Source organism: Coffea eugenioides, chromosome 3, assembly GCF_003713205.1.
Source record: "Coffea eugenioides isolate CCC68of chromosome 3, Ceug_1.0, whole genome shotgun sequence".
Lineage (NCBI taxonomy): Eukaryota > Viridiplantae > Streptophyta > Magnoliopsida > Gentianales > Rubiaceae > Coffea > Coffea eugenioides.
In genome coordinates this window covers 13607680-13751858 of record NC_040037.1, presented here as the reverse complement: position 1 = coordinate 13751858, position 144179 = coordinate 13607680, and the positions used below count along the sequence as shown (strand labels likewise).

General features: G+C 35.3%; 10 protein-coding genes across 10 annotated transcripts; 8 read left to right on the top strand and 2 right to left on the bottom strand.

Annotated features, from left to right (window-relative positions):
* Nucleotides 1–91: 91 nt before the first annotated feature.
* LOC113766088 lies at nt 92–865 on the top strand. Its single transcript, XM_027310314.1, has one exon. It carries the CDS (start codon nt 92–94, stop codon nt 863–865), a length of 774 nt encoding a protein of 257 aa, XP_027166115.1.
* Nucleotides 866–16481: 15616 nt separating this feature from the next.
* Nucleotides 16482–20322, top strand: LOC113765413 (auxin-induced protein PCNT115-like). Its single transcript, XM_027309582.1, has 5 exons — nt 16482–16715; nt 18069–18269; nt 19134–19306; nt 19388–19490; nt 19793–20322. Exons 1-5 carry the CDS (start codon nt 16482–16484, stop codon nt 20126–20128), a joined length of 1047 nt encoding a protein of 348 aa, XP_027165383.1. The 3' UTR covers nt 20129–20322.
* Nucleotides 20323–23103: 2781 nt separating this feature from the next.
* On the top strand, nt 23104–26798 carry LOC113765414 (probable aldo-keto reductase 2). The gene is made up of 5 exons (XM_027309583.1): nt 23104–23383; nt 24633–24833; nt 25746–25918; nt 26001–26103; nt 26229–26798. The coding sequence occupies exons 1-5, from the start codon at nt 23150–23152 to the stop codon at nt 26562–26564; spliced, it is 1047 nt and encodes a 348-aa protein (XP_027165384.1). The 5' UTR covers nt 23104–23149; the 3' UTR covers nt 26565–26798.
* Nucleotides 26799–33298: 6500 nt separating this feature from the next.
* Nucleotides 33299–38853, top strand: LOC113765415 (auxin-induced protein PCNT115-like). Its single transcript, XM_027309584.1, has 5 exons — nt 33299–33597; nt 35775–35975; nt 37031–37203; nt 37286–37388; nt 38248–38853. Exons 1-5 carry the CDS (start codon nt 33364–33366, stop codon nt 38581–38583), a joined length of 1047 nt encoding a protein of 348 aa, XP_027165385.1. The 5' UTR covers nt 33299–33363; the 3' UTR covers nt 38584–38853.
* Nucleotides 38854–48464: 9611 nt separating this feature from the next.
* LOC113766087 (putative late blight resistance protein homolog R1B-17) lies at nt 48465–50015 on the top strand. Its single transcript, XM_027310313.1, has 2 exons — nt 48465–49829; nt 49983–50015. Exons 1-2 carry the CDS (start codon nt 48465–48467, stop codon nt 50013–50015), a joined length of 1398 nt encoding a protein of 465 aa, XP_027166114.1.
* A 28677-nt stretch (nt 50016–78692) lies between these two features.
* LOC113766086 lies at nt 78693–79640 on the bottom strand. Its single transcript, XM_027310312.1, has one exon. It carries the CDS (start codon nt 79638–79640, stop codon nt 78693–78695), a length of 948 nt encoding a protein of 315 aa, XP_027166113.1.
* A 7856-nt stretch (nt 79641–87496) lies between these two features.
* LOC113766085 (putative late blight resistance protein homolog R1B-16) lies at nt 87497–91469 on the top strand. Its single transcript, XM_027310311.1, has 2 exons — nt 87497–90971; nt 91078–91469. Exon 1 carries the CDS (start codon nt 87497–87499, stop codon nt 90785–90787), a length of 3291 nt encoding a protein of 1096 aa, XP_027166112.1. The 3' UTR covers nt 90788–90971; nt 91078–91469.
* A 5919-nt stretch (nt 91470–97388) lies between these two features.
* Nucleotides 97389–111875, top strand: LOC113765416 (auxin-induced protein PCNT115-like). The gene is made up of 5 exons (XM_027309585.1): nt 97389–97697; nt 98666–98866; nt 99978–100150; nt 100230–100332; nt 111246–111875. Exons 1-5 carry the CDS (start codon nt 97470–97472, stop codon nt 111576–111578), a joined length of 1038 nt encoding a protein of 345 aa, XP_027165386.1. The 5' UTR covers nt 97389–97469; the 3' UTR covers nt 111579–111875.
* Nucleotides 111876–121131: 9256 nt separating this feature from the next.
* Nucleotides 121132–125046, top strand: LOC113766084 (putative late blight resistance protein homolog R1B-17). The gene is made up of 2 exons (XM_027310310.1): nt 121132–124591; nt 124868–125046. The coding sequence occupies exon 1, from the start codon at nt 121132–121134 to the stop codon at nt 124585–124587; it is 3456 nt and encodes a 1151-aa protein (XP_027166111.1). The 3' UTR covers nt 124588–124591; nt 124868–125046.
* A 10492-nt stretch (nt 125047–135538) lies between these two features.
* Nucleotides 135539–141440, bottom strand: LOC113767048 (auxin-induced protein PCNT115-like). Its single transcript, XM_027311219.1, has 5 exons — nt 141040–141440; nt 138289–138489; nt 137104–137276; nt 136917–137019; nt 135539–136130 (listed from the first exon to the last, which is right to left on the bottom strand). The coding sequence occupies exons 1-5, from the start codon at nt 141259–141261 to the stop codon at nt 135798–135800; spliced, it is 1032 nt and encodes a 343-aa protein (XP_027167020.1). The 5' UTR covers nt 141262–141440; the 3' UTR covers nt 135539–135797.
* Nucleotides 141441–144179: the final 2739 nt, after the last annotated feature.

The following is a 144179-nucleotide window of genomic DNA, read 5'->3' as shown; positions in this document are numbered from 1 at the left end:
TAAGTCTCACCCCGGCGAGCATTGGTGTCCGGACTGGACGCTTAAGGTCAACGACAGGTGCAGCAATCCTCGGGTTGGACAAGACTTGGTGATGCACTCAAGCTTGCCGAGAGACGTGGATTTCACAAAGAAGCTGACTCCGGCCGAGCTGATGCAAAGTATTATGGTGGCCACAGCCTCCAACACAGCCTTTGTGGCCGAGATGGCACATCGGTACTGTGCCTTAGTCGAGGAGCAGGACACCGGCAAACTGCAAGATCAGATTGCCAAGTTGAAAAAGAAACTGCTGGTTTCCGACTCCGAGAAGTCGGAGCTTCAAAGACGGCTCCAAGAAGCCGAGTCTAAGGGAGAGGAGGCCGAAGCCACGATTAACAGCTTCAAGTCGGCTCTGGAGGAAGAGCAGAAGAGGGGGGAGGAGGTGAAGAAAACCCAAGAACAGGCCCTCGAGAGCGCAAGGACCTCGGCAGTTGAAGACTTCCGGAGGTCAGAGAAATTCATTGGGGATCTCGGCCAACTGACGAGGCCGAGTTTTATGCTAGGCTTCACATCGGCCATTGACGAGGCCGCGGCTCATCTTCCCTCCGAGGCCCTGGAGTCATTGAGGAACAATGCCAACTATAATGAAAACTCCAAGGAGCTGTGTGATCGGATGGCCGAGGGCATCCAAGCTGGGAAGAATTTGGCCGAGGTCCAAGAAGAATTCAACAAATGGCTGTCCGAGCTCGACGAGGTGTTCGACGAGGACGGGGAAGAGGAAGCTGGGAGTGACGTCGGCGAGAAGCCTGGGGGTGACGGAGAGCAAGAAGGAGAAGGTGGTGGAGAGCTTCGCCCTGGCGGGGAAGAGACTGGGGAGCAGACGACCTAGGAGGGAGCCGAGACAGGGGTCTAGGCTTGTAGGTGATTAAATGTAATGCCGAGGTGGAAATGCTTAGTAGCATTCCTGACCTCGGTCTTGTATTTTTTTTGTAATGCCTCTTCTTCATTAATGAAACATCTTCTTCTCAGTTCGGCTCTTTCAATTTCATGCTTCGTCCCCTGTTTGTCCCCCTTATTTTTTAATAACAGATGTGTGGCACAATCATATTGAAAAATAACAAAGCAGCTAAAGTGATAACTTAGTAAAATTTTCAAGCATAATACAGCCTGAGGTTCTCGGCGTGCCAAGTCCTCGGCACTAGAGAGCCATTTCGGTAGCTCAATTTGCAATACCCACTTAGACTAGATTCCACAACTCGGTAAGGGCCTTCCCATTTCGGACCCAATTTCCCTTGCGGTTCAGCTCGGCTGACCAAGTTTTTTCTAAGCACCAAGTCTCCTGGCAGGAATCGCCGATGCTTGACGCGGGCATTGTAGTAGTGGGCCAGGGTGTTCTTGTAGGACGCTATCCGAGCTGAGGCGAGGTCTCTTTTCTCGTCGATGAGGTCGAGATCTAACTGCCTCTCTTCTCTGTTCATCTCGGCTACATAGGCTGTTAGTCGAGGACTGGGTGTGAGGAGCTCAGCAGGGATGACAGCCTCGGCTCCATAGGTCAAGGAGAAGGGGGTTTCTTGCGTGGATGACCTCGGCGTGGTCCGATATGACCACAGAACACTGGGGAGTTCCTCCACCCAAGATGATCCAGCTCGGTGCAGTCGGGTCTTGAGGCCATGCAAGAGAGTTCGGCTGAAGTTTTCTGCCTGACCATTGGCCTGAGGGTGGCCTACCGAAGTGAAGTGCTGTTTGATGCCGAGGTTCTCGCACCAAGTCTTAAATGGGTTCTCGGCGAACTGTCTTCCATTGTCCGAGATGATGATCTGAGGTATGCCGAAGCGACAGACAATGCATTTCCAAAAGAATTTTTGAACGGCCAGCCCCGTGATGTTCCTTAGAGGCTCGGCCTCAACCCACTTTGTGAAATAATCCACAGCGGTCACCAGGAAGGTATAACCCCCGACCGCTTTAGGGAAAGGACCGATGATGTCTGTCCCCCATTGCTCAAACGGCCAGGGTGAGGTGATTGGAACCATGAAATTTGAGGGTTGGTGAAGCTCAGGGGCGTGGACTTGGCAGGATGGGCAACTGAGAACAAGATTTTGGGCATCTTGTCGAACGGAAGGCCAGAAATACCCAAGGAGTAGGGTCTTCCTGGCTAACATCCTGTGGCCGACGTGAGCCCCACATAGGCCTTCGTGTATCTCATGGAGGACCTGGCGTTCTGCCTCGGGTGTAACGCACCTCAGCCATGGGCCAAGGTATGAGCGTTTATACAGTTCTCCATCGCGGAGCGCGTACCGAGCAGATTTGCGTTGTATCTTTCTCGCCTCGGCTCGGTCCTCGGGGAAGACTCCCTGCCCTAAGAAAAGGATGAACGGGCTCATCCATGTTTCTCCCGTGTTCACAGGGCAGGCAACCTCCTCCATGTATCCCGGCTCGCTCAACACTTCCACCAAAACGGTCTTGTTGAGGTCAGAAAATGAGGTGGAAGCCAACCGGGATAAGGCATTGGCCCGCCTATTCTGGGAGCGGGGGATTCTTTGGATTTCGAAAGATTCGAAGTATGCGATGAGTTGGTGGACTTTGGATAGATACCGTTGTATGGTTTCATCCTTGGCCTCATACTCACCAAGGACCTGGCAGACTACGAGTTGGGAGTCGCTGCGGACGTGGATCCGTTGTGCACCAAGCCTGCGGGCTAGCTGGAGTCCCGCGATCAATGCCTCATATTCGGCTTCATTGTTGGTGGCCGGGAAGTCAAAGCGGAGGGCATACGAGCACACTTCTCCCTGGGAGCCCTCTAGGAGCAGTCCTGCTCCACTTCCAACCCCATTAGAGGATCCGTCCACATACAACATCCACAGGTGTGGGGTGGACACTTCGGCTATGGCGGAAGTGGACTCTCGACCTTCCGTGAATGTGAGCTCAGCCAAGAAGTCGGCTAAGGCTTGAGCTTTTATGGCGGTGCGCGGCTCATACGACAGATCGTACTCCCCCAATTCAACGGCCCACTTGGTGAGGCGCCCGGAGGCCTCGGGCCGCACCAGTATCTGTCGGAGAGGCTGGTCGGTCCTGAAGGAGATGGGATGAGCTAAGAAATAGGGTTTCAGCCGCCGGGCGGCGTGGACTAGTCCTAGCACAAGTTTCTCCACTTGAGTGTATCGAGTTTCCGGCCCACGGAGAGCTCGGCTGACATAGTAGACTGGCACTTGAGTGCCCTCATCCCGGATGAGTACGGCGCTGACAGCCTCGTCCGCTGCGGAGAGGTAGAGGTACAGCTTCTCCTCGGGCCGAGGTGAAGCGAGGGTGGGTAGGTGGTGCAGGTACTGCTTCAGCTTGTCGAAGGCGGCCTGGCACTCCTCAGTCCAGGCAAATTGATCGGCCTTCTTAAGCACCTTGAAAAAGGGCAAAGCTTTTTCTGCGGACTGGGATAGGAAGCGGTTCAGTGCTGCCAGGCGTCTGTTCAATCGCTGGACTTCTCAGAGGTTCCGAGATGGGGACATGTCCTGTATGGCCTTGACTTTGTCGGGGTTGGGTTCGATTCCCCGGTGGGAAACCAAATACCCCAGGAACTTTCCTGAGGTGACGCCGAAGACGCACTTCTTGGGGTTTAACTTCATCCTCGAGTCGCGGAGGACGCCGAAGACCTCCCTCACATCCGACAAGAAGGCCGAAGTGGTTAAACTTTTGACGAGAATGTCGTCCACATAGGCCTCCACATTTCGGCCGATCTGATCCTTAAAGAGGCGGTTGATCAACCTTTGATAGGTCGTCCCGGCGTTTTTTAAGCCGAAGGGCATGGTAGTATAGCAGTAGACACCTTGGTCGGTGTAGAACGCTGTCTTCTCTTGGTCCTCCTCACTCATTCCTATTTGGTGATAGCCTTTGAAGGCATCTAGGAAGCAGAGGATCTCATGTCCCATTGCCGAGTCGACGAGAGCGTCGATTCTTGGCAGGGGATAGCAATCTTTGGGGCATGCCTTGTTAAGGTCGGTGAAGTCGACACACATCCTCCATCCGCCGGTGTCCTTTTTCACCATGACAGGATTGGACAACCAGGTGGGGTACTGGACTTCATGGATCATCTTGGCGGGCAAGAGCTTGTCGGCCTCATCCGATATGGCCTTGCTGCGTTCGGGGCCGAAGTGCCTACCTTTCTGCCTTACAGGACTGGCCTGTGGGTTAACGTTGAGCTGGTGAATCATGAGCTCAGGTGGCACCCCGACCACTTCATCAGTGGACCACGCGAAGATGCCCCGGTGGTCCTTTATCAGATGAATCATCTCTTCCTTCAGAAACGAAGGGAGTCCGGCCCCCACTTGGACCACTTGGTCAGGTCTCGTCTCATCCAAGACCACATGCTCCACCTCATCCCCGGGTTCCAGCCTGCCGGGTTTTCCCGCTTTCTGAGGATCAATGCAGTCTATGGAGAGGACGGCTGGCCTCTTCTCTTCGGCCTTCGACGCAGTCCGGGGAGTGACTGCGGCCTGGATGGTGGCGAGATAGCATTCGCGGGCAATACTCACGTCGCTGCTCACCTCGGCCACCCCCGATGCTGTCGGGAATTTGAAACTCAGGTGGTAGGTAGAGTAAACGGCCCTCAAGGCGTTGAGCGTGGGTCGACCTATCAACATATTGTAGGGAGAATCTGCTTTGACCACCACGAAGTTGACGGGTATAGTCCGGCAGCGGGGATGACGCCCGATGGTCACCGTCAAAGACACCATACCCTCGGGGTGGACCACGTGTCCCCCGAATCCCACGAGGGCAGTTCTTACAGGAGTGAGTTGTTCCCGGGTCAGTTTCAAACTTTCGAAAGTTCGGTAGTACAAGACGTCTGCCGAGCATCCGGGGTCAACATAGACCTTTTTGACTAGGTAGTTGTTGGTGAGGACCTCGATCACGAGAGCTTCGTGGTTGCTGGAGGCCGCAGGAACTGGGTCAGTGGGACCATAGGTGATGACTTCGGACAGCCGAGAGCTCGGCTCGGCCACCTCCATCCCGGCCTGGCGGTAGGTCCGATTCCGGGAGTTCTGGCTGTCTCCTCCCGTTGGTCCTCCCGCGATGGTATTGATCACCCCGGCGATGTTGGGGCCGTAGCCCGGCGATCCATCGCGTGGAGGCTGCTTGTCCTCCCTACGGTCATCGGGACCTCGGCACTGTATGGTCGTGTCCCGCCTGTCGTCTCGGCGGGGGCCCCGGTTCTCCCGGTGGGAGACGCTTCGGTTGAAACCTCCATCCTTGCGGACGAATTGCTTCAGGTACCCCTGCCGGTGCAAGATCTCGATCTCCCGCTTCAGATCATTGCAGTCTTCAGTCTCGTGCCCAACATCCCGGTGGTAGGCACAGTAGAGGTTTGAGTTCCTCTTATCTCTCCTCCCCGGAATTTCAGGAGGGTTTCGGTCGAGGTGATTCTGCCTCATCACAGCCAGGACATGGGTCCGACTGGAATTGAGGGGCGTGAGCTCGGCGTCCGAGGTGGACGACCTGCCTTTTACGATTCGATCGAAGACACTCCGGCGATCTCGGAACTGAGTTGACGAGCCACTGGGGCCTTGTTCGACTCGGCCGGCGTCTTTTTTCCTCCGGGAGTCCTGCCCGATACGGGTGGCTTGAGCCTCCCGCTTCATGCGGTTTAGGTCTTCACTTCGGATTCCCTGGTCTACCCGATCCCAGAGTTCCCGAAGTGTGCGGGGGTAATCCCGGTGTATCTCAGTATTGAAGATTCCCGTGATCAGCCCATTGGTGAAGGCAGCTATGATTACCTGCTCATTCTGATCAGATATCTGCACGTTCTTCTCATGGAACCTCTGCACGTAGGAGCGCAGTGACTCGCCAGGGGCTTGCTGCAGGTTCAAGAGGTAAGCTGAAGTGTTCGTAATTGGACGAGACGATACAAAGCGGTGGATGAACCGATCTATCAACTCGTCTAACGAGGAAATACTCCTAGTTCTAGGCCCCAGAACCACTTTCGGGCCGTCCCCTGTAGGAAGATGGGGAAAGCTCGGCAAATTACTGCGTCGGGGACGCAGTAGAGCCGAAATGCGGAAAGGAAGGCGCGGAGGTGATCCTCGGGGTCACCTCGGCCATCGTAGGAACGTAGGGTGGGAAGTTTGAAATTTGGGGGGACCAACTCCCCATTGATGTCATCCGTGAAGGGCGGTGCCCTCAGATATTCGGCTGCTAAGCCTCCGGGACGCCGAGGTGGGTCCTCAACTCGTTTTCCCAGAAGACCCCGGGAAAATGTCCGGGAAATGGAGGCAATTTTAGAGGTCGCCTTGGAAGAGACGCGCCTGGAAGTGCTCCGAGAGAGGTGCCCCTCATCGGAGTCTTCGCCGGAAGGTACTTCAGGGGACTTCGTCGGTCTCCTCTTGGAGGATTCAGCTTTTTCCTTCCCCTGCCTCTTGAAGTACCTCCCCAGTTCTTCGAAGATGTTCGGGTTATCAGCCACGAACTCGGCCATCTTGGCGATGGCGTCTTTGTTGTTGGGCTGGGTCCTTGGGGACCCTTGTTCTTCAGAAATACGATCTTGCTGGGCTCCCAATGTTTGCCCAACCCCAGTCGAGGGGACTCTTCCACTTCTGGAGCGCGTCGATCTCATTTTAGCAGTAATCTCGTTCCCACAGACGGCGCCAATTGAAGAGGTGATTTTTGGTGGGTAACTAGACCGACCTGAATCAGTCCTCTCTTAAGTGAGGTGAGGTGAATTTGCGTGTCCGAAGTGGATGGCGGGGCTTCTCCCCTGGGATCACTCCGACGATCAAGTTAGTATGAGAACGAGAGAAAAGCAATTGTATATGTGAATGAACAGTATGCTTACTTGCGAAATGTATAGGAGGGGTATTTATAGAGTGGGAGTGGAGGTCAGGACGGAGGGTTCATGCTGGTGGGACCCATGTCCTGACATTACGGCTCTGTTCCCTGTCAGGAGGCCTGACTCTGACACTGTAGCCGCCTAGGCTGGATGACGGGGGTCCTGCGCAGTAGTCATTAAGATCACCCAGTGCTTTTCAGATAAAGCACTGGTCCTGGGTGTTGTCAGGGGTGTTGACATCATCAGCGCCTAGCCGAGGTGGTAGCCTGGGGTGCAGAGGTCATCCAAGTAGGAGACCATGGACCGAGCCGAGCTCAGGGTCTGGATTGGGGAATGACTGTGTTCGTGTAGGAGACGAAACGAGGTCACCTCGGCCACAAGGTACTGCCGAGGTGAGCACCCTCAAGTAGCATATGCTATCTGATTGCAGTAAATTCTCTTAGGACGGTTGACCACACAAAAGATTCCTGACCAGGCTCCCCAATAAAATGTTTAATCGATCCATTGCAGATCGACAGAATTGATGCAGAAGTTGTAAAACTTTCAACTGCACATTCCAAGGTTGGTGCACTAAATCAAATAAACAAGTGGAAAACAAACATGCATAATTGACTATCCATAATAGTGAAAAAAATGCAGGTTTCATTTAAGAGTGGAGATATTTGATGATAGTGTAGAGGCTATCATTGCTGCCTTTGAAGAACAAGCAGAATTGCTGATTGGTTGTAAAGCATCTGAATCCAAACAAATCTGTAAGCGACCAAGTACAGTACAAGGCAAAGCAAGTAATTTTAGTTACACACAATGTATGATTTAAATCATAACTGGTTACATATCTTTAAAACATTCAATTCAGGGAAGAGACAATACAGCTTAATACAAAACTATGATGGCTTTGAAGTTCGAGATTTCTCGATCAGACCAAACAGATAACAGAAGATGCAGCTGGAAAGATGTCACCGATAGCGAATGCATTGCAGAAAATTGAGGAAAGTACCAAAATAGAGCTGTTTGTTAAAAGATGTTGATGACAAGGAAGCTTTCACATCCAGTGATCCAACAAATCCAATCACTATTGAAGATGATGACAACCCACTGGTTAACTACAAGAAAAAACCGTCCTGAAAAATGGAAAGCATGACTGAGACCTGAGAGACTCAAAAAAGTCAAGGTAGAAAAAGAGTAAACAAACATCAGACAAATTTGTTCTTTCACAATACTACATGTTTAGGTTTCTTTATTTCAATTCTATTTTCCATTTGCTGAGTGCTTCTAAGTTGGTTCCACAAAAACACAAAAGGTTTAACTCCTTTGATATTGTGCATGCTTACTTTTCACAACGCTAAATTCATAGCTCTTCAACTTTTGGCAAAGAAAAATTAAAACCCTTCCTTGCTATTCAACATGCAACGCACATTCTCAATTACTAGTACTACTAATGATCCGACATGCAGCTGCACTTGTTCGCTTCTAATTTAATGTTCAATTGCCAACGAACTTCTCGAGCAAATCTGGCTTAACAAACAAAGCAAGCGTGATTTGCTGCCCTCAATTCTCATGCTCTGTTGCAAAATTAGACTTTTCTGTTGATAGAATTCAAGTAGGCATAGTAAATGAGAAAAGTATGTTTGGACAAGAGTTTATTTGAAATGATTATTGTAACACACACTTTTTGTGATGTTAATGTATGTGAGATAAAAAGATTGTTGGAAAAATAAAAATGTGTTATGTAAGCAAATAATTTCCATGCAAATAATGGCAATTCAAACACAATGTTTGCATTAAAAATGTTATATTTTTCTTTTTTATCTGTTTCAAAATTTCGGTCACTTTTCAAATAAAAAAGTAAAGTGATTTGTTTTTTCTGATTTTACCCTCAAGAGACAAGCCTAAATTTTGTGGTTGAGACTTTAGTTGTGTGGCCAAGAAATGACAATCAAATCAAGAGTTGGGTAAGCACATTGCAGGTAGCAACCGTCCAAAAACGGCCACGATTTGTTTAAAAAAAAAATGTAACGCTCAAATTACAGCTTGTATGTCAAATTTAATATTGTGTGTGGGATCTAAAAATTCTGTTCTATTTTTACGAATTGTTTCGGCCTAAACAATTTTTTTACAACCGTTTTGGACTGTGGTAGTTGGTCCATCAAATCATATGTCTACATTCTAAGTGCACGGATGAAATAGACATAAGGCGTCAAAACAGCAAATACATCCCTTTGGATTGCTAATGCCAACTGGAGATCGCAAGTTCAATTTCTGTATGTGGCGTCTTGAAAAGTTTTGAATCAGATCTTCACCCTTAAGTAAGAGTCGAACTTTATGGTGCTCCCCGAATCAAATCTGAATTAGTTTCACTAAAGGGTGGGAACACTAGATACTCAAAGCAATTCTCAAGTAAGAGTCAGATTCTGCGAGGGCTCTCCAGTCGAATCCGAATTAGTCTCACTAACGTGAAAATACCGGATGTTCAGAGGAAAAAAAAATTACGTCCCTTCGGGGACATCCGATAAAAGTCAAATCAGCAGATACGTTAGTGTCTTACTTGCCTAAATTTTTGGCTTGGACATTTTGAACACCTCTTGTCATTGTGGGTCCATCAAGTGCCCCTACTCATAGTATCTTTTTTTTTTTTTGGGTCAAAACCCTACTCATAGAATCAAAATTAGGATAATTTCACACCATGTGGAAACACTTCGGGTAAAAAGTACAAGTCCTACGAAATTTTTTTGGAATAGAGGGAGTACAAATTTAGGGGTGAAGGGTGGAAATAGTCTTGGAAATCTTGAGGCAAAGTATAAAGAGATCAAGTATTTAAAAACTATCATGCAAGCAAACAATCAAGCGAATTTACTAAAAGCCAGTTGAAAAGAATCAATAGTAAAACAAGACGCTCCTGAAAAATAATTTAGCCTTAAGTATGTTGGTAAAAGTCACAAGCGCAAAAAATAGTTAGATACATTTAAACTCTATAATAGTTATTATTCACACTCCTTTCGAACCATTTTTCACTTATGAAATGATAAATTTAATAAAAAGAAAAAAATAGTGAGAAGAGTGTAAATCATAATAATAATTTTGGGAGTGCCATTAATGTTTCTCTTCTGCATGAGGTGAAATATCAGTAACGAGACAAGATTTGAAAGGTTTTGATTTTCAAACCTCTAAGCGTCCATTGCAGTTTTATAAGATGTCTTAGTAAAAAAAAAAAAAAAAAAAGGAAAAAGAAACATAAAAAAAAAACACGATAATTAGTCACGTGTAGGCCTCCTTGGGTTAGAGTCGTCAACTTTTAGATTCGTTTGGGATTGCGGTAGGTTATTAAAAAATAGTTTTCTAATATAGCTTTTAATAAAAGTATTTATTAAGCGTTTGGAGACATAGTTCAATAAGTGCTTATTGTATTACATAATATATAATTTGAAAATTTTTAAATATATTTATCTCTTTATTTAGTTTATAATATATGATAAAATGATTAAATTTAATGTTTTATTTTTTAAATCACAAAAACTACTCTAAAAATATCAAATTTGAACTTTTACTAAAAGTGTTTTTCACACCAAAAACTCTATTTCTAATTTCATGGGATGATATTCTCAAATATTTTAAAAGTACTTTTAACACCTAAAATATTTTTTTATTAGAAAAAACTGCAACCCTGAATGGGACCTTAGTTGTGTTGAAGATGATGTGGCAAAAGTCTAAAGTCACTAGAAAAAGTTCGCTGCAGTACCATAACATAGAAAATGAAAGCAAAAAGACAAAAAAAAAAAGAAAAGAAAAGAAATTGCTGACCTTTGCGCTTACAGCATTCAAGTCCCAATCAAATGAACAATAAATTATCCTATGGATTTTATCTTGTCCCTTTTTTTTTTTTTATAAAAAGCGAATTTCATTAACTGATTACTGAAAATCGTATAGCATGATTCGATTTACATCATTGATGATAGGTTAAACATACATTACAAATTATAAATGTGCAAAATTTAATAAATGCAAAAAATTATGAAAAGATAAAAAATACAAAAAATTTTAAAATTATCTTCTAAGAAAATAAACAGTTGCAACTCCCTTCTATGTTATTGCAATCGCCAGATTTTATCTTGTCTTAGCCATTGGCTGAGAAATACATACAAATCGTACACAAAACCTTCACTTCCTATTTCCTATTACAATTAAAGAAAGATGCTACTGAAATGCGTTAAAAAAAAGTATTGAAATTGACGTAAAGTTGTTGGGTGAGAGAATAAGGCTGTTTTGATAATAAACTACCTACAAATCCAGTAAGTAGTATTGAAGTCGGTAATAGTATAGGTTTATTTATTTATTTTACAATTGTCCCTTGACCCAAAACTCAAAAATTATAATAAAAAATTACGGGAGATGAACTTCATCGAACCAATGTAGAAGGGGAGACAATTTACACACATAAAATATGTGCGAGAGAAGAGCAATAATACCAATAATAATGTATTAATCATACACCATAATAACAAGACTATCAAATTTCACTTTTCTCAAATGATGACAATAATAAGATTTCCTATTTATAGGCTAAATGATTTAGTAAACAAGTTTTACAACTATAAGAAATTTTATAATAAAATATTAATTCCTAAACAATAAAACTACTATAATGTGATTTAGAATTACTAAAATTTTAACTTCACTAAACCACCACTAAATAGCAATATAGAACCTTCTATTTTTTTTCGGGTTGATTTAGTATGCCAACATTGTTTTCCTTAAGTCAATCTCTCCCAATTCTAGTTCAACACAATCACGAATAATAATCTCTTTTGCAAATTCTACAAACGTCAATTTGAATTATTCATCTTCAAGTTTTTGTTGCTGCAATATTCCACGCACCTGAACAAATTTATCTCGTTGCACAATTTTCTTTTGACTCGCTAAAATAATTCACACCTTCTGGATAGATTGTTTTCATCGCACAATTTGATGCCAATTTATTGACAACTCATTTCGTCACAATTCAATAAACAGGATTCTTTTCCGAACTCTGTCTTCACATAGTCAATTTGACAATTTGGATCCAATCTTCACCAACTAGATACTCCACGACCAGCCTTATGGTCCAACTCAAGCAATTGACTTATTCATAGCAACTATTATGCTCTAACTCTGAGAGAAGAAAACACTCAGGACTAATCTCATAGCTGGGACAATTTTTCAATATCTGTAGGCATCTCGAGATCAATTTATTGAGTCTAGAATTCTAATACCAGATATAAAACTCAAAAATTATAATAAAAAACTACGAGAAATAAATTTCATCGAACCAATGTAGATAAGGGGGTAATTTACACACATCAAAATATGTGTGGGTGAAGAGAAATAATACCAATAGTAATATATTAATCATCCACCAAAATAATAGTAATAACACTATCAAATTTTACTCTTCTCAACTGACAACAATAATAAGACTCTCTATTTATAAATTAAACGACTTGATAATCAAGTCTTATAAGTTTTAAAATCATAAGAAAATTTCTAATAAAATACTAATTTTTAAACAATAAAACTATCATCATTTGATTCTAATAGAATTACTAAAATATTAACTTGACTAAAACACGGTTAAATAATAATATAGAACTTTGTGTGTTTGGATTGCAATTTTCTGGAACTTTTTTTGTAAAAAATGTATTGTGATTTGATATATATATAAGGTAAAAAGGTAATTGAAAAATATATTCCCAAAAACGTAATTTGATAAAAAAATCCCTTTCCAAACAAGGAGGCTTGATTTAGCATGTGAACATCCCTTAATGCACGGGTTGAGGCATCAAGAAAGTATTTATACTAAATGGAGAATCACTGTTCGCAGGAATAGGAATGGCAACGGGGAGTGTTTAGGGCTAGGGAGGGGAGGGTGCCCTCCCCTGCCCCATTGCCCACTACTTCCCCACCCCCCCTCCATCCCTTGCCCCTTGCTCCCCTGCCCTGCCCCACTTTCTCCGTGGGATTAATAAAAATTTATCATATAATTTTAATGTAGTCAAATTTTAACAAATAATTAAGTACTAAAATATCAACACATCACCAAATCATTATTCATTGTAATTTCACAATTGCAATCCATAAAATAATCAAACAAAAATTATTTGAATACAATCCAACATGATAAAATAAATATAACTAAAGTAGTCAAAATTTTCACTTTTCTAAAAAATACAATCACTAAGTCATTATTGTATTTTTTGAGAAAAAAGTATTATTGTGTTAAGTGTAATTAGAAATTTAGTATAAATATATTAATAAATTGAATATAACTAATTAATAATTTCTATTAATAAATATGTATAATTATTAATATAATTGATAATATTAATTATATTACATATACTAATATACATTATATAATACTTATAATTAATAATATCATTATTATAAATTTGTAACTACTTAAATTATATATTATATATACACATATAATTATATATTTTGTAGGTGGCAGGGTGGGTAATGGAGAAAGGGTATATTCCCCTGCCCCGCCCTGTTTCTTAACGGGGAAAAAAAATTCCTCCGGCTCCACCCCCCCCCCCCGTTTCAACCCCTTTTCATTAGCCCCGCACCGGCATCCACCCTAATTCTCATTCCCACGTAGGAATTGCGCCTATAGGCTGATTTTGCGTGATTCCATGGCTCGACGCCATCTAATTATAACACTGGTGTGTTTCACAGGGAGGTATGCAAATTTGCCGATTTTACTGGATTCTACAACTCAATGTCATTGATTATCCTAATGTGTTCATTGAAAGGTGCGTTCATAAGCTGATTTTGCGAGATTCGACGGTCCGTTCAAAGCTATTTATTATGGGATAATTTCAGAAACCTCCCTTGAGGTTTCGTGAAATATCACTAAGCTCCCCCCAAGTTTTCAAAATCTCTCTCTTACCACCCCTCAAGTGATTGTGGTGTCACATGTCACTATCAAAATGGATAAATTGTCAATAATAACCTCATTTCCTCTAGCAATTATTTAGCATATGAAAAGCAAAAAAAAAAAAAAGAGAAAGAAAGCATGTAATAGCCTAAAGCCCGAGAAACAATTGGTCCATTTACAAAAAAAATTTGTTTTGATTTCTAGTTCAATTTTTTCCTTTAACATTGGACTTTATAATTTGACTTGAATTTGGGACCAAGACATAATAGTTTTGACTTTTCATGTGCACTTAGTATAAACCATTATTGATATTGTGCAAGCGTCTTGATAATTTTTTAATATAACCAAATATTTTTTTTAAGAAAAATTACCCTTGGCCACCTTTGTTTTAGTTTCATACTTGCCTTAGTTCACTAGTTATTTCTTAATCTATTATCCTTAGTTGGGGTAAAGAAATCAACACTATGTCTTTTGACATCTAACATCGATAGCAAGTTTAGAAACGAGAATAGGATCCTTATTATTACCCTTTCAATATCTTTTTTAATATTTTTGTTTTATTTTAGTTTTCTTTCAATTTTCTTCCTTACACTCATATAATCAGAATATGTGGCTACGATAATGTTCTTTGGAAAATCGAATTTTTTTTATGCATACATCCAATAATAATACCCTTATAACAAGGGTGAGTTGAAAGGAAACTAACTTTGTATATATTGAAAAAAACTGGGGTGGTTTTGAATAGTTTTTCTTGGAAGTTTTTGTCAAAAAAAAGTTAAATATATAATTTTTCTATTATACATTGCTGATTACAAAGTTTTAAAGTTCCAAGAAGGTGTACAAATAACATAGCACAAACAAATAAATAAGAGTAAAATGTCATACTTTTTAATAGCTGGTCATTTTCTTGTACCAATTTCCTCTCAATCTGCCCATTTTCTAAAGCTATTTCTGCCTTTTAATATTGCTGCTGGGAAGCCAGAACTAACTGTTGCCTTCCTAACGGTCATTCACCTTTCTCACTTGCAGTCCAATTTTCATGCATTTCACACTTTGACCCTCTCACTTTCTACGTAGATTTTTTTTGGTCAGCTTAAGGGTATTAAGGGAACTAAAACACTCTCTCTCCTCCAAAATGCATTTTCTATTAATATTTTTGGTTGGAGGGACTGACATTGTTAACAAAATGTCAATTCAAAGGGTGGTAAGAGAGATTTTGAAAATATGGAGGGAGCTTTGTGATATTTTCTGAAACCTCAAGGGAGGTTTCTGAAATTATCCCATTTATTATTCTTGTGCGTCAGACTTTGTAAATTAAATTAATCATCTCACATCAAAAGTCACTTAAGAGGGCCACCCGATGCCAAGTCTGTATGAAGCGGGTATATTTATTTTCTCTAGAACGGGTCTACACCGTACCAGCAAGCGGCAAACGCACTAACTTATCTGCACAAATAACGTGCTCGAGTATTTGTTAATTACATCATTTTTTGTTTAATTTCTGCAAGATCTGATGCTAAATCTTGAGGAGAAAATCGGATATTGGATTTTGCAACTTCTAGTTGCTATTATTAGGCTTTGTTTTGTGTGTCTTCCAAATTGATTTAAATGGGTTATTGGGTGCGCCAAGGCAGAGTGGGTGTTAGATAGGAGTTGAGCTAATCCGAGTAACTTGACTTGAGCTCGCAAGTTACTCGATCAGCAGTTAGGCTTGAACTTGCTTTAAACGAGTTCAAGCTACTCGACAGAAGTAGCGAGTCGACCTCAATCCTAGTTATGAGATACTTGAAAGTTCGACAAACTCTATCTAGTATTTCATAAAAAATAAAAAAGTTATATATAATATATATGAAATTACTAATATAGGTAAGCAACTTATGAAATTTATAATGAACCATTCTATCACCTTTTATTTATTTGTGTGGGCAAAATAGGGATTTCATACATCATAATTCTTTTTTCTTGTTTTTTAGAGAACTTAATTTGAAAACATTAAGAAGGAAAAGATCTAATTTAACAAAGGTTTTCAAGCTCATTTTTCAAGCTTAAGTCGAGTACTACGAGTTCGAGTTTTTTTCAACTACATCAAATCGAGTTCGAGTTTGAAATCAGGAAATTGTTCGAACTTGAGTAGTTCCCATAACCTTTGACTTTGAGCTCGGTTCGACTCAACAACATTTCTAGTTGGGTGATTAATTTATTTGGGGACTGTTCCAGATTTCAGTTGTGATTCAAATTTTTTATTCAAGGTTTCAATTGTGACCACATTGTTTTTGGACACTGTTCTTTGGGTCCAGCGACTGCAATACCACTTCCACCGGCAGTTTTTTTTTTTTAAGAGTTCCGGTAGTTTTCCTTGGCTAACTGGCTATAAAAAATGAAGAATATGCAACCTTCACAATTGAGCGCGAAGGTTGGAACCTCCTACAAAGTGGTGACACATGACATGACATAAGATAAATATGTCAACACAAATTAATTCAATTGATAAAAAATGAATTGTGTGTTCAAATACTGTTACTTATGTGATGGTCGTGTTGACAGACAAATTGTAAAAATTTTTATAAATAAACTATAAAATCTATAATTACCGAGGCATGTTCAGACCCAGAATAGCAAAAGAAGTAAGGTAAAATATACTAGTACCGCCTCGTCACCAAAGGGTCAATAAATAAGAGTCCATAGAATCTAAATTGCTAGGTGGGTTGACTCCAATAGTATTACTCCTCTGCTCCTCCACTGGTTTTGCTCGTGTCTGGTTTTTGTCTGCAAAATCAAAAAATGGCATCGTCAGTAGTAGAAGAAGTGAAAGTGCCAAGAATCAAGCTGGGCTCGCAAGGTTTCGAAGTTTCAGCGCAAGGGCTCGGGTGCATGGGCATGTCAGCCTTCTATGGGCCACCCAAGCCCGAGCCCGACATGATCAATCTTATCCACTATGCTGCTAGCAGAGGTATCACTCATCTTGACACCTCCGACGTCTATGGACCCCATACTAATGAATTACTTCTGGGCAAGGTACTATTGTCATCTTGAGTACGGTTTTCAACTTGTACAATGATCATGATCCTCTGTCAATCGGGCCTTTAGGATCGGGTTTTGCTTAGTCCAAGATCAATTATATTAATCATGTTTGGGTCTTGGATTTAGCGGTGAGTGAAAGGAGTTGTAGCTAGAAATTTCTACGTTCGAGATCTTTCACTTAAAAAAAAAAATCATGCTTTGAGTCTGAGTTTAATCCGTTTAGATTTAAAATATCTTGGTTTAAGCTCAATCCTTTGATACATTACATTTTGGGCTTAAAACGGGCTTGGACAGTTAAAAATTTTAAAGTTTTTTTTTAAATTTTTATTGAGTAATATTTTATTACAGATATGAGCTTTTAATTAAAAAAATAAAGTTTTAAGTAGTTAATGAAATATTTAATTTTATTGTTATCACAAACTTCTTAAATTATAGCACTTTGATAAAAAGTGAATGATATAAAGGCAACTGATAAATTCACAGCTCAAATTTTACGTCCACAGCTGTTTTTGTCAAAATACCAATAATACCCTACTCCAAGTCAAATATGAATAAATCATCAAATTTTGATGGGCCCCTGCCACATTCCTTCATCATCTCCACCTCTATCCAGTGCTGTTGGATTTGGATGGTCCAACCATGAATCGTCCTCCTTTTTAAATCAGTTAATAGTATAAAATCGCTTTGATAAAAAAAATAGTTAAAATTGTTAAAAATCGGTTAAATCAATAATCTGATTCAACTTTTTGACTCAGTTTTTAAACTTTTTTTTTTCAAACATAATTTAAATTACATAAATTATAAAACTTTTATTTCTTAATAGAAATAAAAAAAAATGCTGTATGAACACCAAAATCACTCGCACCTCTAAGCAATCTCTAAAACTTTCCTTGACTTTTTATTGGCGTTCTATGTTTGTTAATGGCACGGCACCACTTGACTTTTAGAGTTTGTAGAAAGACAAGAATACGCCTACATGGTATATGTCCTGTGTTGAATTCGAGAGAGGAATTTCTGGATGTAATTGCCAATTACCATCTAGCCAAAAAATGCAAAGAGTAGAAAAGGTCAGATTCCTAAGGTCTATGAGACATTATTGTGCAAGGAAACGCGAATAAAAGAAACTTTCAATTTCCATGAGTTTCAGAGGATATATAGTTTTGATTACATTATGTACCTTAATCATTGGAAATATGACTACAACATATATTTAACTTTTGCAACTTCTACAACGTCTCACAAAGAATAGGAAAATTTAGCCATAGTGGTTTAAGTTTGTTTCTCGTAAAAAACATAGTCAAAGTTCTACACTTTTGGATGATTAATGTTGTGAAAGAGTGAGTATAGGCTTTGAAGGGAGGGATACGAGAGAAAGTGGAGCTAGCAACAAAATTTGGGGTCAAAATTGAGGATGGAAAGCGGGAGATTCGTGGTGATCCAGCCTATGTAAGGGCTGCTTGTGAGGCTAGCTTGAAACGACTTGGTGTTGACTGCATTGATCTCTACTATCAGCATCGCATCGATACAAGTCTGCCTGTCGAAATCACGGTTCGCTCTACTTTCCTTCTGTGTTTTTATCTTTCTTTTATGCTTGATGAAGTGTGACTAGTTCATCAATGTTATGAATGAAGTTAAGTAGCACAAAGTTGTGGAATTAGGTAAGTTTTTGACATCTTTGGATGTGTTGCACTAGATGTGGTAAAAATTTGATCTTTCATAACGATGCATGGCAATAGATTAAAATGCAAATATCTACTTATTGAATTGCTCCACACAAATCACTCTACTTTTCTCTAGGAATATGCTTTGGTATATAAAGAGAAGCCAATTGATGCATGACAAAGTGCTTGTTCTAATATGCTCTGCATTGCTACAGCATGCCAGAAGACACCGATTACTTGACAATCCTATTCTAAAATTTGTCCATTTACCAAGAATTGAAGCTTTTAGCTTTTAAATCTCCTTTCCGATTCCAATAGCATCCTTCAAGTCCTAGAATATCTTGAAGACTTGTGAGTTGTGGTGTCGCTTTAATGGCAGATACATGTACAGAGCAACTACCTTAAACTCACTACAGATGGGAGTAATGCCAAATAGCACCTAATGCGACCATTCTGGTTCTGTGGAACACATGTTATAAGTGGCTTAAATCAATACAAAGGCATTTATTATAGCATCAGCTAGTTGTTCTTTATCCGCTAAAAGTTGTGACATGATATACAGGAGGAGTGGAACAGAAGAAATTTAACCAATCTGTTGAATACCATTGCATATGTATGTTTTCAACTTCATGTATTCAATAAAAGTACGTACAAAGGACTACTAATACTTTGGCTCATAGATGTTCAAAATTCCAATTATCTGGCCTGGGATAATTAATACTAAATGAGCTTCAAATTGTTTTTTTTCTAGATAGGAGAACTTAAAAAACTGGTTGAAGAGGGTAAAATCAAGTATATAGGTCTATCTGAGGCCTCAGCTTCAACAATCAGAAGAGCACATGCTGTTCATCCAATAACGGCAGTAGAGTTGGAGTGGTCATTGTGGAGCAGAGATGCGGAGGAAGAGATCATCCCTACTTGCAGGTAGTTTACATATTTCCTGGTTCACTTCACTATACAGTATGCAGTAATATGCATTTGTAACTTCATCTTTGGGTTTTTTAGAGAACTTGGCATAGGGATTGTGGCATACAGTCCACTTGGACGAGGATTCTTCACATCAGGTTCGAAGGTGGTTGAGAATTTATCTGAAGGTGACATCCGAAAGGTTTGTTCATGACCATAAAGTGTACCGAGTTTCTTAGTTCCAAACACTGAGTTAGTCATTACAGATTATGAGCTAAAATCCCTACCTTCAAATCTTATGATTTAGTCTAATGTGGCAATTAAACTCACATTGTTGTCCCAGCTACTCGTTAGAATCATCGCTACCTTCGAGAATTAATTTTTGTTAATTAGGTTATGGATCATCTCAAGGTTATCTGCATTCATTATTTGTATTTGTGGGGATTCCTTCTCAATCTGGCACTAGAGTTGCTCATGACAGAAATTTACACGATATATATGCAGAATTTGCCAAGGTTTCGAACAGAGAATATGGAGCATAACAAGAACCTGTACGAGCGTGTCAATGTCATCGCTTCAAAGAAGGGTTGTACCCCATCACAGCTAGCATTGGCCTGGGTGCATCATCAGGGAAACGATGTTTGTCCCATTCCTGGCACCACCAAGATTGAAAACCTCAATCAGAATATAGGAGCTTTGTCTGTAAAACTGTCTGCGGAAGATATGGATGAACTGGAATCCATTGCTTCAGCTGGAATAAAGGGTGATAGACTTCCCCCTGGCTTTGATAGTTGGAAAACCTCTGATACTCCACCTCTGTCAACGTGGAAGGCCACATGAATACTGCCTTTGTTATGCTAACAATTCATGTAGCTATCTATCTGAATAATGCATTTTCACTGTTGTTGAGGGCTGAGTGAATTGTAACTGTTCCAATAAACTGCAACCTAATTCATAGTATTGTGTTGAGGGTTGATTCATTTTACAGCTATCTTATACGAAGTTAAAAACTTGAGGTTGTAATGGATAAAAATCTGGTCAAGCAAACAAATTGCTTGCTGGTCTTGTTGCAGGACAAGCCAACAGTACCCTTGCTGCTGTTTGAATAAGATGTTTATCTGGTGTATTTCTGAACATCTAAAGGGTCCTGTTATTTAGATTATATAACGGCAGAAATGATGCCTCATACCTCTTTGAAACCTATAAATTGCTGAAAGGGATTCAGTTTGTTAAGTAGTGAAGAGATGCTGTATTTTTAAATGTTGTCTGTTGTCTTCCCTTTAGAATTTTAAAAGACAAAAAGTGTCACCAATAAAAATACATACTTGAGCTGTAAATACTATAGGTTGCTTCTTTAGAATTTTTTTTTTTTAAAAAAATCATGTTCATATATTTTTTTTAAATTGCCTTCCAGATTGGAGAAAGTTTTTAATTAATGGCCAAATAATTAAATCCATAAAGCACGTTAGAAAAAAGGTACATGAAGCTATAAAGCATTAATATACATTTGTCAAAACTCATTTAATAATTTAACCTGCAGTATCTCGAGAAGAGAAGCACACCTCGTCAAGTAATTGTCATTTTAATGCATCAAAATTAAGTTCTTTAGGTGAATAATCAGAAAAACCCATGCAGAAAAATGCTCTAAATTACTTTTATTACCATTAAGCCAGTATCCAAATGGTTGGACGCGTCTCATTCGGATTGCGTCTCATTTGGACGCGCCTCATTTGGTCAGAATGTTCCTCAACATCAATCCAAGTGTTCAGACAGTTTTTGAATTTTTAAACACCATTTAGATGGCAATTAATTGTCAAAAACATGTAAAGGTGCCAAATAGATTTGAACAATTTCTGAACAGTGCAAGACAATGATAAGTCTTATGGTGGGTCCTAAGACGGGCTCCCGTCTTGCAATTGATCAAATTTTGAAAATATTTAACGTTGTATTTGCTAATAAATAGTTATAAACAAACATGTCTAGAAGCAGATTTGCAGAAAATAAGATCAACTGCCAAATTTATTACTCTCTTTCGTTTTCCATTATCACTTTTCTCATTTGGCCACTTTTTTCCAATGTTATATTATTAGTTAAATTTTAAGCGAAAAGTTCTTTACGGAATTTTTTTCATTTTATTTTTTTCCTCCTTTTCTTTATCATATTTAGACTTCTTTTTCCTCCCCCTCTATTCGTATTATGACATACAAATTTTTATAATAATGTGCTAAAAAATTTTCTATTATAGTTCAATACAAATTGTTAGTTTTTAACTAAAAGAATTTAATCATAATCATTATTATAAGAAATTAAAAAGCATGAGAAAAAAGAAATTAAAAAACATATATTTTTATATAAGAAACTTAAGTATTTCACATTTGTATTAACAATTTCTTAGTATGTATTAATTGTTAGCTAAATATCATGATGCATTATCTTTTAAAATATAGAAGTTACACAACAGACTTTTACAAAATATATACTTTATAATTTAAAATAACTTATGATACTTAAATATTTGACATAACAAAAATACTTACTTAAGCCTTAAATGAAATTGCAATTACCCCTTATTGGCAGTTTCTTTTAAGGCTTAAATATGTATTTTCATTATGTAAAATATTATATCGTCATAAACTATTGCAAAAATTAAAATGTAGATATTTTGCAAAATTATGTTTCATAATTCTATATATTACTCATTAATAACTAATGCATCATGACATTTAGCTAAAAACTAATACATAATAGAAACTGCAAGTATATGCAAAATACTTAAATTTTTTTATATAAAGCATATGCTTTTTAATTTCTTATATAATGATTAAATACTTTTAGTATATGTATTTAACCATAAAAGAAAATTCTTTAGCACAATATTGTTAAAGTTTATATGCAGTAGTAGGAGTAGAGGAAGAAGAAAAAGAAATCTAAACGTAATAAAGAAAAGGAAGAAAAGAAGAAAGAGAAAATTAAAAAAAAAGGATAATGAAATACAATAAGGGATTGTCTTTTATTTGCCACATAAATTTGACCTTTAATCATCAGGAGTAATTTGTATGTTTCATGTTACACGGATAATTTGCTACTAAATCATAATTACGGGGGAACAACTTGTATTTAAGCCAAAACGAAGAAGAAAAAAACACGATAAGTAGTCACTTGGAGGCCTCCCTGGGTTCGAATCCTCAACTTCAGTTACGTTGAAGATTATGTGGCAGGACTCCAAATTCACTGAAATGTTCACCACAATACTTTGCGATGCAGAAAACGAAAGCAAAAAAGACAAAAACGAAAAAAAGAAAGGAAATGTAGGAAGTTAAATCAAGCCATTATGTTTTAGTATTAATAATTAAGTGGTGGTCTACATACCACATTGTCATTGGTTATTCGATACAAGTGTTATTATGTCTGTTGATTGCATGGAAAAGGTAATTAGAGCCATGATTGAGTTTAAGTTCGAGTGCTGTGTATGTGAGAAGAAAATTTTCCTTTGCCTCTTTAATCGATTTGTTGAGAATTTTTCTGTAGATTTATGCCATGATTGTTTATCGATTTCAGTTCATCAGAAATTGCTTACCTTTGCACTCACATCATCCAAGTCCCAATCAAATGTTCCAAAGGAGACAGATGCCAGCTACTTTTCCACTTTGTATTATTTCTTTGTCTCAATACTAAATTATCCTACGGGACTTTATCTATCTTGTCCTAGTTATTGTTTGAGAGAATAAAATTTATACACAATTTCTTCACTTTCTATTTAGCAGAGCTTAGGATCTGAAATGTTTCTTATTTAGTGTGTTGTGGACACTCTTCTTCTGCTCCTCAAGTACTGTTTCCTCTGTGTCTGGTTTTTGTCTGAAAATGGCATCGTCAGTAGTAGAAGAAGTGAAAGTGCCAAGAATCAAGCTGGGCTCGCACGGCTTTGAAGTTTCAGCTCAGGGATTGGGTTGCCTGGGGATGTCAGCCTTCTACGGGCCGCCAAAGCCCGAGCCCGACATGATCAAAGTTATTCACTATGCTATTAGCAGAGGCATCACTCATCTTGACACCTCCGATTTTTATGGACCCCATACCAATGAATTACTTCTCGGGAAGGTACTAATATCATCTTTAGTTGGTTGTACATTATGGTTTTCAGCTTGTACCTTGATCATCATTCTCTCTTCAATGATTGGAACTTTAAAATGATGGCAATAGGTTATACAGTGGTAAAAATAGGAAACGGTGCTCCCTAGTTGAGTTCTATTCACTTCGGTCTAGTTGTTGTGGTTTTTATTACATTTGGTATAAACTTGCAGTGAATTTTACTCCTACTTAGTTGTACAAGTTAACAAATTTCATGATTACATCAAAATTCTACGAAATGTTATAAGAATTACATAAATTGGATAGATGTGAATAAAATTCAATCGGAGAGGCTCTAAATCCAATAGAATAATTCCTGTCGATCTTCAGTTAATTTATAAAGGAATTGACATTAGGCACTCTATTATATAATTACATCTTCCTTGACATTTATTAGCATTCTATATTTTTCAATGGCACCACTTGACTTTTAGGGTTTGTGGAAAGACAACAATATGCCTACATGTTATGTATCCTCTAAAGAGTTCGAGAGAAGAATTTTTGGATGTAATTACTATGGAGCTTAAAATGCTAAGAGTAGAAAAAATTCAAGAGAAAAATAGTATCCTAAGGTAAGATTAGGAGAGGTTATGATTCCGTAAACCGGCTATACATTCAGTCCGGTTCAATAGTTAACTCAAAAATTTAATTGACCTGTTATATCTGGTCAAGAACCAGTTGGATTAGTAAAAATTGGGAGGTTCAATTGGATTTCACTGATTTTTTTTATTTATTTAAAACCAATATTTTAGTTTTATTCAGATTTTTAATATTAAAATAAATAAATAATGATTGAACCTTTAAACTAAGGTTGAACCGGTCGGATTAATTGAAACGCAAACTGAAAGCTCTTTCGACTCGCTCTCCAATACAGATTTAAAAGCATTGTAAATAGGTTGATAAGTATATGATTGTTTTGTGTTCAGAAACCCAGAATAAAAAAAATTTCCAATTTTCCTGAGTCTCATAGAATATAGTATTGATTACATTTTTGTACCCAGAAAGAGTAGGAAAATTTTGCTAAAGTGGTTAAAGTTCGCTGCTAGTAATAATATAGTCAAAGTTGACATTTTTAAGAGAGCATATATTTCTGCTGTTTCATAATGGAGGAGGGTGATACGAAAATTAATCCCAACAGTTTCTGTTAAGGAGTTATTACAAGATTAACATGTTTTAATTTGTGTCCCGGATGATTAATGTTGTGAAAGAATGAGTATAGGCTTTGAAGGAAGGAATACGACAGAAAGTGGAGCTAGCAACAAAGTTTGGAATTAGACCTGTGGATGGAAAGCTGGAGATTTGTGGTGATCCAGCATATGTAAGGGCTGCTTGTGAGGGTAGCTTGAAAAGACTTGGAGTTGACAGCATTGATCTCTACTATCAGCATCGCATCGATACAAGTCTGCCCATCGAAGTCACGGTTCGCTCTGCTATCCTTCTGTGTTTTTATCTTTCTTTTATGCTTGATGAAGTGTAACTAGTTCATCAATGTTATGAATGAGTTAAGCAGTACAAAGTTGTGGAATAAGGAGTTTTTTACATCTTTGGATGTGTTGCACTAAATACGGTAAAAATTTGATAGAACATTGTTGCCTAATGATGCATGGCAACAGATTAAAATGCAAATATCTACTTGTTGAATTGGTTTACACAAATCACTGTCTTTTCTCTAGGAACATGCTTTGATATATGAGTGCAGCCAATTCAAGTATGACAAAATGCTTGTTCTAATATGTTCTGCAGTGCTACGGCATGCCAGAAGACACCAATTACTTCACAATCCTATTTGAACTCGGGCTCATTCATTTGAGATCCCTAAAATTTGTCCATTTACCATGAATTGAAGCTTTGGGCTTTTAAATCTCCTTTCTGATTCCAATAGAATCTTGCATGCTTGTGAACTGTGGTGTCGCTTTAATTACAAATACATATGCAGAGCAACTATCTTAAACTCACTGCAGATGGGACTACTGTCAAATAGCACCAAGTGCGATCATTCTAGTTCTGTGCAACATATGTTGCAAGTGGCTTAAATCAATACAAAGGCAATTTTTATAGCATCGACTAGTCATTCTTTATCCACTAAAAGATGTGACATGATATATAGGAGGAATGGAACAGAAGAAATTTAACCAATCGATTGAATACCATTGTATATGTAATGTTTTCAACTTCATGTATAGTTAGTAAAAGTTGTGCCAATACAATGGACTACTAATACTTTCACTCATACACTACAAAATTCCAATTATCTGCCTTGGGATGATTAATACTAAATGAGCTTCATATGATAGTATTTGCTCCTTCAAATTCTTTTTTTTTTTTTTTCTAGATAGGAGAACTTAAAAAACTGGTTGAAGAGGGTAAAATCAAGTATATAGGTCTATCTGAGGCCTCAGCTTCAACAATCAAAAGAGCACATGCTGTTCATCCAATAACGGCTGTACAGTTGGAGTGGTCATTGTGGACAAGAGATGTAGAGGAAGAGATTATTCCTACTTGCAGGTAGTTACATATTGTTCTGCTTCACTTTCAATGTACGGTATGCAAGAGTATGCATTTGCAACTTCATCTTCTGTTTTTTCAGAGAACTTGGCATAGGAATTGTAGCATACAGTCCACTTGGACGAGGATTCTTCTCATCAGGTCCAACGCTGATTGAGAATTTTTCTGAAGGTGATTTCCGTAAGGTTTGTCCATGACCATAAAGATTATGAGTATCTTAGCTCCAAACACTAATATAAAGTTTGTCATTAGAGATTATGAGCTAAAATCCTTACGTTCAAATCTCATCATTTAGAGTCTGTATATGCAGAATTTGCCGAGGTTTCAATCAGAGAATATGGAGCATAACAAGAACATGTACGAGCGTGTCAATGTCATTGCTTCAAAGAAGGGTTGTACCCCATCACAGCTAGCATTGGCCTGGGTGCATCATCAGGGAAACGATGTTTGTCCCATTCCTGGCACCACCAAGATTGAAAACCTCAATCAGAATATAGGAGCTTTGTCTGTAAAACTGTCTGCAGAAGATATGGCTGAACTGGAATCCATTGCTTCAGCTGGAATCAAGGGTGACAGACTTCCCCCTGGCTTTGATAGTTGGAAAACCTCCGATACTCCACCTCTGTCAACGTGGAAGGCCACATGAATACTGCCTTTGTTATGCTAATAATTCATGTAGCTGTCTATCTGAATAATGCATTTTCACTGTTGTTGAGGGTGAGTGAATTGTAACTGTTCCAATAAACTGCAACCTAAGTGACAGTGTTCTGTTGAGGGTTGATTTATTTTAGAGTTATCTTATACAAGGTAAAGAACTAAATATAGAGGTTGTAATGGATAGAAATCTGGTAATGTAAAAAAATTTCTGGCTGGTCTTTTCGCAGGACAAGCCAATGGTAGTACTTCTGCATCTGTTTGAATAAGATGTTTATCTGGTGTATTTCTGAATATCTAAAGGGTCCTGTTATTTAGACTGTATAACGGCAGAAATGATGCCTCGTACCTGCAACTGAAACCAATAAACGCGTCCTAAGCTATAGATGGCTTCTTGAGAAGTTCCAAAAAAAAAAAAAAGGTTCATAATTCTCATTTTCTATGCATGTGTTCTTTTCAAAAAGAAAAAGTAACTGAATTATTAAAAAAAAAAAAAAGGACAACAATGTATTGACTGCAATGAGCAGAAATCAATAGCTTTTTCTTCAACTGTAGTTGCATGTTAATTGGATCTACAACAAAGCTGGTAAGCTATTTAGTTTAGCTGCTATATATATAAAAGAAATTATTCATTGTTTGTCAAACTATTAAAAGCTCGGTTGGATTAGTTGTTTTTGGGAGTGTTTTTGAAAAATTTTATTGTAGCAGAGTTTTTAGAGTATATTTTGGGATATTTTTAGAATATATTTTGGGATATTTACAAGTAGAAGAGTTTCTAGAATATATTTTGAAATATTTTTTAAAATTTTAAAAAAATTAAAACTAAGTTTTAAATTACTTTTTAGAGTACTTTTTAAAAATTTTTATTGTATTTGAAAAACTAATTTTTGAAAAACACTCCTTTTCTAACATTCGATGTTGCAGTTGTCGTCATTATTTCATTTTTCACTTTGAATTTTTATATTTCGCAAGTTTGTCATAATTTCTTTAGGAGTAATAGAGCTTACAAAAAATTACTTTTGGAAAATTAAGCACCCAATATAATGTTAGAAAAGAAACAGGAATTTGCTTACCTTTGGGCCTACATCATCCTTATACGTAGACATGCCCCTGGCTGCAGGGCTATGTCAGCCTTCTTCGGGCCACCCAAGCCCGAATTTGACGTGATCAAACTCATCCATTATGCAATTCAACAGATGCATCGCTCAACTGTTGGAGGCCTCCCTGGGTTCGAATCCTCAACTTTAGCGATGTTGAAGATTATGTGGCAGAACTCCAAATTCACTGAAAAATTCACCACAATACCTTGCGATGCAGAAAACGAAAGCAAAAAGACAATATATATATATATATATATATATATATCTTTACTATACTAAAAGCGAGAGTTAGGATTGCTACAGTGAAAATGGACCGGTTATCCCGTGATTGTTGTGACTTTGAGGGACGTTTTGGTCTTTTGCCATTCGGTAGTAGTGGCTTTGCTGGAAATTCGCTGCTGTCCGTGTGGCCTTGTTTCCTCTGATTCTTAGCAATTTAGGCGGTGAGTTCACTGCTGTCCGCGTGGCCTTGTTCCCTTCATTCTTTCCGTGGCCTTCTCTACCAGGTGTTTCTACTTTTAGTACAAGGGAACCTTGCACTCAGTTGCAAGCTGCTGCCCGGTTGATTTTTAAGTCCAGAGGGTCCTCCTATTTTGGAAAAAAAAAAAAAATATGAAGGAATCCCGTGGCCATGTAAACATTTTTTCTTTTTTTTTTTTGCAAAAGGATAAACTTTCTTCATAAAAAAAATATGCAATTTAAGAAATGGATTATAGTTTTTAAACTTTTACAGTAGTCCCAATTTTTCTTTCGAGCATGAAAAAATGATTCTATAAATACATATTTTCGGATTTTAAACACGAGTTTGTTACTAAAAATATGAAGGAATCTCGTGGGTGTAAAATTTTTTTTTTTTTTTTTGCAAAAGGATAAACTTTCTTCATAAAAAAAATATGCAATTTAAGAAATGGATTATAATTTTTAAACTTTTACAGTAGTCCCAATTTTTCTTTCAAGCATGAAAAATTGATTCTATAAATACATATTTTCGGATTTTAAACACGAGTTTGTTACCCCATTTGTAAAATAGATCCACCGCCTAAATTATGGGCAACTTCGATGGCTTTTGCATCCGTGCTTCAGTTGTGTGTTTGGTCAACTTTGGTGGCTTTTGTGTTTGTGCTTCAGAGTTCAGATGTGTATTTGTATCTTCATTGTATAGTTGTAGTTGCTTCAGCTCCCCTGGTGAGTGGGCGGTGGGTGGTGTCCGAACTCCGAAGCGGTCTGTGGGAGCCGCACAAAGCTCTCTTGCCTATGTAATCTTGAGAGAAAACCATCTGAAAAGCAACATATTGGATGTGTTTCTTTCTCCAATTGAAGACCTGGATTTGATGGTTTTACAAGGTGAAGTTTTCGCACTCTCACCTAGCTGATCTTGTGAGCAAGCCATCTCAAAAGCAATTTCTTCTTCCAATTAAAAGCTTCGGGTTCCATAATTTTGCGAGTTGAACTCTTTCTTTATTTCTGCCTTTTGGCCCTTTTTTTCCTTATAATGTGAGGTCTAATGAGTCCAAATGTTTGTTCAAATCATTGCAATGGTTCACCGAAGGGTGTTAAAAATTTTAGAGAAATTTTATAGGTTTCAACTGTTGTGAAATGGGAGCCACTGTTAGATTTGCTATGGCCATCTTGCTGCATGATTATGGTTTTTCTGGTGATCAGTTTTTATGTTTTTGTCCCACTTGAAAGAATTTGCAGAACAATTGAGTGCATATGAGGTATCTACAGGGATTTTTCTAATGCATTGATTACGCATTGTAAGTACGGTTTTGGCCTCAATAAAGGCCTATCTGTCCTTCAAATTTCTTTCATTTGATATGAATGTGTATCGTCTTTGTTGGGTATATTTACTTAGACCAAGTGATGTCATCCTGTATTTTACAAAATTATATCTGTCAGTTGTACTTGTTTAACCTAGCACAAGTTAATCACTTCTATGGCATGGTGAAAGTAGAGATTGAAAGTAAAACGACAAGAGATCCCATCCAATTAATGATCTTTTTCTTGGTTGATTAGGTAATTGTTGATCATTCATTTTTTATCTGCTCTAAATTAAAGGTAAGCATATCTCCGGTCCAGCATCACTTGTATGCACAAATTCATAATACTCGCATGTAGGATCAAGTTTGCTCTTATGCAATTATGTCTTGATGTCTTGTCTTGTTGAATTAAAATTACTGGCTACTCTCTAAGGCCATTAATTTCAGAGTAAGATTATTATGGAATTTACTGGCTTGCCCAATTTGGACCATGTAACAACCTATTACAGTTAGTTTATCTTTATTGTTCTAGCAAAAAAAATCTCGTTGCATTGACTGTTAGATCGTTGATAATTTTGCAGTTATGAAATACTAATATATCAATACTAATATATCGTATCGATATCTCACGTTAAGTCAATTAGTAGTCCAAGTCCAGTAGGTACAAAAATCTCTTCAGCATCATAAATAAATTGAGTAAACAAATAACGATAATAACCAATTTACCTAAAGTCAAATTCCCCATAGTTACTAGCACCCATCATGTATTTAATATATAACCATTTTATATTAATTCACTTGCCTTCATTTGATCTTCTTTAACATAGACCCAGGGCAACCTCACGCATCGCGTGAGGCTGAAAAAAACTAGTATATAGGAAATGTAGGAAGTTAAATAGAGCCTTTATGTTTTAGTATTATTAATTAAGTGGTGGTCTACATGTTATGCTGTCATTGGTTAGTCTATGTAAGTGTTATTATGTCTATTGTGTGTTGGTTGCATGGAATTAAATCCCTTCAGTCCCTTCAGTGTTGAAGGCAATTAGAGCTGTGAATCCTGTGATTGAGTTTAAATGTTTGTTTATCGAGTTGAGTCCGTCAGGAAATTGCTTACCTTTGCACTCACGTCATCCAAGTCCCAATCAAATGTTGCAAAGGAAATAGATGCCAACTACTTTTCCACTTGTTTGAATTGACTTATATTATTTCTTGAGCAAATTACACTTTACTCCATGTAGTTCAGTATTTTTGTACATAACCCCCTATAGTTTCAAAAATTATACATAATCCCCTCATAGTTTGGATCAAAGTGTTAAAGTAACAGAATTTGTAATCCATAACGGAGTCACCTAAAATATTAAATGACAGGTGTCGAGTCAGTGCAATAATAAAAATAGAACCTAACTACCACTAAAAGTAGTCAATAATTAATCCTAGGTACTGGAGCAGGGACTCTAGGTGTGCAATGGGTTACTTGATTCACCCTGTTCCCGAAGAGTTTGCTTAATCCGATATACTAGAATTAATTAGTTAACAAAAATTACTAAACAGTAGACAATGACAAGTAGGGTCGTCTCCTCAGGGACTGGGGATATTTGTCTTTTTGAAATTCCAATTGGTAAAGGGGGATTTTATCGGAACGAAACTAAAAACAATTAAGCAATTCAACTAAAAATAAATAATTAACTAGCACAAATATAGCAGGAATTAAATCAAGAATAGATAAATTCTAGCCAAGGATACAACTACTCAGACACAGTCCATTTATCCGATCATTGATGCAAGAGAGGTTCACTTAATTTATTAATAGGCTAGTTATAGTCGCCGATGAAATCTAACGACAAATTTTTCCTTAATTTATTGATAACCAAGGTACGACCATTGATTACCCCTAACCAGAAAATACTCCTAGGTACGACCGTAGGAATTAATTTCCCAATTGCATTAAGAACTAGAAAAACCTAACCCTAATCAATAACACACTACGAGAGTTACTTAAATTAGATTGCACGTTCCCCTAGTGTGTAAACACGCTAGTTGCCACTAATATTAATCAATCAAACAATTACGGATTTAATTGACTAAATTGGCAAGAGATTAATAAGTCACATTGAACATCGGGCCCTTGACATCCAATTAACAAAATAATCCCATGAAAATTCAAACACACAACGTGCAAATATTAACAAATTAAAGAACGCGTGAAAACTAATTAGATCTCACAGATATTCGGGACTGCGCCGTCGAATTGATTCTTGACTAGATAAAAGGCTTAGCCACGCCGCATAAATAAATTTCCAGGCAAATTAATTGATTGCAAAGGTATCACGTTTTTCACTAGAGAGCAAGAAGTAAAAGAAATTTTTCCCATCGGAGAATATTGTCGAGCACCTCATGCGTGTGAAAAAGGAAAAAGAAAGAAAAACTAAGACTAAAGCTATGCTAAAACTATTGATAAGAGCTCTCTGTACGTCCGTTTCTTTTTTAAAGCCAAAGATGACTAATGCCTCCCCTATTCTCCGTGGTCCCCACCGAAATTGAAAGCAAAAGAGGAATACAAGGGATGGGGCTCTCCGAATTTCTTTCTTGTTTCCTTCGGCTCCTAGGACTCTCGTAGCCCTCTCTTCATCAGCTCAAAAAGGGGAAAAGGGAAATCCTTTTGTTTCCTCTCTTGTGGGCCACGTTGAGGGAGCTTTGTAGAAGACTCCCACTTGTAAAGTAATTTGCTTCAGAAGGTCCTCCTTTTTTGTAGTTTTCTGCTCCAATCTCTGAACTTAATTCCAGATACCAAATATAAGTAGATATTAATAGTTAAAACAATATTTGGCGGGAATAAAAGGAGAAATTAATAATAAAATAACCAACAATTTACACCCTATCATGAAAAATACCCCTATATAAAGTTGAAAATTATTTATTAACAACAGGAGGGTTATGTGTATATTTTGAAAACCATAAGGGGGTTATATGGTAAAGTATTAAACCATAAGGGGGTTATATGATAAAATATAAAACCATACAATATTAGTGCGTCATGTATATTATATTTATATATTTGAGTCACTTCAGTCATTTTAATTTTTAAACAAGGGTAATTTTGATATTTTCAAAGGTTTCATTACCATGATCATTTTCGTTACTTTGATACTTTAATCTAAATCATGAGAATGTTATGTATAGTTTTTGAAATTATAGGAGGGTTATGTACAAAAATACTAAATCATAGGGGCGTAAAATGTTATTTGCCCTTATTTCTTTGTCTCAACAGTAGATTATTCTACGGATTTTATCTTGTCCTAGTTATTGTTTGAGAAAATACAATTTGTACACAACTACTTCACTTTCTATTTCCTATCACAATTAAAACGTAGAATTTTTCAACCTTTCACATTTGAAAATGAAGGTTGGCTCCTCCTACACACTGGTGACACATAGCCGCATTTTGATACCGCTACCGCTAAGGAGTCAAAAAAATTGAAAATTTAGATCTATATCCAACAGACTACACCTAGCCAAAAGGGGTATTTTGTTTTTGCAATTTGTATTGATTAAACAAATTGTTGAAATTTTCAAAGTAATACACTCTCCTAGTGCCGCATATTCTTTGTGCTGATCGATGATGATTACAATATTAGGTAACTTTGTCATATATTTAATACCGTCCAAATATGTTCTAGCAAAGAAGCCCGTGCTTCTTTTGTTGAAATAATGACAAATGGTTTGATTCGATATTTCCTAAGAATTGACTTGGTGAAGTAGAATCAAATATACTACTTTATCACCAGAAGGGTCAATAAATAGCAGAGCTTAGGATCTGAAATGTTTCTTGTTTAAGCCTTTAAGGTGTGTTTGTGGATATATTCCAATTCCAATAGTACTCTTCCTCTGCTCCTCAAGCACTGTTTCCTGCGTGTCTGGTTTTTGTCTGAAAATGGCATCGTCAGTGGCAGAAGAAGTGAGAGTGCCAAGAATCAAGCTGGGCTCACAAGGCTTTGAAGTTTCAGCTCAAGGGCTGGGCTGCATGGGCATGTCAGGCGTCTATGGGCCGCCTAAGCCCGAGCCCGACATGATCAAACTTATTCACTATGCTATTAGCAGAGGTATCACCCATCTTGACACCTCAGATGTCTATGGACCCCACACCAATGAAATCCTGATAGGCAAGGTAACTTTAATCATATTTGCATGTTTTCCGCAGTTGTGCAGTGTGCAGGAACTCGTGTACTTTTAGTTTTGAAGAGAAGCAGTTGAGTAGATTTGTAGCTTTATATTCAGGTAAATTATACTTAACCCCCTTTAATACCTTAATTAAAAACTTGAACCAATCTTGTTCTTTGACTTTGAAAAGTAGTCACTCGGATTTGTAAATTTATATTCAGGTAAATCACATTTAATCCCCGGCAATTTAAAGCTTGAATTATTTTGTCCCCCTTAATTTTGTTTGTCAGAGCCTGAAGTCCATTTATCATTATTATATGAGTAAATTTTTTATACACTGTCAATGTGCAATATTTTTACACTAGTAGATTTAAATCATGTCACATAACATGAATTTAAATTTGAAATTCAAATCTCGTATATGTGTGACATACATCCATAATTACTACTATATAAAAATTACTACAGTGTTATTGCATAAAAAGGAAATCTTTATTCTATTCGAATATTAACCAAGAAAAGATGTATTTGGACTGACATTTTGAGGAGAGGAGAGGAGAGGAGATAATGGAAAGGAAGGAAGGAACATGGTTGGCTGTTTTCCTTAAGTTTCATTTCCATCCAAATGTGGACGGAGTTACACTTCCATCTAGTGGCGAAGTCAAGACCTTTGTTCAGGGACGTAATAATATTAGTTTATATTTACAATGTGTTGACTTGTAGATTTTTCATATAACTAAATATTTACTATAAATACGCAATTTTTGGTGTTACATTTTTTTATGAGAAGATGCTGTTTCTTGTAATTTAGTATTTGCAATAGTTACCAAGTTATATAATGATATGAAATTGTATATTAATTAAAATTATATATAAGATTTCAAGATGTAAATTCTAGTGCTTATAGTAGGTGGACAATGTACACAGAGTCCAATTGATGCTAACATCTTTCGTTTCTGTGGAAATGATGAGGGCTACTTCAAAAATTTCAACATCTTTGGGGGCAAATGTGGTGCTAGAGGGAGTGCTATTCAAATTCAGTGGGCGAAGAATGGGATAACATAATACCAAAAATTCTAGATTTCTTATAGGTTATTCTCACAAAGGATCTTCTGTCTCACTCTCTATGCCACTCTTTATTCAACTCTTTGTTCCACTTTTTATATATTGCTATTTCTCCTTTATAAACATTATGTTTTATTTTTTTGTTTTATCTAATAACTATTAACTGAGTAATATATAAAAGTTAACAAACTCAAAAAATCAAAATGCATAAAAAATGAGATTTTTTATGAATTTTCAGCTGTATTTATTAATTTTCTATTATATATTACTTTTTAAGGCTATTTTATTTATTTTTTACTTCGTTTATAGTTATTAGATCTTAAGGAAACAAAAAAAAACTAAAATATGATATTTATGAAGGAGAGATAGTAATATAATAAAAAATGAGACAGAGGGTGACACAGAAAGTAGAACAGAAGATTCGTAGCGGGTTATTCTAGAATTTTTTAAAAAATTGAGGGGCTGCAAAGTCAACATGGCTCCGTCCCTGTCTTAGATTCAAAAGTGGAAAAGAGGTATGGAAAGGAATTCTTTTCAATGATTTTTTATTGAAATGCCTCAAATACCCAAAGTTTACGCTTCAGATTTGATCAACCTTTCCTTTCTTTTCTGTCATTTAACCAAATAGGTTCTAATCCAAACAAGACAAATTCTCCAGTCTCCTTTCTTTTTCATAAGGATATTTTCATTTCCTTTCCTTCCCTTGAATCCAAATGGATCCTGATAAGGCACTATTTATTGCACCTTAATAATTTGGTTAAGTACAAGCTTCCTAATTTTGTATTAAGTTTCAGTTATACTAGTCAGTATATGTTCATGTTTTGCATCGGATCTTGTCAATGGTAAAGGTAGACTGTGAATTTGTATTGGAAGAAACAGAAAGAAGAACAGAAAAAAAGAAAAGGGATTGGCTCCTTTAAGAGAACCAGACTTCTAAAGTCCATGGATTACATAATTTTCATTCTGCATGCTACCATACTCAATAGGAAGAAGTAGCATAGTCTTAAGGATGGGAAAATTCAGACAGATTGTGCCACGCATGGATCATAAATCAACTTGCTATAACATGCAATAATGTGTATGTTCTCAATGATTGATGTTATGAAAGCATGCTTTTAGGCATTGATGGAAGGAATGAGGGAGAAAGTGGAGCTAGCAACAAAATTTGCAGTGACTTTTGAGGATGGGAATTTTAATATACGTGGTGATCCAGCCTATGTGAGAGCAGCGTGTGAGGCCAGCTTGAAGCGGCTTGGTGTGGACTGCATTGATCTCTATTATCAGCATCGCATTGATACACGTGTGCCCATTGAAATCACGGTTTGCTCCTTGTTTCCTTTCCTGAATTTAAGCTACACCTCATTCTTGATGAAATGAGAGTTTGATCAAAGTAGTTGAAATTTGAGGAGAATAATTGAGTTCCATGTCTTTTGCAATTGCTTCAAAAATTGCAGAAAAATGTTTGTTGCCCTTATGGTCTATGCTAATTTGCACAATCATAAAGCTAATAGCAGCGGCCATCCCAAAAATTACAAACATCCAAAATAGTTGTCTTATAATAGCTTGACAGCCCTGCTGAGGCCCTGAGAGAGATACAGCTGGATATTATACTATAGATTGTACACCTTTCCTTTAGAACCAGAAGACCTGTGCATTCTGTCTTTCATTTGAGATAGGCTATCTGATTCAGTATAGATATGCTATTTATCCACCTTATCACTTCTTTTCATTATTTGATATCTTAAGTACATGATGCTCATTTGTTATTACACTGAACATTTTGTAGAACGATTTGTGTGTGGTCTTTTTAGTGCAGTCAGCAGAGAATATTTTACTTTTCCTGAATAGCAGGAAGAAATTTTCTTACAGTACGATTACTCAAAATACAGGTAGTATGAATAAAATCAAGAAAAATTGTTGGCTTCCAATTTTCATATGTACAGCTGTTATTTTGTTTAGAAGAAGTCAACAATGTCATATAAATGATATTGGCCAAGAAGGCCTTGGTCTAGTGGCTCAGGTTGAGGCCTCAAGATTTAGAAATTTTGGGTTCTAATCCCCCTTCCTTCCTCTCTGCTTCTTAAATTCCACCCTTTTCCTGTTAGAAGATATTAAAAAAAAAAAAGATATTGGCCTTGCATCATATTATGCATGGTGCAATAGAGTTAGGTAACAAGGTGTCTAGATAAGTGTTATTGACTGTTTGTTGCCATTTTTATCAGATGGTGCTTTCAGTTTGATGTGTACTTATGTCAAAGTTGTGCCACTGCACTGAACGAGTACTACTTTTAGTTTATGCATGTATAATTTCGATTATATACCTTAGTATGGAATATAATAAATCAGCTTGGAATTTTCTTGTCCGTTTCTCCCAGATAGGAGAACTTAAGAAACTGGTTGAAGAGGGTAAAATAAAGTATATAGGTCTATCCGAGGCCTCAGCTTCAACAATTAGAAGAGCACATGCTGTTCATCCAATAACAGCTATACAGTTGGAGTGGTCATTGTGGAGCAGAGATGTCGAGGAAGAGATCATTCCCACTTGCAGGTAGTGCATTTATTCTGCTTCATTTTCTACATGGTCTGGAAGAAATATGAAGTTCTAAGTTCATTTTGGTGTAATCTTTTAGAGAGCTTGGCATAGGGATTGTTGCATACAGTCCACTTGGACAAGGATTCTTCTCTTCAGGTCCAAAGCTGATCGAGAACTTGACTGAAGGTGACTACAGAAAGGTTTGTGAATGTCCAAAAAGATTAGTAATATCTAGTGTAGTATATTTATAGTTAGTATGAAATCCTCAGTCATCTATGTTGCTTAATATCCCTATTCTTGTCTATCTGTTACATGTTGCTGCACTATTTGATGTCCAATAATTTGGTTGGGCTTTTCTAAAACTATCTAATTTAATTAACTTCTATCCAACAGAGTGACATAACAAGCTTTTTTCTATCTGAAAAGTCTTGTAGTCTTGGATTCCATTAAATGCAGTTCTTGGCATTGTTAGAAACTGAACCTTCTGCACAGACAGGATAGTAATTGTGAGCTCTGTATTTAGTTCGAATTTGAAGATAGCGCAAGCAGTGGGAGTGTTCTATTTCATGGTGCAAGAACATCCTAGACATGAAAAAAGGAAGAAACTATGGCATTTTTTAGTAATAGTCTCTTTACAATTTTGAGGGGAAACGGACTCACATTGCAATGTCATCGTCTGGTCTTAGGGACAAAAGTTATATACTGTCCTCTCAAATTGTTTTTTTTTTTTTTTCCCCTTTTTCTATACATCCTCTAACTGAGTTTGGTTGGTCACAAGTTCACATGATAATACTGTCTAGATAGTATGAAAATGTATTGGATTTCCATTTTGAGTTTCCTCTTTAATGGGAAATGTATCTCAGGATCTACCTTCTGCAATTGATGTTTCTTGGAGTACTCAATCCACCTTACTGGATTGTTCTTTCCCCTGAACTTTCTACGGCTCAAACAGTACTATCGATGATCATATTGTCTTCATTTGTTGATGACACATGCTTTATTCCTTTTTTGAATTTCTGGCATTCTAGTTGCTTAAATTTTGACATTCATTCAATGCAGAATATGCCAAGGTTTCAAGCGGATAATTTGGAGCACAACAAGAAGTTGTATGAGCGGGTCAATGCCATTGCTTCAAGGAAGGGTTGTACTCCATCACAGCTAGCATTGGCCTGGGTCCATCACCAAGGCAATGATGTTTGCCCCATACCCGGTACTACCAAGATTGAGAACCTCAATCAGAATATTGGAGCTTTGTCTGTAAAACTGTCCGCAGAGGATAAGGCGGAACTCGAATCTATTGCGTCGGCTGGAGTCAAGGGTGAGAGATACGGGCCTGAAATTAGCACTTGGCGAAATTCTGAAACTCCACCTTTGTCAACCTGGAAGTGCACATGAAGAAGAGCAAGTTCGCTTTGATATTTCGTGGACTTTTGTTCAGGTTTTAGCTTGGAAGAGCACATGAGTGCAAGTTTGGTTCTATATATTTATTTCGTGAACTTTTGTTTTGGTTTAGCTGTTTAACGTCTTGTGGAGTAATCACAGGGCGCAAGGGAAATGAGGCAGGGACGGTCAGCAGTATGACCGTCCTGAACGGTTAATGGCCACGATCTGGCCTCAAAAATTTGTGCGGCTGAAATTACAAGTTGTAACTCGATTTTCACGCCATGTGTGGGTCCCACAAAAATTTATTCTAAAGTTACGCGATGTGCAATAAAAGTTACACGATGTACAAAGAAAGTTACGCGCAGTTGAAAATGACCAAAACCGTCCGGGACGGTGCAACCGTCCGTGCCCCGAGTCCGCAAGGGACAGGTGCATGTCCTGAGTTTTTGAGTTTTGCAGTAATCATGAGGTACAACAGTGTTATGGATGTAATATAATAGTGGACTCAAGGGCTGGCCCAAATAATTTTTGTGCAAAATCACTTACTAGGCATCACAACTATTTCAACTTACAGGGGATAACTTCACTATAAAGGTGCGATGCAGTTGTAACTTGAACCAACAGTTCAATTTGTGGTTAGCATGTTAATTTCCTATTTTCTACTTTAATTACGATACTTGCTTTTTGAACTTACATGGGATAAATCTGTTATTATCTAGAAAGCATGATGAGTCTTTAGTATCCTTGATTCTGGTGAATTAAACCAAAAAAAGAACAACCAATTCATTATATTCTGTCAATAATTAATATCAATTATGCCAACAATTACAATAATGAAAAACATCCCTTGAGTTATAGTGAATGAAATCAAAAAAAGATGAACCAATTTTATTTATAAATTATAAAAAAATATATGGTGAATCTTAGTTATTAATAATATAAGCAAAAAATGATATTAGTTTTTGCAATGCCAAAATTACACTCCTCTCTAATAAATGGACAAATTGCATTGCATTTCATCATTAATAAATACTATCAAACATGCTAGCAGTTACAAAAATGAAATATTCCTTACTTTTTATTTACTAAAAGAAAGAAGAACAATTTTTTTTTTTTTTTTTTACAAAATCCAAGTTTAGAGAGTACTTCTAACATGAAACAAAATATAATAAATTGATACTATGAGTCTCTTAAAAAGTACCACAAGTCCTTTTATTTTTTGGATACAAGTAAATTAAGTCTTCAGAGCACCTTTTTAATATGCGTATATTAGTATTGAGTGAAAAAAAAATTTAATAAAAAATATATTAGGAAATGGAGTACCGAGGTAGGCAAAGAGTTTTATGTTGGAAATTTATTTATTTAAATTGCAATAAAGATTAAATTTAAGGAACTTTATCAATCATATTCTTGTAACAACTAACAATATTAAACTACAATTAATGAATATTATATTCATCAATGCCAATCATAATAATAATTAAAAAGCTGAAACATCCCTATGAGTTATGGTGAGTTAAGCCAAAAAATATTTTTTTTATAAAATTATCAATTTCAAGGAGTACTTCAAAGGTGAATAAAAATATATCTAAATTCAGTTTGACTATTATATAATAAATAATCTTAACATCTTACAATTTTTAATCATATAAACTCTATAATCATAAAGCATGTCATCAGTGAGAAATACAAATAAGTTCCACCAAATCAAAACATTTCTATTCAAAGTTAAGCTATTCAAATTCGAACAATGAAATTTCAATATATTTAAATACAATTATAATTACAATAGCACTATAGATCATTTTACAATACATCGTTAGCAAAAAATAATAATTATTAGAAAATCTCACTAAAACTAATAAACAATTCATAAAACGACTTAAAGTGGAGCAACAAATTATTCAAAAAAATTAAAAAATTTAACTCAAATGGCATAAAAAAGAAAATTTAGGTCAAATGTCATAAAAATGAAAATTGCGGTCATCTAAATTTAACCAAAAGACAAAAATATTGATATTGTTACAAAATAAAAGTGCTCTTGGAACAAAGAATGATTTATTGCTTGTGCATTTGTATTGGTTAGGGCAAACTAAATTCATAAAAAAATATAAAAAAATATAAATATTATATATCACATTTTTTGTCTCGATTACATTTATTCCTTCAAAATAATCGATTTTCTAAAAATTTTAAAGAAAAAAATCTAAAAGCATCATGTTCACATGCAAAGCATGTGCTTCATTACTAGTGCACTATAAAGGTGTGATGCAATTATATTTTTAACATATAGTTCAATTTTTGGTTAGTATGTTAATTCCCGTCTTCTACTTTTATTATGATACTTGTTATTTGAACTTACAGGGGACAAATTCACTATAAAGGCATAATGCAATTATATTTTGAACCTATAGTTCAATTTGTGGTTAATATGTTAATTTCCTATTTTCTACTTTTATTATGATACTTGCAATTCAGGTTGGCAAATCTTTGACTAAATGGCTAAAGCTTGTGGTGAATCAAGTTTTTGCAACTTCTTGTCATATTTCTTTATCAAGCCTGGAACAATAGCTGAGTTATGTTGTAATGTGTTAAGAGAAAAAAAAAAATAAAGGTGCCCCTATCGACACCCGTGGGGGTGAGGAAAGCTAGACGGGGCAGGAAGAGTTATATGACAACAGGACGGGCGTCGGGGATCCCTCCTCCATCCCAAAACTGTCCCATTGTCATTCTTATTTTTGGGTCATTTTTGGATCCTCACACCCTTAGGTTAATGAGAAATGTTTATTTTGTATATTTTTAATGTATTTTATTACTTAGATTTTGGTGTGTTTTAGTCATTTTTATAGCTAAATAAGTAGATTTCTAGTAAATTTTACATTTTGTGGTTTAAGTAAGAAAAGGTATATTTCTATAGATTCAAGTGGTAAAAACTTCATGTTCTTGTAGGATTTAATATTGCAATCATCAAATGGACTAAAGTGAAAAGATATTTGCATGATTCTTGATTATTTGAAGTGATTTGAGATGACATGAAGTTCAAAATATTCAAATGATGAAATGCAATCACATGGCCAAAAAGAAAAGATTGACAGCCCTGACACATTGTGCTATTTCAACTATAACTTGAACTATAAATGATGAATTGAGATGATTCTAGAAGCATTGTAAATATAAGATCCAAGGCTATATTTCTTATTAGACATCAAAGTCGAATTCGCTCATTTCAAGGGTCAAAAAGTCAAAATACAGAGATGCATTTCTGCTGCCAAGATCTGGAAAAGACTGCTAACTAGTCAGGGTTATTTTTCTCATTTCTTAGCCTCCAGAGTTCCAAATGACATGATTCTTAATGCACTGGAAAGCTAACTCAAACAAATTTTATGTTTTGTGCTAGAGTTAGTTCAGCTTCCATTATTGAGAAATTTGTAGTTAAACTTAGTGCAAAAACAGGACAATTTTCAAGATTCATCAAAAAAGTGCAAACCTGCTGTAGAAAAAACACAGATCAAAAAGTGACCTCATCTGCATATTCATATTGTGGCTGTGCAAGTTGTTCTGTAACTTACAACTTGTTCACATAGCTTTTTAGACCATTTTTCTGATCATATTTCGACTGTGTTGCTTAAGAAATCTTGAAGATTTCAAGAACTTTTGATGATTTCAATAAGCAATTTGGAACAAAATTAACAAGTTGTGTGGGAGCTTTAATCTTCTATAAATAGGGTCTTTTGTGAACATTTCTTGTAACTTTGGAGCCTAGAGAAACTACTACAAAAGTGTGGTCTTTACTAAAACTTCTTAGTTCATTAGTTAGTATAGTTTAGTAGATTATTCCATCTTGTATCATGCTAAGCAATGATGAAGATTAAGGATTGAAAATGGATAGTTACGAGCTCAAGTGATAAGGGTGACTTCTCTCCAAGCACTTTATTTCTTATATTGATTATAATATTTGGTTATAATATAAGTTTGGATCTAGTTTTTATATCTTTTATGTTTTGCTAGTTTTATGCCTAGGAATGTAGATGAACTATCTATGCTTGTTATGTGATGTTTTCATGGTTATTTGAATTATGTCTTATTCAAGTTATTTAGCACTTTTGTTATTATAATTATATTTAAGTTGGCACCATTAATTGTAATTATTTAAAAGTGCTATTTCATCAATGAAAATTGTGATCCAATACTAGTTCATGGAAGTGTTAAACTTGTGTATTCTCGTGAAAGTAGGGAAACACCTTTATAACTTTAACCAAATAATTTTATAGAATTTAATGAGTTTATAGCTAGTTTTTTCATCACAAAACATAGGTGAGAGATAGTTACATGTATCATTGGTACATAGGTGAAAGCGAGTATCATGTATATTAGAAAATTAACCATGACTTAGCTAAGATAATCAACTTCATTTAACTAGTAATTTTCACTTGCAAGAATAGATAGGAATTCTATAACCCTAGGTACATTTTCAATGTTATTTTTACTAATTACTACTCTTGTTGCATGATTGTAGCATAACAAGAACATGTACGAGCGTCAATGACATTGCTTCAAAGAGGGGTTGTACCCCATCACAGCTTGCATTGGCCTGGGTGCATCATCAGGGAAACGATGTTTGTCCCATACCTGGCACTACCAAGATTGAAAACCTGAATCAGAATACAGGAGCTTTATCTGTAAAACTGTCTGCGGAAGATATGGCTGAACTGGAATCCACTGCTTCAGCTGGAGTCAAGGGTGATAGTCATGGCCCGGCCTTAATACTTGGAAAACCTCTGATACTCCACCTCTGTCAACATGGAAGGCTACATGAATACTGCCTTTGTTATGCTAATTATTCATGTAGCTATCTATCTAATAGTTAGGGCTGCAAACGAGCCGAGTCGAGTCGAATTTTGGCCTAATCGAGCCGAGCCTTGACATAATTTTAGTGAACTCGAACTCGAACTCAAGCTCGAGCTCGACGAGCCGACAATTTCAAGTTCGAGCTCGAGCTTGACTTGATTCGAGCGAGCTCGAAAAAAATAAAAAATAATTATTTTTATTTTTTTTAAAAATAAATAAAATAATTTTTTTTCTTAATAAATAATAAAATATTAAGAATATATATGTAATTTTACTATTAAAATAAAAAATAAAAAAATATATATATACTTAAAATAAAAAAATAAAAAATATATATATACTTAAAATAAAAAAAATAATATATATATATATATATATATATATATATATATATATATACTCAAGCTCGCGAGCCGAGCTTAATATCTTGAGCTCGATTTCGGCTCGATTCGAACTTGACTCGAGCCGCTCGCGAGTCGGTTCGTTTGCAGCCCTACTAATAATGCATTTTCACTGTTGTTGAGGGCGGAGTGAATTGTAGCTGTTCCAAACTTCCAATAAACTGCAACCTAAGTGACAGTATTTTACAGTTATCTTATACGAGGTAAAGAACTAAATATAGAGGTTGTAATGGATAGAAATCTGGTAAGTCTTCTGCTTCTGTTTGAATAAGATGTTTATCTGGTGTATTTCTGAATATCTAAACTCTAAAGGGTCCTGTTATTTAGACTGTATAACGGCAGAAATGATGCCTCATACATGCTTGAAACCAATAAACGGGTCCTACACAAAAGATGGCTTCTTTAGAATTTAATTTTAAAAAAAGGTAAATTACACTTTACCCCCTATGGTATAGCTAATTTTTACATAACCCCCATATAGCTTTAAAAACTATATATAACCCCCTCATAATTTGGATTAAAGTATCAAAGTGATGGAAATAATCATCCATAACGGAACTTATAAAAATGTCGAAATTATCCTTATTTAAAAACTAAAATGGCTGAAGTGATTAAAATATATAAATATAATATGTATGACATTCTAACCCCGAGTGGTTTTATATTTTACCATATGACCCTCTTATAGTTTAGTGTTTTACCATATAACCCTCTTATAGTTTTTAATATATATACATAATCCCCCTATGATTAATAAATAATTTTTAACCTTACATAGGGGTATTTTTGACATTTTACTATTTTAGTTGACTCCATTATGGATTGTAAATTCCATCACTTTGACATTTTAATCCAAACCATGAGGGGGTTATGTATAGTTTTTGAGACCATATGGGGATTATGTAAACAAACACTTAACCACATGGTGTAAAGTGTAATTTGCTCAAAATTTTTTTATCCCTTTAGTAGATCAACCTTTGATTAAATTCATGTGACATAAAATTAGTCAAGAAAATTAAGCCAACCTATAGAGATCTTCTTACTGAGAGGAGGAAAGTGGCCCGATGGTTATGTATAACTTTTCAAGGTGTAGGTGGGTTATGTTTTTAAAAAAAAATCCACCAGGTACAAAAGTGTAATTTACCATATATATATTTTTTAAAATTTTTTTAAACAAGGAAGAAGTAGAATTTTTTTTTCAAAAGCTGAGAGGAGGAAGGAGGATTAGATTTCAGGACTTCTAAGTTTTAGAGTTTCAACTTTAGTTGATAAAATCATTTTAGGCTTTTAATATGAATAATTTTAACTTTTTAACTAATTCCACCGCAGAGGACAAAATCCATCATTTAATTTTTATTGTGCACACCTCAAAACCTGAAGTCATCAAACTGTCTCATATTCACCCCAACAAGTCATATTGCAAGTGAAAGAGCTCTAACACTCAAATGTATTCCCTATCTATTTTTTTTAAATTTTTTTCGGGGATATTCTGAAGAGGCAATCCCACTTTTACAGTTCAGAAACCAGTGTATTGGTGCATATTGCTCCTGCAATGACATTAATATTTTGTGAAGCCACAGTAATTTTGGATGAATGATTAACCTTAGGTGCAAAAAATCCAAAATAAATTTTAAGGTGCAATTTCATAGTAATTAGTAATTACAAAGTGCAAACTATCGAGAAATAAAAGTTTGAGATGCAAAGTGGAAATCATTCAAAGGGGTGCTTGATTGCTTATCAAGCAATCTTACGAGGGAGGGTGAAAAAATGGAGCTTACTAAGGATTTTTGTGGTTAATTGATTAACATTTTATAGTTTTGCTTGTTCATATATCAAGGTTTGAGGACTTTGTTAAGATGTAATTATTTTCATTCAACTCAAAGAATCCATTAAGCTGAAATATATAATAAAGTCATTTTACAATTGTCTTAGCAATTAAAGATAAAAATTTTTTATTTCATAAAATTATGTTGTTTGTAATCATAGGGTGTAAAAATTATTAAGCAACAATACTTGAATTTTGAAAGAAACTATCAATTGAAAGTTAAAGTTCCTTTTTCCTTTTTGGCCCCTTTCTGTTCTTTTTCTCTCTTGGACTATGGTAACTAGGCCAACATGTAAGAAAGTCTTACTTAATGAAAGGCACAAATCTTGGTTAAATTTATATAGCTTCATTTGGTTCAGCACTTGTTCATGTAAATCTTCTATAATTTTAAATATTATAAATAATTTTTTTTTCATATTTTGGACTAAAGTATCAAAGTAATAAAAAATAGTCCTTGATAGTAAAGCCAAACGAAATGTGAAGAATACCCTAATGTCAAGACAAAATATTTATTAATCACGGAGATTATGTGTAGCTTTTCGGAGCATACGAGAGTTATGTTAGAAAGAACTAATCCACGAGATGCAAAAATGTATTTATCCTATATTTATATATCTTAGTCACTAAAGTGATTTTAGGTTTTGGTCTTGACATTTTGGTCCTGACACTATATAAATATAAATATAAATAAATATATATATATATATATATATATTTTTTTTTTTTGGGGCTCTGATGGAAGGGACGAGCCCTATTACATCTTTAGCTAAAATGCTTCTTACACTGTCTGAGGATTAGCTGAATTTTCTTCCCATCCATGTTTCATTATTTTTTGGCTCTTCCTAATATACCCACACTAAATAAGATAATAGCTTAACTATAATTGACAAAATTGTCATATTTTAAGCATGGATGAATTAAAAGACTCAACTCTTGCTCCACATCTGCTATCAAAACACGGCTGCCTGGTTATAAGTTTAACATATTAAACTATGGATTGTCGAATGTCGATGATAAGAATTGGAATTATTGCAAAAACAGTGACCCCATTGTGTGGGAATGGAATACTGAATACACTACTTGTCAAAGGTTCACAAGTACTGAACGCCTAGTGAGGATAAATAGCCCAAAAAAAAAAACTCCAAAAAACTATGCAGTAGTAGTCAATAAAATTTCTTTACTTTATTCAAACCATGATCATTTCCAGATTATTTGACCGCTCTCTCGCTAACTTTGATTCATCTGTTCTTTCTTGATCTTGCTCCGTTTTTTCTGTTGAATAATTTATTATCTCATTTCTCTTCTTCACCATCCCACCGGAAAAAGGAAATTTCAGGAAAGAAATACTTGCTTGCTCTGCAGTCGGCGAGATCTGTTTCTCCCTTAAAATTTGAGAGTGAAACTGAGGAAAAATCCCTGCATAAGAGATGGACATGGCCTCCACTTGCAGCATCGATCGTGTCTTCCTTGATCTACAGTCGCTTGTGGACAACCCCCCTGTCATGTACCGAATACCCAAAATTAGAGCTGCGTACCTGGATATAAAATTTCTCAAAACATTTGTTATGAGTGCAAGAAAGTGGAGCCACTGCAATGATTTGTACTTGGAATCTGATAATGTAGTGAAGAAGGTGAGTCTTCCATCTTTCTTATCTTGCATTGAGGATACCTTTCACAAATATGAGGAGGACATTCACTCTCTTTTCCTTATGTTGAAATCTGATGCACGTGACATACTTTATGTTGGCAATGAAGTGTTCCCCAAATTTTTGAAACAAATCAAATCATTTAAGCAAGAAATCATCCAAGTTTACTTTAATTTGGCAAGCAGCAGATCACTAGAATCAAATTCTTGCATGCCAGTTGATGAACTAATGGAATTTATTGACCTCATTCTACAAAATCTAACGGATTTAACAACTAGCAATTTGTCTATTTTTGATATGGACCCCCAGGTTATTACTCAATTCCAAGCCCTTGAAGCAAAGCTAATATTCTTGAAAAGCTTCGTTCCCTTTGCCAAATTGCGAGGAACTGCAGATATTCCTGCCTTGCTATTGGCTCACTTTGAAGTGATGGCTTTGAACGCAGCACGCCTCTGTTACATGTGTTCTTTTTGGGATGATGAGGAACGGCACAATCCTGAGTTCTGCTCCATGATATATGAGCAACAACAGAAAATTACAGCTGTTGATTTTCAAGTCTATGAGATTTATATGGAAGTTCTTAGAGCTACAAGATCCTCAAAATCATTGCATAATAGAATGATGGATAAGCAGATATTGAACAACTTCAATGATTCTCTGATTAGTTGTCTCTGGGAGCTGTTGTGCTGCAGCTCTAGCTTTATGGATTCTACGAAAGATGAAATGGGAATACTCTATGCAGGACTGAGGTTCTTGAGAAGCATTTTAAGGGAGCAGCAGGAGAAGATGGATGAACAAAACGAAAAAATTGGTGCTCTTCTTACTGAGGCAGGCATTATAATTTGCTCGCCTTCTCTAAACAGAGTGAAAGAAGGAGAAGTTAGCTTCTTAGAATCCACAGAGGCTTGTGACTGTTATGATATGCTGGCTAATACCAACATCCATATCAAGCATTTTAAGGATCAGATCAGTGGCTCAAGCATTATTGAAAGTCTTCCCTCCTTTCATAGCTTAAGAGTACCAGAAGTTAGCAAGGCTTCCAGTCACATGCTATCAAAAGTTAAAATGCCAATAGCTCATGAAGTCATGGTTGGTCTTGATGATGAGGCAGAAAAAGTAATTGAATGACTTTTAAGTGGACCAGAACAGGTGGAAATTGTTCCCATTGTGGGAATGGCTGGGCTTGGTAAAACAACTTTAGCCGAAAAAGTTTACAATGATAGTTCAATTATATTTAACTTCCAGATTCGTCTTTGGTGCACTGTTTCTCAAGAATTTGACATGAAAAGCTTGTTAATACAAATTTTGTGCTCTAATGGAAAACAATCTAGCATGGATGAAGAGCTTAAAAAGTTGAATGAACATGAATTGCTTCAAAAGCTCTATCAAAGGCTGAAGATGAAGAGGTATCTAGTTGTTTTTGATGATGTCTGGGACATTAAGGTATGGAATGAGCTGAGAATTTCATTACCTGATGATAAGAAGAGAAGTAGGATCCTTTTTACGAGTCGATTTTCTAATGTGGCTTCACAGGTTCAATATGGTGGGGAACCTCACAATCTTCGCCCACTCAGTGAGAAAGAAAGTTTTGAATTACTGCATAAGAAGGTTTTTGGAAAAGAAGATTGTCCTCAAGCATTGCATGGATTGGGAATGGAGATTGCCAAAAAATGCATGGGATTGCCACTTGCACTAATTGTTGTAGCTGGAGCCCTAGCAACTACAGAGCATGATATTTTGGTTTGGGAAGAATTTGCTGAGAGTTTAACTTCGACCATGGTGTCTGGTGCAGGCCAGTGCAAGAAGTCGTTGGAGCTCAGTTATGAGCATTTACCATATCACTTGAAGGAATGCTTGCTGTATTTTGCTGCATTTCGAGAAGATGAAAAAATTGGTGCCAAGAATTTGATGCGTCTATGGATTGCAGAAGGGTTTGTGGAAAAAATTGAAGGAGAGAGATCAGAGGACATTGCAGAAGAATATCTGATGGACCTAATTGGCCGAAACTTAGTTATGGTAAGTGAAAACAGATCCATTGGTGGAGTCAAAACTTGTTACATTCACGATTTGATATTTGAGTTCTGTAAGGGCGAGGCGAAAGAAAAGAAATTTCTTCAGGTCCTGCAAGGATATGATGAGCTTTCTAATTTTAATGAGCCTCCCAACCTACCACGATTGTCCATTTGCTCCAGTGGAGAAGATTTTATAAAGTCAAAGCTATTTTGTCCACATTTAGATACTCTGCTGCTCTGCAATGCTACTCCAGGATATGAGTTTGACTTGCTTAATATCTCCTTCCTTTTTGGCATCTACAAACATCTTAAAGTTTTGAATTTAGACATCAACCTAAGACTGGAGGAGCTTCCAACTGAAGTCGAATCACTTCTTTGTTTGAGGTACTTAGCCCTTACAGGTCGGACCATGAAATTCATTCCACCATCTATAGCCAAGCTCTCACATTTGGAAACCTTTTGTGTATATTCTGGTGGGCTGGTTTCATTGCCAGATAGCATCTGGAACATGAAGAAGTTGAGGCAAGTATGTGTAAGGCACATTAAAATTGATGAACAAACAACTAATTATTGCTCTATTTTTTCTTAATGATATCATCAGGGAGTGCTACGGTAGTTTTTCCTCTTGAGATTGTAATTGGTCACCTGTGTGGTCTGACTTTCTTTGATACTTTTGTAGAAGATGGAGGTAAAAGTTGGAAAGGATCGATGACTCTTTTCTTGTCAAGATATGGTGGAAACAATGAATGAGATTCGTACAATGTGCACTGTTTTATCAATCTGCACGGCAGCATAAAGGTTATTCAGATAATTTGCTGTTGGCGTATTTTGTGTAATTTCGTTTTGCTGAATTTAGTTATGGTTGTGTGCTAATTCTTTTCAAACATGTATGAATTTGCTGAATTGGGGCTTGGAAAATAGGGACAATGTACGAAGGTACTGCCACAAAATGATTGGTTTTTGACCGGCAAGAAACTCTATTATCTTTTTTTTCTTTTTTTGGCAAATTACATTTTACCCCCTATGATTTAGTGTTTTTGTACATAACCCCTATGGTTTCAAAAGCTATATATAACCTCCTCATGATTTGGATTTAAGTGTCAAACTAACGGAAATTATCATTAGTGACGAAACCTATTAAAATGTTGAAATTATCCTTATTTAAAAATTAAAATGGCTGAAGTGATCAAAATATATAAACATAATATACATGACACACTAACCCTGTATGGGTTTATATTTTATCATATAACTCTCTTATAATTTAATACTTTACCATAAAATTTCCTTATGATTTTCAAAATATACACATAACCCTCCCTGTGGTTAATAAATAATTTTTAATTTTATATAGGGATATTTTTGACATTTTAGGTGACTTCATTATGGATTGCAAATTTCGTTACTTCGACACTTTAATCCAAATCATGAGAAGGTTATGATAACTTTTAAAACTATAGGGGAATTATATATAAAAACACTAAATCACACGGGGGTAAAGTGTAATTTGCCCTAAAAAAAGGTTCATAATTCTCATTTTCTACGCAAGTGTTCTTTTCAAAAAGGAAAATAACTGAATTATTAAAAAAAAAGGACAAAAAAGTATTGACTGCAATGAGCTGAAATCAATAGCTTTTTCTTCAACTGTAGTTGCAAGTTAATTTGGATCTACAACAAAAGCTGGTAAGCTATTTAGTTTAGCTGGTATATTAAAGAAATTATTCATTGTTTGTCAAACTATTTAGTTTCTTCTCTAACATTTGATGTTGCAGTTGTCGTCATTGTTTCATTTTTCACTTTGAAATTTTATATTTCGCAAGCTTGTCATAATTTCTTTAGGAGTAATAGAGCTCACAAAAAAAAATACTTTTGGAAAATTAAGCACCCGATATGATAACTATATGTTAGAAAAGAAACAGAATTTGCTTACCTGTGGGCATACATCATCCAAGTCCGAAAGTCTAACAACACTTTAGTGTCTATTAAATTTGCCCACCATTTCCTCTCTGTCTGGTTTTTCCCTGAAAATTGCATCATTAGAAGATGTGGAAGTGCCAAGAATCAACTTGGCTCACAAGGCTTTCAAGTTTTAGCTCGACGGAGTGAGGATATTGTTTCATTAAGGGCACACTATTGAATAAGATTCTTTGAACTCTATTTATAGAATTAGATAATAGAATCTACATACCAAGTAATAGGAAGCAGACTTTCATTAATATGTTACAAAGTTAAGACATATTGGAAAACTCATTGGTGAACTAAACTGGGATTTTTGCACACATATATGTCAATATACATTGATATGTAAAAAGTGCACCGTTCATCACAAAGATATTTATCCTAATATTAGAGTCATTTTTTCGAGAATTCAACTTCTTCATGCAAACATGTAATCAATATGCATAAATAGATAACATTAGATGAATTTAAACAAGTAGCCTTCAAATTTAAAATATTTGATTTCATAAATGTGCATTCGCAATTAGAGAAGGTACTTTTCAAATGGCAAATCTAGAGAGCAGCAAATTCTCCTACTTTATTTTGATTTTAGATCTTCTTTTGACTTGTCAAAAAGTGAAAACATGAAACTAATAATCGGTCAGATGGAGAGGAGTATTAGAAATTTGTTTTCTAGATTCTTTGGTCACCCAATTTTTTCAATGGGTCAATTCCAACCATTATGACAGTCTTGTGATTGTTGGTCTACCAGGCTTTGTAGTCCACAACATGGATTGGATATGTCGATTAGCTCGCACCCTTTTTTTTTTTTTTTTTTGTCAATCGATAACATTTATTCTACTCGTATTTTGACTCCTGTTCTAGCTTATTTTAGGGGGAGTGGAGGTCCAACTGGATTACTTAGAAATTTGATGATGGAGACTAAACCATTAACAGATCAAACAAGTGCACTATATACCGTATGGATTTTGGATAACCTACATATAGTGGCATTATGATGGGAGGCAAAGTTTGAATCCTTAACCTCCCATCCCATCATAATTTAAAGTCTTTAATGGTGGCTAATAGCCCAAAGGGCTGTTGATTAGATCCCACCCTATTAGGAACTAAAGGTTTTCAACCTTCTCCAGACAAAAAAAATTGTTTTCGTGTTTTTGTTTTTTCAAAAATTATTTTCGTCTATCACCAGCAGCCGCCCGCCATGGGTCATTCTTCAAAGCATAGATCCGGACACCACTAATCCCTCACCAGCCATCCCCTCATTCTTTCTTTTATCCTTTTTATGATTTGGATTGATCTATTTGGTGTTCTAAAATCAGATTTAAAAAAGAGTGAAAAAAAACACCACATAACTTCAAGTCCAAGATTGTATGTAGTTTGTCCAATAAATAGATATGCATAATTCGTAATTTCGTATACACATGTTAATTAGAAGTGTCAATCACAACTCAATTATATTAACTCTTCCAAATCCGCCTTCTAATAACCCGCCCAAATCCGCTCATTAACTTTAAATAGGTCTATGTGAGTACCTAATTAAATCCATTTAATTGGTGGATAGTGGATTGACTCGACTCACCAATTTATATACATTTAAAAATAAATATACATTTAAACTCAATTTTTAATAAGTATTAAGAAGATAAATTTGAATTTCCTACGAATCTAATAACAATAAAATATCGTTCTCTCTCGTCAAACGACATGCGAAAACTAAAAATAATAATAAATAGAATTTCAAATGAGTCATAAATTGGTAATTGAGTATACCCATATACATTTATTAAATAGGTATAAATGGGTTAATCCAATTATACTTATTATTGAATAGAAATCCATCCAAGTCACCCATTTTAACACATCTAATGTTAATATATATTGACATGTGAAAAGTGCATCATTGATCACAAAGATATTGATAATTTCAGAAATATTGATACTTAGGCTGTGTGTGATAAAAAATATTGATCACAAAGATATTGATACTTATTTATCTCAATAATATAGTCATTTTTTCATTACAAAATTGTTGATAATTTCATAATTTCATGGAAGTATGTAATCAGTGAATTGGATAGTGATACTTGAACTAATTGGTTGAGAATTGTATCTCTCTCATCAAAATTTCAATTTAATTAAGGCATGATTGGATCTTTTATGAGACTAAAAATATATTTGGTACAGCTAATGCTAAATCAAATAACAAGACTTGGAAAAAAGTATATTGGTATACCATTTTTTCATGCTATATTTAACTTGGACCAAAATTGTTGCTCCGGTCTCTTAGTTTGAACCAAAGCTATATCCACTATCCAGTTCAAAATCCTTATTTGTATAAAAAATAAGGAGTTCATCCACTATCTAGTTTAAAAATCTTTACTTGTATAAAAAATAGTGAGTTCATCCAAATAGTTTAAACAGTTATTATGTGTGTGTATTTGCGAAGGTATATTAGTGTGTAAAAATAATATATTTCTAAAGAACTTAAGAAATGAGTGTGTTTGTATTTGTGAAAGTGTTTTAGTGTGTGAAAATGTGTTTATGTATGTGAAAAAAAATTTTGTAAGTAAAAATATAATTGAAAGAATTTATGTATCAAAATCTATAAATTAATAAATTGGTCATATTTGGCTCATGAATTTGAGATGACCCAACCCAAAATTAACCAAATCTAAAGTTAAACTGGTTAAATATAACCCAGTTAAGTGAAAATTCATCCAAAACTGCGAAATATTTTTATCTAAACACAATCAAATAGTCTTTCGGTTTAATAGAAGACTTTATTTCCTCTAAATCTTGCAGTAGAAAAAAAAATTAACATCTACGTGAGGGCAATATGCTGTGCTTGCTTGTCATCATATACCCAAGTAATTATGTTACTCAGCGCATTGCTTAAGAAACCGTATTGAAATGTAAAAAGTTCATTGTCACTTAATTACTAAGTTGAGGTAAATTTGGAAAAAAGGAAATGATATTTGCACTTCAGAAAAGCTTCAGCCTTCGGGTACTCCACGCCTTTTTTTTTTTTGGTTAAAGATGACATAAAGATCCAAAGCCTATGGTCTCTAATAACTTGAATACCAAAATTACCCCCCCTCCCTCCCTTGGGGGGCATAGTAAATGATCATTTTGCATTATTTTTGTGGAGACCACTGCACTTTTAATTACAAAGTCTTAAAACTTAATGTGTATATATAAATATAAACACACTGACATAATTGGCTAGAGTTATAAATGTTTACTAGAGGATAACGAACAAATCTGAAAACAATACACAACTCCAAATCACAAAAACTAGTACTTACTTAAGAATTGCTAATTAATTTATACTGAAATGGCATTTAAACAATAATATTTTTTAAACAATTTCCTCCATTGTTAATAGTACAACAACTTATAACGGATGTAAGAGTAGTAAAATTCGAACAAAATTAACCTAGACAAATAATAAAATGAGTAAAAAAATTGAGATTCAAATAATTTTAAATCCTCACTTGTTCTCAAGCTATACTAAGCTAAAAAAAAAAACCTATACTAAATAGATGGCAATATTCCATGCATGCAATTACAATGCTATATGATGACGGTTTAACAAAGTTGATACTTTTAGTGGTGGAGAGTTTTGAATAATTTACATATCAATCAATAAGTTAGCAGTTAAGAATCCAAAGTTGAGGTCAATTATGCTCCTCAGCTTTATGCCTGAGAAACCGAATTGCAATGTAAAAACTTTATTGTCACTTAGCAAGTTGAGGTCAATCTGGAAACTAATAGGACTTTTTTGTGTAGTACTCTTCATCTGCTATGTGAGTGATGAATTTGTAGTAGCTTTATTCTACAAGGATCACCTTCAATCTATTTACAGGCTTACACAGTATGATTCGGATACTTTAAAGCGCTAATTCACACTCTAGAAAGCAAAGCAAACATTTTCAATCCCATCTAAGTTTTCTTAACCGTGTTTGTTCCCACTATAATAAGCTTGATTACATACTTGGATATGGCCTCGAAAAGAATGCAATCAGAACCAACAACAGGTGCTTGTCTATATTTTATTTATTGTGCTAGTGTATACATTTTATAACGTGATTAGCCAGATCCATCTAATTCCACCATTTCAAGAGTTGCCAACATCAGGCTTAAAACAAGGAAACTACCAAACAAACAGGAAATGGGGTTCGAAAAATTGCGGAATTCGACCCCGAAACTGGGCTCTCATAGACGAACCTAAGGCTATACCATAAGCCGATAAGTTCCTCCGGAACTGAAAGTTATAGTCGTTTAAAGCTTTTGCACGATTTAGGCTCCTCCTCGCCCTCAACTCACCTTGCAATGATCTCGCGAGGCCCAGATTTCAGCAACAGGTTCCACATCGGTTTGTGTACACCCTGTGGATTTCTCTACTTCCTAAATCGAGTAGCAATTGAGTTTTAAATTTAAAATGTTAACGCCAATTTCAATAATTTCAAACATTGTCTCAATTGTCTTGTGCTTTGCTCCTTGCTCTGTTTTTGTATTGAATAACTGAATATGTCAGTTCTCCACCTCACTTTCCAAATAAAAATAATGATAAAAAGAAGAAGAAGAATCTGGAACCAAAAACTTGCTAGGTCTCCAGAAGATGAGGTTTGGTTCTCTGCTTGAGTTAATTGTGTCTTACATGACCACGAGTTGATCCATAACAAGATTAATAACAGCTGTTCCAATGAAACTGAAATTTGCAAGATGGAGAGAACAATCAGTGAGCTCTTTCCACACTGCGCCCTGCTATCAAGTTACTGGTCAGCAATGCAGCATGATGGTTTAACAGCTATGCCTGAAGAGCAAACAATTTGCTATTAGCGTGAAAGAAAAAGACAGCTGAAGAAGCAAATTTGTGCATGGATTTTGTGTTGATTATTTTACCGACTGTTGTGTGCTAATTCTTTCAGACTTGTTTCATTCAATCTGCTGAATTGGGACTTAGAAAACGGGGACAATGTACATTGGAAAACTTCAAAATGGTTGGCTTTTTGCAGTCAAGAAACCTGTAGCTCTCTGAGCTTTTGTTTATCTAGGATGTAGAAACTCCATAAATCACACCACTTGGATTGATCAATTTATGTCACATCTCATGGCTCTTGGAAGCATGGTTCAAAGTCGCGATTGTGACCCGGAACGCTCCACATTGGTTTCGGCATATCGGTCGCGGTTTCGGTGAGACACAAATTTTAAAGCATTTAACATTCTAAAAGTTGTTAATAATATTAAAAAAGTATGCTCAACAAAAATAATAATAAAAAAAGCAAAAGAAAATTTGTAAAATGTACTATTTTTATACATATTAAACACAATAAGTACTTTTAATTATTTAAAACAATGGCGTCACAAATAAAATCAAAATAACATAGACCACAATTTTAAAACTAATAATTGCAAAAGTAATATCAACCATTAACAATACAAACTAAGGATTTATTTATAGCATAAAGTTGGAATATTTTGATCACTCTCCTGCCAAAAAAAAAATCATATTAAATAAAAGGCAAATATGTAAAAAGATATACTAGTACTTTATATTTTCATACCTATTAATACCAAGTAGAATGATGATGTGGTTCAAAATCACCCTCATTTCTCGATGAGTAGGTAGTGTATAAGAGTCATCTGGTGTATTTACTGGATGTGAGGATTGACTAGATGTTCCATAATCATTAGACAGAAGAACTTCTGGATTGGAGATGAATCGCTGAGTATGATGGTAGTATCCAAACCCTCGATAGTTAACACTATCGCTAGTACCATATGATGCAGTAGAATTGACAGGTTGTCGAAACCTGTCCAATAATAAAAATAAACCTAATTGTCAGTTAAAATAACCAAAACCCAATTCCAAGTACTGGAGCAGGGACTCTACGTGTGCAATGGGTTACTTGATTCACCCTGTTCCCGAAGAGTTTGTTTGATCCGATATATCCAAATGAGGGGTTATTTTTCACAAATAATTATGAATTTATAGACAGGCCAAGTAGGGTCGTTTCCTCAAGGATTGAGGATATTTGTCGTTTTAGAAATCCAAAGTAACACAGGGGGTGTTTCTGAATAAAGGATGACAATTAAAACAATTCAACTAAAAATAAAATAGCCAACTAAAAATTAAATGACAATTCACTAAAATCAAGGCAATAATAATTAAAGGTCTAGCCAAAAAATAACTTCAGCAATAGCTTACCTAATTGATCATCGATGCACGAGCAATTTTAATTATTTATTAATAAATAGGTTATAACTGCCAAACAAGCGATGGCAGTCAACCCTTCCTTACTGTATCGGTGATTAAAGTACGCCCGTTAATCACTGCTCTAATTGAGAAATAATCCTAAGTACGTCCATAAGATTTAATTTCTCAATTGCCTTACGTGTTAGAAGAGCCCTATTTTAACCAAATAACGCACTACCAGGGTTATTTTAGATTAGCACGCGTATTCGCCTGACACAAATCTAATCATGCCAGTTGTCACTATTTCAAGGCAATTAAACAATTACGAATTTAATGCCCTAATTGACAATAGATTACCAAATTAACTAATTATCCGGATCCAAGACAATCAATTAATTAAATAATCACAAGCACTGCAAACAAGAAATATATGAATACCAATAAATAAAAAAAAAGATAAAATTAAATCGATCTCACAATTTTTAGGCGAACCAAAGTCTCCGTTGTTCCTTGACTAGAGTGAAGAAATTAGTTCATATCTAATGCAATGTTTTTAATCTCGGACCGGTCAGTGAACCGGAGAGGTGGCCGGTTCGCGGTTCGACCGGTCCGACCGGTCCAACCGGCCGGTTGAAAGGTTCACTGTTTTTTTTTTTTTTTTTTTAAGTGTTAAGTACTAAGCAGGTTTCATTCTACACTTGAACTTTACCAACATAACTTAATTTAAGTTATGATAATAATAAATTTTCTAAAAGTTATACACAAAACATGGAATGATAAATATAATTAAAATATCATAATTCACCACAAGTTTTCATAAATTCATTATAAACATAAATAGATACAATCCAAATGTGCACCAATTATCACAAATAAAAACACAAAAAATAAATAAATTAAATATTGAAATTCTTTTACAACCCTTAAAAAAATCCATAAAAGAGTTCAAGTTAAGACAAACTATTTGAATAGCAAACTTTTATCAGTGGCATGATAAGCAACCACACCACCTTCACAATTTCATCAACTTAAGCTGAAAAAGTTAAAATTTTATTATAAAAATATAAATCTAATTGCTCAAACTAAAAAAAACTAAAAATTTTTGAAAAACAAATATACAGTTAAACACATAAAAAATTAATTGCTACTAAACATTACTAATTAACATGTTATATTAAATTCAATGATCCTATACCATTAATTATTTTAAATTCAATTATCAATAGCTTCGATTATGTGCCAACTACCATATTTTTGACCAACCCAATGTTATTATTTGTAATTCCTACCCAATTCCTACACGGATGTGCACTACTTTTGCAAAAATTTCATCCTTAATTAATCGAATAAAAATAAAACAAAAATGAGGGAAACATATGAAAATTGAGGGGAAAAAGAAGAAAATGCAAAAAATCAACTAAAGATAATAATATAGAAAAAAACCTTGAAAAGAAAAAAATTAAACTTACTAAAATGTTGGAAAACAAGAAAAGTTGAAATTTTCAACTTGTTTACAATCTGCTAAAGATAATAACCTGATAATAATGGTGAAGACTTGAGAAAATCTTGTTGTGGATATTTGGGTTAAAAATGGTTAAGAAGAAAAAATTGAAAAAAAAAATAAGAGAAGAACTTGATGTTTTAATATATTTTTTAGTCAAGTAGAATTCTCAACAAACTTAAGTACAGTCTAGCGGTAAGATTGTCATATTTAAACTTGGAGACCCAGGTTCGAATCTTAGCTACACCATTCTTGATATTTTGTTGAAGAATTTAAAAAACCGCCGGTTCACGGTTCTTAACGGTTCGCACGGTTCGTCCGATTCGTCCGGGTTTCAACGGTTCTCCATGAACTTCCGGCTTTAACATTAGACCGGACCGGTGACATGGCCGGTTTGCGGTCCAACCGGTCGAACCAGCCGGTCCGGTCCGGTTCTGAAAACATTGATCTAATGCGAAAAACCCACGTAAAGTTGCGGCCATCGTGTCCAAGAATTGGGAAAATTCAATTCGTTCTATTCAATAAGAAAAGCAAGCTACCGGAGGTAATTGATTGTTTTTGCTTTTTCTGACATACGGAGGAAAAGAAAGCTACTAAGACCTAAAAGGAAGAAAAGTCAAAAGCTAATTCAAAGTAGTGCTCCATGTCTACTATGTAAAATCGTTCCTCTCTAAATGGCCTCTGCTATTTCCTATTCTCATTGCCTCTAATCTGTCCGGCGGCTCATGCCCTCAGAAGACTCCCCTTTTTCGTCCTTTTGTCTTCGGCCAAATTACCAGAAAGGGTTTGCGTTTTCTTGTTCCAAAAATGCCCCTGCTACTTGAACTCTTTTCTGATGATTGCCAAATTGGCATTTGTTATGATATTTTTGTTCTACTCCCTGAAATAAATGTAAATTGCCAAAAGTGAGTAGAATCTAACAATTAATCCATATCAGATCAGGTAATAGGGGAAATTAATAATAAAATAAATGATAAAATTGTAACCTATCAATTCCCCCCACACCTAAACTATGCTTGCCCTCAAGCACAAGAACAGCAAACAAGTACCAATATTTGACAATGGTCATTACTCCATCTACCATATTGCCAAGATACCAAGAAAAACATATATCAAGCATCAGTGATCAATACCCAAGAAACATCACCCCGATTAACTTCTAAACCACAAGCTCCTTTAATTCTAGGTTAACTAATCTAAGAAAAAGGAATGGCACACAACATTTATCAGCAAATGGTCCAATTATTAACCAAAATCTCAATATTAAATCCACAAATCGGCAAGCTGACTTTATCACACACTAACACAACTTTCACTTCTTTTTTTCGTTATTTATTTATTTATTATTATTTTTTTCAATAGCACAAAAGACTTAGTCTCTAGCCATCGGAGCCTTTTGACGCGAACTCCAACATTTGCCAGATGAAGGAATCCGGTTACTCAGCTCCTATCGCTATACGACCACGTACTCATAGAAATTACTACTTTTTGACTCGAGAATCGACACTTTAGGTAAAAATCTCCGGTTACTCAGTAGTACCAAATAGCGGAGTACAGTCAACTTTATTTCATAACCAGATAACACAATATCTCACAATATCACAAAGAAAAAGCAGCTAGCCTCATTTTTTTTCAAACATAGAGAACTAAAGTTAATCACTGGACCAATTCACATGAAAATGGCAACAATCATTCCCAATGCCTAGAAAGGTTAACCAAAAATTAGAAGAGTCAAATAATCACCGATATTCACCAAAGAGATGTTCTTGGGTTCAACCACATTAACTAGATACACTTTTATTATTAAAACTTGACAATAGTAGAAATAGAGTCAACAACCATCATCAAATCTTGACAGTCATAGGAGACCTGATCACGAATAAAAGTAAAAAGAAAATAAATGAAAAATAGAAAAATAAAGAGAAAAAAATATCTAAAAACTAAAAACTAGAAATACTAGCTGTACCACAGCTCTCCTCGACACCTAAATCCGATATTGTCCTCAATGGAGATCATAAAGCAAAGAGAGCAAAGAGGACAACGGAACTTCCCTGTCGAGTGGCTAAGGAATAGGAGGGAACGGTGGAGTGAAGCCAATGTTGTGGAAGTACGCGGCCAGATCCTGAGACATTTGAGCCACCTGATTGGCGATGTTCGTCACTCTCTCATCCACGTGGTGAACTAAGGAATAGAATTTCCAACAAACAAAGCAACTCGCAGAGCGGAGCAATAACAAAGCAATGGCCACCAATGTCTCCCAATTTATCAAGCAAAAACAAAATCTATGCAGTCCAAAATCTCAACAATTGCGCCAATGAAATTAGCAATGGAAATCGAGTGGAGAGAAAGGCGAAGAGAAGAGTGAATCCAACAATCAAATCCAGTAACTTGTGCTCCAATTAATCAGGTGGGAGTTAAGAAGAGTCAATATCTCCACCGTGTTGTGTGAAAGAGGGGGATGCAAGGGAGACGAGGCGCGCGTGATTGGGGAGGGCGGCGGCGGGCTATGGATGGTTGCGACAAGGAGAGAGAGGGAGAGCGAGGTGGTGGCGCGGCGCACGAGAGATAGAGAGGGAGAGGGAGGCGGCAGAAGCTTCGGTCGAAAGAGGAGAGGAGAAACAGCGGAGAAGAAGAAAAGAAAAGAAAAAGAAAGAAATAGTTTTTGGTTTTTTTTTGTAAAGTTAAAAAGTTGTAATTTGAAAATCAGAAGCTGCGGTTAAACAGAAAAATTTTTCTTTTTTTTTTAATAATTTTTTTAAAAAAATTTTATTTTTTATTTTTTTTGTATTATCATTAACAAAATTTATTTTTGAAATTCAATATTAGAGATTAAAAGGAAATCAAAATTTTTCTCGAGATTTGAATACTTACCTTTCCGGCGAATATGATGTGGGTACGTCATGAAAGCACGAAGTGAAAAGCTTCCTAGGTGACTTGACGCGGTTGCGCCATGAGGGCCAGATCCCTTTTCACGATAAGCTCTCTGGATGACTTGACGCGGGTACTTCAAGGGGATTGAAACCCTTTTTACTAAGCACCAGGAAGTCGCAATGTGCCACGCGCCCAATTGACGCGGGAGCGTCATGTCAGATAAATACCTACGAATCATCAAAAACGAAAATTGAAACCAGAAATCAGTCAAATTGAAGGATAACATATTTAAACTAACAAATAAAAATGAACAAATGACTAAAAAAAATTGGGTTGCCTCCCAATGAGTACCTTTCTTTAACGTCTTTGGCTAGACATTATTATATTTGTTCATGGAGGATAAAATCTTGTGACTCATTTTAATGATTTATCCTCTATATAGTCTTGATAACCCTCGTAAATAGAGTAATCCTTGAGCACACGGGTTACGGTCTTCCATGGACTAGTAAATGGCGCCAAACAAGTCAACAATAATTTGAATTCTCCATTCACTCCTTCCTCACATGCATTTATTGGTCCAAGATATCTTGTCATCGTCACTCTTAATTTATTCCTGTCATGAAATTCAAGATTTTCTGGTATAATAAAGCCAATTTCATTAACAGGAATTGAAGAATAAGAGTCAGGAGAATATTGATTAAGGAATGGAGGAGATGTCACCGTATTTGGAGGTTGTTCACTCGATTCATTCACTTGGACGAGTTGATATTGGGGACTCATTTTTTGCACATTAACTTCCTTTTCAACTGCATCTTTAGATTCATTTCCTTGAAACTCTTGCAGTTCCATGTCATTTGATCGGATAATTGCACTCTCATCTTCCTCAAGGTTGATGTTAGTGTGACAGCCCCACCTCACCCTAAGGCGAACCAAAGGGTTCGGCGGACTGCCTGCCCAGCTCTCGCCAGGACTACGGAGTCGATTCACACAAACCCTATATAGTACGCCTGAGAACTCAACGAAAACGAACAATTGGAGACCACCAAGGGTTAAACAGAGCTTACCAAACCATACGGAAGTACGGGACGTCGATTAAACACTTATACATATATTTACATTGGAGTCTTGAACAAATTCAGATACAGTGCAATCCAAGATATTCATACTACACAAAATACAATTAGGGCTTCCAACCATTAACGAGCTATACAAAATCTAAACTAGCTCAACTCATGCTTCAAAGTCACAGTTCCCAAAAAGTGGTTCCATGTAAGGAAAACAAAGGTAACAGAAAGGGGTGAGTTTACGCTCAATGAGGTACCAAACATATAGGGGTAAAATCATAGCCTTTCACGTTGAATCAATCAGATACATATACCAGATATAGAGGAAAGCATTTAAACACCGTGGTTCAAAGGGAAAGGATACGGGTGGCTCTCAAGAGCCAGATTTCCATTTTGCAGTACTTGATCCGAACCCGTTGACTCTCCGTCAACGTAGATAGAACCAACATATCCGTAGACCCCATTTTACACCAATTTCCGTCCACCAAACATACCCCTACCGGGCCCGAACTCCATACAGTACAGAAATGGTAATACTCGAGTATACCGGAATCAAGAGTCTCAATACCCAAAGATTCCCAAAACAGACTACTGTGGTTCGTTATCTAATCGACCAGACCCTTGCCGGCCCGACTTGAGTCACTAGCCACAGGTGTTGAGCTCAAAGGTCACAGAAAGGTCGTTGGATACCAGCCTCCAAACGACGTCTGAACAGATTCAGATACAATTAACAGATTATTCACAGTAAATAGGCATATGGATAGACAAGAGAGCGAGTGTGATAAAGTACACCCTCGTCTCAAACAGATAGTACAGTCATTCAAATCACAGATTGCAAGTGCAGAAATCAAGTTAAGTAACAAATAAGGGGAGTGGTACACTCACCAGTTTCAGTACAGATACTTCAAAAGTTTTTGCCCAAAATAGAGTTTTAATCACCAAGAAACCCTAAAATAACCAAGGTGAAACAATTATGGTTCCCACTTTCACGAATCCAGTACACGAAATGCATAAATAAGACTCAACTATAAGTCGTGTGCCTGATCAAATTAGTTACCAGTGCAAAGAAATAACAATGTGATTTTGGAGTAAAAGGTAGCGGTTGGTTTCAAAGAAATGAACAACCCTAAAACCCTTCGTTAGCCTTCAAGTAAAATTTCGGGCAGCATATCCCTGTGTTTACCTATTTTCCAGCCATTAATGGCTTCATTATTTCCTCAAATCAGTCCCAACAACTCATACAAAATAATCTCATTTCCAAAAGCGGTTCACTAGGCTTAAAGTCATATAAATACAAAAATCAAGCTAGAAACATTTCTGGAAATGAAATCTAAGTTACGAAAAAAAAAAAGGCAGATTCGCCTCTACTTAGCGTATCGGACCTAACCGAAAATACGCTTATTGGATTGAAGTGAAAGTTATACCGTTTCGAAGCTAAGACAGAGGGCTATAACTTTGATGAGACTACTTAGTCCAGTTCTCGTCCTAACTAGGTCAAAGTTACCAAAACAACCTCAGATTTTTCCAGTTTGAAGTTCACTGTGGCAGTCCTGATTCATTCAGTCACATCTCAGCATATACAACTCCAATTCAAGTGATTCCAAAGTCATTTTAAAGCTAAGAGACAGGGATATAAGTATTAAGAAGACATCGACAATCAAATCAGTAGTATTCCTGGTCAAATCAATCAATTACAGAGGCTGATTAGCATGTTCGGATTGAAACAGGGCAGCAGGGGTATTTCAGTCTTTTCACAGGCTACGTTGCTCCGATTGGCTTGAAATTTTTCAGGAAACTATAAAATATCATTCCCTACAACTTTCATGTTTTAACCCAAGGCTAATTCGGCCTCTAACTATGAGGAACAGTACCGGACAGAATGTGATTACATGAAACCCTAACTTCTGAAATTTTCCGTCAAATGCGGAAATTTTCCGCAACAACCACAATTTATGCATTCTAGCTCCATTCTAGATTATTTCCAACCATCATACATGGCCACACAATGGTAATCATATTAAAACAGAAAAATCATGAATAAATAGAAAAATATCATCAATCTCACTAAAATCATGAAATAACCCATAAAAACACCTCTTAGGCTACCACAAACCATTAATTATACATCATCAAGAACAAAAGAGGAGTTCCTTAGATGCTCACCTTAGCAACTCAAGAAAAGAGACCACTTAGCACCTTAACCTTTCAAACCACTTCACTAATCACCTCACAATCACTAAACTAAGAGGTTTTATGGAAAAGATTCAAGATTAATCGGTTGGAATTGAAGATTGAACAAAATTGGAGGTAAGAAATTGGAGAGCTTTCTTTTCTTTTTCCCTTAGGGAGGGCCGGCCAAAGCTTGCAAAATTAAGGATGATTTTTGGGTCATTTTTGCTTAAATTGGTAAAGTAGTGAATAGTGGTCAAAGCAAGAATTAATCTCCAAGTGACACTTGTCACTTCATTTAATACATCTCTATCCTTTTGTCTCTCCAATAATAATTCATCTAGATAATTTCTAATTATCTCTTAACACCTGCTAAAATAAATCCGGTATCCAACACTTAACCTAATTGGCCGAATTTTATCGAACTTTCCGCACTAGCGGGTCCCACGTCCGGTATACACTCTTAATTTCTCAAAAACTAACCGATATTAGAACAATCATTTTAAAACTATATTTACTCATAAAATTTATTTTTAAAATTTTTGAATAAAGAAAATGTGGAAAAACGTGCAATTAAAAGAAATTAAAACCTAAAAATTAAGAAAATTAAGGGTCCTCACATTAGTCTATGAGGGTAATTCTTCACAAATGTGAGAAGCCAATTGCATTATCCTGGATATCAATAGATGCACTTGATCTGTCATCCCGGATGTCAATAGTTGCACTTGATCCGCCATGTTACGAATACTCGTTTGTGTCTCCTGATGAAATCGATATGTATTAGCAGCTAGTAATTCAATCATTTTTTCAAGAGACATACCTGACATGGATGATGGTTGTTGAGACTTTTGCTGTTGAAAATCTATTGGCCTGGTCGCATAATTAAAATTGAAATTATCTCACCATCCTTGATCATACCTGTTTGGGTAAGGGTCATACCACGTTTGAAATCGAGGTGAAAATTCTCCAAAAGTATCAATTGAAGCACTTAGATTATCTTGAAATGCGGGGCATGTGTCGATTGAATAACCTGAGGCAAAATAAGTTCTACAATTTGCAACAGCCCATTGATCATTAGAAAAAATATGAGTCTCATAACCCCATTCAGGAATAAAGTTCAGTCTATCATCAAAATACGGAATGTTAGCAGCCATAAACTATATAAAAAAATAAGAGAAAATAAATAAAAAAATGAAAAAAAGATAAACTCAAAATGAAACAAATTAATCTGGCACCAGTCCCCGACAGCGGCGCAAAAAATTGACAGGTTGTCGAAACCTGTACAATAATAAAAATAAACCTAATTGTCAGTTAAAATAACCAAAATCCGATTCCAAAAACTGGAGCAAGGACTCTAGGTGTGCAATGGGTTACTTACTTCACCCTGTTCCCGAAGAGTTTGCTTGATCCGATATACTCGAATGGGGTTATTTTTCACAAATAATTATGAATTTATAGACAGGGCAAGTAGGATAGTATCCTCAGAGATTAGGAATATTTGTCTCTTTAGAAATCCAAAGTAACATGATAGGGTGTTAATTGTTAGTAATTTTATTATTAATTTTCCCCTTTGTCCTTACCAAATATTGTTTTAATTAATAATATTTACTTATATTTGGTATTTGGACTTACTTTCAGGGATTGGAGCAAGAAACTACAAAAAAGGAGGGACTTGCTCCATAAGTGGGAGACTTCAAGAAGGCTCCATCGACCTGGCCCACAAGGAGAGGAAGAGACGGACTGCATTTGCTTGCTGATTAGGAGATTAAAGCTCTACTGGGAATAGGAAACAATAAGCAATTCGGCAAGCAGTGCTCCTGGTAGTTTGACTCTCAATTTCGGCGGGGCCCACGGGATAGATAGCATTGGTCAATTACTTCTTTTGGCTGTAAAAAGGAAGAAAACGTACCGAAGAGATAGCTCTAGTTTTAGCCTTTAGGATAGTTTTAGTTTAGTTTTAGTTTTCTTTCTTTCTTTCTTTATCCTTGCCTGGCACACGCCAACTGTTCGACAATATTTTCCAACGGGGAAAATATCTTTTATTCCTAGTTTTCTAGTAAAAAATGGAATGCCTTTGCGATCAATTAATTTTCGTAGAGATTTATTTATGCAGCGTGGCTAAGCCTTCCACCTAGCCAAGGATCAATTCGATGGCGCAGTCCCGAAAATCTGTGAGATCTAATTAGTTTTCACGCGTTTCTCAATTTATTAATATTTGCACGTTGTCTGCTTGAATTCTCGTGGGATTATTTTATTAATTGGATGTCAAGGGCCCGATGTTCAATGTGATTTATTAATCTCCTGCCAAGTTAGTCAATTAAATCCGTAATTATTTGATTGATTAATATTAGTGGCAACTGGTGTGTTTACACATTAGGGGAACGTGCAATCTAATTTAAATAACCCTCGTAACGTGTTATTGATTGGGGTTAGGTTTTTCTAGTTATTAATGCAATTAGAAAATTAATTCCTATGGTCGTACCTAGGGGTATTTTCTGGTTAGGGGTAATCAATGGTCGTACCTTGGTTATCAATAAATTAAGAAAAAATTGATCGTTAGAGTTCTTCGGCGATTATAACTAGCCTATTAATAAATTAAGTGAACCTCTCCTGCATCAATGATCGGATAAATGAACTGTGTCTGAATAGTTGTATCCTTGGCTAGAATTATCTATTCTTGAATTAATTCCTGTCTACATTCATGTTAGTTAATTATTCGTTTTATTTGAATTGCTTAATTATTCGTAGCTTTATTCTGATAAAACCCCCCTTTTTCAAGTGGAATTTTCAGAGAGATAAATATCCCCAATCCCTGAGGAGACGACCTTACTTGCCACTGTCTACTATTTAGTAATTTTTGTCAACTAATTAATTCTGGTATATCGGATTAAGCAAACTCTTCGGGAACATGGTGAATCAAGTAACCCATTGCACACCTAGAGTCCCTGCTCCAGTACCTAGGATTAATTATTGACTGTTTCTAGTGGTAATTAGGTTCTATTTTTATTATAACATAGGCTCAACACCCTGTCATAACACAGGGGGTGTTTCTGAATAAAGAATGACAATTAAAACAATTCAACTAAAAATTAAATAACCAACTAAAAATTAAATGACAATTCACTAAAATCAAGGCAATAAAAATTAAAGATCTAGCCAAGAAATAACTTCAGCAATGGTTTACCTAATTGATCATCGATGCACAAGCAATTCTAATTATTTATTAATAAATAGGTTATAACTGCCAAACAAACGATGGCAGTCAACCATCAATTAATCGAATAAGCATAAGCACTGTAATTAGAGAAATATGCGAATACCAATAAATAATAGAAAAAGATAAAATTAAATCGATCTCACAATATTTAGGCGAACCAAAGCCTCCATTGTTCCTTGACTAGAGTGAAGAAATTAATTCATATCTGATGCGAAAAACCCACATAAAGTTACAGCCATCGTGTCCAAGAATTGGGAAAATTCAATTCGTTGTATTCAATAAGAAAAGCAAGCTACCGGAGGCAATTGATTGTTTTTGCTTTTTCTGACATATAGAGGAAAAGAAAGCTACTAAGATCTAAAAGGAAGAAAAGTCAAAAGCTAATTCAAAGTAGTGCTCCATGTTTGCTATGTAAAATCGTTCTTCTCTAAATGGCCTCTGCTATTTCCTATTCTCATTGCCTCTAATCTGTCTGGCGGCTCGTGCCCTCAGAAGACTCCTCTTTTTCGTCCTTTTGTCTTCGGCCAAATTACCAGAAAGGGCTTGCGTCTTCTTGTTCCAAAAATGCCCCTGCTACTTAAACTCTTTCCTGATGATTGCCAAATTGGCACTTGTTATGGTATTTTCGTTCTACTCCCTGAAATAAATACAAATTGCCAAAAGTGAGTAGAATCTAACAATTAATTCACATCAGATCAGGTAATAAGGAAAATTAATAATAAAATAAATGATAAAATTGCAACCTATCAAGAATCATGACCATAAAACCCAATGTTATTGGAATCAAAAGAAGAACCATCATGAGATTTATCTATTTTTTTTCATAGTATCCACTACCATGAATGCTGATAGACATTTCGACTTGTCCAGATTCATCAAATGGCTGATATCCATTGTAATAGTCAGGAGTGATTCCATATGATTGGTCATAACCATATCCCAATTGACTAGTATTGCAGTTTTGGCTAGATTCATGCTCATAGGTTGGGTGTATACCCAAATTTTGCATCTGATCATCGACTCCTCTATATCTTTGTGACCTTGAATGGTGAGAGAAGTATTCTCACTTGAAATTGAGTTAAATTATTGAGGAATTGACATTGTGCTTCTATGCTAGGACGATAGCCATAATTAGTATCTTGAGTGGCATAATAATTATCTTGTCCTTGAACCCATGACATACCTTCTGTTTGTTGGCTATCTTGGTTGTAGCCACCACTACGCTTGATAGAATTGTTCCCTCCATCTCCATTGTCACCATTGTCATCATCATCATTACCGATGTCACTTTTATTCGAAGATGATGAAACTGTATGCTTACTGGTTTGTTTAGTCTTACTTTTTTGTTTCCTATTTGATGATTCAGCAAGACCTTTCTCATTTTTTTTCGGTAATATATTGGGACAATGTATTACCAAAACCATCATTGTCATGTTCTTGATATTCACTACTTTTTGATTCAGTTTGATGAATGCCCTTATCCAACCAATCCAGATTATCTTCAAACAATGTGGGTTGTTCATTTTTTTCTTGTCCAATTATCCAATATATCATCTTGGTGAAAAATGTTATTCAAGTCAATTGGGTTGTAGAAATCATTAGTATCTTTTTGATGCATCAAAATTTTCACCTTTAATAACATATTGTAATGTACAAAAACTAATTTATGCAATTTTTTAACTGCCAAACGGTTACATAGTTTTGTATGAATTAATGACCATGTACTCCAATTTCGCTCGCAACCAGAGGATGTGCAAGTTTGACTCAATATTTTTACTGCAATATTCCTTAAATTTGGCGCATCTTCACTGTAGTTAAGCCACCATTCAGCTAAACAAACAAAGTAATAATAATAATAATTTATTATTATTATTTTAAAATTATAAAAATATTAACTTCATTAATATGATTTAGATGTTTATGTAAGTATGAATTAAGTTGAAACCTGGTAAAGATTTTGGTAACGCTCTTGCTGCAATAGCACTTCCAAATCCTCCTTTTTTGTCTACAAAAATTTTGATCTACAAAAATGATATATACACAGGTGTTAAAATTTTAAAATTTGTTCATCAATATAAATAAATAAAATAATCAAAAGAATACCTCATTTATTGAATCAACTTGTGCATCTAAATTTGGCTCCAACCTGCAATGACTTTCTTCAACCCTTTTCGAACTTCATCCAGATTAAACTCACAAGTTCCAAAATATTGAAGGATCGGGATCAAAAAATATGCTAAATACAATAAAATAACAAAATTAGAAAATAAATAAGAACATATATATTACATATTTAAATTGGATGTAATATTTTAAATTACCCGCCGTATGTAAATCACAATGAAGTTGATTGTACCATCTATTATTAATCACTTCCCAAATCATTTTCCAAGATTTCACCGACTTTTGAATAGCCATTTTTGCTCTATCCATTGCCTCATAAATAATTGGCAATGTTGGCTTATTATCTTGATCAATAATTTTTAAAACTATGACCAGAGGCTCCATTATTGAACACATATTTCTAACTTTTTACTAAAACTTCTCTGACAATATCAACTCAGCTCCTTTAACGGCTTTTGCTTTTCTCTTGGTAGTGTTATTGAACTTTGTCCATTCATCTGAGGTGCACATTTTTTTCAGTTCTGTAGAATGCCGAAGAAGACTTTTGATAGAAATGAATTCAGCTATAAATCTAGTGATACCTGGATGTAGCAGTTCCCTTTTTCTTGTATATGTCTTCATCAGATTCACTACTTTGTCGCTGTTATATATGAAACTTGTTATCTTCTTTCCCTAAGTAATAGTTTCTTTTACATTATCTATTTTTCCAATATCCTCCAACATCAAATCTATACAGTGAGCAGCGGAAGGTGACCAAAATAGATTTTTTCTTTTTTTCATCAACAGTTGTCCAGCTGCTTTCATACTAGATTCACTATCTGTCACAACTTGCACAACATTTTTTCTCCCACAGCCTCTACTACCTCATCCATTAACTTGAAAATATATTCAGCAGTTTTCTTAACATTGGTACAATCAACTGAACTATAGTATATCATGTGCCTATCACAGCATACCATAAAATTTATTATTGGATGTTTTGTACGGGTGCTCCACCCATCACACATAAGTATACAACCAAAAGTTGTAAAATTTATCATAAATATCTCTAAGATATTTCTCAAGCTCTTCAAATTCTTCGTCTAAATATTCATTTCCAATTTGATAAGCTGAAGGGCCTTTAATACCAGAACCAGCTTTGACAATTTCATCAATTATCGATTGATAATAAGGATTGTCAGCTGCATGAAATGGCATAGCATTGAAATGAAAAAACTTTGAAATTGCCTTACCAACTCTTTTATATTTTCTCCCGCAAACATTGATTTGACTGTGTTTTTTTTGTTTCGAAGGAAACATATGTGAGTCAATTCCTCTGCTTGTCATTTCATCCGCTTGTTTGACACTAAAATTATGTGACAATCCTCTTCTATTTTCAGAAGTCATTGGTTTTGAAGTGCCAACACCCATATTCCCTAGAATTCACAATGTTTAACAAATAAAAAATGAATAAATAAATTACAACTTTATTTAATTATATTTAATAAAATGATATCAAATTTGTTATAATATTTTAGTTTACAAATGATACCTGACATAAACATAGAAGGTCGACTCCCAAATACTGAATGCTTTCATTGTTTGTCTAAAAATTGCTTGCTTCATCTTTTTTTCCCAACGCCATCCTACTTTCTTCATCAATTTCAAAAATGTCTTCGTCCTCCTCGTCGCCAACCATGTTGAAATTACTATACATATTTTCTTATTGCAGAGAGTTCAATATTTCTTCTTTTTTCTATTTTATTGTAGCTCTTTGAATCTTACCAGCCCTTAGATGCATTTTTATTACATCTGAAACTTCTCTTGGGGCCCTTGAACAAGGTTCAACTTGTCCCGTGACATGATCGACATGTTCTTTCAACCTTGTAATGCCATCATGTATTACTTTTCCACAATAATTGCGTCTCACAATTTTTCTATTCCCACCCACGGGTTTACCATATTCCCAACCAATATCCTTACTCGTCATTGTAACTATTACACGTATCAATATAAATAATTAATTCATCACAAAATAATTAAAGATATATAAAACTAATACAAAAAGTAGTTTCAAACATTTTATAATAGTAATAATTTATTTCTATTATATTAGTAAGTTAAACATCTAATCTATAATGTAAACCTGGTACAATGATCATTTTTTTATGTATTAAAAGAACTTCAAAATTTTAAATATTTATTAAAATTATTACTGCATTTTAGAAATTTATTCAAATACCTGGATCGTTATGATTATAAGTATAATTAATTACTATTATAGCTAAAATCAATAAAGATGAAAATTCTACTAATATTTATTTTGTAAAATGAATTACTAGCAAGAAATTTTATATTAAAAGATATAACAGTTATTTTAATATTTTCACTAAATATCAAATGAATTTGAACTAATTTATTATGTACTTTGAATTATATGTGAGATAAGTGTTAAACTTGTGTTTGGCCCAAAATAAATTCCAACAACACAAATTAGCTAGATAAATCCAAATTTCTAAATTTTATTTTTGACACAATCATAATTAATCCAACCTTGGCCTATTACATAAGGGCTATAATTAATCCAAATATGTTTCTAATTCACACCTACTAATAAGTATAGAAAACTTAAAGAAATAAATTCATAGCTGCTAACCCACGGGAAAAGTCCTTATTTCAAAGGAAAGACCAAGGGAGAGCAATGAAAGGGCCGCTGCTGCAACTAAAGTTGACGACTAGCTGTTTCTGATAGGAAAGAGAAGCTTGATCGGTAATTACAAATCCCAGTTCTCCGAGTTGATTCCTGCTATTTTAGGTACTATCTCGCTTCCCTAAAAACGTCCAAATAAGAACAGAGATGAGAGAAAGCATAAAAATTTTAAATCTGTGGACTCTTGCACCGACACATAAAATGACTAGTCTAGTCTTTTATTTAAGGAGTTTTGTACCCAAGTGCCAAAGCTCCAGAAAGTTGCAGGAGAAAGCCAAGCAAAGCCAATATAAGAATGGCAATCGCATTATGGACATCCCATTTGAAAGACAAAACTCCAAGCAAATCCCACCATGGCATAAGAGTTCGTAAGAAGAGTACTATGACTGGGATGGCCTTCTAGTTCACTTTTGGGCATTTCTCCTCTGAACCTCCTTCTCTCACTTTTTCTATCACCTTGGATGCTTGCCGGTTTTGAAAGAAAAGTAAAGTGATAACTTTTGAAAAGAAAAGTTGGAAGTGATAGCCTTTGAAAGAAAAGTAAAGTGAAGGTACATATACTTGATACATGAACCAAGTTGGAATAATATTACCGCATCTTTTCACACGATCAGTATTTTGGCAAATTTGTTTCTATTTCCCAATGAATGATTTCAATATTGACTTCTCCTTCTCGTGTGTTGGGATCTAGCTGTAGTTGCTACTCCAATGGCTCCGGGTTTTTTAATCCTTTTTTTCCATTTTTTCTAAGGGTTTTTTGTTGAATTCAAGTTGACTCAGGATAACTCGGAATGACTCGGCCATTTCAACCCGTCACGGTGACGTTTCGGTCAATTTCTCGCCGAGTCAAATATCTCGGTATCGTTTCATTACGGTATCGTATCGGGAGGGCCCGAGACAGTGACGACTCAGCCGAGTCATCTCGGTCTCGGCCAAGTCTTTGAACCATGCTTGGAAGAGTGAGACTGCAACAATCTAAGACGATTCAGCTAGAAGATTAACAGCAGACCTTTGATCTACAAATACAGGTAATATGGAAACCTATATATGATCATCTTTTTTCTGCTCAAAACGGTTAAAGGGCATAGCATGATCTAAAAAGGTTTGCAATTGTGATAGCGAAAGTCCTTGCGTGGCTTCATCAGATTAGAGTAGTTCTATCGCAGCATTTGTTCAACATGTATATTGCTCTATCATATTTTTGAACCCCAAGATGTCCAACTTTTGAAAGTGCAAAAGTTTCCAGAAACAATTTTGCTTCTTCAAGCAGGAGAATTGCGGTAAATAATGAAACATGGCAGCGTGGTTCCTTTAAGAAGGATGTCTATGACCGGTATATAATTCTCCTTAAGAAAAATATGGGCACGCGTTAATTCTCTGGAACCGGATTCAATTGTAAAGGTTTTGAACCACTCAGCCCACCACTTACATAGGCCTCCAAATGCCCTTTATATAAGGGATGGATCAGAGATTGACAATATAGCGCATGTGACTCAAGGTGAAGGGTCTTATCAACTCAACTATGTTTCGTTGTCGACAATGCCACGCTATCCCTCGGCTTTTAAGAAGAAAATATTATAAAACTAATGAAATAACAAGATGTGGGGTAAAATAAAATAAGGAGAAGCCGATAAAAGTAGAGAACTATATTTCTTCTATTCACACCAAAACAATCAAGAATGCACCTCTATTTATAGATACACTGAGGGGTTATAAATTAATTGTATAGGGAGATCAAACCGTCATCCATATTCTTTTATCTTTGGATGGATTCAATAGAAATAAATAAGCTTAATAAACATAGGAGAGTTTAATGGACATTCACTCCCATTTAATTGTTTCATAACACTCCCCCTTGGATGTCCATTACACAAAGAATATGCCTCGTTAAAACCTTACTAGGGAAAAATCCAGTGGGACAAAAATCCCTAGTGAAGGAAAAAGAGTACACTATTCTTGTGTAATAATTTCTCCCCCTGATGCAAACATTATTTGAGATCTTTTAGCCGATGCATTCCAATATTCTTTACCAGTTTCTCAAATGTAGCAGTCAGCAATGCCTTGGTAAACAAATCTGCCAAATTATTATCTGATCGGATTTGTAACACATCAATCTCACCATTCTTCTGTAAATCATGAGTAAAGAAAAATTTTGGTGAAATGTGTTTCGTCCTATCTCCTTTAATATATCCTCCTTTTAATTGAGCTATACAAGCTGCATTATCTTCATATAAAATTGTTGGAGGATTTTCCTTCTCGGAGGATAACCCACAACTCTTCCAGATGTAGTGGGTAATTGATCTTAACCAAACGCATTCTCGACTGGCCTCATGAATTGCTATTATTTTAGCATGATTTGATGAAGTGGCAGTTAAGGATTATTTTGTAGAACGCCAAAAAATGACTGTACCGCCACAAGTAAAGAGATAGCCAGTCTGAGATCGTGCTTTATGTGGGTCAGATAAATACCCAGCATCAGCATAACCAAGCAATTCAGGTTTGGATTTATTTGAATAAAACAAACCAAGATCAATTGTTCCTTGGAGATAGCGAAAAATATGTTTAATACCATTCCAATGTCGTCTTGTAGGCGAGGAACTAAATCTTACTAATAAATTCACCGCAAATGATATATCTGGCCTTGTACAATTAGCAAGATACATTAGCGCACCAATTGCACTGAGATATGGTACTTCAGGACCAAGTATCTCTTCATCTTCCTCTCGTGGTTTAAAAGGATCCTTATTAGGATCTAATGATCTGACGACCATTGGAGTGCTTAATGTATGTGCCTTATCCATATAAAATCGCTTTAATACCTTCTGGGTATAAGCAGTTTGATGGACAAAAATTCCACCTTCTAAATGCTCAATTTGCAAACCAATGCAGAATTTTGTCTTTCCAAAATCTTTGATCTCAAATTCTTTCTTCAAATAGTCGATAGCCTTTTGGATCTCTTCAGAAGTTCCAATCAAATTTAGGTCATCAACATATATAGCAATTATCACAAAATTTGATATATTTCTCTTGATAAAAACACATGGACATATTGGGTCATTGATATAACCTTCTTTAGTTAAACATTCATTGAGGCAGTTATACCACATACGCCCAGATTGTTTGAATCCAAATAAGGACCTTTGTAATTTAATAGAATACACATCTCTAGGATTTGATTTACATGCTTCAGGCATGTTGAATCCTTCAGGGATTCTCATGTAAATATCATTTTCAAGATTTCCATACAAATAAGCAGTGACAACGTCCATCAGATGCATTTCTAGTTTTTCATGCACTGCAAAACTCACAAGATATCTAAATGTGATTGCATCCACTACAGGTGAATACGTTTCATTATAATCAAATCCAGATCTTTGTGAAAATCCTTGAGCTACAAATCTTGCTTTATACCTCACAATTTCATTTTTCTCATTTCTTTTTCTCACAAATACCTATTTATATCCAACTGGCTTTACACCTTCAGGTGTTTGGACTACAGGTCCAAAAACTTTTCTTTTAGCCAGTGAATCCAATTCAGATTGGATCGCATCTTTCCATTTTGACCAATCATTTCTACGTCGACATTCATCAACCGATGTAGGTTCATGATCCTCGTCCTCTATCATAATATCAAGTGTTACATTATATGCAAAAGTACCATCAATAATTATTTCTCTTCGGTTCCAACTTTTTCTTGTAGTGACAAAATTTATTGAATTTTCTATAATTTCATTCTCTTCAAAAGTTGGCTCTTCGGGAGCAACCTCTTCAGGAGGTTGAATTTTGTCACTAATTATGAATTCATTAGATCCTCTTTTCTTTCTAGGATTTTTATCTTTGAAACCAAGAGGTCTCCCACGCTTCAGGCGTGCTTTAGATTCATTAGCACTTGTGATTTGTCTTTCAGGGACATTTATTTTAATTGGAACATTTTCAGCAGGAATATGTGATTTGGTGACTCTTCTGGAGTCACTAAATGCATCCGGCAATTGATTTGCAATATTTTGCAAATGTATGATCCTTTGAACTTCTAGTTCACATTCTTTTGTACGAGGATCCAGGAAATCTAATGAAATTTTCCAAATGATTTCCTTTTTAGGAATTTCCTTTTTTAGTTGATCTTTTCCTCCCTCTAATGTCGGGAAATGTGATTCATCAAAATGACAATCTGCAAATCTTGCAGTAAATAAATCACCTGTCAATGGTTCTATATACTTAATAATTGAAGGTGATTCATATCTGACATATATCCCCAATCTTCTTTGGGGGCCCAATTTACGACGTTGGGGCGGTGCAATTGGAACATAAACTGCACAACCAAATATTCGTAAATGTGAAATATTTGGCTCATAACCAAAAGTCAATTGTAGGGGAGAATAAGTATGATAACTTGTCGGCCTAATCCTCATAAGTGTTGCTGCATGTAATATAGCATGTCCCCAAGCAGATGAAGGAAGCTTAGACCTCATCAACAATGGTCTAGCAATTAATTGAAACCTTTTAATAAATGACTCGGCTAGATCATTTTGTGTGTGAACATAGGCTACAGGATGTTCAACAGTTATTCCAATGGACATGCAATACTCGTCAAAAGCATGTGACGAATATTCACCAGCATTATCTAGACGAATTTTCTTTATTGGATAATCTGGAAATTGTGCTTGCAACTTAATTATTTGAGCGAGCAATCTCGCAAACGCCAGGTTGCGAGTAGATAATAAACATACATGTGACCATCTCGTTGATGCATCAATTAGCACCATAAAATATCGAAATGGTCCACATGGTGGATCTACAGGTCCACATATATCACCATGAATTCGTTCTAGAAATGTAGGGGATTCAGTCCCAGCTTTAACTTGTGATGTTCTAATAATTAATTTTCCTTGGGAGCAAGCAACACAGGAGAATTCATTTGCTTTTAATATCTTTTGATTTTTCAATGAGTGGCCATGCGAATTTTCGATTATTCGTCTCATCATTATAGATCCAGGATATCCGAGACGATCATGCCAAATTATAAAATCATTGGGATGAATAGACTTCTGGTCTACTAAATGATGAATTTCAACTGCACTAATTTGTGCATAATATAAATCAGAAGAAAGTGAAGGTAATTTTTCTAATACACATTTCTCCCTAGAAATGGTATTTGTAATTAATAAAACTTCACCATTTGTCTCATTTATTGTCTCGATGTGATATCCATTTTGGCGGATATCTCTAAAACTCAATAAATTTCTTCAAGACTTGGGAGAAAGTAGTGCATTATTTATGACAATTTTAGTTCCTTCAGGGAGAAATAGAATGGCTCTTCCGGAATCTTCAATCAATTTTGCATTACCACTAATGGTATTAACATTTGTCTCTCCCATTTTCAAATAAGAAAAATATTTTTTAATTTTCAATATAGTGTGCGTGGTAGCACTATCAATGTGACAAATGTCATCATCATTATTATTTAATCCCAAATATTTGATATCCATTTCTTTTTCAGGAAGAAAATTTCAAACAAAAATAAAGATTAATAAAGATGCGAAAATAAATATTAAATAGAAAGAAAATTACATGAAAGATATAAAGTATCATAAAATATCTAAACAATTATAGGATATTTGTTGACATCTTCAGGATGTTCAAAGAAATCAGCTACATTGAGGTGTGTCATATCAACATCATTACCATCATCATAATCATTCTTTTGGTCGATAAAATTTGTCTCGACATTTTTGTCTTTCTTTTTCAAAGAAGCTTGACAAAGGTCAACAAGGTGGTCAGCCGTACAACAGGTACGAGACCAATGACCTTCCATGCCACACCGATAGCATTTTTCTTCATAATTTTTCTTTTCTCCATTTTTCTGATCGTAGTTATTATTCCTCTTTTGAGAAATATTTTGTTGTTTGCCACGGTTGTAATTTTCACGGGGTACAAATCTACTACTATCACGTCCACGGCCACGACCACGTCCACGGCCTCCTCCATGGCTACCTCTACAACCACGTCCACGACCTCGACCAGAATTTTGAAATTGAGTCGCATTCGCTTCAGGGAATGGACTTGCACCAGTTGGTCGGGACTCATGATTTTTCAACAATAATTCATTATTTTGTTCAGCCAAGAGAAGACATGAGATAAGTTCAGAATATTTTTTAAATCCTTTCTCTCGATATTGCTGCTGCAGGAGCATGTTAGAGACATGAAAAGTAGAAAATGTCTTCTCTAACATATCTTCATCAGTGACTTTTTCGCCACTTAATGATAATTGAGAAGTAATTCTGAACATGGCTGAATTATATTCGTTGACAGATTTAAAATCTTGTAGCCGTAAGTGAAGCCAATCATATCGGGCTTTTGGAAGAACGACCAACTTCAGGTGGTCGAATCTTTCTTTCAAATCTCTCCAAAGGACAAGAGGATCTTTAACAGTAAGATACTCTATTTTTAATCCTTCATCTAAATGATGACGAAGGAAAATCATAGCTTTGGCATGGTCTTGGTTTGAAGATTCATTTTTTTCAATAATAGTATTATCAAGACCCATTGCCTCAAGATGAATTTCAACATCTGATACTTATGATAAATAATTTTTTTTAGAAATATTAAGAGGTACGAACTCTTGTTTTGGAAGATTAGTCATAAGAAATTAAAATATATTTATAAGTTAGAAATTTACCTCAATATGTAGTCAAAAGTTGTTCGAGAAAATACCCAATTGTTGATTCGAAATTGGTAGAATCTCGACAGAGTCTTGTGATTCACAATTGCTCAGAAATAGAGTCTCGTGCTGATAACGTATTATAAAACTAATGAAATAACAAGATGTGGGGTAAAATAAAATAAGGAGAAGCCGATAAAAGTAGAGAACTATATTTCTTCTATTCACACCAAAACAATCAAGAATGCACCTCTATTTATAGATACACTGAGGGGTTATAAATTAATTGTATAGGGAGATCAAACCGTCATCCATATTCTTTTATCTTTGGATGGATTCAATAGAAATAAATAAGCTTAATAAACATAGGAGAGTTTAATGGACATTCACTCCCATTTAATTGTTTCATAACAGAAAATTTTTTTTGTCCACTATTTCCCTTATTTTTAATTTCAGGCAAAATAATACTCCCTCCGCCCTATATATTTAGTCATATTTGAGGATATGTGTTTTTTATACATAATACACTCCATAAAAAGGGTTTTCTTTTTGTTCCACTTTTACCCTTAATTATGTGCTGGTCAAAATAAAAAGTAGAAAGCATTCCCATCATATTTGTCTTTATGCATTATTAATGAAGGGTACAAAGGAAATTTCAAAGTATAAAATAGTTATAAATGTCAAACATGACAAACATTTTGGGACAGCAAAAAAAAAAAGTATGACACTTTAAATAAGACGGAGGAATAAAGAGTTGACATTTGGGTAAAGCCAAATGAAATCAGCACAGCTAGATTTGGGGATTCATTTCACATTTTTTAAATGATGAAATGAACCACCCGAAACTGAGGTAACTTTATTCGGCTTGACTCATGGTGTCGATTGTACCCTACGTCTAAGGTCTTTAGTTTTGCTGAGGCCCATATTATTAAATTCCCCTTCCATGCTTTAAGTTTACATAGATTATCACTTTGCATCTTTTACTTTTGTTCTATTAATTTTGACCCTAAAATCTGTCAAAGTGTCTCAGATCAGTCCAAACAACTCATATTGCAAATAAAAGTGCACTAAAAGATATGCATTTGCTCATTTTATTTACAATTCTTAAGAAATAAATCCCCAACATAACTGAGAAGCCGATATAATGGTGCATATCAACATATTAATCATAGGGTGACAATTCTCGACATGACTCAAAAATATGACTCGAATCTAATACAAAATTAGTAGATATGGTTTTACTCTTCATGGGTTCGGATCAAAATCAAGTTAGACCCGAATATCCACCTGGCAAACAGGTCCAAATCAGATCAAACACAGGTTGACCTGTCTGATCCGTTTAACGTGTAAGTTTATAATTTAATAAATAAATTGGAGGCATAAAGTAAATAAAAGAGAAAACTAATCAAGGCTAAAAATTAATAGTACGAGAACAGAATCATGAATATTATGCGAAAACAAGATATTTTATTTGTGAAAGCGTCATAGTTTTGTTTTTGTTCTTGATTTTTTTGGGGCACAAAAAGGAAAATCAAAAAATTACTACAAGCACCACATACTAAATCTAGGATTGGGTTGCAATTTTCTATATTCTCAAGAAAACTCCATTGTAGAAAAATCCTCCATACTAATAGGGTGAGAAGGGTGTCTACAACTTGGTGTTCTGTTTCTTGAGTTAATTGCTGGAAACGAAATTAGTAAAATAATTGATTCCCCGGGGAGCTTTAAAGGTGATATGATTGAATGGATATTTAGGAGGTGTTTGGTAAATGATTTACAGCTTTAGATATGGGTTTCAAATTCAATTATACCCATAGATAATGTTTGTTTATGCCCAAGTGTTTGGAATTCCGCACCGCCGCATGATTCAGATGAGATTAAACAAGCATTTGAGAATGAGATCCTTGAGTTTGACAAAGTTGCAGTTGAATGCATTCATGTTGATTCAGAAAACGGCCGTCTATGCAAAAATTGTACAAAATGTTTAGCAAAATTATAGGGAGCTCGCAAATGATTCAGGGGTACAGGCATTTAAATTGGCTCAGCTAGCTGGACGATTTTCGTGTTGATGTTCAAATTACTATTGTGAAATCCACCAAGTAAACCCCAAGATTGGATGTTTTCTTGAATCATGAGGGAATGTAGTGCGAATTTTCCTTATATTGATGATGAAGCCAACACGGCGGACCAACTCGACAAATTCTGCTGCAAGTTCTCGCTAGTTCAAGACCAAGCAATGCAGGTAGCATATTGCAGCACCTTTTATCACCCTATTAGAAACATCATTCATGAACCTTGTCTGTAGGAGATGGTAACATTTTAGTGAAGGAGGTGCTTTCTAACACTAGTTCTAGCACTTGGGATTTCTCTATTTTATCATTTGTACTCCCTGACTTTATCAAGCGAAGGATTCAAGCCATTCCTAAACAGAGTTATAGTCAAGGTAATTTTCACCTGTTGGTAAGATTGGTTCTGCTACAGCATACAAATTTGCTTTGACTTGTAGCAATATTCTTAATTCTACTAGGAGTCCTCTTGCATGGATTTGGAAAGTTAAAGCCTCATCTAGAACCTCATCTAGAACCAAGCATTTTCTTTGGTTGTGTTCTCAAAACAGACTTGCCTCGAGAGAACTCCTTGTCATTAGAAATACCATTCAAGACAGCTCCTGCGTTTTTTGCGGGCAAGGATTCTAAACATATAATTAGGAGGTGTCCTAGAGCTCTTTGTGTTTGTAAACATGAATAATGTTTGTAAGTGAATGGACCATGGGCTTCAGCAGGAACATTGTTGGTAAAGGCACAATAAATATGGCAGAGGCATGGACGACAAGAGATGGATTGAAGATTACTATTCAAAACCAATTTACTCATCTTCTTATCAAACATGATTCGAGGATTATAATTTATTTGCTTTCTTCTAATCATCTGACCATCATGTACTTTCTCATATCATTTGTGATTGGAGGAGAGTTTTACTCCACCAAATTCAGTTGGTCACATTTAAGCATTAAATTTCTTAAAATGATTGTGTTTGACTCATTTGTAGTTTAATTTATGTAGCTCTCTCTTTCATTTTATTAAAAAAAAAAAAAAAAAATTGTTCACAAGCAGTGAGCCCCCCACTTACATATGCCTCCAACTACCCTTTGCGGTGACGGTAGCAAATAAAATATACTAAATGTAAAGTGAAAGCTCATTAGATTATAATTAGGAGTAAGAAATTTTTAAAACATAAAAACAAAATATAAAGAAAAATGTAAAAATTAGACTCTATACTGTTATATTTACTATGAATGTGAGGCATTCATAACCATAATTGAAACTTCTTCAATTTATATGATAGTTGAATTATTTTTTTCCCTTTGATTTCCTATGTAACGTGTACAATATTACCTTAATTGCTATTTTAAAGTTATAGAAACCAAATAAACTAAGAGTTCGTTCGTTATAAGAAATTTGGTTTAAAAAGTTTGGATTGTGATTTTTTGCAGAAAATTTTTTACGTTTTCATGAACACATTTCAAAATTACTTTTTTACCTCACATATATCAAATCGCTACAATACATTTTTCTACAAAAACTCTTAAAAATAGCAATCCAAACAGGACATAATGTTTTCATAATTATTATTCAAAAGTAATACTAATAGTAGGGTAAGTAGATACCAATCATATACTTTTTGAGAAAGTTAATTGTTAGTCTGGTATAGGACACTTTATCAAAAGAAATTAAACAAAATAACAAATAAAATTACTGATAATTATATTTAAGAGAGCCAAAATAATAATATAATTTTAGTTGACAACTAGAATTATAGTAAAGATTTTAAAATTCTGAAAACTTTTGCAGGCGCGGCTGTCCCTACCATCCCGCTGTGTCAGACCCAAAGTCCTTCTCTGTGTAATGGATGGATTGAAGGAAATTTTTTTCGTTATTTTCATTATTCTTTTATTTAGTTTTTGTATCAGGCAAATATAATAGAGAGGAGGCCATCAGTCTTGGTTACATAAATTCTGGAGCGGGATTTAGTGCAATTCATCCGGCTTTAACTTTTTTTTTCTTTATTTTATTCAGTTTTTGGGACATTGAAATGAGGGACTTTTTTTCTTTTTTTTTTTAACATTGAAATGAGGGACATTTAAATTAATGATCTGTCAGTTGAGATGCTTTTAAGTGTATATTTTTTTTTCTTTCTAACTCCATTAATAGACTTTTGTTGATTACTTAAATCCTAATCCCAAATTGAACTCCAAAAGCCAATAACTCTTGAAGCCAATCCAGGAACGTAAATACCCAACCCAAACCCCCCACCTGATTCGATGTGGGATAACAAACCTAAAAGGAACTTTTTTGCTTTTCTGAGGTGCAGCTTTTTGTGTTGGTGGTTCTCGTGACACAAAATAATTTTATAATTGCCTAGTGACTTCTTCGCTGGCAATGTCTAACGTCGCGTGGGTCCATTTTGATGCCAATTACATGCTGAACGCTCTAAAATTCTTTAAAAAATTTTTAATTGAGTGAGAGGACTCTAAACTTTACAAGAAGGAAGTGAGAAACGGAAGACTTGAGATTTGGATCTAGAAATCATGATTACCCAATTAATGTTGATACTAGTCTGTTTTGAGACTAGTCTGTTAACCTGGTCCTCAATAATAAAGATTTGCAAGTTTATGCAACATAGGTTGTTTATTTTGATCGGATAAATCCAAAAAAATAGTAAACATTAATCCGATCTGAACCGCAAATTTTATTATGTAGTTCAGGTAGTAGATCAGATTGACAAGTGAGCACGTCCTCTCACAATTCAAAGGCTTTGAAAATCGCAGATACCCAACCCAATTCATATACAAGGGTATACTTATAATTTTGTCCATTAAAAGTAAAATTAATAGAGGAATATCTAATCATCTTTCATCAAATATTTATATTTGAGATGACATACTTTACTATTTCAACAATATAAAAGTGTTAACTTGCTAATTATATAATATATTTAGCTTTTGTTGTTGAGAATAAGTGATATTTAAAAAAAAATTTACCTTAAATATGCAAGTATTGATGGTAATGTGATCTTTCTTAACAAGTAATGAATTACGTTTAAATAAAGTCTTTTAGACGTTTAACTATTTTCTAATTCTCAATTAAAACTATGATTTCTTTTTTAACTTAGGTACTAAGTCCGGTACCTCCGGGACAGTTATAATTTAATTTTTTTGTCGAACCAATAGAACTGGTTCGGATTACAAAGCGATTAGACGGGAAGGACGCTCGACCCATGAAATGTAATTAGGGACTGAAGTCATTTTACTATTTTATTTTGAAAATAAGAACTAGCTATCTCATAAGATTGATTTTTGTAGCATGCTTATTGAACAACAATGCTTGAATTTTCAACAAAAAGAAAAAGAACAATGAAAAGTGTCATACTCCCTTCGTCCCATTGAGAGTGTCATACTTTTCTTTTTTGGCTGTTCCAAATTTTGACATTTCTAACTATTTTATACTCTGAAATTTCCCTTATGCCCTTCATTAATAATGTATAAAGACAAATATAATGGGATTGTTTTCAACTTTTTACTTTGACCAACACATGATTAAAGGCAAAAGTGGAGCAAAAGAAATTTTTTTTGGTGGAATGTATTATGCATAAAAAGCACATATCTCCAAACATGACTAAATATATGAGACGGAGGGAGTATTAATTATAATATTTTTTTGAAGGAATTTAAAATAGACGATTAGTACTAATGTTAAAAATATGCCTCCATATCATGAGGTTTAAGAGTATTTTCTTAATCAAACTACTTGATTTGATACTTTGATCAAACTGCTTGAGCTCAGCCAACCAATATTGAGGCAGTTTCGCTGCTAGAAAGCTGGCTTACGAGATTCTTTTGTAGTTCTACCTAAAAGATAAATACAACACTATAAAAGCCTTATCAATTCATTAGCTGTGTATACTACTATTAAATTTAACCACAAGAGAATATAAAAATGTTCTTGCGACATATATCAATTAGCCCAAAATTGTTCAGGTCCCAAAAACCTGAATATAGTTGCTCACATATAAAAAATGGAGCAAGTTAGAATCACAAGGCCAGAGATCGATTACGCATTGTGAATGAAATCTTCTCCCATCTAAAACATTGCCCCCGAATGTGGAAGAAAGACTAGTGAGAAGACTTGAATTGATTTCCAATGGCCTCACGTAACACTGAAATGGCCATATACTTGTGTTTGGATATGAGATTATTTAGAATAATTTACAAAAAATAAAATAAAATTATATCACTCTTTTGATATGGTATATGTGAAATAAAAATATGATTAAAAAATATGTTTATTATGCAAGAAGATAAATTTGTACAAATAATTAGTTTAGATTTAAGTCTTGACTCTTGTAAGAAGTATTACAACTAATTAGTAGAAATTTCCTCTTCTTTAATCCAATCATTTTCTTTGACCATTGTATATTGGTAACATTAATGCACGCTGGTAACATTAATTTTGCACGTTATCATTTTCCTGTTTATATTTATTATCTTAGCGTTTACATTTATTATGGTAATGCATATATTTTATGATATAATTGACACTAGTAATTGCAGAAATCCCAAATTCTCTGCTTCCACAATTTTAAAAGAAGCCCTCTAAAGTCATTAAACTAAAACCTCTAAAGTCATTTTACTTTTTCCATATTAACTAAAAGGAAACTAGTTACTTCACAGAATTTATGCATGTAATAATATGATGGGACTACGTGGAGCAACAATGGTTAAATTTTTTTTAAGAAACAATCAAGTAAAGATTAAAGTAAAACAAGTCTGAATTGAGCTGCTATGGTTAAATTTTTGTGCTTCTGTAGTATAGGTGTAGGCACCCTTTGCCAATGGACCATACCAGAGTAGGCCTTCTCAACTACAATACGAGTATGAAATAGTAGAAAAATAATAAAGTTGCCAATGAAAATTTTTTATTTTTCTAAACATAAAGTTGACTTTATGATAATTCCAGCATTTTCTCTTTACTTTGCTGATATTCTGTTTCTTGTTTGTTAAACAATTGAGTGTCTGATTTCTCTTCTTCACTATCCCACCAAAAATAATAATAATAATAATAATAAAACACAATAAAATAAAAGGAACGTAAATTTGAGGAAAGAAAGACTTGCTGGCCCTGGAGAAGGTGAGATTTATTTCTCCTTATTCTATACTAATATTTGAGAGTGATATTGAGGAAACTCCTTGCATAAGAGTAGACAAGCATGCATTTGAGGATGAGATTTTTTGAATTTTTTAGAGTTTTAAAATGGGCCATCCATGTTGAAAGCGTACAAAATTTTTTATCAACTCCAATTAATATAACATTGGTTACCGAAATGACCCAACAGAACATGTTTCAAGAATGCATTTTTCTGTATCCAATTTCCCTATTAAAATGTTGATGATGACAGATTGTCAACTTAATTTTATCAATTTCCATTTGTAATTAGTTCAAGATAAATTTGGGATTTTGGGTGAAGCCAATTTAACCCAACCATAGTTGAGTAATTGATTATCACTATGTGGGTCCACCTTGATAATCTCAATACTCTTCTTCACCCACTCACCAGAAACAAATAAGAAAAGCAAAGAAGTAGTAATTTTCAGGAAAGAAATACTTTGCTAGCTCTGCAGTTAGTGAGATTTGTTTCTCCCTCAAAATTTGAGAGTGAAACTGAGGAAATTCCCTGCATAAGAGATGGAGATGGCCTCCACTTGCAGCATATATCGTGTCTTACTTGATGTAGACCGGGATGTTCCTGACTATGTTCGTGATGCAATCAAACACATGAAATTTCTCAAAACATTTCTTATGTGTGCAAGAAAGTGGAGCCAAAGCAATGATTTGTACTTGGAATCTGACAATGTTGTGAAGAAGGTGAGTCTTCCATCTTTCTTATCTTGCATTGAAGATACCTTTCACAAATATGAGGAGGACTTTCAGTACTCTCTTTCCCTTAGATTAGAAACGGACAAAAATGACTATTATACTGTTAATCATGGAGTGTTCCCCGAAATTGAGAAACAGATCAAATCACTGAAGCAAGAAATCATCCAAATTTACTTTGCTTTGGCAAGCAGCAGGTCAAATTCTTGTATGACAGATGATGAGCTGTTGGAATTCATAGACCTCATCCTCCAAAATCTAGCAGATTTGACAAATTACTATATGGATCGGAAAATTAGTGAATCGTATATTTCTCCTGCTTTGAGTGCTCAAGTCCAAGCCCTTGAAGCAAAGCTGACATTCTTGAAAAGCTTCATTCCCTTTGCCAAAATGCGAGGAACTGCAGATATTCCTGCCTTGCTATTGGCGCACTTCGAAGTGGTGGCTTTGAACGCGGCACGCCTCTGTTACATGTGTTCTTATTGGGATGATGCTGAGGAAATGCACAATCCTAAGTTCTTCTCCATGATATATGAACAACAACAGAAGATCAGGGCTGTTGATTTTCATGTCTACGAGACTTATATGGAAGTACTTAGAGCTTCATACTGCCCAGCATCATTACGTACACCAAGGGTGCAGGATAAGCAGATATTGAACAACTTCAATGGTTCTCTTATAGGTTGTCTCTGGGAGCTGTTATGCTGCAGCTGTAGCTTTATGGATTCTATGAAAGATGAAATGGGAATACTCTATGCCGGACTGAGATTCTTGAGAAGCATTTTAAGGGAGCATCAGAAGAAAATGGATGAACAAAACGAAAAAATTGGTGCTCTTCTTAGTGAGGCAGGCATTATAATTTGCTCGCCTTCTCTAAACAGAGTGAAAGAAGGAGAAGTTAGCTTCTCAGAGTCCACAGATGCCCTTGGCTGTTATGATATGCTGGCTAATACCAACATCCATATCAAGCATTTTAAGGATCAGATCAGTGGCTCAAGTACTATAGAGAGTCTTCCTAATTCCTCTCATAGCTTAAGAGCACCAGAAGTTAGCAGGACTTCCAGCCGCATGCTATCAAAAGGTAAAATGCCAATAGCCCATGAAGTCATTGTTGGTCTTGATGATGAGGCAGCAAAAGTAATTGACCGACTTGTAAGCGGATCAAAACAGGTGGAAATTGTTCCCATTGTGGGAATGGCTGGCCTTGGTAAGACAACTTTAGCCAAAAAAGTTTACAATGATAGGTCAGTAATCTGTAACTTCCACATTCGTCTTTGGTATACTGTTTCTCAAGAATTTAACATGAAAAATGCGTTGCTTCAAATTTTGTGCTCTGATGGCAAACATTCTAGGAAGGATGAGTTTCAAAATCTGGATGAACATGCGTTGCTTGAAAAGCTCTATCAAAGGCTATTGAAGAATCGATATCTTGTTGTTTTTGATGATGTCTGGGACATTGAGGTATGGAATGAGCTGAGAATTGCATTCCCCAATGACAAGAATGGAAGTAGAATCATCTTTACGAGTCGATTTTCTAATGTAGCTTCAGAGGTTCAATATGGTGGAGAACCTCACTATCTTCAGCCACTCAGTGAGAAAGAAAGTTTTGAACTACTGCTGAAGAAGGTTTTTGGAAAAGAAGATTGTCCTCAAGGATTGCGTGGAATCGGAATGCGTATTGCCAAAAAGTGCAGGGGATTACCATTTGCAATTGTTGTTGTAGCTGGAATTCTAGCAACTATAGAGCATGATATTTTGGTTTGGGAAGAATTTGCTGAAAGTTTAAGTTCGACCACGGTGTCTGGTACAGACCAGTGGAAGAAGTCATTGGAGCTCAGTTATGAGCATTTACCATATCACTTGAAGGCATGCCTGCTGTATTTTGCAGCATTTCAAGAAGATGAAAAAATTGCTGCCAAGAATTTGATGCGTCTCTGGATTGCAGAAGGGTTTGTGGAAAAAATTGAAGGAAAGAGATCAGAGGTCATTGCAGAAGAATATCTGATGGACCTTATTGGTCGAAACTTAGTTATGGTAAGTAAAAGCGGATGCATTGGTGGAGTCAAAACTTGTTACATTCATGATTTGATATTTGAGTTCTGTAAGGGCGAGGCGAAAGAAAAGAAATTTCTTCAGGTCCTGCAAGGATATGATGAGCTTTCTACCTTTATTGAGCCTCCCAACCTACCTCGGTTGTCCATTCGCTCCAGTGTAGAAGATTTTATAAAGTCAAAGCTATTTTGTCCACATTTAGGTACTCTGCTACTCTTCCATGCTACTCCGGGAGATGAGTTTGAGTTGCGTAACATCTCCTTCCTTTTTTGCATCTACAAACATCTTAAAGTTTTGAATTTAGAGGGCATTAACCTAAAGCTGAAGGAGCTTCCAACTGAAGTCGAATCACTTCTTTGTTTGAGGTACTTAGCCCTTACAGCTTGGCACATGAAATTCATTCCGCCATCTATAGCCAAGCTCTCACATTTGGAAACCTTTTGTCTATATTCTCTGGAGCTGGTTTCATTGCCAGATAGCATCTGGAACATGAAGAATTTGAGGCATGTATGTGTAAGTAGTGCCGTTGTTATTCGTCTTTCTTCCAATGACAATGTTGTTGAAAACCTCTCCACTTTACCCAATTTAGACAGACTCTCTACTCTGCGTCTTGATCTTAATAAAGAGGGAGAGAACATATTGAGAAGGATTCCCAACGTTCGCCGACTTAGAATTTTCCAAAACAGAGTATGCTGTAACATGAGTCGACTAGAATGCCTAGAGTCACTCACCTTAGGGTGCTACCACTTGTTCGGTTCACGGGAGCATATTGAGCTTTCTTTTCCCAAGAATTTGAAGAAGTTGTCTCTTAAAAATGTGGGTCTTCCCTGTAGAAAAATGTCATTGATTGAACAACTACCCAATCTTGAAGTCCTCAAATTAAGAGCCCAGTCAACGGAGGGCCAAAAATGGGAGCTGATGGAAGGAGGATTCCCTAAACTCAGGGTCTTGACCATGGAACGTGCAGCGATTGTTGAGTGGATAGAGGCAGACCCTGACAGTGATGATTACTTCCCGTGCCTTCAGCAATTAAAACTCCGAAATTTCTAATTTGGAAATGATGCCTGCTTGTTTAGGGGTATATCTACTCTTGAAACAATTAAGGTGAATTTTTGCGGAGATGGCGTCAAATCTTTAGTACGGGAAATTGAAGAAGCACAGAAATATAATGGAAATGAGAATCTGAAGATCATTTATAAAAAATATTGAAGGGCATCAGCTGGTGCAATATCAGGTAATTTTTTTTGTACTTCAGTTGCCTGTAGCGCATGCACAAGCACATTGAAATTGATGAACAAACAACTAATTATTGCTCTATTTTTCCTTAATGATATCATCAGGGAGTGCTACGCTAGTTTTTCCTCTTGAGATTGTAATTGGTCATCCGTGTGGTCTGATTTTCTTTGGTGCTATTGTAGAAGATGGAGGTAAAAGTTGGAAAGGATCGATGGCTCTTTTCTTATCAAGATATGGTGGAAACAATGAATGAGATTCGTATATCGTGCACCATTTTATCAATCTGCACGACAGCATAGAGGTTATTCACATAATTTGCTGTTGGCGTATTTTGTGTAATTTCGTTTTGCTGAATTTAGTTATGGTTGTGTGCTAATTCTTTTCAAACATGTATGAATTTGCTGCATTGGGACTTGGAAAATAGGGATAATGTACGAAGGTACTGCCACAAAAAGATTGGTTTTTGACCGGCAAGAAACTCTGTTATATTTTTTCATTTTTTTGGACAAATTACATTTTATCCTCCTATGATTTAGTGTTTTTGTACATAACCCCCTATGGTTTCAAAAGTTATATATAACCTCCTCATGATTTGGATTAAAGTGTCAGAAATTATCATTAGTAACGAAACCTATTAAAATCTTGAAATTACCTTTATTTAAAAATTAAAATGGTTGACGTGATCAAAATATACAAACATAATATACATGACATACTAACTCTGTATGGGTTTATATTTTATCATATAATTCTCTTATAATTTAATGCTTTATCATAAAATCCCCCTATGATTTTCAAAATATACACATAACCCTTCTTGTGGTTAATAAATAATTTTCAACTTTATATAGGAGTATTTTTTGACATTTTAGGTGATTTCGTTATGAATTGCAAATTTTGTCACTTTGACACTTTGATCCAAACCATGAGAAAGTTATGATAGCTTTTGAAACTATAGGGGAATTATGTATAAAAACACTAAATCACATGGGGGTAAAGAGTAATCTGCCCTGAAAAAGGTTCATAATTCTCATTTTCTATGCATATGTTTTTTTTCAAAAAGAAAAGGTAACTGAATTATAAAAAAAAAAAAAAAAAAAAAAAGGGAAACAAAGTATTGGCTGCAATGGGCTGAAATCAATAGCGTTTTCTTCAACTGTAGTTGCAAGTTAATTTGGATCTACAACAAAAGCTGGTACGCTATTTAGTTTAGCTGCTATATATATAAAAGAAATTATTCATTGTTTGTCAAACTATTTAGTCTCTTCTCTAACATTTGATGTTGCAGTTGTCGTCATTGTTTCATTTTTCACCTTGAATTTTTATATTTCGCAAGCTTGTCATAATTTCTTTAGGAGTAATAGAGCTTACCCAAAAAAAAAATTACTTTTGGAAAATTAAGCACCCAATATGATAACTACGTTAGAAAAGAAACAGGAATTTGCTTACCTTTGGGCATGCATCATCCAAGTCCGAAAGTCTAACCAAGACTTAGGTGTCTATTAAAATTGTCCACTCTTTCCTCTCTGCCTGGTTTTTGCCTGAAAATTGCATCATTGGAAGTGCCAAGAATCAACTTGGCTCACAAGGCTTTGAAGTTTTAGCTCGACGGAGTTAGGATATTGTTTCATTAAGGGCACACTATTGAATAAGATTCTTTTAATTCTATTTATAGAATTAGATAATACAATCTACATATCAAGGAATAGGAAGTAGACTTTCATTAATATGTTACAAAGTTAAAGACAGATTGGAAAACTCATTGGTGAACTAAACTGGGATTTTTGCACACACATATGTCAATGTACATTGATATGTAAAAAGTGCACCGTTCATCACAAAGATATTTATCCTAATATTAGAGTCATTTTTTCGAGAATTCAACTTTTTCATGCAAACATGTAATCAATATGCATAAATAGATAACATTAGATGAATTTAAACAAGTAGCCTTCAAATTTAAGATATTTGATTTCATAAATGTGCATTCACAATTAGAGAAGGTACTTTTCAAATGGCAAATCTAGAGGGCAACAAATTCTCCTACTTTATTTTGATTTTAGATCTTCTTTTGACTTATCAAAAAAGTGAAAACATGAAACTAATAATGGGTCAGATGGAGAGGAGCATTAGAAATTTGTTTTCTAGATTCTTTGGTCACCCAATTTTTTCAATTCCGACCATTATGACAATCTTGTGATCGTAGGTCTACCAAGCTTTGTAGTCCACAACATGGATTGGATATGTCGATTAGCTCGCACCCTTTTTTTTTTTTTTTATCAATCGATAACATCTATTCTACACGTATTTCGACTCCTGTTCTAGCTTATTTTAGGGGGAGGGGAGGCCCAACTAGACTAATTAGAAAATTGATGGAGATTGAACCACTATCAGATTTACTAAGTGCACTATATATCCGTATGGATTTTGGAGAAACTATATATAGTGGCATAGTGATGAGAGACAAAGTTTGAACCTTAACCTCCCATCCCACTATGATTTAAAGTCTTTAATGGTGACTAACAGCCCAGAGGGCTGTTGATTAGATCCCACCCTATTAGGAACTAAGGTTTTCAACCTTCTCAAAAAAAAATTTTTGTTCTTGTGTTTTTGTTTTTTCATAAATTATTTTCATCTATCATCAGCAGCCGGCAGCCATGGGTCATTCTTCAAAGCATAGATCCGGCCAACACTAATCCCTCACCAGCCATCCCCTCATTCTTTCTTGTATCCTTTTTATGATTTGGATTGATCTATTTGGTGTTCTAAAATCAGATTTAAAAAAGAGGAAAAAAAACACCACATAACTTCAAGTCCAGGATTGTATGCAGTTTGTCCAATAAATAGATATTCATAATTCATAATTTCATATACACATGTTAATTAGAAGTATCAATCACAACCCAATTATATTAACATGTCCAAATCCGCCTAATCTGCTCACTAACTTTAAATAGGTCTAAGTGAGTACCTAATTAAATCCATTTAATTGGTGGATAGTGGATTGACTCGACTCACCAATTTATACCCATTTAAAAATAAATATACATTTAAACTCAATTTTAGTAAGTATTAAGAAAATAAATTTGAATTTCCTACGAATCTAATAACAATAAAATACAGTTCTTTCTTGTCAAACAACATGCGAAAAATAAAAAAAATAATAATAAATGGAATTTCAAATGAGTCATAAATTGGTAATTGAGTATACCCATATACATTTATTAAATAGGTATAAATGGGTTGATCCAATTATATTTATTACTAAATAGAAATCCGTCTAAATCCGTCCAAGTCACATATTTTGACACATCTAATATTAATATATATTTACATGTGAAAAGTGCATCATTGATCACAAAAATATTGATACTTAGGCTGTGTGTGATCAAAAATATTGATCACAAAGATATTATTGATACTTATTTATCTCAATATTATAGTCATTTTTTCATTACAAAAATACTGATAATTTTATAATTTCATGGAAGTATGTAATCAGTGACATAACATTGGTTGACATAATAGTCGTCAATGTAGAATCTTTTCACGAGTCTTCCTTTCAAAGCTTTGATTATTGCCATACGCTTTTGACAATATGATCCCTTTATGGTGGGAACGGTGCGTGTCAAAAATAATTATGGACACGCCGTATTCTGTCCAATGTGTCATCGCTTGTGGTGGAAAAGGGTTTTGGAGTGGCAGCCACCGACCACGTGCCTGGCAAAGAGGACACGCGAGGCCTAATTTAAAAGCTAAGCAGGTAAAGTTGGGTGTCTCTATGTGTCAAGTTCTGAACATTAACCATTCACTTAGTTGCAAATCACAAACTAAGGGTGTATTTGGATTGCATTTTTCGTCATTTTCATAGAAAAATTACTGTAACGATTTGATATATGTGAGAGAAAAAGGTGATAAGAAAATATGATCACGAAAAACGACAATATTTTCCGACGAAAATAAGTAATCCAAACACACCCTTAGTCATTTCTACGTTACTACCTACAAAATTTATACACTCAATTCTACCTATATATATATATATATATATATTTTCTCTCCCCGTACCACCCAACGCATCGTTCCCCCCTAACCCATTTACATGTGTCTATGCTAAATGCGATGCACTTATTACAAAATGTAGGAGCTTTAATTAATTCATCGATGGACTTTAAAAATGTTTTACGCTTGTTCTACAATTTACTATACATCATATCACTTATATTTTTGTATAACTGAAAATCGGACAAAACCCTATTGTGGTACAGTCATCTATTTACTTTGCTCTTTCCATCACTATTGCCTTCTACTAATTCTACTCACCTTTTCTTTCACTTTTATTTCTAAAGTCATTACAATTGATCTCAATGGCCAAAGCAAATGCATTTCACAAATGTCATATACTCCTACAATTACCAAAAGTTTTTAGGTCACTTAGTTGTATGCATACGATTCTGTATCTTCCACCTGTCTCCATAATACATTTGAATGGGTTGTTCGAAAACTCCTGCACACTTCTTTCACAATGTTCAAATTCCTTTCCTTAACCACACTTCAAACATGGCGGAATATTCTACAATTTGCATCATCAATTTTGCAGTTATACCACAATATTCTAATGTGCTACAAATTTCATGTGTTTGGGAACAACACTTTGTTCGTTAATATCTTAAATCGCGTTTTTTGCAATTGCACACTGCAACTTTAAAAAAAAATATGGCAAGTTTGTACTTTGGAGGAAGTCATGAAAACACATAAATATAAACGTAAACTTCTTAACACGAAATAATGACATGAAAATGAATACGTATGTCATTTTATGATTGGTCTTTAGGATTGGCGAAAACCTATTCAGGTATTTTACAAATATCTTTTTATGTTTCATAACCAAAATAACCAATCACACTCCAACCTAACGAAACAGTCATTCAGTTATTTTGCTTACCATTCCATTTGTGTGTTATTCTATAAATATATATATATTTGCATACTTACTTTATTTTTATCTAAAAATATATTTATTTCAAAGATAATGTTATCCAAAACAAATTTGGGATTACAATTTCAATTTCTTTTATATGCAATCATATATACTTCAAATTGTTATAGAATTCTCAGAGTATGATATAACCAAACAAAATATTTATCCTCGACCACTCCCATTTTCTATTGCTAGTTCTAAGAATATGTGAAAATCAACGTTATTTTGTAGGCACTAAAACAGTTTTTCCAAGCTAATCACACAACTACTTTAAAAGGGGGCTTAGTCACATTATCCGTACTTCACTGGAGCATGGTGCAAATACTTCACTATCGTACCACCTTCTTTCGTATTTGCCCCACCAATCCCTCACTCAACACAATTCATTTTAGGGATAATTTTAGAAACCTCTCCAGAGATTTCTTACAATTTCACTGAGCTTCTCTGAGGTTTAAAAAATTATACCTAACTCCCTTGATTTGATAGTTTTAGTAATAAAATTTTAAAATAATATTGACTTGGTCAAATTTTTAAATGAATACTTGAAAATATCCGGTGTAATGAGTTTTAATTTATTTTCTTATACAATTATATGATTATCTAGTATAATTTAAGAAAAATGTGCCAAATTTTTAATGTTCATATCTACTATTTGATAAACAACTATAATAATAATTTTATCACTATAATAGGATATTTTTTATGGTATTTTATTATGAATTTAGATTTGTAAGATAGAAAAAAAATGTTGAAATAATTTATTTTGAGTTTATGGATTTTTCGAGTAATGAAATTATTATAATTTAGTAGTGGTTTGGGCAATTTTTTTGGATTTATTATTAATTTTAATAACAAAAAATAGAAAACAAAGATCTGCAAAAACTTTATATTACATATAAGTTAAATCATCAAAAAAATCATTAGTTCGATATTTGGTTATAATAGAAACTAGAGATAATAATGATAGTTCTATAGTTTTATTGGCAAATTTTTTTTTAAAAAAAAGGAATAAAAAAGAAAAAGAATGAAAAAATGATTTTAAAAGTCATTCTAAGTATAAGCATACCAAATAAGGGAACTTCATTAAAATATTTAAGAATAATATTGTCATTTTAAATAAAAAGGGAGGAATATGTAATTTTTAAAACTTTGGGAGAGCTAAATGAAATTATTAAAAACCTCAAGGCAGGTTTCTGAAATTATCCCTTCTTTTTATTTGACTCTTGTCGTATACCGCGAGGCATTCGTTTTTGACTTTTTGTTCCTCTTGCGTGCGCGTCGGCCATCGGCCCATCGCTCACGAAGTTAAGGACCATGTGGCCTCCATTTCTGTCCTTCACACGTGTCTATCTCTCGTGCTGCTATCTACGGTAGGAACGGTCAACGCGTTCCTACCATAAAGTGATAAAGGCATCCCTCAGTCCAGTCCATACTTCTTCCTTAGGCCTCAGCTACTAAAGAACAAGCTCTGCTGCACTCAACTCTTTCCTCTGTGTCTTGTGTTCTTGTCTGAAAATGGCGGCTTCAGAAGAAGTGAAAGTGCCAAGAATCAAGCTGGGCTCGCAAGGTTTTGAAGTTTCAGCTCAAGGGCTGGGCTGCATGGGCATGTCAGGCTCCTACGGGCCGCCAAAGCCCGAGCCTGATATGATCAAACTCATCCACCATGCTATTAGCAGAGGTATCACCCATCTTGACACCTCCGATTTCTATGGACCCCACATCAACGAAATCCTCATAGGCAAGGTAACCTTGATCATATTTGTAAATTTATATTCAGGTAAATCACACTTAATCCCAGGCAATTAAAAGCTTGTATCACTTTGTCCCTCTTAATTTTGTTTGCCAGCGATTAAAGTCCATTTGTCAATCCAAAAAGCTTGGATCTTTATTATGATGGAATATTAACCAAGAGTCTGTGTGTTTGGACTGATATTTTGAGGAGGGAAAGGAGAGGAGATAAGGGAAAGGAAGGAAGGAACAAGATTGGTTGTTTTGCTTGAGTTTTGTTTCCATTCAAATGTGGAAAAAATTACATTTCCATTCAAAAGTGGATAGAAACGGAGGGAAAGGAATTCTTTTTAGTGATTTTCTATTAAAATGCCTCGAATACCCGAATTTTAGGCTTCAGATTTGATTCCTTTCTTTTCTATCAGATAACCAAACAACATCTTAGGTTTTCTTTCACATCCATGTCTTACTCCAAACAAGACAATAGGAAAACTTTACTCCTCTGGTCTCCTTTTCTTTCTTTTTCACTAGGATGTTTTCATTCCTTTTCCTTCCCTTGAACCCTTACGGTTCCTAATAGGGCACTGTTCAATCCACCTTAATAATTTGATTAAGTATGAGGTTCCTATTTTTGTATTGAGGTTCACGTATACGAGTCTGTATATGTTCATGTTTTGCATCAAATCTCATCAATGGTAAAGGTTGACTGTGAATTTGTATTGGAAGAAACAGGAAGAAGAACAGAAAAATGAAAAGGGATTGGCCTCTTTAAGAGAGTCAAACTTCTAAAGTCCATAGATTACATAATTTTCATTCTGCATGCTGCCATATTCAATAGGAAGGAGGAGTATATTAGTCTTAAAAATGAAAACGACGGAAAAACTCAGATTGATTGTGCCATGCATGGATCACAAATCGCCTTGCTATAACATGCAATGATGTGTATGTCCTCGATGATTGATGTTAGGAAAGCATGGTTTTAGGCCTTGAAGGAAGGATTGAGAGAGAAAGTGGAGCTAGCAACAAAATTTGCATTGAGCTTTGAGAATGGCAATTTTATTATACATGGTGATCCAGCCTATGTGAGAGCAGCGTGTGAGGCCAGCTTGAAGCGGCTTGATGTGGACTGCATTGATCTCTATTATCAGCATCGCATTGATACACGTGTGCCCATTGAAGTCACGGTTTGCTCCTTGTTTCCTTTCCTGAATTTAAGCTGCACCTCATTCTTGATGAAATGAAAGTTTGATCAAAGTAGTTGAAATTTGTGGAGAATAATTGTGTTCCATGTCTTTTGCAATTGCTTCAAAAATTGCAGAAAAAAGTTTGTTGCCATTATGGTCTATGCTAATTTGCACAATCATAAAGCTGATAGCAGCGGGCATCCCAAAAATTACAAGCATCCAAAAGAGTTGTCTTATATTAGCTTGACAGCCCTGCTGAGGCCCTGAGAGAGATATAGCTGGATATTGTACTATAGATTGTATACCTTTCCTTTAGAACCAGAAGACCTGTGCATTCTGTCTTTCATTTGAGATAGGCTATCTGATTCAGTATAGATATGCTATTTATCCACCTTATCACTTCTTTTCAGTCAGTGTCAAAAGCAATGCAGATGGGCATTCATTATTTGATATCTTAAGTACATGATGCTCATTTGTTATAACACTGAACATTTTGTAGAACGATTTCTGTATGGTCTTTTTAGTGCAGTCAGCGGAGAATATTTTACTTTTCCTGAATGGTAGGAAGAAATTTTCTTACACTATGATCACTCAAAATACCGGTAGTATGAATGAAATCCAGCAAAATTGATGACTAACATTTTTCATATGTATTGCCGTTAGTTTGTTTAGAAGAATCAACAATGTCATATAATGATATTAGCCAAGCGCTGTGGAGGTCTTGGTTTAATGGCAAAAGTTGAGGCCTCAAGACTTACAATTCTCAAGTTCTAATACCCCTTCCTCCCTTCCTTCTTCTTAAATGCCACTCCTTAAAAAAATTGAAAAAAAGAAGATATTGGCCGAGCATCACGTTATGCATGGTCCAGCAGAGCTAAGTAACAAGTGGGGTTAATGACAATGTCATCTAGAGAAGTACTATGGCTGCTTGTTGCCATTTTTTTTAGATGGTGCTTTCAATTTGATGTATACTTTGACCAAGTTTTGCCACTGCACAGAACGAGTACTACTTTTAGTTTATGCATGTATAATTTTGATTCTATACTTTGGTATGGAATATAGTAAATCAGCTAGAATTTTCTTGTCCGTTAAAAATTCCTCCTTCTCCCAGATAGGAGAACTTAAGAAACTGGTTGAAGAGGGTAAAATAAAGTATATAGGTCTATCCGAGGCCTCAGCTTCAACAATTAGAAGAGCACATGCTGTTCATCCAATAACAGCTATACAGTTGGAGTGGTCATTGTGGAGCAGAGATGTTGAGGAAGAGATCATTCCCACTTGCAGGTAGTGCATTTATTCTGCTTCATGTTCTACATGGTCTAGAAGAAACATGTTTTGAATTCACTTTGGTGTAATCTTTTAGAGAGCTTGGCATAGGGATTGTTGCATACAGTCCACTCGGACAAGGATTCTTCTCTTCAGGTCCAAAGCTGATCGAGAATTTGACTGAAGGTGACTACCGAAAGGTTTGTGAATATCCAAAAAGATTATTAGTTTCTAGTATAGTATATGTATAGTTAGTATGAAATTCTGTCATCTATTTTACCACATTCAGCAGCATTGTTGCTCAATATCCCTGTTCTTGTCTCTCTGTTACATGTTGCTGCACTATTTGATGTCCAATAATTTGGTTGAGCTTTCCTAAAACTGTCTAATTTAATTAACTTCTATCCAACAGAGTGACACAACAAGCTTTTTTCTATCTGACAAGTCTTGTAGTCTTGGATTCCAATAAATGCAGTTTTTGGTGCTATCTATCTCTTCCGTCTCACTAAATGAATCCACAAAATCTACTACTGAATTATGTCCAGTAGATGAGGAGGATGCCTCTGCTCGTTCTCTTGTTGCTTTTCTCAATGCACGAGCAGTTTTCTCTATCTCAGGATTATATTGCAGTTCACCTGTACGAGAAGATCTAGGCATAAACCAGTAACAATAAAAATAAAAATAAAAAATAAACAAAGAAAATATAATTCAAAGAAAATAAATTTATTTTGACACCAAGTCCCCGGCAACGGCGCCAAAATTTTGTTGGGTGTCAAACCAGCAAAAATAAAATTCCTACTCTTAAGTCACGAATTAAGTCCACTATGGTACTGGAGCAGGGACTTAGGCTGTGCAATGGGTTACTAGCTTCACCCTGGTGCCAGAGTTTGCTTGATCCGATATACCAAAGTGTATTAATTACGTGAAAGACAAAATTCGAATATAGCAGCGAGCAGGGTCGAATCCACAGGGACTTGGGAATTTATTTTGAATGAATGTAACATTAAATAAAAATGGGGGAAGTTGATATGGAACTGTCTAATTTAATTGCTCAAATTAAAAATATAAAGTAAATTGACGGAAGGAAAATCTCTAGTCAAAGGTATAATCTCCACTTATGGTTCGAATCACTGATCACAGATGCAGAGATAAAATCTTTCATTTACAAATAAACTGGTTATGGTTGTCAACAAGCTCTGACAACCTGCCTAACCTTACTGATTCGATAACCACAACAAGCTCTGTAGTTATTGCCCTAGCCAATTAAGCAGTCCTAAACACGCTCTTAGGATTTAACCTTTTGACAGCATTAATCATTAGACTGGCCACCAATTATAACCAACAAACACACACGCTCGGTTTATTTAGGCTATATCATATATTTCCGCAACGACGACTCAAAAGTTTCTACTACAATTGAATCATATCACTTGCCACATGCACTAAAATTACCCAACAATTACGGATTGAGCACTCTTAGATGGCTGTTAATTACTCACACAATTAAACAGTGATCAAGTATTTAATTGCAAGAAATAATCATATGCATAAGTGAACAGGAAATATATAAATACTTGCAAATTAAAGAACGTAGGGAAATCAATTCGATCTCACAGTTTTGTCGAACCAAAGCTTCGATTTAACCTCTGACTAGATGAAGAAATTAGCCACTCCTCATAGTTGAATTGCAGCCAAAAGTACTGGATTGCAAAGGCATTGCGTTTTTACTAGAAAGCAAGGAATAAAAGATGTTTTTCCCGTTGGGGAATATTGTCGAACACCTGGCGTGTGTCAGAGGCCAGTCCAGAGAAAGGAAACTAGAACTAAACTAAAAAGCTAAACTAGAGGTCTCCCCTTGCTTCTGTACGTCCTCTCCTTAAAAAGCCAAAAGTAAGATGACTAAAAGCTATCTCCGGTGGTCCCCACACATGTGGACAAAGTCTCCAAAATTACTCCTTCTTCCAAGTCTCTCTACGTTGCTTTCTTTTAAGAGCCCAAATGACTTATAGCTTTGTGGTCCCCACCAATCCAAGGCCTAAGGATTGAAGCCCTTAGAAGTCTCCATATTCTCCATAAAGTCCCTCCTTTTTGGTAGTTTTCTGCTTCATTCCTGAAATTAAGTCCCGATACCAAATATGAGTAAATATCAGCAATTAACACAATATTTGTCAGGGATAGAAGGGAAAATTAATAATTAAAATACCAACAATTAACACCCTATCAATTCCCCCCACACCTAAACCATGCTTGTCCTCAAGCATGAGAACAAGAAACAAACACCAATATTTGATAGTGGCTATTGCTCTATCCAACAAATTGCCAAGATACCAAGAAAAATAATATTCAAGCATCAATGGTCAAGTCCAAGAAACATCACTCCGGTTAGCTTCTAAACCACAAATGCCTCTAATTCCAGGTTAACTAATCTAAGAAAAAGGAATGACACACAACAGTTATCAGCAAATGGTCCAACTATTAACCAAAATCTCAACATTAAATCCATAATTCGGCAAGCTGACTTTTATTACACACTAACACAACCTTCACTTTTTTTCACATTTTTTCTACTTTTCTCTCTTTTTTTTTTCTTTCAATAGTAACAAAAGACTTAGTCGCTAGCCATTTGAGCCTTTTGACGCGAACTCCAACATTGGCCAGATGAAGGAGCCCGGTTACTCAGCTTCTATCGCCACGTGACCACGTACTCATAGAAGTTACTACCTTTTGACGCGAGAATCAACACTTTTAGGTGCAGATCCCCGGTTACTCAGTAGTAACTAATAGCGGAGTACAGTCAAGTTTATTCATAGTTAAAAATCACAAAAACTCAATATAACACAAAAACCAAAAGAAAACTTGCATCAGCTAGCCTCATTTTCAAACATGGAGAACTAAAGTTAATAACCGGACCAATTCACACGAAAATGCCAATAATCATTCCCTATGCCTAGGAAAGTTAACCAAAAATTATAAGAGTAAAACAATCATTGATATTCACCAAAGAGATGTTTTTGGATTCAACCACATTAACTTGGTACCCTTTTATTATTAAAACTTGGCAATAGCAGAAATAGAGGCAACAATCCAACATCAAACTTGGCATCACATACGAGCTAATCACTAAAAAGAAGAAAAAGAAAATGAATGAAAGACACTAGCACCATAACTGCTCCCCCCACACCTAAATCCTACATTGTCCTCAATGTGACAAATAAAAAGCAAAAGTGAAGCAAAAGTGAGAGGGAAAGCAACCACACTTCCCTGAAATCGGGGCATAGTGAAGGGCGAGGTGGAAACGGAGGTGCAAAGCCTGTAAGAAACAGAGACTGCGCCAAATCATGTGCCATGCCGGCGACATTGGCATCGACGTTGACCATGCGAGCCTCCAAAGTCTGAACCTGGAAAACTAAGAAGAGAGGAAGAAATGAGCTGAAATCGCGTTTCTGAAGCCTTTGTTGGGACACATAAAACGCGATTGAAAACGCGCCTTCAACTCGCGTTTTATAAGTCGCGTTTCCTTCACAAATCTTGCAGGAATGAAAACGCGATTGAAAACGCGCCTTCAACTCGCGTTTTATAAGTCGCGTTTTGTGCACAAATCTCGCAGGAGTGAAAACGCGATTGAAAACGCGCCTTCAACTCGCGTTTTATAAGTCGCGTTTTGTGCACAAATCTCGCAGGAGTGAAAACGCGATTGAAAACGCGCCTTCAACTCGCGTTTTCTAGTCGCGTTTCACTGTGGCTTTCGGACGATTCTCATTGTGAGCTTCCTGCACGTCATCACGCGGGCACGTCAAAACTGAAGGGCACCTATAAATCGGCAAAAACGAAAACTGAAACCCAAAATTAGTCGAATTCAAGGAGAACACCTCTAAACTACCACACGGAATTGAACAAACAATTAAAATGAACAATTGGGTTGCCTCCCAAAAGCGCCTTTCTTTAAAGTCTTTGGCTAGACAAAATAATGCTTCAATCAGAGAGTTCAAGCACTGCAAGGGTCACCTCCTCAACATTATTAACTTGAAATCCTTCATAAAAAGGTTTGAGACGATGACCATTAACCTTAAAAATCTTGTCAGTGTGAAGACTTTGAATTTCTACTATGGGGGTCTTAAAAGCTGTACGGTAAGCCCAAAGTGCATCATCTAAGCGCAAACTCCAATCCTTTCTATTGGGATTCACCGTCTTTTCAAGTATCGACTTGATTTCTTTATTGGAGATTTCTGCTTGACCACTAGTCTGCGGATGATAGGACGTAGAAACCCGGTGAGTGACGCCATATTTCTTCAACAATGCTTCCATTACTCGATTGCAGAAGTGTGTCCCTCGGTCACTGATAATTGCTCTTGGCGTGCCATACCTGACAAAAATATGAGATTTAATAAAATCAACTACAACCTTAGCATTGTCAGTCCTAGTTGCCTTAGCCTCTATCCACTTTGAGACATAATCAACTGCAAGTAATATATACATATTACCAAAAGAGGAAGGAAATGGACCCATAAAATCTATACCCCATATATCGAAAATTTCACAAACCAGTATAGGAGTAAGAGGCATTTGATCTCTATGGCTTAAATTACCTGTCTTTTGACAATTTGCACATGATTTACAAAATAAGTATGCATCACTAAACAAAGTTGGCCAAAATAAACCACACTCTAAAACCTTTCTTGCAGTTCGCTTAGGGCCAAAATGTCCACCACACGCATATGAGTGACAGAAAGATAAAATTGATGGAACCTCTTCTTAGACACACACCTGCGAATAATTTGATCAGAACAATATTTCCACAAGTATGGTTCATCCCACACATAATATTTAACATCACTTTTAATTTTTTCCTTTTGAGCTCTAGACAAATCATTAGGTAGCGTTCTAGTAACCAGATAATTCACTAAATCAACATACCAGGGAGTTGTCTTTTGAACTACAAAAAGATGCTCATCTGGAAAATTATCCTTCAAGGGAGCAGGTCCTTCACTATTGATCAAACGACTGAGATGATCAGCAACCATATTTTCGGCACCCCTTTTGTCTTTAATTTCCAAATTAAATTCTTGGAGTAGGAGAATCCACCTTATAAGTCGTGGTTTGGCCTCTTTCTTGTTGAGCAAATATTTCAAAGCTGCATGGTCAGAATAAATAATGACTTTAGTGCCAAGTAAATAAGAACGGAATTTTTCTAAAGCAAAAACAATAGCTAAAAGCTCCTTTTCCGTAGTCGAATAATTGCACTGGGCACCATCCAAGGTCCTCGAGGCATAATAAATGACATAAGAAGCTCTGCCCTCCTTCTGGCCAAGTACTGCACCAACAGCAAAATTGCTGGCATCACACATTATCTCGAAAGGAAGACTCCAGTTTGGTGGTCGAACCACTGGTGCTGAAGTCAATGATCCCTTGAGCGTGTCAAATGCACTCTTGCAATTATCATCAAAATGAAATACCACATCTTTTTGAAGTAATTTGCATAGAGGATGGGATATCTTTGAAAAATCTTTGATGAAACGCCTATAAAAACCTGCATGGCCAAGAAAAGAGCGAACTTCCCGCACACTTGCAGGGTAAGGTAAACATTTGATAATTTCTACCTTAGCCTTATCTACCTCAATTCCTTTTGCAGATACCACATGGCCTAAAATTATGCCTTGGTCCACCATAAAATGGCATTTCTCATAATTTAAAACAAGATTAGTCTCAATGCACCTTTTAAGAATTTTTATGAGGTTAGTTAAACATTCATCAAAAGAATTACCATAGACAGTAAAATCATCCATAAACACTTCTATGATATTCTCCACATAATCAGAAAATATACTAACCATACACCTTTGGAATGTAGCAGGCGCATTACAAAGACCAAAAGGCATTCGTCTATAGGCAAATGTACCAAAAGGGCAAGTAAATGTGGTTTTCTCTTGATCTTCAGGCGCCACTGGAATTTGTAGAAAACCTTTAGGATTTTCAATAACAGTAATTCCTGTCTTTTTAGGAACTACTTGAACAGGACTTACCCACTTACTATCCGAAATGGGATAGATTATACCTGTGTCAAGAAGTTTTAAAACTTCTTTCTTCACTACCTCCATCATTGGTGGGTTCAATCTCCGTTGAGCCTCTCTCGAAGGCTTAGCACCATCTTCTAACAAGATGCGATGCATGCAAGTGGCTGGATTTAATCCTTTTATGTCAGCCACTGTCCATCCTATTGCCTCCTTGTGGTCCTTCAACACCCGAATTAGTTTTTCTTCCTCTAAAGCAGTCAATTTACTGGAAATTATTACTGGGAGTGTATCTCCATCTCCCAAGAATGCATACTTTAAATTATCCGGTAACTGCTTTAATTCCACCTTCGGGGCTTGCACAATAGATGGCAAAAGCTGTGAATGAGACAGAGGTAATTCCAAGTAAGACACATTGGAAAATTCTGGACAAAGAGAATTCAATTCAAAAATAACTTCCTGCAATTCAAAAGGAAAAACAAACTTCCCTTTTATCTTTTGCAAATTTTCCTGACAGAGACCAGTAGAAATAGCAACCTTCAACGCATCGTCATTATTAAATTCAAAATTTTGCTGCGCCAAAGAATCAATTACATCTATAACAAAAATTGAATGAGATTCACCAGGATATTTCATGGCATCATAAATATTAAATTTAATAACATCACCATCAAATTCCATAGTCAATGTGCCAGTGAAAACATCAATTTTTGTTCTAGCAGTTTTCAAAAATGGTCTCCCTAACAGTATTGGAGATGAATTAGAATTATCATCCTCCATATCAAGCACATAAAAATCTGCAGGAAAAATCAAATTATCAATTTGCACTAAAATATCCTCCAAAACTCCATCAGGATAGGCATTTGATCGATCAGCCAGTTGAATTATTACGCCCGTCTCTTTTAAAGGCCTAATGTTCATCAAATTATAAATAGAACGAGGCATAACATTTATCGAAGCACCCAAATCCAACATAGCTTTTTCAATTTTAATATTACCTATTTTGCAAGGGACAGTAAACATACCTGGGTCCTTGCATTTAGGAGGCAATTTTTTCTGCAAAACTGCCGAAACATTTTCTCCCATATGCACTTTCTCGTTTCCTTTCAACTTTTTCTTACCAGTGCATAATTCCTTCAAAAATTTAGCATATCTAGGAATTTGCTTAATTGCATCTAAAAGAGGGATATTTACCTCAACTTTTCGAAAAGTGTCCAAAATCTCCTGTTCGTGCTCTTGCTTTTTGGACTTTGCCAGTCGACTAGGAAATGGAGGCGGAGGTGTAACCACTTGTGTTGATTTTTCTCCAAAATCTGGTTGTTCCAAGGCTCTAGGTTGAGACACATTCCCCTCTTTTTCGAGCTCTTCCTCGATTGCTTGTTCAGAAATTTTCTTGCTCGGCTCAGGCAACTCTTTGCCACTTCTTAATGTGATGGCACTAGCATTTTGCTTGGGGTTGACAATTGTCTGCGAAGGTAGCTTTCCAGATAATTGGGATTCCAATCTATTGACTGTGGAAGCTAACTGGCTCATTTGATTCTCCAAATTATGAATGCTAGTTTTCGTCTCCTGTTGAAATTGTTGAGTGTTAGTAGCCAAAGATTTCACAATATCCTCAAGTGACATACCTGATTTAGGAGCAGGTTGTTGCTGTGAAAGTTGAGGTCTAGGTTGATATTGTGACTGATGTGAAAATCCTGGTGGCCTTACTGCATAATTAAAATTAGGATGATCCCTCCATCCTGGATTATAGGTGTTTGCATAGGGATCATACCGTCTCTGAGGTGGTCCTGGAAATCCAACTGCATTAGCCTGCTCAGTCGAATCATCTTGGAGTGTGGGGCACATATCTGTTGGATGACTCGAACCATAGCAGATTCCACATGTTTTCAATTGCTGCATTTGTCCTATAGCTAACTTTTCAACCAAAGAAGTTAGACAATCTAATCTTTGCTCTATTGTAGAATTACTTACCTCATTGACTCTACGAGTCGTGTTATCCTGCCTGTCTCCAAATTGTTGAGCATTTGCAGCCATACTCGATATCAAATTTCTTGCCTCCGTGGGTGTTTTATTCACTAAGGAGCCCCCACTGGCAGCATCAATAATTCTTCTGTCAGTTTGGGACAGACCCTCATAAAAATACTGGATGAGGAGTTGGTCAGGAATTTGATGATGAGGACAACTAGCACATAGTTGCTTGAATCTTTCCCAATATTCATGTAGAGTCTCTCCATTGAATTGTCGAATTCCACAGATGTCTTTCCTAATGCTTGCAGCTCGGGATGCAGGAAAGAATTTTTCTAGAAAATGCTTCTTCATGTCTGTCCATGTGGATATTGACCCAGAGGGCAGATAATAGAGCCAATCCTTAGCTTTATCGGCTAAGGAAAATGGAAAGGCTCTTAATTTAATTTGCTCCTCTGTGACTCCCTGAGGTTTCATTGTCGAGCAAACCACATGGAATTCTTTGAGATGCTTGTGGGGATCTTCACCTGGTAAGCCATGAAAAGAAGGAAGTAAATGGATTAGTCCAGATTTTAACTCAAATGCAACCTCTAATGTAGGATAAGTAATGCATAGAGGCTGTTGATTTAAATCTGGTGCAGCCAATTCTCTCAATGTCCGTTCATTAGCCATGGTGCTATCTATCTCTTCCGTCTCACTAAATGAATCCACAAAATCTACTACTGAATTATGTCCAGTAGATGAGGAGGATGCCTCTGCTCGTTCTCTTGTTGCTTTTCTCAATGCACGAGCAGTTTTCTCTATCTCAGGATTATATTGCAGTTCACCTGTACGAGAAGATCTAGGCATAAACCAGTAACAATAAAAATAAAAATAAAAAATAAACAAAGAAAATATAATTCAAAGAAAATAAATTTATTTTGACACCAAGTCCCCGGCAACGGCGCCAAAATTTGTTGGGTGTCAAACCAGCAAAAATAAAATTCCTACTCTTAAGTCACGAATTAAGTCCACTATGGTACTGGAGCAGGGACTTAGGCTGTGCAATGGGTTACTAGCTTCACCCTGGTGCCAGAGTTTGCTTGATCCGATATACCAAAGTGTATTAATTACGTGAAAGACAAAATTCGAATATAGCAGCGAGCAGGGTCGAATCCACAGGGACTTGGGAATTTATTTTGAATGAATGTAACATTAAATAAAAATGGGGGAAGTTGATATGGAACTGTCTAATTTAATTGCTCAAATTAAAAATATAAAGTAAATTGACGGAAGGAAAATCTCTAGTCAAAGGTATAATCTCCACTTATGGTTCGAATCACTGATCACAGATGCAGAGATAAAATCTTTCATTTACAAATAAACTGGTTATGGTTGTCAACAAGCTCTGACAACCTGCCTAACCTTACTGATTCGATAACCACAACAAGCTCTGTAGTTATTGCCCTAGCCAATTAAGCAGTCCTAAACACGCTCTTAGGATTTAACCTTTTGACAGCATTAATCATTAGACTGGCCACCAATTATAACCAACAAACACACACGCTCGGTTTATTTAGGCTATATCATATATTTCCGCAACGACGACTCAAAAGTTTCTACTACAATTGAATCATATCACTTGCCACATGCACTAAAATTACCCAACAATTACGGATTGAGCACTCTTAGATGGCTGTTAATTACTCACACAATTAAACAGTGATCAAGTATTTAATTGCAAGAAATAATCATATGCATAAGTGAACAGGAAATATATAAATACTTGCAAATTAAAGAACGTAGGGAAATCAATTCGATCTCACAGTTTTGTCGAACCAAAGCTTCGATTTAACCTCTGACTAGATGAAGAAATTAGCCACTCCTCATAGTTGAATTGCAGCCAAAAGTACTGGATTGCAAAGGCATTGCGTTTTTACTAGAAAGCAAGGAATAAAAGATGTTTTTCCCGTTGGGGAATATTGTCGAACACCTGGCGTGTGTCAGAGGCCAGTCCAGAGAAAGGAAACTAGAACTAAACTAAAAAGCTAAACTAGAGGTCCCCCCTTGCTTCTGTACGTCCTCTCCTTAAAAAGCCAAAAGTAAGATGACTAAAAGCTATCTCCGGTGGTCCCCACACATGTGGACAAAGTCTCCAAAATTACTCCTTCTTCCAAGTCTCTCTACGTTGCTTTCTTTTAAGAGCCCAAATGACTTATAGCTTTGTGGTCCCCACCAATCCAAGGCCTAAGGATTGAAGCCCTTAGAAGTCTCCATATTCTCCATAAAGTCCCTCCTTTTTGGTAGTTTTCTGCTTCATTCCTGAAATTAAGTCCCGATACCAAATATGAGTAAATATCAGCAATTAACACAATATTTGTCAGGGATAGAAGGGAAAATTAATAATTAAAATACCAACAATTAACACCCTATCAGATGTCCAATAATTTGGTTGAGCTTTCCTAAAACTGTCTAATTTAATTAACTTCTATCCAACAGAGTGACACAACAAGCTTTTTTCTATCTGACAAGTCTTGTAGTCTTGGATTCCAATAAATGCAGTTTTTGGCATTGTTTGAAACTGAACCTTTTGTACAGACAGGATAGAAATTGTGTGCTCTGTATTTAGTTAGATTTAAAGATATCACTAGCGTTGTCAACTATCACAAGCAGTGGGAGTGTTCTATTTTGTGGTGCAAAAATATCCTGGACATGAAAAAAGGAAGAAACTATCTCTTTTTTTTTATAGTCTCTTCACAATTTTGAGGGGAAATGGACTTGCATTGCAATGTCATCATCTGGTCTAGGGCACAAAAGTTGTGCATTGTCCTCTCAAATTGCTATTCTCCCTTTCCTATACATCCTTTAACTGTGATAATACTGTCCTGATAGTTCAAAAATGTGTTTGATATCTATTCTGAGTTCCTTCTTTAATGAGAAATGTACATCAGGATCTACCTTCCGCAATTGATGTTTCTTGGAGTACTCAGTCCACCTTACAGGATTGTTCTTTCCCCGGAACTTTGTGCACCTCAAACAATATAATCGAATATCTTGAAGTTATTCGTAACGTCTTCTTTTGTAGACAACACATGCTTTGCTCCCTTTTGAATTTCTGGCATTACAGTTGCTCAAATGTTGAAATTCATACAATGCAGTATCAGCCAAGGTTTCAAGCAGAGAATTTGGAGCACAACAAGAACTTGTATGAGCGGGTCAATGCCATTGCTTCAAGGAAGGGTTGTACTCCATCACAGCTAGCATTGGCCTGGGTCCATCACCAAGGCAATGATGTTTGCCCCATACCTGGCACCACCAAGATTCAGAACCTCGATCAGAATATAGGAGCTTTGTCTGTAAAACTGTCCGCAGAGGATAAGGCGGAACTCGAATCTATTGCTGCCGCTGTCAAAGGTAATAGATATGCGACTGACGCCAACACTTGGAAAACTTCCGACACTCCACCTTTGTCAACCTGGAAGAGCACATGAAGAGCAAGTTTGGTTTGATATTTGATGGACTTTTATTTTAGTTTTGGCTTGGAAGAACACATTGAATGCAAGTTTGGTTGTTTGGTCTGATATTTCGTGGACTTCTGTTTTATTTTAGCTTTGACGTCTTGTGAAGTAATCTTGAGGTACAAGAGTGTTACGTCCTGGATTTTGTAGTAATCATGAAGTACAATAGAGTTATGTCCCAAGTTCTGGATGTGATATAATTCCAAATCCATGGTCCAAATAACTTGTGTAAAATCACCACTTATAAACCTTTCCTTTCTTTCCTGCTTATATGGGACATGGGGTTTCTCATTTTCTCTCGGAGGCTCCCTCTAAGATCTTTGCATGGGGGTAGGTGATGAAGCGGAGCAAGGGTAGGGACGGGGCGATTTTTGTGCCCCGTCTTAAATGGCACCAGGGGCAGTGGTGCTTCGCCGCCCCATTCCCTATCCCATCCCTTGCATCAATTAAATAAATATAAATAAAATTATATGTGTACCCTAATAATTAGAAATTTAACCTAATAATTGTAAATTAATTCTAAATAAACTGAATTGATTCATTAATTATTTGTGACTGTAATTAGCTTGTATATCATTTTTTATTCTCCTAATTTGGGCCAAATGGAGTCTTACTAGAAAATAGAAATGCACTCATTTTACTGTCTATGGTCATTCAATTATTAGGCTGCGCTGCTATTTGAAGTTACGTCGGATAAATTCACTGTAAAGGTGTGACGCAGTTAAATTTTGAAGGAATAGTTCAATTTGTGGTTAGCATGTTAATTTCCTATCTTCTATTTTTACTAAGGTTTCTGACAATTTTACTAAGTTTTTTTTTATGTTTTCAATATTACACTTACTTCCCTTGATGATAAACAATAACTATAATAACCTTCATAATTTTTCAAAAGACAAGCTAATGATAAAAACGGGAGCAGATAACAGAAAAAAGAAAAACAATTCTTCTTGACTAGGTCATATATTGTGACCAAATTATTTTAGCCATAATCATTAAATTGTAATTTTCTATCACTCAAATATGCTAATCAAGATAGATGTTTCCTTCCTTCTATCACTCAAATATGTTATTGTTATTGCTATTGATGATGATGGAAGCAATCATCACTCCAACAACCCAATTGTTCATATCATTGAGCACAAAAAAGCTACTGGATTACGGAAAAATATAATTTGATAGACTGTATTAAAACTATTACCCCAAACTTCCACTTTGTTGATGTTTTGTCTGACTCCTATTAATAGACATCAAACTTGTTTTCAATAAAATTGTGTCAATTCAGAAAAAAAAAATGTTAAGTGATTTAGGATGACCAACCCAAATGTTGAGAGCAAAGGTTAGAAAAATTTTGGTAACTGAGGACTTGGCCGTTTGAGTGGGGAAAAGGTAAGGATTATGAGTTTTATGACTAACGGTTTGGCAAGCAATATATAGAAGAAACCTATAGAGAGGTAAAGATTGTGAAAATAAGAATTACGACAGTGGATTTTGGCATCTAAAACAAAGAGTTTGTTCGGAAGAAGAAGAAGTGATAAGAGTTTAAAAGTTTGGGTGGATGTAGTAATCATGGGGATGCAAAATATTAGGACATTGGCTAAACAATAAAACTTGTAATTTTGGTAGTATACAAGTATATTCTTGATTTTTAAAAAAAATTAATGATATTCATATTGAGGAAATTTAGATGAAGCAATTTTGGACATTCATATACTTTTGGGATAATTTCAGAAACCTCCCCTGAGGTTTCTGACATTTACACTCACCTCCCCTGTGGTTTGAACAATTACACTAACCTCCCCTGAGGTTACTAATCCTTTACAAATTCAGTCCAAATGATTAAAATATTGTTTTAGAGAGTGAAATTAGAATTTTGTACCTGATTTGCCCTTTGTGCTACATATCCAATGAATGACAAAGTATTACAAATTAATTAATAATTAATAAACTTTAAGGAGCGTAGTTTATAGGAAAAAACGTATTACTTATTTAAAGTACCAACTCTTTACGAGTATTTTACTTTCAAACATTTACTTTATTACAAATATTTATTCTCAAATACAGATTTGTATTACTCTCAAATATTTAATTTTTGTTAAATAAAAAACCTACCAGTTTTTCTTCCGTAGAAATATTAATATAACACTTTTTCAATTTTAGTTATAAATATTTATGTATTTAGCATAAATTAAATGATTCAGGATTAAATACTCATAAAGAGCTAATACTTTACTCATGTAATGGATGAAAACCATAAAAAATTAATACTTTATGGGTCATTTCTTTTTTAAAAAAATATTTAATTTATGTTAAATAGATAACCTACTGATTTTCTTTTTTTCAGAATATTACTGTAACACTTTTTAATTTTTAATTACAAACGTTAATATATTTATCATAAATTAAATATTCAAAAATAAAATATCTGTAAAGAGTCGTTACTTTAAATAGGTTATGTGTATTTGCCTATAAACTATACTCTTTAAAGTAAGGAGTATAGTTTATTGATTTAGCTAGTAGAGAATCTTTTGTAGGTGGCGGGGTTAGTCCTCTTAAGAGACAAAAATGGGTATGCTTTTGGTAAAACGATTAGTTTATACGTGTAAGTACGAGCGTGCACACAAAAGTGGTTGGGTCTATTTAACTGTCCGCACAATCAATAATCTTTGGTAAGCCTTCGACGAAACTTCAAAGAGAGAGAGAGAGGGGGGGACCGCACTGGATCAACGTAGTATTATGTAAACTATTGGTATAGTAGCTGTTATGGTACTTGTGTCTAAATGAAATATTTGTGCTTGAATCTCGCACCTTCTAAAGAAGCCAGGCAAAAGGAAAAGAAACATATAATATTATTGTTCTTTGAAACATTTTCAAAAAAGATGGGTGAAAATGAAAGAAAACTTTAATTCCGAGACCATTTATTTTATCAACTACACTCCTTACTTAAATTAATAAACTACACTCCTTAACTTAAATCAATAAACTATACTCTTTACTTGAAAGAGTATAGTTTATAGGCAAATACACATAACTTATTTAAAGTACCCGCTCTTTACAGATATTTTATTTTCAAATATTTAATTTATGATAAATATATTAACGTTTGTAATTAAAAATTAAAAAGTGTTATAGTAATATTCTCGCAAAAAGAAAATCAGTAGGTTATCTATTTAATATAAATTAAATATTTTTTTAAAAAAGAAATGCCCTCATAAAGTATTAATTTTTTATGATTTTCATCCGTTACATGAGTAAAGTATTAGCTCTTTATGAGTATTTAATCCTGAATCATTTAATTTATGCTAAATACATAAATATTTATAACTAAAATTGAAAAAGTGTTATATTAATATTTCTACGGAATAATAACTGGTAGGTTTTTTATTTAATAAAAATTAAATATTTGAGAGTAATACAAATCTGTATTTAAGAATAAATATTTGTAATAAAGTAAATGTTTGAAAGTAAAATACTCGTAAAGAGCTGGTACTTTAAATAAGTAAAACGTTTTTGTCTATAAACTACACTCCTTAAAGTTTATTAATTATTAATTAATTTGTAATACTTTGTCATTCATTGGATATGTAGCACAAAGGGCAAATCAGGTACAAAATTCTAATTTCACTCTCTAAAACAATATTTTAATCATTTGGACTGAATTTGTAAAGGATTAGTAACCTCAGGGGAGGTTAGTGTAATTGTTCAAACCACAGGGGAGGTGAGTGTAAATGTCAGAAACCTCAGGGGAGGTTTCTGAAATTATCCCTATACTTTTTTGGTCTTACATCATCAAGGTGAAACCCAAACTTATATTTTAAGGGAGGGATGTATAATTTTCAAAATATGAGGGGAGCTGTCTGAAATTACTAGAAACCTCAAGGGAGGTTTTTGAAATTATCCCCACCAATTAAATGGATTTAATTAAGTACTCACTTGGACTCATTTAAAGTCAATAGGCAAATTTGGACTGGCTATATTAGTGAACAGATTTGAATGGATCAATATAATTGGGTTGTGATTGACATCTTTAGTTAACATATGTATATGAAATTATGAATTATGAATATCTATTTATTGGACAAATTGCATACAATATTGGACTTGAAGTTATGTGGTTTTTTTTCCCTCTTATTTAAAAATAGGTAGGCTCTCATGTAAAATTTACAAGTTGTTTTTTTAGGTTCACTATTAAAATTTTAAAATTATCATTCATGTCCTAAATTATAACACTTTCGCAAAAAAATAAACTTTTAAAATGTGATTTTAGAACACCAAATAGATGAATCCAATTCATAAAAAGGATACTAGAAGGAATGAGGGGATGGCTGGTGGGGGATTAGTGTTGTTCAGATCTATGCTTTGATGAATGACCAATAGCTGCCGGCTGCTGGTGATAAACGAAAATAATTTTTGAAAAAACAAAACAAAACAAAACACTTTCTTTAGAAAGGTCGAAAACCTAGTTCCTAATAGGATGGGAGCTAACCAACAACTCTTTGGCGGTTGGCCACCACCAAAGATTTTAAATCTTAGTGGAATAGGAGGTCAAGATTCAAATCTTACTTCCAATCATTGAGTTATTGTACGTGGCTTCTCCAAAATTCACACGTGTGCATAGTATACCAGTTTGATTCAATGGTGATTCAGTCACCATCAATTTTCCGGTTGGTCCAGTTGAACCTCCCATTTTCTTAGAATAGGCTAAAATAAGAGGAGAATAGAAATTGTTGAATGACAAAAAAAAAATAATAATAATAATAGGGTAGGAGCTAATCGACATATCCAGTCCATGTTGTGGACCGCAAAGCCTGGTAGAACTACATTCACAAGGCTATCATAATGGTTGAAATTGACCCGTTGCAAAACTGGGTGAACAAAAGTATTTGGAAAACAAAATTTTAATACTCCTCTCCATCTGACCCATTATTAGTTTCATGTTTTCACTTTTTTGATAAGTCAAAAGAAGATTTGAAATCAAAATAAAGTAGGAGTATTTGTTACTCTCTGGATTTGCCATTTGAAAAGTATTTTTTCTAAATTGCAAATGCACATTTATGAAATCAAATATTTTAAATTTGAAGGCTACTTGGTTTAAATTCATCTAATGTTATTTATTCATGCATATTGATTACATGTTTGCATGAACAAGTTGAATTCTCGAAAAAATGACTCTAATATTAGGATAAATATCTTTGTGATAAACTGTGCACTTTTTACATATCAATGTATATTGACATTGACATATTGACAAATTCCATACCTTCTTGCATTTGAAGTTATATGGTGTTGGTTTTTTTTCCCCATATGATACCTTAAAAGCACACGAAAAGTTAAAAGGTAGGTACACTATTAAATTTTAAAATTACTGTCCAAGTCCTAAGTTGCAACCCTTTTCACTTGCTTTTAAAAAAAAAATTAAAAAACAATCTGTCGTCTATCAGGTACACGACGAGTACTCTTTACTCTTTGTTCATGGCTTAAAGCCCTTGTTAGTAATTGTATAAACTCTATTGATTCCATCGAAATAAAATCTCTATTGAAGTCATTTTACCTTTTTCTTTTGAAAATAAAAACTAACTATTGATTTTTGGATTATAGGATTGATTTTTGGAGCATGCATATTGAACAACAATGCTTGAATTTTCAACGAAAAGAAAAAAAAGCGAAGTAAAGCTAACATAGATCACTAATTATAAATTATCATTCTCTTTTTCCCTTTCACTTGAAAATGAAAGAAACTATTTTCGTGATAATAAAAATTTCTGTTCGACTTTAATTTTTTTCCTTTCTTTTTTTTTTGGCCCCTTATATGCTCTTTTTCTCTCGAAAATTCCAAGAAAGTCATAACTTATGGAAAGCGAAAATCTTTTAAATTAAAAAAAAGGGTTCTAGGTGTATGTCCCTTTCTTAGTGGACAATGCCGACGCTGGTGCTTCTTAGCTGCAAAATGAGAGGGAAATAATTCATTCAAAAACCATAAAGTAATGAATAAAAAAATTCTTTGCTTTTCCCAACCGAGATGCGACTTTCTCGTGATTCCAGCATTGTCATCACTACGTTGCTATTTGTTAATCTTTTCTTTCTTGCTCCTTTTGTTTGTTGAATAATTGAATAGTCCACAAGAAAGATGCTAGCTCTGGAGAAGGCGAGATTTGTTAATATTTCTCCTTGTGCTACGCTAAAAATTTGAGAGTGAAATTGAGGAAGTGCCTTGCATTATAAGAGATGGAGATGACCTCCACTTGCATAGATCTGATCTAATTGAGCTCATATGTAAGTGATATTAATTATAATATTTTCCTTGAAGGAATTTAAAATAGATGATCAGTGTTAATGTTAAAAAGAATGTCTACATATCATGAGGTTTAGGAGTATTTTCTTAATCAAACTACTTGATTTGATACTTTGATCAAACTGCTTGAACTCAGCCAGCCAATATTGAGGCAGTTTCGTTGCTAAAAAGCTGGCTTGCAAGGTTCGATTGCAGTCCTATCTAAGAGATAAATACAGCACTATAAAAGTCTTATCAACTCATTTGCTGTCTATAATGTTATTAAATTTAACCACAAGAGAATATGAAAATGTTCTTGTGACATATATCAATTAGCTCAAAATTGTTCAGGTCCCCGAAAACCTGAATATAGTTGCTCACATATAAAAAATGGCTAGAGATCGGCTACACATTGTGAATGAAGTCTTCTACCATCTAAAACATCGCCCCTTAAAGGCTAAAGCTTGAATTAAGGAACAGGAAAAGGGACAGTCCAGTGGCCATTCTTGACCAGAACAGTATCCGGTCTCCTTCAATCTATCGAATTCTGCACATGGACCCGCCGCATGTGGAAGAAAGACTAATATTAAGAGTTGAATTGATTTCTAATAGAGCTGGGTTTGTTTGAATAGAGTGTTATTTAAAATATTATTTAGAATAATTACTGTAGCATTTTTTACGATGTGATGTATGTGAGATAAAAAGGTGGTTGGAAATATAAAAAGGTGAGTTGAAAATGTGTTTGTAATGGAAGTGAAATATTATTTAAAAAATTTGGTATCCAAACAAAAGCAGTATTAGCGTGCATTTCAGTTCTGACTCTTGAGACTATGACACAAGATGTATTTGATAAAATTGAAATTGAAATTTTAAAATTATTAAGTATTAAATCTAATACATTTGAATGTATGTCATATTAAGTGATAAGTGATTATTAAGTATTAAATCTAATACATTTGAATGTATGTCATATTAAGTGATAAATGAATAACTTATCACTTATTTTTTAGTATATATTTTGCCAAAAAAATACAGTACTACTTATTTAATTCAGATGTTTAATTTTTTATTATTAAATATGTTTAAACATGTTAAAATCTAAATCTATTAAATTTAAGTATTGAATTGAATTATCAAATAGGACCTAATTCTCAGTCAACTCGTGAAAGTTTTCTACGTAAATAAGAAGAATTGATATCAAACATTTAAAAATATGGGTATGCCTTAGCCATGAACCCTGTGTTAAAAAGCAAGGAAAGGGAGGGTTCTCTGGTCGTGCTTGACCCGAAGAGCAGCCAGTCCCCTTCTCTCTCATTTTCCAAATGGAAACCCTCAATGTTGAAGAAAGACTAATGAGAAGACTTTCAATTAATTTCCAATGGCCCAAGTAACACTGAAATGGGCATGTACTTGCGTCTAGTTAGGAGATTATCTCGGATGATTTTTTTTTTAAATATTTTATCAATTTTTTTGATATAATATATATGAGATAAAAAGATAATTGAAAAATATATCTATGATACATAGATAAATTAGTATAAATAATTAGTATGCATTTATGTCCTGACTCTTGAAAAAAGTACTTCTGCTAATTAGTAGAATTTTTTACTTCTTTAATCCAATCATTTTCTTTGACCATTGTATATTGGTAACATTAATGCACTCATTAATTTTGAACGTTATCATTTTACTCTTTATGTTTATTATCTTAGTGTTTATATTTATTATGATTAGGATTGTCACTGGAGCCAGGCCACCTGAGCTTGGCTCGTTCTGCCCAAAAAAAATTTGATGAGCCCAACCTTTCATTAAACCGATACGAGTTTGAGCCTAAAAATTATATCCGAATTAAATATGAGTCGAGTTTGGACCTCATTAAGTTCAAACTCGATATAGGCCCAACCCTTAAATTAGCTATATATATAAGGATATGTATGTAATATAATTATACATTCGAATATATTATTACTAAATATTAAATATATACAAATTTCAAAACACAAAAATACATTTGAAGACATATCTACTAACTTTCTTGAGAGCCAATATTGATATTGCATAATTGAAATTCTAACTTTTCTTATTGGTTGAGCAAATTTTTTGGTTGATTTCTTTTTGGTGTAGAAATATAAATCATCAAGCATGTTTGGATTCAAGTCACAAAGATATGACGAAGTTTCAACTTTTGAAAATGTATTGGCTTATGACCGCATGTTTTATTACTATTTTTCATGTATTTTGAACGAATTAGATATAAATATTGTTAAAAAATTCTTGATTTATGTGCTTTTTAAGAACTATTACTTGTTCATGTTTAATTTTAATGTGGTAATCTTGTGAATATTACATTAGCTTTACAACTCAATAGTTACAGTAATTATATAAGAAAATTGAGGAGCAATAACTAAGCTTGAACTAAAATGAAAATGATAATTTTTATTTCATAGAATTTGTGTATGTAATAATAGGATGTGACTATATGGAGTAACAATGCTTAAATTTTTCAAAGACTCAGTAAATTTACAAAGATTAAAGTAAAACAAGTGTAGGTGCAGTAAATCAAGTTAAATTTTTACGCTTTTGCAGTATAGGTGCAGGGACCCTTTGCCGATGGACAATGCCGTAGTGGTCCTTCTCAACTCCAATATGAGGAGTATGAAATAGTCCAAAAATAATAAACTTGTCAATGAAAACTTCTTCACTCTACTAAACACAAGATGACTTTATGATAATCCAACATTTTCTCTTTTACCAGAGTGCTGTTCTTTTGTTTCTAACTCTGTTTGAATGCGTACAAAATTTTGATCAACTCCAATTAATGTGCTTGTAATGACTAGGGAAACTAAGACAGACTCATATTTGTAATACAAACCAAAAACAGAAAATGTTTCAAGAATGCATTTCGCCGTAATCCTGAGAGATTGCCATATCAAATTTCCCTAATAAAATGTTGATGACAGAGTCAACTAATTTTTATCAATTTCCTCCATTTGTAATTAGTTCAAGATAAATTTGGATTTTGGGTGCCTAGCTCCAATTCCACCTAGTTGAATAATTGATTATCATTGCCTGGGGTCCACCTTGATGCCAATTCCACCTAGTTGAATAGTTGATTATCTCAATACTCTTCTTCACCTTCTCACCAGAAACAAATAAGTAATTTTCAGGAAAGAAATACTTTACCAGCTCTGCAGTTAGTGAGATTTGTTTCTCTCTTAAAATTTGAGAGTGAAATTGACGAAAATCCCTGCATAAGAGATGGAGATGGCCTCCACTTGCAGCATCGATCGGATCTTACTTGATCTAGAGTCGCTCCTGAACAGCTTCCAAGACCGGTATGTTCCTGACGGTGTTCTTGGTGCAATCGAACGCATGAAATTTCTCAAAACATTTCTTATGTGTGCAAGAAAGTGGAGCCAAAGCAATGATCTGTACTTGGAATCTGACAATGTTGTGAAGAAGGTCAGTCTTCCATCTTTCTTATCTTGCATCGAAGATACCTTTCACAAATATGAGGAGGATATTCACTCTCTTTCCCATAGATCAGAAACGGACGAATATGGAATGTTCTTGGAAATTGAGGAACAGATCAAATTACCTAAGCAAGAAATCATCCAAATTTACTTTGCTTTGGCCAGCAGCAGGTCATTGCAATCAAATTCTTGTATGACAGATGATGAACTAATGGAATTCATAGACCTCATCCTGCAAAATCTAGCAGATTTGACAAAAGACTATATGCATCCGCAAATTAGTGAATCGTTTGTTTCTGCTATTTTGAGTGCTCAAGTCCAAGCCCTTGAAGCAAAGCTAACATTCTTGAAAAGCTTCATTCCCTTTGCCAAATTGCGAGGAACTGCAGATATTCCTACCTCGCTATTGGCTCACTTTGAAGTGGTGGCTTTGAACGCAGCACGCCTCTCTTACATGTGTTCTTTCTGGGAAGATGAGGATCTGCACAATCTTGAGTTGTGCTGCATGATATATGAGCAACAACAGAAAATCACACCTATAGATTTTCAAGTCTATGAGATTTTTATGGAAGTTCTTAGAGCTACAAGATCCTCAAAATCATTGCATGATAGAATGATGGATAAGCAGATATTAAACAACTTCAATGATTCTCTCATAAGTTGTCTCTGGGAGCTGTTATGCTGCAGCTCTAGCTTCATGGATTCTATGAAAGATGAAATGCGAATACTCTATGCAGGACTGAGGTTTTTGAGAAGCATTTTAAGGGAGCAGCAGGAGAAGATGGATGAGCAAAACAAAAAAATTGGCTCTCTTCTTAGTGAGGCAGGCATTATAATTTACTCGCATTCTCTAAACAGAGTGAAGGAGGGAGAAGTCAGCTTCTCAGAATCCACAGAAGCTCTTGACTGTTATGATGTGCTGGCTAATACCAACATCCATATCAAGCATTTTAAGGATCAGATCAGTGGCTCAAGCATTATTGAAAGTATTCCTTCCTTTCATAGCTTAAGAGCACCAGAAGTTAGCAAGACTTCCCACCGCATGCTATCAAAAGGTCAAATGCCAATAGCCCATGAAATTATGGTTGGTCTTGATGATGATGCAGCAAAAGTAATTGAACGACTTATATGGGGAGCGGATCAGGTGGAAATTGTTCCCATTGTGGGAATGGCTGGGCTTGGTAAGACGACTTTAGCCAAAAAAGTTTACAATGATAGTTCAGTAATCTGTAACTTCCACATTCGTCTTTGGTGTACTGTTTCTCAAGCCTATAACATGAAAAATGTGTTACTTCAAATTTTGTGCTCTGATGGCAAACATTCCAGGAAGGATGATGAGTTAAAAAATCTGGATGAACATGCGTTGCTGGAAAAGCTCTACAAAAAGCTAAAGGAGAATCGGTATCTTGTTGTTTTTGATGATGTCTGGGACATTAAGGTATGGAATGAGCTGGGAATTTCATTGCCGGATGATAAGAAAGGAAGTAGAATCATCTTCACGAGTCGATCTTCTAATGTGGCTTCACAGGTTGAATATGGGGGGAAACCTCACTATCTTCACCCGCTTAGTGAGAAAGAAAGTTTTGAATTACTGCAGAAGAAGGTATTTGGAGAAGAAGATTGTCCTCAAGCATTGCATGGATTGGGAATGGAGATTGCCAAAAAGTGCAGGGGATTGCCACTTGCACTTGTTGTTGTAGCTGGAGTCCTAGCAACTATAGAGCATGATATTTGTGTTTGGGAAGGATTTGCTGAAAGTTTCACTTCAACCACGGTGGCTGATGCAGAACAATGCAAAAAGTCGATGGAGCTCAGTTATGAGCATTTACCATATCACTTGAAGGCATGCTTGCTGTATTTTGCTGCATTTCGAGAGGATGAAAAAATTGGTGCCAAGGAGTTGATGTGTCTCTGGGTTGCAGAAGGGTTTGTGGAAATAATTGAAGGAAAGAGATCAGAGGATATTGCAGAAGAATATCTGATGGACCTGATTGGCCGAAACTTAGTTATGGTAAGTGAAAACAGATCCATTGGTGGAGTCAAAACTTGTTACGTTCACGATTTGATATTTGAGTTCTGTAAGGGCGAGGCGAAAGAAAAGAAATTTCTTCAGGTCTTGCGAGGATATGATGAGCTTTCTATCTTTAATGAGCCTCCCAACCTACCTCGGTTGTCCATTTGCTCCAATGGGGAGGATTTTATAAAGTCAAAGCTCTTTTGTCCACATTTAGATACTCTGCTATTCCATGATGCTACTCTAGGAGATAAGTTTGAGTTGCGTGACATCTCCTTCCTTTTTTGCATCTACAAACATCTTAAAGTTTTGAATTTAGAGGGCATTATGCTAAGGCTGAAGGAGCTTCCAGCTGAAGTCGAATCACTTCTTTGTTTGAGGTACTTAGCCCTTAGAGCTTCGGAAATGGAATTCATTCCACCATCTATAGCCAAGCTCTCACATTTGGAAACCTTCAGTCTAAATTCTCTTGAGACGGTTTCATTGCCAGATAGCATCTGGAACATGGAGAAGTTGAAGCATGTACATGTAAGGCATGGCGTCGTCATTCCTCTCTCCTCCGATGACAGCGTTGTTGAAAACCTCTCCAATTTAGACACACTCTCTGCTCTGTTTCTTTATCTTGGCGAAGAGGGAGAGAACTTGTTGAGAAGGATTCCCAACGTTCGCCGACTTAAAATTTTCGATTTGGGGGAACAAAACAGAGTATGCTGCAACATGAGTCGACTAGCATGCCTAGAATCACTCGCCTGGTTGGGCAATTACTCCTCAGGTTCATGGGAGCATGTTGAGCTTTCTTTTCCCATGAATTTGAAGAAGTTGAGCCTTGGCGGTCTGGGTCTTCCCTGTAGAAAAATGTCATTGATGGAACAACTACCCAATCTTGAAGTCCTCAAATTACGAGCCCAGTCGACGGAGGGCCAAAAATGGGAGCTGATGGAAGGAGGATTCCCTAAACTCAGGGTCTTGACTTTGGAATATGTACAGATTGTTGAGTGGATAGAGACAGACCCTGACAGTGATGATTACTTCCCGTGCCTTCAGCAATTAAAACTCCGGAGCATTTCTAAATTGGAAATGATGCCTTCTTGTTTAGGGCGTATATCTACTCTTGAGACCATTAAAATGAATGAGTGTGGAGACGGCGTCAAATCTTTAGTAAGGGAAATTGAAGAAGCACAGGAATATAATGGAAATGAGAATCTGAAGATCATCATCATAGATTGAGCTGGTGCAATATCTCGTAATTTTTTTTTGTCGTTACCATTAATTGGCTTGTAGAAATAATCATGCTTTTTTTCATTTAAGGGAGTTTAATTTATATTGACATTTTGGTAGCTTTTTTGTACTACTTCAGTTGCCTGTAGTGCGTGCTCGAGCACATTGAAATTGATGAACAAACAACTAATTAAATGCTCCTTTTTTTTTTTTTTTTGCTTTTTGTTAATGAAATTGATGAACAAACAACTAATTATTGCTCTATTTTTTCTTGATGATATATCATCAGGGAGTGTGATGGTCATCTGTGTGGTCTGACTTTCTTTGGTGCTTTTGTGGAAGATTGAAGTGAAAATTGAAAGGATCGATGGCTCTTTTCGTGTCAAGATATGGTGGAAACGACCAATGAGGTTTGTACGCCGTGCACCATTTTATCAATATATTTTGCTGTTGGTGTATTTTGTGTAATTTCGTTTTGCGCCTGATACCGTGTCAATTTGCTGTTGGTGTATTTTGTTATCTTTTTTTTTTTTTTTTGCTATTTGAGGTTCAAACTCCATCATTTTGACAAAATTGATTAACAATTTGTGTTTGAGATCAATCATTCTTGGAAGAATATGACAGCCCAAATTGGGAAGTAACAACAGACTTGTGGCCTAGAAATTCAAGCCCTTAAGGCTTTGGTGAATCCTTGCCTCCCACCAAAATGCCACTGTTGTGGCTCTACTTCAAATCCAGACGGGTGCATAGTGCACCCGTCTGGTCCGGTGGTGGTTCTATCCTCATCGGTCCCCCATAGGCTCAGTTGAGCCTCCTCGTAATTAGAGTAGGAGTAAGAGTAGGGATGACAATTGATAAAAAAAAAAAAAAGAAAGTAACAACAAACGTGGTTCTCCTAACGAAAAATGAACAAATTTGTAAGACGATGTCAGATTGGCCCTTCTCAACTATAAAAATGATTAATCATCTAATTGTGAATCTACAATATAAAATATGATAGAATTTGCTGACATAACTTTAGACGGATTTGGCTCCTCTCTAGTGAGTTCTTTCTTCATTTCGTACAATGCATATTTAGATGCATGAAACACGTCTTCAATTACTAAGAAGGGACAAGGTCAATTTAAATTTAACTAATCCTAACTCTTGTTTATAAATGAAGATACGTGTCATACATCTAGATAGGTACTGCGGAAAATAGAGAGAGAATCAATTAGAGATGAGCCAAATCCCACTTTAGATTAGTTTTCAATTTTGGCACTTGTTTTATTCCGTGGATCTTTACAATACAAAATATGATTACTCTTGGTCTGTGAGGGTATTACTATTATTTAGAGTGAAATTGCCCTGGCAAGAACATAATTGTTTTGGCAATATAGCTAACCCTTTTCTATAATTTGCTACTAAGATGCACTATCGATAAGGTTTTGTTAAACAAATGATTTATATGTTTTTGTTGGAGGAGAAAATTGATAGCAATATGAAATTCCAATAATTAAATTTCTATTCTTTTTAATTAATTTTTAAAAAATTATCTTAGTACGTATCCCTAAAACAAATTCCCACTACGTAAATAGGACCCAATTGTAAAGGTTCAGAAGCAGTGAGCCCACCACTTTCGTATGCCTCCAAATACCCTTATTATAGTGGATGGATCACGGATGGCAATTTGATTAGGGGTGGCAATTTTTAATACGACCTGAAAATACGATACGAACTTAACACGAAATTAATAGGTTTAGGTTGAGATTTCGCGGGTACGGGTCAGAATCGGGTCGAATCCGGTGAACCCGAAAAGAAAACGGGTCGAATTTGGGTCAATCCGTGGGTGACCCGATAACCCGTTTACAAATTAAAAATAATTTAATAAACATAAAAATTATTTTATCTAACTAAACTAAGTTATTCTTTTTTTCCAAAGGCATTAATCACTTAATCCTAAATGAATTTATTTAACTTTTGTGAAGTTGAAATTATTATGTTTGGACAAATAATGTATTATATTATTTTTTACTTTTATGGTGTTTTAATTTATTTTAGATTTGGTTTGGGATATTTATTTAAATTTTTATTATTTGATTATGCAATTAGTCTTGTGCAAAATTGGTTTTATTAGAAATTACAGTGGTAAATTAGTAAATTGAAATTAAGTTTCGGGTCATTCGGGTCGACCTGTCAACCCGAAATTTTCGGGTTCGGATTAAGTATCCTGACCCGTTTAGAGTTGACGGGTCAAACTCGGGCCAGCGAATTTTCTATTATATTCAGATTTTAACCCGACCCATCAACCTGATTTGGATCCGATTGCCACCCTACACGGTGGGCTCTAAGATAGGAACCAATTTTTAAATGTGGCTCGCCATGTGTCTGACATATGGCAGGCTCCTTTTATAAAAAGACTAGGAGGCATAAACCGCGTGGTGCGCGGTGGTATAGAAAGAGAAGATGCCCAGGCAAGCATACAATGTGGAAGGAAAGTAACGGAGGAGGATATACTTGCTTAGGCCAATGGGGGTTTATTTTTTTACTTTTTTTGGTATATGGGTTACACAAGAGCACAAAATAAGCAGTAATATACAGCACTTTTAGGAAGGCTGGAGGCCAATAGAACAATATACACAATGGAAACAATTTCGTAAACAGAAAGTTCTTTAAAATAGAGGAAGAGACAGAACTACAATGTATTCGCAAATACAATCGAAGCACTTAGTAATCTAATATGGACTAAGCTAGCTGAACAGTAAAATTAAAATGCCATGGATATAGCTTTTCAATGCCTTTTTTGTTGAATATGATAACAGCAAAGGAGGTGGCCGACTGTGGAATAAAAAGCAATATGTCTCCAGGGCAAAGAACATGTTCGACTGCAAAAGTGGCCCAATTTTTGTCAAGGGATCTCTGTTCCATGCCGATGCAATACGTTTTATAGCCACTTGCAAGAATTATTGTTGGTGTTGTGTTTTCATGTAGTCGAAGGTCAGCATATTGTGGAAGGGCCTATTTTTAAAAAATACATATGTTAGATTAGCGAAGAATGCAGTTGTAAACAAGTTGTATAAAGGAAAGCACTTACCAATTGGTACTTAGAGCGACTTGTATAAAACTGGTAGAAAGAAACGAATGATGTCCAATCGTGCTGAAAAAACTGATTTATCAAGGACGTGATAGTACATGAAAAGGGCTGGTGTCCGAACACAAAACCAGATGCTTCAACATTGGATGTAACGTTTGAAAGCATAGACAACGGAAGTGTCCACGGCATGAGAATATGTGATTGGAAAGTGCAGAAAGCCATGGGATCATAACATGCAAATTTTGGTGACAAAGTGAAAGCAATGACTCATTCTCATAGGGGAAAAAACCAGCAAACAACATTACATTTTACAAATGCATAAATACCAGAAAAATTAGCAGTACCTCTTTATCAGCCTGATATAAATGGTGAGAATTGATACCTATCAACTTCTCGGCCTCATCTCCCATGGCTATTGCATTGAGTGAACCAGTGCCATCCTTGATACCAAGAGTCACACAAGCCCTTATAGCACTAACGAATAAGCAATTTAGCTAACAAAAGAGGATTCAAAAACAGCAGCATACAATAAAAAAATCATAGGATCAAGTAAAAAATTATAACAGACCACCTAAAAGACACCATACCTAGGGAAAGTATAAATGTCTCGGCTGCAATAGCGGCACATAATACCCCAGGTCAAAGAAAAATCATTAGGAAGATAGCAATGTGGACAGGCTAGATACCATAGTCTACCCATTTTATACTCAAGAGAAACCGTGCCTTTTATCCAAGTAGTTCCTATGTCCTGGGGTGATTAACATACAAAGCAAGGGGAAAAAGTTATCAAATAATCAAGATGGATATGGAAAAAGTTGACATCAAAAGTCTATATGATTTCGGCAAGAACATAATAGCAAACTCACAAACTTCGTTGCTTGAGCAATGAATGAGATCTGACTTATACGGCTAGAAGCAACTGGAGGGACCAATACACATGGATTAGCATAACTCCTCTCATGGACCATTCGTGTGAGCTCTGAGATATTAGTTTGAAACCTAAACAGATTGTAGTAATTTATTAAAGCAAAGTAACAGTAAAAAAAAAAAAGAAACAGAGAACAGCAAATAGGGAAAAAAAGGTAAGGGGAAAAAACCCAGCAGACCATGTCCGGAGGTTCCCAGTTTCTTGAACCATTGGGGAAACCAAAATCACGGTCGAAGGTTGAGTTGTTAATGATAAATCTGGAGAAAGGACTGAGTGATCCAGAGAACAAAGCTCAGACAAAACCAAATCTGAAAGTAAAAATAGCATGGATAAAAGAGGAAAAGCTATTTATTTATAACATAAAGAAGCTTACAGTTATCGGTAGTCACCCTAAGACAGAACGGGATTCTGTGCAATATTAGCCACTAGGTCAGTCCCTTCAATGGCTTCAAACTCATTCCAGAGGGTCAAAAAAATAGGCCTAAGCCTTAACACAGAAGAACATACAAAGAAAACTCAGTAGCAACTCAAATACAAAAGCTAAACTCAATAAACAAAGAGGAAAGAAAGGAAAACACTTACTCATAGTTAACAATAACATAGTCGCGTGCGACAGACAGCCCCCCTTCAAATTATACCTCTCTAGCAGGAAAGACACACAAAACAATTCCCATGATACCTGTGAGTCCAAAAAAAAAGGATAAATTCAGAGGAAAACAAATGTATAGGAACAAGGAGTACAATAGCAGGAGGAAAAACAACCCAACAAAAATAGAGAGTCACCTATGAAGTTTTCTGTGTCGACAACAGTGTCGCATGAAGCAATAGAGCGTAGCCGAAAATAGCATGGGAGTTTTGGAGGTTCAATTTCGAGCAATTCATCAATCATAGTCTCATCAGTCAAAACCCAATAAAAGCAATAAGAACCAAGACTCAAAGAAGAGTCAGGTATCTCATAAACACGGGCTCTGCAAATGCGATGCTTTTTAAAAGGCACAAGTAGATTGCTAACACGAGCAATGTTCTCATCAATCGCAAGTGCAGTCACTTTAACACCCTAAAATAGACAAAACCACAATCAGCAAAAGAAGTAAAGGAAAGTAAACAAGAAACAACATAAAACTGAACCTGAAAATCAGAAAAAACAAAGTAGCGAAACTTCTTTGTTAGTTCACCGCCACAAGTCGTCTTCACATGCGATGCCTCGATAAGCTAAACTTGAGATGTCCAACAAACCGTGCAAGCATTCACCTCAGGCACAAGCAACATCCCATCAGCATGCTCAGACCACATAGCCTAAAGAAAAAGATTAATCAGGTTCAAGGGGAAAAACACACGGGAAAAAAGGGAAGACAAAAGAAGACAAAATGATAGCATAAAATACAGACATCCAACCAAACAACGAGCTAATAAAAGTAGAACTAATGATTACATACATACAGACATTCAGGCAAAATACGAGCTAATAAAAGTATAACTAAAAGTCAAACAGGAGAACAGGACACCAAGCATAATGGCAGGTTAAAATCTACGGTTCAAAGAACTATAACAGGTTGGGCTTGTCCATCTTAGATGGTGATGTCCTGCATCGCTTCTCACCCCTACATTTTTTAGATAATTTTCTCCCACCATACTGCTACAAACATACATGGATAGAGTGCAATAATGATTCATTAATCCAGAACTTCTATAACATTTTTTTTATCACTGTCACATAGTAACACTAACAGCCATATCACAGGAAGATTTTGAATGGTTATCAATTTCCAAGACTTTACAACTTCAATCTGGAGGAACCTTACCGGGAAAAAGGCAAATAGGCAACAAAATCACCAAGATTTCAATCAGCCATTTTGTTTGGTTTCTTTTGCATCAAGACTATTGCGTTTTTTTTTCCATCTCTAACCTACGCTTTAAAAAAAAGGAAAAGGAATAAGGAAAAGCACTCCATTACACAATCAACAACGCTAAAAGCAAAGGAAAAAGGTATACAACACAGCAAGCAAGAGGGAAATCTGATAGAAACAAAGGGAAAAACATAAGCCCGGAAGAGGATAAATGCAACAAAAGAACAATTTACCGGTGAAAAAAATTTAAAAAACAATTAAGACAGTACTGGGGAAAACGAAGGCAAAAGCACAACAGCCAGGCACTACAGCAAACATTAAAGAGGAAAAAAGAACGGGAAAAAGGAAAAAATGTAAGCGAAAAAAATCACCTTGGATATTTTGTGCGGAAAAAATGTAAGATACGCCATGAAAAAAATATCCAAGCAACACACAAAAAAAGCGAAAAAGCAAAAAGCATCTGGCCAAAAAATGTAGAAAACACAGAGCAAATGAAGAAGCCAGTTCCGGCGCTAGCAAGACGTCCGAGGGGAAAAAGAGTAACAAGCAAAATATGGGAAAACAAACAGAGCAGCTAAATGAAAAGCTTCGGAGCCGAGGGACGAATCTTTCAGAAGCAGAGCCAGCTGCAGCCAGGTAATTAGAAAAATGAAAAAACAAGACCGCACATTTGCTTGACTAAACCCCGAGGGAAAAAGATATCAAAAAACAACACAGGCAAGCTTTCGAGGGGGAAAAGAGGATACCGTCGAAGAAATGGAGAAAAACAGAGCAGGGAGACGAAAAAAGCTTCAGAGCCGGGGGAACTAATCTGTCAAACGCAAAACACCATCGCCCTTTATCCTCGAACTGCATGCAAGAAATTAGAAATAATAAGGCTAAACAGTAGCTTGACTAAGCCCAGTGAAAAAAAAAAAGATATCAAAAAAGAACACAGGTAAGCAGAACCAACCACGAACGAAGCTAATGCTGAGCAGATCTCAGAAGCAAAACACCAACGGCCTTTATCCTCGAACTGCATTCAAGTAATTAGAAATAAAATAAGGCTAAACATTAGCTTGACTAAGCCCAAGGGAAAAAAAATAAAAAAAAAACCCAGGTAAGCAGAACCAACCATGAACGGAGCTAATACTGAGCAGAGGGAAAATAAAATAGCTGGAAGAAAAGCACCAAAGTGAATAATGCTTGGAGAGCAAGAAGCAAGGTTCAAACCCATTAATGCTCGGGCTGAAAGGCTGAAAAGGCTGAGGAGTAAAAGTAAAAGTACAACAGGTACACGAAGGCTAGCTGGATCAGTGAAATGGGAGCGGCCAACGGCTAGCTGGATTCTGATACACAGCAGTGGAGAACGTCATGGAACAAGATGACGAAACTAAACTATGCCGAACAAAGCGAGCAAGCAAAAGATACCAAACTTAAATTGAACGAGACAAACTACGAAAACGGCATCGCTTTACTTGCCAGGATCCACGCACAACGCACGTGAGAGGACGACCAAAACGAAGAAAAACCATCCACGTCAGAAGAGCCCTTCGGCTCTTATTCTACTTATGTTGAAAATGGAACTAATAAACTGGTCCACTGCATGTCAGAAACACAACAGGCCTAGATAGAAAAATGGAACTAAACTTTTCAAAAAAAATTTTTGAACTTCTTTTTGGCAATATTTCAATAAATTTGCCCTAGGTTTGGTGTTGATTAGGTCCAGGTTGATTAATGACCTTGACTAAGATATGTGAAAAATTAATATTCAAGAAAATATTCTACATAAAGAAATTGAAGACTAGTACATTTTATTTTTTACCCTCATATATATCATGCACTTTTCATATTTGATATTCACATAAAGTAATGACATTACTTGCGATCCAAACCAATTTAAAGTAGTGACGGCTAGTTGAGATCAAATACAATTGTGTGATTAGAATTTTGTTTCGAATATTAATATGTTGTATAACCAACTAGAAAAATTCTGTAGCCATCTTAGAGTGTCATTCCTTCAATGTGCTTCTTCCAATGATGATAGTAACTGGTAATTTAAATTATTGGAATTGTATTGACCTAAATATTAAAAATAATATTTCACCATCCAACTATGAATTTAAATAATATTTGACCAAAAAGGGGTTATAAAACCTGTCAACTATTTATCCTACTAATTCTACAGAACAATTGGTCACCGCCAAATTCTGAACTAGATTTGTGTTTTTTATGACTTTTATATCTTTCTGTTTTCATCTTTTTTCTTTCTCTAAATGGGACTAATTAGATGTACGAGTAATAATAAAAAACATGATATGAATACTGCTATTAATGGCAGAGTCTACTGGTTTCAATTGATTTTTGTATTGCAAAATATCTTAAAAGAGTTATTGACAATTGAAAAGTGAACAATAAAACACCGAAGAGTAATTTACACTTAATTTTTTTTATATAAAAAACAGATTTCATTAACGAATTGCTAAAAATCGGCCAGCATGATTTGATTTACATAGCTATCTTAATGGCAAATTTAATATGCACTAAAACTTACATATTTGTAATTTAACAAATGCAATATATCTGAAATTATGAAAAGATATGAAAAATACAAGAAATTTTAAAATTGTCTCCCTTTCATGCATATTGCAATAGTCAGATTTGCTAATAAACGGCTTTAAACTCCAATAATGATGATAAGATCTATTAAAATAGATTCAAAATCCAAAAATTTTTTAGATCTGATAACTAGATTTGAAATAAATTCAAATCCAACGTCAAAATAAAGAAACAGTACACAAAAATCTCCATAGGAGTTTGTTTCAAATGGATGGATGATGTAATGTTCAAATTGGAATTGGATGACGTAAGTGCAAAGGTGAGCCATTTCCTTTTTTGTTTTTTGGGAATGCATTCGATGTTTGATTTTCATTTAAGGCGGAAGATGACAACACAATTTTAAACTGAATTTGACCATTTGCTTGTAGGTAAAGTTTTAACTTTTTAACTTAGCGAGGAGTGCTTAAAATCTTACCAATTATCAGTTGTTGTCTGTCCTTTAATTTAATTTAAGGAATAATTTCATAAATCTCCCCTGAAGTTTTTTTGTCAGCATTACTAGCCTCCCCTGAAGTTTTAGAAATATCACAAATGCTTTAGACCTTTTCTTTATGTTGGTATGATATAGTTTACAATGACACAGCCTTGGAGTTGCTTTTGATGTAAACGTTCCGAGCATAAAATGTTTACTCATATGCTTACGTTTAGGGTTAATTATATTTACCTCCCCTAAGGTTTAGCCAAACTACCAGTCAAACCTTGAGGTTTAATCAAATAACAGTCTAATCCCTTGACTAAGCAAACGTTTATCAAAGACCCCCTGCTGTCCTAAGACGTTAGTTAAGGTATGATGTCAGCAACAAAAGTATTACCCATGTGTCATCACTAATTTCTTTGACTTTTTCTGAAGTAATATTTTTTTTCTTTTCTTTGTTTCCTAAAATATACTAAAAGAAATTGACTGCCCAAAAACCACAAAAGAAAAAGAAAAGAGTTGCAAATTTTTATGAAAAGGCAATTTCACTAGTTGTTACCTCATAGAAGAAAGATTCGAAATAACATAACAATAATAAAATATTAGGAAAAAAAGAGCTTTGCAATAACAAATAGAGGAGAAATTAAATGAAAATTATGAAAAAAAAAGAAAAGAAAAAGAGAGTATACCAAAATCAAGAAAAAATGAAAGTGCTTTCGAGTTGAGAGCTTTACCTTGTAGTGGGTTTAGATTTAAATAGCCTTTTAATTTAATAGCTGGGATTGTCAATTGGGATAACATATAATTTGCCGGCAACCTTCGCTCGAAAGACTTCTTCATAACCAATAAGTGTGTACAGGGTTCAATTGGGATGATACCATGTGTTAGCTTTCAAGCACAAAAAGGCACATAATTGCATGGACGATTTGTCACTTTTCTACTCCAATTGGTACAAATCAATAGTTGCCATATGCCTCATGCCAATTTTCCACATGGTAAATATGAGGAATTTGTGAATCTAAAGTGAAATGGATTCTTTTTGTTATTAGAGATCTATAAATTTAAAGAATAGAGGGATCTTGATGTTTTCTTGCTGATTTGTGTTCTATTTGTCATGAACATAATTTTCATACAAATTTTGTAGAATGCGGTTTGAGTGGTGATGAGAATAGGAGATGCAGTTGTTTGGTTTTTATTCTATTTATCATGAATAAATTTTTCATAAAAATTTTGTGGAATTTGGTTTGAGTAGTGATGAGAATACGAGATACAGATATTCAGACTTGTTTGGTGGTTTTGTGGTCACTTTTGGCCAAAATTGATGATCAAATCATAATTTACACAAAATTTCAAGTTCCAGTTGCAAATTTGACAAAGATCCACCATTGAATGTTAGTGGCCGGTAGTGACAAAGATCCACTTCGACTGCTGCTGCCATGGTTGCCATATTCAAGCTTTCAGAAAGTTAGAGATGAAGAAGGTTAAAATAAAAGGAAGGAATTATGATTTTGTTAGAGTATAAAATTATATATGGGTGTTTGAAAATTCGTTCCTATTGTAAAATACAATACAGGCACTAGTCCAACTAATAATGCTTATGGTTATCTTGTCTTTTCATCAATTCCATCTATGATACTTAACGGAAGTTACTAATAGGGGGGCATTTGTTATTTGACCAAACTTCAAGGATCATTTAGTAGTTTGGCCAAATCTTAAGGGAGGAAATTGTAATTAACCCTTGCGTGTAATTGGCCTTGAATTGAATGCTGTTTGACAACCTATAAGTGTCATAGCAATAGCACATAAAAAATGAACCACTATAGCATTTAAGAGTACAACAGATAGTCTTTAATACATTCAATTGCAGAGAAAATTATGTTCTGCTTTTACATGACTAAATATTTATCATTATAACCACATAAAAAAACTCCGTTCTTCTTATTACAACTTTGCATGCCTTAACCCTCAACACAATAGTGTCTCAATATAGTGAAATCCACCATCACACACATAGCTAGAAGGAATTATTTTAAGAATAATATATTTTAAGCTATTACGATCGCGTGCAAAACACGTGAACTATTATTAGTAGCATTCAAAAGTAGAATAGATAACCTTTAATACATTCAACTGCAAGAAAAATTATATTACGTTTTTACATGACCAGATCTTTATTCACTACAACCTCTCTGAAAAAACTCCATGCTTCTTATAACTCTAATTGCCTTAACCCTCGCGGAGACAATAGTATGACGAAATTTATTGGAACAAATACATATCACTCTAACTCTCAATATAGTGAAATCCACCATCAGGCACATAGCTAGAAGAAATTATTGCCATAACAAAGTTACGTCTTCATGTGCACTTCCAGGTTGACAAAGGTGGAGTATCAGCAGTTTTCCAAGTGCCAGCTTCAGACGCACATCTCTCACCCTTGATAGCTGAAGCAATAGATTCAAGTTCCGCCATATCCTCTGCCGACAGTTTTACAGACAAAGCTCCTATATTCTGATCGAGGTTCTCAATCTTGGTAGTGCCAGGTATGGGGCAAACATCTTTGCCTTGGTGATGGACCCAGGCCAATGCTAGCTGTGATGGAGTACAACCCTTCCTTGAAGCAATCGCATTGACCTGCTCGTACAAGTTCTTGTTGTGCTCCAAATTCTCTGCTTGAAACCTTGGCATATACTGCATTGCATGAATTTCAAAATTTAAGCAACTGTAATGCCAGAAATTCAAAAGGGAGCAAAGCATGTGTTGTCTACAAAAGAAGACGTTACGAATAACTTCAGGGGAAAGAACAACCCAGTAAGGTGGACTGAGTACTCTAAGAAACATCAATTGTAGAAGGTACATCCTGAGATACATTTCCCATTAAAGAGGATACTCAAAATAGAAATCCAAAACATTTTCAAACAATCTTAGACAGTATTATCAAGTGAACTTGTGACCAACCAAACTCAGGATGTATAGAAACATCAAATCATGGTGCCTAAGACCAGATGATGACACTGCAATGTAAGTCCGTTTCCCCTCAAAATTGTAAAGACACTATTACTAAAAAATGCCATAGTTTCTTCCTTTTTTCATGCCTAGGATGTTCTTGCACCATAAAATAGAACACTCCCACTGCTCATGATATTTGACAATGCGAGTGCTATCTTTAAATTCAAACAAAATACAGAGCACAAAATTTCTATCCTGTCTGTACGAAAGGTTCAGTTTGTAACAATGCCAAAAACTGCATTTATTGGAATCCAAGACTACAAGACTTGTCGGATAGAAAAATGCTAGTTGTGTAGCTCTGTTGGATAGAAGTTAATTAAATTAGATAGTTTTAGAAAAGATCAACCAAATTATTCGACATCAAATAGTGCAGCAACATAACAGATAGATAAGAATAGGGATATTGAGCAAGATTGCCACTGACTATACTACAATAGAAACTATTAATCTTTTTGGCTATTCACATACCTTTCTGACATCACCTTCAGTAAAATCCTCGACCAGCTTTGGACCTGAAGAGAAGAATCCGCTTCCAAGTGGACTGTATGCAACAATCCCTATTCCAAGCTCTCTGAAAGATTATACCAAAAACTGAATTGAGAACTTCATATTTCTTCTAGACCATGTAGAAAATGCAGCAGAATATATGCACTACCTGCAAGTGGGAATAATCTCTTCCTCGACATCTCTGGTCCACAATGACCACTCCAACTGCACAGCTGTTATTGGGTGAACAGCATGTGCTCTTCGAATTGTTGAAGCTGAGGCCTCAGACAGACCTATATACTTTATTTTACCCTCTTCAACCAGTTTCTTGAGCTCTCCTATCTAGAGAATTTCAATGGACAAGAAAATGCAAAGCTGATTTATTACATTCAATACTTAGGCAGATAATCAAAATATTACGTGCAAAAAAGTAAAAGTTGCACTAGTTCAACGAAGTCGTGGACAAAGTATACGTCAAACTGAAATCGCTAATTGATAAAAATGGCAACAAGCATCCAGTGATACTTCTCTATGTACAGCCCACCGGATGACTTAGCTCTACGACCATGCCAACAAAATGCTCCTCCAATATGATTACATGACATTGTTGACTTCGTCTATATATAATAATGGCCGTACATATCAATTATCAGTTGTCAATTTTCCTTGATTTCCTTTATACTTGCCTGTATTTTGAGTCATTAAACTGCAAGAAAGTTTCTTCCTAATACTCAGGAAAAACAAGACAATTCTTTGCTGACTACATTAGAAAAAGAAGACAGAAATTGTTTCATAAAAGCTTAATGTAAGTAAGCTGCTGAAATCTTTGAATTGCTTGGAGAGGTCAATGGGGCAGTTGCAGCTGGCTTTCACAATTAGACAAAAATCTGTACTCTGAACAAAATAAGTACCATGTTTTTAGATATCGACTAAAAATCTTCTATATGCAGTGCTTTTGGCACCAACTGGAAACGAATGACAAGGTAAGTAAATAGCATATCATTACTCAACCGGATAGCCTATCTCAAATGAAAGAGAATGCTCAGGTCTCTTGCTTCTAAAGGAAAGCTGTACAATGTATAGCATGATATCCATCTGTATATCCCTCAGCAGGACTGTCAAGCTAATATAAGATATTTTCATTGTTTCCACTTTTCAGGATGCCTGGTGCTAAATCAGCTATACCATACTGCAGATTAGCCTAGACCATAAGGTTGACTAACTTTTCTGTGCAATTTTTGAAGAATTGAAATGGACATGAAACTGAATTATTCGAAATTTGGAGTTGATCAAACTTTTGTTTCATCAAGAATGAGGTGGAGCTAAAATACAAGAAAGGCAAGATGGCGCAAACCGTGACTTCAATGGGCACACGTGTATCAATTCGATGTTGATAATAGAGATCAATGCAGTCAACATCAAGCCGCTTCAAACTCGCTTCACAAGAAGCCCTCACATAGGCTGGATCACCACGCACATCGAACTTCCCATCCTGCAAATTGACTGCAAATTTTGTTGCTAGCTCCACTTTCGCTCTTATTCCTTCCTTCAAGGCCTAGAACCATGGTTTCAGTATATTAATCATCAAGGACATACACATTATTGCATGATATAGCAAGTGGATTTGTGATTTCATGGATGGCACAGTCCCTCTGGAGTTTTTCCAACACTTCATTGTTAAGGCTATGCCACTTCTTTATGTAGGAAAGGATATGAAAATTATGTAATCCTTGGAGTTTAGAAGTCTGATACTCTTAAAGGACCCAATCCATTTTCTCTTTTTGTTTTATGTTTCTTCAACTTAAATTTACAATCTAGCTTTTTCATTCACAAGATTTGGAGCACAACATGAACGTACACAGAATCGTGCACATACACATTAATACAAAAATAGGGAACTGATCAATGTAGATTAATTAGTGCCCTTTTTGGAACCATTTGGATCAAAGGAAAGGAAAGATAAATAAATAAAACATCCTAGTGAAAAAGAAAGGAAAGGAGAGTAGAGGAAAATAGTTCTCATTTGTCTTATTTGGATTAGATATGGATGGGAAAGAAAGAAAACCTAAATATGCTGTTTAAAGGAATGGTTTTTCTCTCTTTTTTTTTAACAGCAAAAGAGGAACTTTACTTATAGATAAAATATTTACATAAGTTGCTTAGTCAAACATTCCTAGCCTGCTGCTGCATCCCACAATTCATATCTAAAGCAGGTTTCACAAATGGCAAGTTCTACAGCTATGAAATACATGGTTACTCAAGTTTAAATTTGGGTGCTTGAGGCATTTTATAAGAAAATCATCAACGAGATTTTCTTTCCCTCTGTTTCCGTCTATTTTTGTATGGAAATGATGTCTGAGCAAAACACAATCCATCCATTTCCTTTTCCTTCCGTTTCCTCTCCTTTCCCCACCCAAAATCAATCCAAACACAATCCATCCATTTTCTTACCTTTCTTTTCCCTTCTATTCCTTTATACAATTCTCTTTTCATAATCTTTAAAACTTTACCGCTCATAAAAAGTAAATTTTACTATCCCTTATCAGAGAAATAGTAAACTTTCCATAAATTGATGACAATTTTAACTTCAAAGACGAAAATAGTACTATTTTACCAACTCCATTATGATGTAGAATTTTGAAGGAAAAAACAAAAGAAAATAAAGAGATGGTAGAAGAGTTCTAATCCTTCGTGTTACGTGGCTACTTCTAATGGGATAGAGCTATTCAAAGTATGCGCTAGACCTACAACCTTCTCTTCTCAACTTTGTTGCACGTTTGACAATTGACACCACATGGATGCCATTGTCGGAATATTGAAAAATTAGGGTGACTAAGCTATTTAGAAAACAATTTATCAAAATAAAAACTCTCAACTTTTTTTCAACCACTTTTTTTCTCTTACAAGTATATTTTTTCAAGAAAGAAAAAAAAACTATAATAAAATTTTCATGAACCACCTCCAAAAACACCAAACCAAACAAACCTAAGTTTTTATGTTATTTCCAGCAATTGGAACTTTTGATTGGTGCCTTAAAAGAGTCTAGTCTTTTTGGTTAAATAGTCTAATAAAATAAATATAATTTACACTTAACCCCTTGTAATAATTCACTGACTTCTTTTGCTACCTCCAATTTTATTTATCATCACTTTGCCCTTTCCCTATTTTTCCCCCTTGTTTGCTTCCCTTTCCTTCCTTTTAGAAGGTAACATATCTCAATGGTAGAGATAAAACTTCAATTATTTTGATTCCCGGCAAGAAAAATATATTAATGAATCAAAGAGTTCTTTACCAAAGAATAGCGAGACAAATTGAAATTTAATTACTATTATACCCTAAACATGTTTTTTGCTTGGTTACCTAATAATTATAGATCCTGTTTGATAATCCAATTCAGCACTTAAAGTTAATGAATTCAAATCAGAATATATTCAGACTCATTTGATAACCAAACATTGAAGATCTGAATTAATTAAAAAACACTAAATTTCTTAAGCAAAACTTGTTCTCAAAAAATAAGTGATGAATTATTTACTTTATCTCTTAACGCTGTCGCACTTAAATGTATCAAATTTAACATTTAACAACTTAATGGATTCAGACTTCAAATTCAAATTTCAGTTTTCAAACTTCAACTTCAATTTTATCAAATGCACCCATAGAGAATTATATTGCTCAAGTGAATGTTTAACTAGCAGAATTTGTGTAAATATACAACGCATAGCTCCTAATAAATCAATAACTTCATAGCAAAAACCATTTGATACAAAAATGCACCAAAATCAAAATCCAAAATAATTCATTCAAAGTTTACAAGTGAGGACAAACATCTGAAAAAATAATTGCATGAAAAAATGAAGAAGAAGAAGAAGAAGAAATGAAGAATATTATTGTCTTATTTGACTAATAATACTTACAATTTAAACAAATGGAGTTTAAGTGCTGACAAAAAAATTAAGGGGGCACAAAGGGAGACAAGATTTCAAGTGCAGGGGGTTAAGTATAATTTACCTAAATAAAATATTTACAAATATGCTCTTTTAGAAATTAAAAGTACAAGAGTTTATGCATAGCTCACAACAGCAGAAATTTGCAAATATGGTACCTTGCCAATGAGTATTTCGTTGGTGTGAGGTCCATAGAGATCGGAGGTGTCAAGATGGGTGATACCTCTGCTAATAGCATGGTGGATGAGTTTGATCATATCAGGCTCGGGCTTTGGCGCCCCGTAGAAGGCTGACATGCCCATGCAGCCCAGCCCTTGAGCTGAAACTACAAGACCTTGCGACCCCAGCTTGATTCTTGGCACTTTCACTGACGCCGCCATTTTCAGACAAGAACACAAGACACAGAGGAAAGAGTTAAGTGGAGCAGAGTTTATTGTTAAGTAGCTGAGGCCTGAAGAAGAAGTATGGACTGGACTGATGAGGGATTACGGTAGTCTTGATCTATGCTTTTATAGATGACCCGGGGTCGCCGGCGGCTGGTGGGTCAGCGGGAGGACTTGCAAATATAGGAGATTATTGGCCCCGTTTCAACTGCCATTTTTTGGAGTTTTTTGTACCAAAAAAAAAAAAATTAGGGATAATTTCAGAAACCTCGCTGAGGTTTCTATCCATTTCACTGTAAGGTTTGTAAAATTACACTTACTTTCCTTGATTTAATAATTTTAGTAACAAAATTTTAAAATAATATTGATTTGATCAAATTTTTAAATAAATATCAAAAAATGCACTTGTGTAATGAGTTTTGATTTATTTCTTTATATAATTATAAAATTATCTAGTATAATTATAAAAAAAAGTGCGAAATTTTTCATAACTATACCTGTTATTTGATAAATAATTATAATAATAATTTTATTACTACGATAGGATACTTTTGATGATATTTTATTATCGATTTAGATTTATAAGATAGAAAAGAAAATATTGAATTGTCATTTTAAATGACTAGGGAGGTATGTGTAATTTTTAAAATTTTAAAAGAGCTAAATAAAATTGTTAAAAACCTCAAGGAAGGTTTATTGTTAAATTGACTTTTAAAACTCATTCGAAGTATAAGCATATCAAACAAGAGAATTTCATTAAAATATTTAAAGTTAGAATTGTCATTTTAAATGACTAGAAAAGTATGTGCAATTTTTAAAATTTCAAAAGAGCTAAATAAAATTGTTAAAAACCTCAAGGAAGGTTTATTGTTAAATTGACTTTTAAAACTCATTCTAAGTATAAGCATATCATACAAGAGAATTTCATTAAAATATTTAAAGTTAGAATTGTCATTTTAAATGACTAGAAAGGTATGTGCAATTTTTAAAATTTCAAAGGAGTTAAATAAAATTGTTAAAAACCTCAAGGAAGGTTTATTGTTAAATTGACTTTTAAAACTCATTCTAAGTATAAACATATCAAACAAGGGAATTTCATTAAAATATTTAATGGTAGAGTTGTCATTTTAAATGACTAGAGAGCTATGTGCAATTTTTAAATTTTTAAAGGAGCTAAATGAAATTATTAAAAACCTCAAAAAGGTTTTATTGTTAAATTGACTTCTTCTGATGCCGCCATTTTCAAACAAAAACACAAGACAGGAAAGAGTTCAGTGGAGCAGAGTTCATTGCTAAGTAGCTGAGCCCTGAAGAAGAACTATGGACTGGACTGATGAGGGATTATTGCAGTCTTGGTCTATGCTTTTAGGGATAATTGCAGAAATCGGCCCTAAAATTTTTGATAATTACACTCACCTCTCCTAAAATTTGAAAAATAGCACTAATCTTTTTTGAACTTAAGATTTTCATAATAACTTCAGTCCATGTTAGAGAAAGTACCATAAAAAAAGTCTTTTAGAAAGTGAGATAATAATTTTGTTCCATTTTTATCCTTTTGCCTTTTGTGAGGTAGTATTAGTGAAAAAATAAAAAATATTAAGAGATGAAAATAATTAGCGAAACTTAAAAGATATATATATATATATATATGTTTTTTATCATAATAAAAAAACACAAGACACAGAGGAAAGAATTGAGTGGAGCAGAGTTTTATTGTTTGTAGGTGCGCCCCGAAGATGAAGAAGAAATTTATTTTTCATTATACCTTTATATATATGTGTGTATATATTGGTAGAATGAATTATATATTTTCATTTTATAAATATAAATATAAGCATTTGGATTGGCTATTTTTTATAATTTATATGTTTTTATAATTATTTTTCATTATAGATATTTTATATGTTTTCATAAAAAATTTACATTTCATTATATATTATATGTGCGTGGGGTAGAATGAAAAAAGTTTTACGAGTGTACAAGAAATGAAAACCAAAATAAAAATGGAAAATGCTTACCTTTGAGCTTACCTCATCCAAGTCATAGTCAAATGTAGGTCCCTCCACGTCTACCGAGACTTACAAGTCCATTACGGATTTGGGGCAGGGACGGTCATCAGTATGACCGTCCCTGCACGGTTGAGGGCCAAGATTGGCCCTCAAAATTTTGTGCGGCTGAGATTACACCATGTAACTCGATTTTCGCGTCAAGTGTGGGACCCACCACTATCTGTTGTGAAAATACATCTTGTGAAAAAAAAGTTACACGATGTACAAAGAAAGTTACATGGTGTTGATAATGACCAAAATTGGCAGGGACGGTTGCAGGTGCAACCGTCCGTGCCCCGAGTCCGTCCATTACGCATCCTCGTTCAATTTGTCCACTTGTTTCAATCGATAGCATCTTTTGACAGATTTGTAGCGCAGAAAATAATTTAAGGGATAATTGCAGAAACCTCCCCTGAGATTTCTGATATTTGCACTGACTCCCCTCTAGGTTTAGAAATTGCATTCACCTCCCCTAAACAGTAACAATTCGTTGCAGAAACCTCCTTGACAGCTTTTGTAGAAGTGAGATAAGAATTTTCTTCCAATTTTGCCCTTACTTGCTTGACAATTGCTTAACTAATATCTAATTAGTTAATAGTTAAACTAATTAACTATTAACTAATTATCTAATTAACTATTAACTAATTAACTAATGATCTAATTAATTAACTAATTAACTAAAGCTGTTATCTGTCCGAAAGTAACAAACTATTTGCATGTTAAACTAATTAACTAATTAACTAACTATTTGCATGTTAAACTATATGCAGTACGCATTACCTATTTAAAATATCGGCTCTTTATAGGTATTTTATTTTTAAACATTTAATTTATGATAAAAACATCAATGTTTGTAAGTATAATTCA

What these genes read in the sequence shown, in the direction of transcription:
- LOC113766087 (XM_027310313.1), top strand. Translation starts at nt 48,465, where the DNA reads ATGGCTGGGCTTGGTAAAACAACTTTAGCCGAAAAAGTTTACAATGAT. An exon ending in ACATGAAGAAGTTGAGGCAA is followed by an intron (nt 49,830 to 49,982) that starts GTATGTGTAAGG and finishes ATACTTTTGTAG; the next exon opens with AAGATGGAGGTAAAAGTTGG.
- LOC113767048 (XM_027311219.1), bottom strand. Translation starts at nt 141,261, where the DNA reads ATGGCGGCGTCAGTGAAAGTGCCAAGAATCAAGCTGGGGTCGCAAGGT. An exon ending in ACGAAATACTCATTGGCAAG is followed by an intron (nt 138,490 to 141,039) that starts GTACCATATTTG and finishes CCATGGTTCTAG; the next exon opens with GCCTTGAAGGAAGGAATAAG. An exon ending in CTGAAGGTGATGTCAGAAAG is followed by an intron (nt 136,131 to 136,916) that starts GTATGTGAATAG and finishes CATGCAATGCAG; the next exon opens with TATATGCCAAGGTTTCAAGC.
- LOC113766088 (XM_027310314.1), top strand. Translation starts at nt 92, where the DNA reads ATGCACTCAAGCTTGCCGAGAGACGTGGATTTCACAAAGAAGCTGACT.
- LOC113766085 (XM_027310311.1), top strand. Translation starts at nt 87,497, where the DNA reads ATGGAGATGGCCTCCACTTGCAGCATATATCGTGTCTTACTTGATGTA.
- LOC113765415 (XM_027309584.1), top strand. Translation starts at nt 33,364, where the DNA reads ATGGCATCGTCAGTGGCAGAAGAAGTGAGAGTGCCAAGAATCAAGCTG. An exon ending in GTGTGCCCATTGAAATCACG is followed by an intron (nt 35,976 to 37,030) that starts GTTTGCTCCTTG and finishes CGTTTCTCCCAG; the next exon opens with ATAGGAGAACTTAAGAAACT. An exon ending in GAGATCATTCCCACTTGCAG is followed by an intron (nt 37,204 to 37,285) that starts GTAGTGCATTTA and finishes GTAATCTTTTAG; the next exon opens with AGAGCTTGGCATAGGGATTG.
- LOC113766084 (XM_027310310.1), top strand. Translation starts at nt 121,132, where the DNA reads ATGGAGATGGCCTCCACTTGCAGCATCGATCGGATCTTACTTGATCTA.
- LOC113766086 (XM_027310312.1), bottom strand. Translation starts at nt 79,640, where the DNA reads ATGGGTCTTGATAATACTATTATTGAAAAAAATGAATCTTCAAACCAA.
- LOC113765416 (XM_027309585.1), top strand. Translation starts at nt 97,470, where the DNA reads ATGGCGGCTTCAGAAGAAGTGAAAGTGCCAAGAATCAAGCTGGGCTCG. An exon ending in ACGAAATCCTCATAGGCAAG is followed by an intron (nt 97,698 to 98,665) that starts GTAACCTTGATC and finishes GCATGGTTTTAG; the next exon opens with GCCTTGAAGGAAGGATTGAG. An exon ending in GTGTGCCCATTGAAGTCACG is followed by an intron (nt 98,867 to 99,977) that starts GTTTGCTCCTTG and finishes TCCTTCTCCCAG; the next exon opens with ATAGGAGAACTTAAGAAACT.
- LOC113765413 (XM_027309582.1), top strand. Translation starts at nt 16,482, where the DNA reads ATGGCATCGTCAGTAGTAGAAGAAGTGAAAGTGCCAAGAATCAAGCTG. An exon ending in ATGAATTACTTCTGGGCAAG is followed by an intron (nt 16,716 to 18,068) that starts GTACTATTGTCA and finishes GAGTGAGTATAG; the next exon opens with GCTTTGAAGGGAGGGATACG. An exon ending in CTGAAGGTGACATCCGAAAG is followed by an intron (nt 19,491 to 19,792) that starts GTTTGTTCATGA and finishes ATATATATGCAG; the next exon opens with AATTTGCCAAGGTTTCGAAC.
- LOC113765414 (XM_027309583.1), top strand. Translation starts at nt 23,150, where the DNA reads ATGGCATCGTCAGTAGTAGAAGAAGTGAAAGTGCCAAGAATCAAGCTG. An exon ending in GTCTGCCCATCGAAGTCACG is followed by an intron (nt 24,834 to 25,745) that starts GTTCGCTCTGCT and finishes TTTTTTTTCTAG; the next exon opens with ATAGGAGAACTTAAAAAACT. An exon ending in CTGAAGGTGATTTCCGTAAG is followed by an intron (nt 26,104 to 26,228) that starts GTTTGTCCATGA and finishes CTGTATATGCAG; the next exon opens with AATTTGCCGAGGTTTCAATC.